Source organism: Musca autumnalis, unplaced genomic scaffold, assembly GCF_047663935.1.
Source record: "Musca autumnalis isolate F117 unplaced genomic scaffold, ASM4766393v1 scaffold_4, whole genome shotgun sequence".
Classification (NCBI taxonomy): domain Eukaryota; kingdom Metazoa; phylum Arthropoda; class Insecta; order Diptera; family Muscidae; genus Musca; species Musca autumnalis.
The window spans coordinates 138005998-138150176 of record NW_027411977.1 but is presented as its reverse complement, the minus strand read 5'-3'; the positions used below and the strand labels follow the sequence as shown (position 1 = coordinate 138150176).

At 33.5% G+C, this 144179-nt stretch overlaps 1 protein-coding gene and 3 pseudogenes across 5 annotated transcripts; 2 read left to right on the top strand and 2 right to left on the bottom strand.

Moving 5' to 3' along the window:
- The first annotated feature begins 1598 nt into the window (after positions 1 to 1598).
- Positions 1599 to 4154, top strand: LOC141403097 (NADH-ubiquinone oxidoreductase chain 2-like; annotated as a pseudogene).
- Positions 4155 to 14685: 10531 nt separating this feature from the next.
- LOC141403096 (NADH-ubiquinone oxidoreductase chain 6-like) lies at positions 14686 to 16561 on the top strand (annotated as a pseudogene).
- An 11726-nt stretch (positions 16562 to 28287) lies between these two features.
- On the bottom strand, positions 28288 to 29473 carry LOC141403095 (NADH-ubiquinone oxidoreductase chain 6-like; annotated as a pseudogene).
- A 10775-nt stretch (positions 29474 to 40248) lies between these two features.
- On the bottom strand, positions 40249 to 104326 carry LOC141400734 (acyl-CoA-binding protein-like). Of its 5 annotated transcripts, none has more exons than XR_012412185.1 (6): positions 103554 to 104292; positions 103365 to 103481; positions 91207 to 91460; positions 90962 to 91113; positions 90808 to 90901; positions 90631 to 90740 (listed from the first exon to the last, which is right to left on the bottom strand). XR_012412185.1 is itself a non-coding variant. In XM_073980181.1 (4 exons), exons 3-4 carry the CDS (start codon positions 40597 to 40599, stop codon positions 40277 to 40279), a joined length of 252 nt encoding a protein of 83 aa, XP_073836282.1. In that variant the 5' UTR covers positions 40600 to 40620; positions 103421 to 103481; positions 103554 to 104292; the 3' UTR covers positions 40249 to 40276. The 5 variants fall into 5 exon arrangements, 1 of the variants encoding a protein (XP_073836282.1); XR_012412186.1 differs by having other exon boundaries at positions 90966 to 91113; XR_012412187.1 differs by having other exon boundaries at positions 91207 to 91396.
- Between the last annotated feature and the right edge of the window lie 39853 nt (positions 104327 to 144179).

Sequence of the window (144179 nt, the reverse complement as noted above, 5' to 3'; positions counted from 1 at the left end):
TAAGAAAATTATTAAATTTATTTAATAAATAAATAAAAATTGGTACTAGGTAATATTTTCAACTCTTAACTATAAAAATTATATATTAATTTTTACATAGAAATAAATCAATTATACCCCCTAATATAAAGATTCATTCTATTATAATTTTATTTAATATTTTAACAAATAAATATTAAATTTATTAATTATAAAATAATTTAAATTAGTAAAAAAAATCAAAAAGTAAAAAATGAACCATCAGAATTTTTAAAAATCCATAAATTTTATCAAAATTCCGATTTTTTTTTTAAATTTTTGAAAAATTTAAAAATTTTTAGTGTTATTTTTTCATATAAAAAATTTTTATATATTTAATGTTTATAATAACATTAATTTAATATTATAAGGGGTATCTATTTTTTATTTGAAGCGTGCAGAATCTGAAATTAGGTCTATATACTCTATTATATAGATAGATATATATATATATAAATGTTTAATTAATCACTATTTATCTATTGATCTAGAATCAAAAAAAAAATTTCTATAACAATCCGATTAATCATAATAGACAAATTAATCTTTATTATCCATCTATTTATCTATCAATAGTAATATAATGTCTAATATATAGTATACATTATATAAATAATTTATATATTAATAATCAATTAGATGAATATAGTTATATATATAAATCATTTATATATATATATACATCTATATAATATAAATAATATAGATATTATTAAATATTGTATATAGATAAATCTATATATATATATGCAAAAATTAATTATCTATATATATCTCTCTAATATATAACATATTTTTATTATATATATACATATAAATATAATATATATAAATAAAATTATTTTTGTTATATATATACATATAAATATGATATATATAGCTAATATTTATAATTACATTAATTTTGTATTATAATATCTATAATATAATAATGTCTAATATATAGTATACATTATATAAATAATTTATATATTAATAATTAATTAGATGAATATAGTTATATATATAAATTATTTATATATATATATATATATATATATATATATATATATATATATATATATATATATACATCTATATAATATAAATAATATAGATATTATTAAATATTGTATATAGATAAATCTATATATATATATATATATGCAAAAATTAATTATCTATATATGTATCTCTAATATATAACATATTTTTATTATATATATACGTATAAATATAATATATATAAATAATATTATTTTTGTTATATATATACATATAAATATGATATATATAGCTAATATTTATAATTACATTAATTTTGTATTATAATAATTTATATAATATATATTTAATGTTTTTAATAACATTAATTTAATATTATAAGGGGTATCTATTTTTTATTTGAAGCGTGCAGAATCTGAAATTAGGTCTATATACTCTATTATATAGATAGATATATATATATATATAAATGTTTAATTAATCACTATTTATCTATTGATCTAGAATCAAAAAAAAAATTTCTATAACAATCCGATTAATCATAATAGACAAATTAATCTTTATTATCCATATATTTATCTATCAATAGTAATATAATGTCTAATATATAGTACACATTATATAAATAATTTATATATTAATAATCAATTAGATGAATATAGTTATATATATAAATCATTTATATATATATACATCTATATAATATAAATAATATAGATACTATTAAATATTGTATATAGATAAATCTATATATATATATATATATATATATATATATATATATATATATATATATATATATATGCAAAAATTAATTATCTATATATGTATATAATTTTAAAAACCCCTAAATTACATTCTTAAAAATTTTTAAAAATTATACTAATTTTAATTCACTATAAAAAAATAGAAATATAATTTTTTTCCAAAATTTCACAAAAAAATTACTATAAAGAAAGAAAGAAAAAAAAAAAAAGAGTCAAGTTTCATTGAATGAATTGCCTGATAAAAGGATTACCTTGATAGGGTAAATTATGTAATTAATATTACATTCATTAATTATATTTAATAGAATTAAACTATTTCTAAAAGTATCAAAAACTTTTGTGCATCGTACACCAAAATATAAAAAGATAAGCTAATTAAGCTACTGGGCTCATACCCCATTTATAAAGGTTCTAATCCTTTTCTTTTTAATTTTTAATAATTCATCAAAAATTATATTTTTAGCTATTTTAATAATAGGAACTTTAATTGCTATTTCAGCTAACTCTTGAATAGGAGCCTGAATATTGTTAGAAATTAATTTATTAGCTTTTATCCCCCTAATAAGAGGTAATAAATTAATATCTACAGAAGCATCTTTAAAGTACTTTTTAACGCAAGCATTAGCTTCTTCTGTATTTTTGTTTGCAGTAATCCTATTTTTATTAAATACAAATAGAGACTCGAATTATTTAATAGAAATAATTATTTTCTCTGCTCTTTTATTAAAAAGTGGATCTGCTCCTTTTCATTTTTGATTTCTAATGTAATAGAAGGGTTATCATGAATTAATGCATTAATTTTAATAACTTGACAAAAGATTGCTCCTTTAATATTAATTTCTTATGTAATTTTTAAGCCATTAATTATTATTAGAATTATCTTATCAAGCTTAATTGGTGCATTAGGAGGATTAAATCAAACTTCTTTACGTAAATTAATAGCTTATTCATCAATTAATCATTTAGGATGAATATTGGCAGCAATATATAACAGAAATATCTGATTAGTATATTTCTTATTTTATACATTTTTAACATTCTCAATAGTATTTATGTTTAATATATTCAAAATTTCTTATATTAATCAATTATTTACACTATTTTTCCATGAAAAAAGAATTAAATTTTTTTTATTCTTTAACCTTCTTTCATTAGGAGGATTACCACCATTTTTAGGATTTTTACCCAAAATATTTGTAATTCAATCCCTTACTATAAATAATCAATTATTTCTATTGACTTTTATAGTAATAATAACGTTAATTACTTTATATTTTTATATACGATTATGTTATAGAGCTTTCATATTGAATTATTACGAAAATAACTGAATAACATTTTCATTTTATAAAAGTTCTAATATAAAGTTATTATTGATCTTTTCTTATATTTCGACCTTTGGGCTATTTTTAACTTCTTCCTTATATTTCTTTTTTTAAGGTTTTAAGTTAAATAAACTAATAGCCTTCAAAGCTATCAATATAAGAATAATCTTTTAAGCCTTAGTAAATTTATTACTCCTTTAGAATTGCAGTCTAATGTCATTATTGACTATAAAGCTAATTGATTAAAGAGAATGATTCTCATAAATAAATTTACAATCTATTGCCTAAACTTCAGCCATTTAATCGCAACAATGGTTATTTTCTACTAATCACAAAGATATTGGTACCTTATATTTTATCTTTGGAGCATGATCTGGTATAATTGGAACTTCATTAAGAATTTTAATTCGAGCTGAATTAGGACACCCTGGTGCACTAATTGGTGATGACCAAATTTATAATGTTATTGTAACAGCTCATGCTTTTATTATAATTTTCTTTATAGTTATACCTATTATAATTGGAGGATTTGGAAATTGATTAGTTCCTTTAATACTAGGAGCTCCTGATATAGCATTCCCTCGAATGAATAATATAAGTTTCTGACTTTTACCTCCTGCTTTAACCTTATTATTAGTTAGAAGCATAGTAGAAAAGGGGGCTGGGACAGGATGAACTGTATACCCACCTTTATCTTCAATTATTGCTCATGGAGGAGCTTCTGTTGATTTAGCTATTTTTTCATTACATTTAGCTGGAATTTCTTCAATTTTAGGAGCAGTAAATTTTATTACAACCGTAATTAATATGCGGGCTACTGGGATTACATTTGATCGAATACCTTTATTCGTTTGATCAGTTGTAATTACTGCTCTATTACTTTTACTTTCTCTTCCAGTTCTAGCCGGAGCTATCACAATATTATTAACGGATCGGAATTTAAATACTTCATTCTTTGACCCTGCGGGAGGAGGAGACCCAATTCTTTACCAACATTTATTTTGATTTTTCGGACACCCAGAAGTTTATATTTTAATTTTACCAGGATTTGGAATAATTTCTCATATTATTAGTCAAGAATCTGGAAAGAAGGAAACATTTGGGTCTCTAGGAATAATTTATGCTATACTAGCAATTGGTCTTTTAGGATTCATTGTCTGAGCTCATCATATATTTACAGTTGGAATAGATGTTGATACTCGAGCTTATTTTACTTCAGCAACAATAATTATTGCTGTTCCTACTGGAATTAAAATTTTTAGTTGACTTGCTACATTATATGGTACTCAATTAACTTATTCCCCAGCTATTTTATGAGCCTTAGGATTTGTATTTTTATTCACTGTAGGAGGATTAACAGGGGTAGTATTAGCTAATTCTTCTGTTGATATTATTTTACATGACACATATTATGTAGTAGCCCACTTCCATTATGTACTTTCAATAGGAGCTGTATTCGCTATTATAGCCGGTTTTGTCCACTGATACCCATTATTTACAGGATTAACCTTAAATAATAAGCTTTTAAAAAGTCAATTTGTTATAATATTCATTGGAGTAAATTTAACATTTTTCCCTCAACATTTTTTAGGATTAGCTGGAATACCTCGTCGATATTCTGACTATCCAGATGAAATGTAATCTCAACAATTGGGTCAACAATTTCATTATTAGGAATTTTATATTTATTCTATATTATCTGAGAAAGTTTAGTATCCCAACGTCAAGTAATCTTCCCAATTCAATTAAATTCATCAATTGAATGATTACAAAATACTCCACCTGCCGAACACAGATATAATGAATTGCCTTTATTAGTTAATTTCTAATATGGCAGATTAGTGCAATGGATTTAAGCTCCATATATAAAGTATTTTACTTTTATTAGAAAACTAATGTCAACATGAGCAAATTTAGGTTTACAAGATAGTTCTTCCCCATTAATAGAACAATTAATTTTTTTTCATGATCACGCATTAATAATTTTAGTAATAATCACTGTATTAGTAGGTTATTTAATATTTACTTTATTTTTTAATAATTATGTAAATCGGTATTTATTACATGGACAAACAATTGAAATTATTTGAACTATTTTACCTGCTATTATTTTACTATTTATTGCTTTCCCTTCTTTACGATTACTATATTTATTAGATGAAATTAATGAACCTGCAGTAACTTTAAAGGCTATTGGTCATCAATGATATTGAAGTTATGAATATTCAGATTTTAATAATGTTGAATTCGATTCATATATAATCCCAACTAATGAATTACCTGTAGATGGATTCCGTTTATTAGATGTTGATAACCGAGTAGTTCTTCCTATAAATTCACAAATTCGAATTCTAGTGACAGCTGCTGATGTAATTCATTCATGAACTGTTCCTGCATTAGGTGTAAAAGTAGATGGTACTCCTGGCCGATTAAACCAAACAAATTTTTTAATTAATCGACCAGGACTATTTTATGGACAATGTTCAGAAATTTGTGGAGCAAATCATAGTTTCATGCCAATTGTAATTGAAAGTGTTCCTGTAAATTATTTTATTAAATGAATTTCTAAGAATAATTCTTCATTAGATGACTGAAAGCAAGTACTGGTCTCTTAAACCATTTTATAGTAAATTAGCACTTACTTCTAATGAAAAAATTAGTTAAATATATAACATTAGTTTGTCAAACTAAAATTATTAATTCATTAATATTTTTTAATCCCTCAAATAGCACCAATTGGTTGATTAAGTTTATTTATTATTTTTTCAATTACATTTGTAATTTTTAATATAATAAATTATTACTCATATATTCCTTCGATACCTAAATCAATTTTAAGCAATAAGACTCACTCAACAAAGTCATTAAATTGAAAATGATAACAAATTTATTTTCTGTATTCGACCCATCATCAAGTATTTTTAATCTTTCCTTAAATTGACTAAGTACTTTTTTAGGAATTTTGATAATCCCATCTATATACTGACTAATACCTTCTCGATATCATATTTTTTGAAATAATATTTTATTAACTCTTCATAAAGAATTTAAAACATTATTAGGTCCTATAGGAGCTAACGGTTCTACATTTATTTTCGTTTCATTATTTTCTATAATTTTATTTAATAATTTTATAGGATTATTCCCATATATTTTTACTAGCACAAGTCATTTAACATTAACTTTAACATTAGCTCTTCCTTTATGACTATGTTTTATATTATACGGTTGAATTAACAATACTCAACATATGTTTGCCCATTTAGTACCACAAGGAACTCCAGCTATTTTAATACCATTTATAGTATGCATTGAAACAATCAGAAATGTAATTCGACCTGGAACTTTAGCTGTTCGATTAACAGCAAATATAATTGCCGGACATTTACTATTGACGCTTTTAGGAAATACAGGACCTTCTTTATCAGTTATTCTAATTAGTTTCCTAATTATTACCCAAATTGCTTTATTAGTTTTAGAATCAGCAGTTGCTATAATTCAATCTTATGTATTTGCTGTTCTAAGAACATTATATTCTAGAGAAGTAAACTAATGTCAACTCACTCAAATCACCCATTTCACTTAGTAGATTATAGTCCATGACCATTAACAGCTTCAATTGGTGCTATAACAACAGTTGCTGGAATAGTAAAGTGATTTCATCAATATGATAATTCTCTTTTCCTACTAGGTAACGTAATTACAATTTTAACTGTTTATCAATGATGACGAGATGTTTCCCGAGAAGGAACTTACCAAGGTCTTCACACTCTTTCTGTAACAACAGGATTACGATGAGGAATAATTTTATTTATTCTTTCAGAAGTTTTATTTTTTGTTTCATTTTTTTGAGCTTTTTTCCATAGTAGCTTATCTCCTTCAATTGAACTTGGGGCTATATGACCCCCTATAGGAATTACTCCATTTAACCCATTCCAAATTCCTTTATTAAACACTGTAATTTTATTAACTTCTGGAATCACTGTTACTTGAGCTCATCATAGTTTAATGGAAGGAAATCATTCTCAAACTACTCAAGGTTTATTTTTTACTGTATTATTAGGAGTCTATTTTACAATTCTTCAAGCTTATGAATATATTGAAGCCCCATTCACAATTGCTGACTCAGTTTATGGATCTACTTTTTTTATAGCAACAGGATTTCATGGTCTTCATGTATTAATTGGGACAACTTTTTTAATTGTTTGTTTAGGACGACACTTAAATAATCATTTTTCAAAGAATCATCATTTTGGATTTGAAGCTGCTGCTTGATATTGACACTTTGTTGATATTGTTTGATTATTCCTTTATGTATCAATTTATTGATGAGGAGGATAAATTATTATCTATATAGTATATAAAGTATATTTGACTTCCAATCATATGGTCTATTATTAATAGTATAGATAATTTTTTCAATTTTAACAATTAGCTTAATCCTTTTATTAATTTCTGTAGTAGTAATACTATTAGCTTCACTTTTATCAAAAAAAAAACTATTGTTGATCGAGAAAAAGCATCTCCATTTGAATGTGGATTTGACCCAAAATCATCATCTCGACTTCCTTTCTCTTTACGATTTTTTTTAATTACTATTATTTTTTTAATTTTTGATGTAGAAATTGCATCAATTTTACCAATTATTTTAATTATTAAATTTTCAAACCTTATATACTGAACAATTACATCAATTATTTTTATTTTAATTTTATTACTAGGACTTTATCATGAATGAAATCAAGGTATATTAAATTGATCAAATTAATGACAGGGTTGTAGTTAATTATAACATTTGATTTGCATTCAAAAAGTATTGATTTTTCAATCTACCTTGAATATGAAGCGATATATTGCAATTAGTTTCGACCTAATCTTAGGTAAATTTACCCTTATTCTTTAATTGAAGCCAAAAAGCGGCTTATCACTGTTAATGATAGAATTGAGTATTAAACTCCAATTAAGGAAGTATGATGTTCAAGTAAAAGCTGCTAACTTTTTTCTTTTAATGGTTAAATTCCATTTATACTTCTATTTATATAGTTTAATAAAAACATTACATTTTCATTGTAAAATTAAATAATTTTATTTTATAAATTACTAAAAAAAATTCAGTATATTCAAAGATTAATTAATCTCCCTAACATCTTCAGTGTTATACTCTAAATATAAGCTATTTGAATAAAAACAAATTATATACATAAATACAATAACAATCCAAAAAACAAAACTTAATAAATAAATTTTTAAATTATTATTTTGTAATATTTGATTTAACTGAGAATTCTTTGCTAAATTATAATAAAGTTGTTGCCCACCAAAATATTCTGATCAACCCTGATCAAATGACTTAATACTTAACTTTCCTAAAATTAAGGAATAATTAATAATTCCATAAGTAGAAATATAAGGTATAAATCATATAGAGCCTAAAAAATAAGAACTATTATAATTTATTAAAGCCTTATTTATAAAAAATAAAGAAACATTAGAAATTATATAACCTATAAATCCCCCAATTATACATACAAACAGGGACGTACGCAGGATTTCATTTCGGGGGGGGCCCAACTTGACCAAAAATCTTGAAAATTAAAAATGTTGTGTATCGTTATGTAAAGCTATTTTAAAGTTTTTTTTACGATTTTATGCATATTCAATATTGCCACAAAGTTAGAATTGAAATTAACCATATCAGACCACGTTCGTTATAGTCCCCATACAGAAGTTTTTAATCAAATTCTCCAATGAAATTTTCAAATGTATACTGCCCAGAATTCAACCACATTAGCTCTTATTTGGCATTTTGGGTTCTAAATCCCACAGCGAAAGCTTTCGAAAGATTTTTTGTAATTCGAGGCTATTAGAATAATTTTTTTGGATTTTGGAAATCCTTTTGGTGGAAGAACTTCCATGCAAAAAGTGCGAATATGTCGAATAGATGTATACAGTGTATGGAGGATATAAACAGTTCGTCTAGAACATAACGCCGTTTCTTCTTTAAAGTACATATATTATACACAAACTTCAGGGCAATTAAAAAAGTTTTGTATTATTGTAAGAAAATAATATTCTTTAAGTGCATTAAAACTCCAAAACTTTACTATTTTACCAGAAGTGATAGAGTCAGTGAAAGCCAACTAAAAATTTAGAAAATTATATTAAAAAAAGAAAAAAAATCAGGAGCCGGGCGATGCAATCTACGACTCATAGACTCCGAATACTACTCGCAGTACTGTTTGAGACTTCGCAAACACATGATCGAAAAAATACCTCTAAAAAAAGCCCGGCAACATTTTAGCTAAATCCTGAAAAAATAGAATAAGTCGAAAAACTCCATCTGATACATCAATGGTTTCCAACGACCAATCCCTTCTGTCGGCACAGCGGAGGCAAACTTATGAAAATTCATAACTTTTGTTTTCTGGAAAACAAGAAAAAGTAACAGTCGGGTTTGCCTACAGAGATATGCCCTCACCCTGTGTTAGCTGAGACTTTTATATAGACTGATCGAATACGGTCTGCATAGCCAATTTTTTTCTGTAAATGGTAGCCAGGAAGTTTCAGAATTTCGTCTCCTTTTTTTGACGTATAAACTTTCCGACAATAATTTGGAAGTGGACTTAATTTTGGAAGTCAATTTAGTTGGTCGGCGTAAGATTTAGAGCTTTTGGACCAATCCTGACAAAACCGTGGACTCACCCACGAAAAATACAATATCGCTGTAAACGTGACCTAAAGAAGTAACATTGATCAAAATGTACAATGGCTCCTCGAACGGCCCTTATACTACTACACTGAGGTTGGACTTTTGTGAGGGATGTATCCGAAGATGTTGTCCCAAATAGACCCTCTTGGTACTTGAAATATGAACGTTTGGAAGTAATTTGAGGATGTTTAAAGTTTCGGTCAAATCTGATAATTGAAATTTTGTGTTAGAGGTACCTGAAGGAGTGAATCGATCCATATTCGAACGTACTCTAGGTCTCGAAAAAATCGAATTGGACTTTGCTCAAGATTTGAGGGAAACATTTTGAAGTCTGGCTGGGGAATTGTCCAAAGGAAGTTTGAGCAAAATATTGCGAGATCCAAAATTTTGACAAAATCTGTTGACCTGTTCGAAAGTTATAATGGGCTCGAGTCAGACAGACGGACGAACTAATTGGGATAAAGCGACTCCAAATTGTTTGACGCGTGTCACATTTTTATCATTAGCCGAACGGCTGAGATTAGAATATCACGGTGATCTTGAACCAACGTTAAATAAAAGGAGCTTACAACTGGGAAGATCTTGCGGATTCTGGAACAGCAATCTTCATATATGAGAAAAATCCAAAAACAAGAAAAAATCGCCGTTAGGGATTTTTAAATAAATCGCGGTCAAAGTTCACATTGTTAGGTTTTCGCGATTTTGCTTGGAAACCGCAAGTCCTATCGAAATGAGGTAAAGAAAATGTTGTAGCTATGAAAATTTGTTCCTAGGATTTTCCATTTTTGAGATATAGAAGTTCAGGTTACATTTTTAGGTTTTTTGTTAGGTTTTCACGATTTGCTTCAAAACAGTAGGTCTTTTCGAAATGGGACTACAGAAAGTTCTCTACAAGATTGGAATTCCTAATTTTTTCCTAGGTTGTACCATTTTTGAGATATATAAACTTAAGTTGGGAAATTGCAGTCATGACATTAATTTATAATGAGGCGATACAGTCTGTGAATTGTCCCAATTTGAATTTCTATATCTCAAAAATTGTAAAACGTACGAAAATATCATAAGAGAACAAGAATTTTCACTGCTACAACTTTTTCTTTAGCAAAACCTAAAAAAAACCTACAAATGCGATTTTTTTTTCATCTAGGGTGTAAGCTTTTTTCATTTACAAATAACAGCAGATTTTAATACAATACCAAATAACCAAAGTTTGAGCATTAATTTCGATTACGGTTGTTTTCAGCTAAAATTTTTTTACTGATAAGAAAAAATTCAGATGGACATGCTATTTATAGCAGATATTATCACTTTATGATGCACAATAATAAATTTTTCTCCATTATTTTCTCCCACTATTTAGCAACAAGTTGATATAAAATAGGAATACAAAATGTTGATTAAGGCAGTAAATCAATTTTCTAATTGGTTTTCGAGATATATGTACTCCACCGAAAACCCTTGATATGTCGTACATATTGTCCAAAAGACATTTCATTTTATGTACTTCTAATTCGCACAACACTGAATTTGTAATCATTTTGAAAACAAAATGAGTTGAAAGCCTCATTAAGGAATTCCAAAACACTGGCATGGAATAAAGAAGGAATTCAGTTTTACTGGAAGTTTCTCTCAAAAAGGGTATTCAAACAAAAATATTTTAAATATTTTTTCAGACAACATGTTGATAAAGTACATTTTCAATACAGAACCTTCAGAACAATATCAGTTTTCATTTGAAATTTCAAAAATAATAATTAATTTAGGGACAAAATCGTAATAATTTGTTAAAGTAGCTCAAAAAATTTTGTCGGACCAAACCAGTTCGGGGGGGGCCCGGGCCCCCCGTGCCCCCCCCCCCTGCGTACGTCCCTGCATACAAATAATGATAATAATTTTAAATTTAAAGGTAAAATAATAACTTCTGGTGTAGGAAAAATTAATCAACTTAACATACTTCCTCCCACAATTCTTAAAATTAATAAACCTATTATACTCTTTAATATTACTCAACCTTCATCATTTAATATATTCAATGAAGAAAAATTAGAATCCCCAGTTATTGTATAATAAACTAAACGAAAAGAATAACAAACTGTTAAACCAGTAGAAAAAAAAAATAAAGGAAAAAAGAAAATATATTAATATAAGAAAAAGATACTATTTCTAAAATTAAATCCTTAGAATAAAACCCAGCTAAAAAAGGTATCCCACATAAAGCTAAATTAGCTACATTAAAACAAGAAGATGTCAATGGTATTATTAAACTTAATCTACCCATTAAACGAATATCTTGATTATTATTTATATTATGAATAATAGCTCCAGCACACATAAATAATAATGCCTTAAATAAAGCATGAGTTAATAAATGAAAAAAAGCTAATTTATAAAAACCTATAGATAAAATTCTTATTATTAATCCTAATTGTCTTAAAGTAGATAAAGCAATAATCTTTTTTAAATCAAATTCATAATTAGCACCTAATCCAGCTATAAATATAGTTAACCCAGATAATAATAATAAATTTCCTATTCAACTTATTCTTAAAACAATATTAAATCGAATTAATAAATAAACACCAGCTGTAACTAAAGTAGAAGAATGAACTAAAGCTGAAACAGGTGTTGGAGCCGCCATAGCTGCAGGTAATCAAGAATAAAAAGAATTTGGGCACTCTTAGTTATAGCAGCTAATATAACTAATAACCCTACAATTATTATTTCATTATCAGATTGTATTACATCTAAATAAAAAATATAATTTCAACTTCCATAATTTAATATTCAAGCAATAGCTAATAAAAGAGCCACATCTCCAATTCGGTTAGACAATGCAGTTAATATACCAGCATTATATGACTTAATATTTTGAAAATAAATTACTAAACAATAAGATACTAACCCTAGTCCATCTCACCCTAATAAAATTCTAATTAAATTTGGACTAATAATTAATAATATTATTGATATAACAAATATTAATACTAATATAATAAATCGATTAATTTTATAGTCACTTTCTATATATTCCTTTCTATAATAAATAACTAAAGAAGAAATCATTAATACAAATGATATAAAAATTAATCTTATTCAATCTAATAAAATTGTTATCACAATTATTAAAGAATTTATTGAAACAACTTCTCATTCAATAAAAATTGTATAATCATTTATAATAAAAATTAACCCTATCGTAAATGACAAAAGACTACAAAAAAATAGACTAACGAATCTAATAGAACAAATTGATAAATATTTCACGATTTAAAAAGATTTACTCTTATCATTGACACCACAAATCAATATTTTTATTAAACTATTTAAATTATAACCATAATATACACATATCCCCCTTTAATAAATTTAATGGAATTTAATGGAAATCAATGTAAAAATAAAAGTAAATATTCTCGAATCTTACCTCCTCTAAAAGAATAAATACCTGAAAATAACTTTCCATGTTGTCTATAAGCATATAAATATAATGTATAAGCAGCTCTAAAAAAATATAACAAAGATAATATTAATATTGTTACCCAAGATCAACTAACAATTCTATTAATTAATGAAATTTCTCCTAATAAATTTAAAGTCGGAGGAGCCGCTATATTTGCTGAACTTAATAAAAATCATCATAAAGCTATAGAAGGTATAAAATTTAATAAACCCTTATTAATTAATAAACTTCGACTACCTAAACGTTCATAAGAAATATTTGCTAAACAAAATAACCCTGAAGAACATAACCCATGAGCAATTATTAAAGTATAAGAACCACATATTCCTATATAAGTTATAGTTATTAGACCAGCTAATACAATTCCTATATGAGCAACCGAAGAATAAGCAATTAATGCCTTAAGATCAGTTTGGCATAAACAAGTTAATCTCACTAATACCCCCCCTACTAATCTAATTCTAATTCAAATAAAATTAAATTTTAATCCTAAAAGTTGTAAAAAAGGGAAAACCCGTAATAAACCGTACCCCCCTAACTTTAACATAATTCCTGCTAAAATTATTGAACCCGAAACAGGAGCTTCTACATGAGCCTTAGGTAATCATAAATGAACTAAAAATATTGGTATTTTTACTAAAAATGCTATAACTAATGAAAAATATAAAATCTCATAATTAAATATATAATTATTTAATAAATAAAAATTCATAGTATTTGTAACCTTATATAAATAAAAAATACCAATTAATATTGGTAACGACACTAATAAAGTATAAAATAATAAATAAACACCAGCTTGTAAACGTTCAGGTTGATACCCCCACCCTAAAATTAAAAACAAAGTAGGAATTAATCTTCTTTCAAAAAATAAATAAAACATAAATAATCTTATTCTACTAAAAGTTAATACTAATATTAATAATAATAAAATATTATTAAATAAAAATAAATTAGTATAATTATTATATTTAAAGACAGATTCTCTAGCCATTAATATTAAAGAAACAATTCATAAACTTAATAAAATCAACCCATAAGAAATTATATCAGAACCAAATAGGTAAGAAATTGACATAAAATAATTTGAATATATATTATTTAAAATAAAAACAAAAGAAATTAAAAATAAAAATCTTTGAACCATTCAATATGAGTTTTTAATAAAACATAATGGAAATAAAAATAAAACTATAAAAATAATTTTTAACATTGTAAAATATTAAATCTTTGAAAATAATCATTTCCATGTGTACGAATTATTGAAACTAAAATTGAAAGACCTAAAGCTCCTTCACAAACTCTAAAAGTTAAAAATATTATTCTAAAAAAATTCTCATAATTATATATATTTAAATATACAAATAATAAAAGAAATAATCTTAAAACAATATATTCTAATCTTAATAATATAGACAATAAATGCTTTCGATTAGAAACAAAAGTAAATACCCCTATAATAAATAAAATTCTAGGTAAACATCAATTTAAAATTATTAACATTAGTTTTAATAGTTTAACAAAAACATTGGTCTTGTAAACCAAAAATAAGATTAATTCTTTTAAAACTTCAAGAAAAAAGAAATTTCTTTATCATTAATCCCCAAAATTAATATTTTATTTAAACTATTTCTTGACATTATACAATGAATTTTAATAACTCTTCTATTTATTTTTAATTTTATTTTTATAAATATTAAACACCCACTAGCAATAGGTTTAACACTTTTAATCCAAACTATTTTAGTGTCAATAATTTCAGGATTAATAACTAAAACATTTTGATTTTCATATATTTTATTTTTAGTATTCTTAGGAGGAATATTAGTTTTATTTATTTATGTAACTTCATTAGCTTCAAATGAAATATTTACTTTTTCTACAAAACTTTTAATTTCTTCAATTTCAATTTTTATAATTATAATTATCTCATTATATTTTATTGATAAAAGTATTTTACTTCAATATACTAATTTAGAAATTCAATCAATTTCAAACTTAAATTCTTATATAATAGAAAATTCTTTATCATTAAATAAATTATATAATTATCCAACCAACTTACTAACAATTTTACTAATAAATTATTTATTAATTACGCTAATTGCTGTAGTTAAAATTACTAATTTATTTAAGGGACCTCTACGACCTATATTTAACTAATGAACAAACCTTTACGACTTAAACATCCAATTTTAAGAATTGCAAATAATGCACTAGTAGATCTTCCTGCTCCAAGAAATATTTCATCTTGATGAAATTTCGGATCATTATTAGGCTTATGTTTAATTATTCAAATTTTAACAGGATTATTTCTTGCTATACATTATACAGCAGATATTAATTTAGCATTTAATAGAGTAAATCATATTTGTCGAGATGTTAATTATGGTTGATTATTACGAACTTTACATGCTAATGGTGCGTCATTCTTTTTTATTTGTATTTACCTTCATGTAGGGCGAGGAATTTATTATGGATCATATTTATATACCCCTACATGATTAGTAGGAGTAATCATTTTATTTTTAGTAATAGGAACAGCTTTTATAGGGTATGTTCTTCCATGAGGGCAAATATCTTTTTGAGGAGCTACTGTTATTACTAACTTATTATCAGCTATTCCTTATTTAGGAATTGATTTAGTACAATGAGTCTGAGGAGGATTTGCTGTTGATAACGCTACATTAACTCGATTCTTTACATTCCATTTTATTTTACCTTTCATTGTATTAGCAATAACAATAATTCATTTATTATTTTTACATGAAACAGGTTCAAATAACCCAATTGGATTAAATTCTAATATTGATAAAATTCCTTTCCACCCTTATTTTACTTACAAGGACATTGTAGGATTTATTATTATAACAATGATTTTAATTTTATTAGTACTAATTAATCCATACTTATTAGGAGATCCTGATAATTTCATTCCAGCTAATCCTTTAGTGACACCTGTCCATATTCAACCAGAATGATACTTTTTATTCGCCTATGCAATTTTACGGTCTATTCCTAATAAGCTTGGAGGAGTAATTGCTTTAGTATTATCAATTGCTATTCTAGCAATTCTTCCATTTTACCATTTAAGAAAATTCCGAGGAATTCAATTCTACCCAATTAATAAAATTTTATTTTGAGTAATAGTAGTTACAGTAATTTTATTAACATGAATTGGAGCCCGACCTGTAGAAGCACCATTTGTGCTAGTTGGACAAATTATAACAGTAGTATACTTTTCTTATTTCTTATTTAATCCTTTAATTACAAAATGATGAGATAACCTTTTAAACTAGTTAATGAGCTTGAATTAAGCATATGTTTTGAAAACATAAGATAGAAATTTAATTTTCTATTAACTTTACTACTAAATTTAATTCATTATAATAAATATAATAAAAAAATTTTAAACCCTAAAAAAAATAATAAAAAATTTAACGAAAAAGGTAAAAAACTTTTTCAAGCTAAATACATTAATTTATCATATCGAAACCGAGGTAAAGTCCCACGAACTCAAATAAATATAAAAGAAACAAAAGTTAACTTTAAATAAAATATAAAAGAAAATACATCACACCCCAAAAATATTACACAAAATAATATACTTATAAATAAAATTCTCGCATATTCAGCTAAAAAAATTAGTGCAAAACCCCCTCTTCTATATTCAACATTAAACCCAGAAACTAATTCAGATTCCCCTTCAGCAAAATCAAATGGAGTTCGATTAGTTTCAGCTAAAGAAATACTAAATCATACTAAAGCTATAGGAAATATTAAAAATAAAAATCAAATAAATAATTGATATTTATAAAACATTAACATATTATACCCTCCAATTAAAAATACAAAACTTAATAATACTAAAGCTAATCTAACTTCATAAGAAATTGTTTGAGCTACAGCTCGTAAACCTCCTAATAAAGCATAATTAGAATTAGATGACCAACCAGCAATTATTACAGTATAGACTCCTAAACTTGTACAACATAAAAAAAATAATAAACCTAAATTAAAAGAAAATAACTTAATAAATATAGGTATACATATTCAAACTAACAATGATAAAAATAAAGAAAAAACTGGTGAAAAATAATAAGAAATATAATTTGATAATAAAGGGTAAGTTTGTTCCTTAGTAAATAATTTAATTGCATCACAAAAAGGTTGAGAAATTCCTATAATTCCAACCTTATTAGGACCCTTCCGAATTTGAATATATCCTAATACCTTACGCTCAAGAAGAGTTAAAAAAGCAACTCTTACTAATACACAAATTACTAATAATAATCTACCAATAATAAATAATAAATTTTCTAAATAAAACATGTACTATTTGTAATATAAATTACATATATAAATTCTAAATTTATTGCACTAATCTGCCAAAATAGTAATATTAATTATATTCAATAACAAAAATAATAATTTATTAAATATTAGGTCCTTTCGTACTGAAATATTTTAATTTTTTAAAGATAGAAACCAACCTGGCTTACACCGGTTTGAACTCAGATCATGTAAGAATTTAAAAGTCGAACAGACTTAACATTTAAACGGCTACACCTAAATATATCTCTTAATCCAACATCGAGGTCGCAATCTTTTTTATCGATATGAACTCTCCAAAAAAATTACGCTGTTATCCCTAAAGTAACTTAAATTTTTAATCGCTAATAACGGATCAATTAATCATTAATTAATGATTTAATTAATTAAAAGTTTTTCAAATTTTAATATCACCCCAATAAAATATTATTAACAATCATAACAAAAAAAATCCAAAAAATTATAATTGCCTAAATATAAAGATTTATAGGGTCTTCTCGTCTTTTAAATATATTTTAGCTTTTTGACTAAAAAATAAAATTCTATTATAAATTTTTATGAAACAGTTAATATCTCGTCCAACCATTCATACCAGCATTCAATTAAAAGACTAATGATTATGCTACCTTTGCACAGTTAGGATACTGCGGCCATTTAAAAATTATTCAGTGGGCAGGTTAGACTTTTTAAATAATTCAAAAAGACATGTTTTTGTTAAACAGGCGAACATTAATTTTGCCGAGTTCTTTATAAAAACTTATCATAAAAAATTATTTATACAATAATAATATACTAATTTTATCATTATTACTTCATTTCTAAAATTAAAATGAATATTTTAATAAAAAATTAAAATTTAAATAAATAATTTAATTTATAAAATAAATTATAACACTTTTACTAATAATAACTATTTCTAAATCTATATTTATTATTTTATTTAAATATTTTTAATAATTTATTTTACAGCTTATCCCATAAAATATTAAAATTAAATAATTATTTAATTAATTTAACTAACTAAATAATATAAAATTTCTAAATTAAATTTATTTCTTAAAAAACTAGATACCTTTAAAAACGAATAGCATTTCATTTCTAATATATTATTAAAAATAATTTTGCCACATTAACTTTTATAATATATTAACTCTTTTAAAATCGAGAAAATTAAATTTTTAATTTTTATTTAATAAACCCTGATACACAAGGTACAATAAATTAAATTTTCTTTTAAAATAATAATTTTTCAAATTATTTCAATTTTCTTTCACAATACTAATTCACTATAATTAAATTTATTTTTTCTTTATAAAATACTAAAACCAATCACTATATAATTATTTTTAATAGAATATATGTATATAAAAAAAAATTAATAAATAAAATCTAATCAATTTATATTGATTTGCACAAAAATCTTTTCAATGTAAATGAAATGCTTTACTAAATAAGCTTTAAATTGCATTCTAGATACACTTTCCAGTACATCTACTATGTTACGACTTATCTTATCTTAATAATAAGAGTGACGGGCGATGTGTACATATTTTAGAGCTAAAATCAAATTACTAATCTTTATAATTTTACTATCAAATCCACCTTCAATAAACATTTCAAATTTATATTCGTTTAAATAAATTTATTGTAACCCATTTCTACTTAAATATAAGCTACACCTTGATCTGATATATTTTCTTTTTAAAAATTTTGAAAATTAACATTCTTATAAAATATTCTAATAACGACGGTATATAAACTAAACAAATTTAAGTAAGGTCCATCGTGGATTATCGATTACAGAACAGGTTCCTCTGAATAGACTAAAATACCGCCAAATTTTTTAAGTTTCAAGAACATAACTACTACTACCTAAGTATTAATATTTACATTTTAAATAATAGGGTATCTAATCCTAGTTTATTACTAAAATTTCCAAGCTTCAATTAATTTATAATAAAATAATTAATAATTTAAAAATTTCACCTAATAAATTATATTTTATTTTAAATTAAACAATTTAACTTTAACTAACAAAAATTATTTGCATTATTCGTATAACCGCGGCTGCTGGCACAAATTTAGCCAATACTCTTTAATATTACTATTTCTAGATTTCTCTAATTAATAATACTAATTACTGCGAATATAAATTCATTTATTTATTATTTAAATAAATAAAAATTCATACAAAAATTTACATATAAATTAAACTAATAATAAATTTATAAGCTAAAATAAAACTTTATACTTAAAATTTAATTAATAATAACAAAAATTAACAAAAATTAATAATCTAAAATAATAAAAATAAGAAAATTATTAAATTTATTTAATAAATAAATAAAAATTGGTACTAGGTAATATTTTCAACTCTTAACTATAAAAATTATATATTAATTTTTACATAGAAATAAATCAATTATACCCCCTAATATAAAGATTCATTCTATTATAATTTTATTTAATATTTTAACAAATAAATATTAAATTTATTAATTATAAAATAATTTAAATTAGTAAAAAAAATCAAAAAGTAAAAAATGAACGATCAGAATTTTTAAAAATCCATAAATTTTATCAAAATTCCGATTTTTTTTTTTTTTTTAAATTTTTGAAAAATTTAAAAATTTTTAGTGTTATTTTTTCATATAAAAAATTTTTATAATATATATTTAATGTTTATAATAACATTAATTTAATATTATAAGGGGTATCTATTTTTTATTTGAAGCGTGCAGAATCTGAAATTAGGTCTATATACTCTATTATATAGATAGATATATATATATATATATATATATATATATATATATATATATATATATATATATATATATATATATATATATATATATAAATGTTTAATTAATCACTATTTATCTATTGATCTAGAATCAAAAAAAAAATTTCTATAACAATCCGATTAATCATAATAGACAAATTAATCTTTATTATCCATCTATTTATCTATCAATAGTAATATAATGTCTAATATATAGTATACATTATATAAATAATTTATATATTAATAATCAATTAGATGAATATAGTTATATATATAAATCATTTATATATATATACATCTATATAATATAAATAATATAGGTATTATTAAATATTGTATATAGATAAATCTATATATATATATATGCAAAAATTAATTATCTATATATGTATCTCTAATATATAACATATTTTTATTATATATATACGTATAAATATAATATATATAAATAATATTATTTTTGTTATATATATACATATAAATATAATGATCTGGCAACGCTATGCCTGAATAGACGTGTGTAAAATTGCAGCTAATCAAATTGTCTTAATTTTCGCGCTTTAATCTGTATTTGATCAATAAATTTGGCAGAACGTATACATTTTGATGGACTGAGTTTTCAACAAATGAAGATTTTTGAAAATAATCAATAAATTGAATGTTAAACTTGGTTTAATTTTGTAGCTGAAAAGACTTCTTAAAGGCTGCGTTGTTGTAATTACAAGAAAGAAAAACTAAAAGAAATTGCAAAATATTCCTATAACTGTTTATGCATTGTTGCTGTTGTCTGCTGTTGTTTGGTTTATTTACATTTTGAGAATGCCTTCTACTGCCAAACTAAATTGTGAAATTTGTAAGCAGAATCTTGGGAAAAGTGGCAGCCTTAAATGCAGATTACGTTCCAAGTGGTTCCATGCATCCTGTGCAAATGTTTCGGAAAGTGAACTTAATGCACTTAAAGCAATAAAAAAGCCGTTGTTTATTTGTGCAGAATGTGAGAATAACCTAAATAACAATTCTGGTCAAGCTGGTGTTGCTAATGAAGTACGCTCGCTGAACAAGAAATTTGATGATTTTATTGAACAAAATCAAACAGAACAAACCACGATAAAAAAGGCGCTGGATGAAATAAAAGTGGAAATGAGCTCTTGTTTGAGTGAAATGAAAAAAGACATTCAGACATGTAATGAGCGTGTTGATAAGTTTAATTCTTCTTGTTCTTCAAAGATAATGGCGTTGGAATTTGAGAATAATATATTGCACCGGAGACTTAATAGAAGCGACATTTTGGTTAGCGGTTTACCCGGGAATATCACTGATATTGTTGATGTTGCTGTGAAGTTGGGTGGAATTTACGGTATTACGTTGTCCAGGAATGAAATAAGTCATGCTTGTTACATGCACAATCGCAGTATGATTCTTATTAAATTTAATTCGGTTCACGTTCGAGATGCTATTATGAAAGAATATTTTCGAACACGTAATCTACAAATTGCTGATCTTTTAAGTGGTCAAGGTTCTGATATAAATAGACGTGTGTACTTAAATGACCATTATTCCCCAGCCGCTGCAAAATTAAATTCCACCTGTAGAAAACTACTTCGCAAGGAAATTATTACTAAATTCAAAGTACTAAATTTAGATAATCTAAAAGCTAAACTAGTTTTCCCTGACGGAACGAGTGATATTCGCAACTTGGAGCAGTGTAACAACTTACTTCTTAGCACTGAAGCTTCTGCCTTGGACTAGCCTGTACCTATGAATTAAATCAATTGTTGAGACGGTCCAAATTCTACATCGTTTTCCTTTTTTTTGCCCTACACCGTCATGGTGGTAAGTCCGTCTGTCCGTCTCTCTGTTTACCATTTACAACTTTTGGATGTTACTGTACCTGCTTTATTCAGAAATCGATAGTATAAATTTTTCCATTTTTATTACACTATCATCACTTTTTATTTGAACAATTAAATACTACCATGCGATGTAGGGTATGCTTATGTCGGTGACCCGACTTAAATTATGTAATGTTTATATTGTCATAATCTCTCAATTTTTATATAAAAAATACAAATATTTGTTTTAAACAAAATTTGATTAGCTGTAATTTGGAATGTTAATGAATTATTGTTGTAATATGTTGATTGTTAGTTGGTTCCCCACTTTATTTATATCTTTAATATTTGATGTCTTCTGACTTGAATCTTGGTCCTGCAGTTGGCAGCAGCAGATACTTTAAGTCTATTCTGAAACCCCTGGACAGTAAACTTAATATAGCTCATATTAATTGTCAAAGTATGAGACCCTCTACTAACTCCATTAAGTTTAATGATTTGAAGTCTATATTTTGTGGGTCGCTCTTTGATATTATAGGAGTTTCAGAAACGTGGTTGAAATCGGAAGTTTCTACTTCGGCCGTGAATATGCCAGGCTACAAATTTTATAGAAATGATCGTAGGTATTCCAGAGGTGGTGGCGTTGGGGCTTATGTACTTAAAACACTCAAACATAAACTTGTCTTTAAATCATCGGTTGCTGGGAAATGTGAGTCAATTTTCATAGAACTTTATTCTGGTTCAACTAAAATTCTGTTTGGTGTCGCTTATTTACCGCCTGTGGGAGATATTTTTAAATTTGAAGAGGTACATCGTGACTTATTTTTGAGCTACACTAATATAATAGTAGTTGGAGACTTTAACTGTGATTTATTTAATATTTCACGTGCTTCTATAATGCGTTCTACGTGTCTTAGACTGAATTTAAGTGTTTTACATAACTCAAAGCCAACTCACTTTGATGTGGCTCACGGGAGTTCATCTCTAATTGATTATATGCTTTTAAGTAATATTGCAATGGTTAATTATTCGAGTCAAGTGCAATGTCCCTCCATTTCACATCATGCACTAATCTTTTCATGTTTTGACATTGATGTTAACAAGACTGAAGATATTTTAGAGTTTCATGATTTAAGAAATATTAATTGGAATGGTGTTTTTCAATGTATGTCGGATTTTGACTATACAAATTTCTTTTTGACTCATGATGTTAATGATAAATGCTCAATTTTATCTAAACTTATTGATGACATGTATATGAATGTTCCTGTGATTCGAAGACGCGTTAAGTTGCAGGATGATGATTGGATGAAGTCTAGTAACATCTTAATTGCCAAAAATTTAAGAGAGTTGTCATATAAAGCTTATTTGGAAGACCGGACGCAGTATAACTGGACTATATTCTGTAAATATCGCAATAAGGCCAAAAATTTAATTCGCAAGGAGAGGCGTAAATATTACATGAGGAGTTTTCGTACCTTAGACTCTAAAAGTTTATGGAGAGTTCTTCGGTACCATGGGTGTGTTGGAGACGATGATGTCCCGAATAACCTTAGTGCTGACGCTGTTAATAATTACTTTGCATCAACCACGTTGTTTAACAATAATGTTGATTGGAATTGGGAATCGTTTAATGATAATGACCATTCATTTTCTTTTTCGTGTATTAATCTTGATGACATTGCTATTGCTCTAGGTAAGATCAAATCCAAGTCGGTGGGAGTGGACAAAATATCGGTAAATTTTTTGAAACTGATCTTTCCCTATGTGTCAAACATTATTTTGGATTTGGTCAATACTATTTTAACTAAGTCTGTTTTCCCTTTGGCTTGGAAAATTGCCCGAATTGTGCCCATTCCCAAGGTTTCCTATGTTCGTGATCCGGATGATTTGCGACCAATTTCAATACTTCCAGTTCTTTCCAAATTATGTGAACATGTAATGAAAAACCAAATACTTTCTAGAGTTAGTAGTAATTTGATTAATGAACAGTATGCTTTTCGTGGGGGTCATAGCACGACATCATTGCTTTTACACTTAACGGAATCTATTAGGTGTCACAGTAATTTAAACCGAATTTCTGCGTTGGTATCTCTTGATCTGTCAAAAGCATTCAATTCAATTCATTACGAGTTGCTGATCTATAAACTTAAAGAAAAATTCAATTTTTCTTTTTCAGCATGTAAATTGATAATGTCATATGTTTGTGATCGAACTCAGTTTGTTGAATTGAATGGCACGTCGTCTAGCATTATATCATTAACATCTGGAGTTCCCCAAGGATCAGTATTAGGGCCGTTACTTTTCATAATCTATATGAATGATTTGCTTGAATATTTGGATCTTAATTCATGTTCATTGCATATATTTGCATTCATGTAGTGATGATTCTAATGATCTAGAGAGAAAAATTAATACGTGTTTGGAAAGGGCATTAAGTTGGACTGTGGATAATGGTCTTCATATTAACCCAGCTAAGACAAAGGCAATCCTGTTTGGAACTCATTTGCCTAGTATCAACATTTTTATTGGTCAATGTGCTGTTGATATACTTGATAAGTATAAATGCTTAGGAGTAATGTTAGATAACAGGCTAAGCTTTGACTCTCACATTGATTTCGTTCAATCTAAAATATACTATATTCTACGCAAGTTGTATTCTGTGAGCATGTTTTTACCGAGGTGGGTTAAAGTCAGAATGGCTCATGCTCTTTTAATGCCACATCTTTTATATGCCCTGGAAGTTGTATCTGGCACACCTGAGTATAACATTACGAAATTACAACTAATTATGAATATGATTGTCAGATTTGTGTACAATATTCGAATACGTGACCATATTTCCAGTTTTGTGAAAAGTTTTTTAGGTTGTTCGTTCCAAAATTATATTAATTTGCGCAATTTACTGCACTTTTATAAAGTTATTAAAACTGGTTTCCCTAAGCATTTGCGTAACCTTTTCGTTTTTTCGCGCTTCAGAAGAAATATCCAGATAAGAATACCGCTTATACATAATTCTTTATTTGAGAATTGTTTCCTTGTCCGAGTTGCTAGATGCTGGAACTTTTTGCCTGTTGAACTACGAATCTTCTCACACTCTAACAATGCGTTTCGTTTGAAACTTATAAGGCATTTCACTCGTAGAATTGTGAACTAGAACTTGTTTGTGTATGTTTTAATGACTCTAATTTACATTATGATTTGATGGTAATGTTTCTGCCAATGGACCTTCATATTGTACATTTAATCGAGTAGCTTGAGGTAAATAAAGGCTGGGGAGCCAACAATAGGAACATGTTAAATTTATGATTTCAGGTTTATATTATATGCTATGTAATATATTTTTTGGCCATGAAGGCTTTGATATTACTGAAGAATAAATAAATAAATAAATAAATAAATATGATATATATAGCTAATATTTATAATTACATTAATTTTGTATTATAATAATTTATATAATATATATTTAATGTTTTTAATAACATTAATTTAATATTATAAGGGGTATCTATTTTTTATTTGAAGCGTGCAGAATCTGAAATTAGGTCTATATACTCTATTATATAGATAGATATATATATAAATGTTTAATTAATCACAATTTATCTATTGATCTAGAATCAAAAAAAAATTTCTATAACAATCCGATTAATCATAATAGACAAATTAATCTTTATTATCCATCTATTTATCTATCAGTAGTAATATAATGTCTAATATATAGTATACATTATATAAATAATTTATATATTAATAATCAATTAGATGAATATAGTTATATATATAAATCATTTATATATATATACATCTATATAATATAAATAATATAGATATTATTAAATATTGTATATAGATAAATCTATATATATATATATATATATATATATATATATATATATATATATATGCAAAAATTAATTATCTATATATGTATATAATTTTAAAAACCCCTAAATTACATTCTTAAAAATTTTTAAAAATTATACTAATTTTAATTCACTATAAAAAAATAAAAATATAATTTTTTTCCAAAATTTCACAAAAAAATTACTATAAAGAAAGAAAAAAAAAGAGTCAAGTTTCATTGAATGAATTGCCTGATAAAAGGATTACCTTGATAGGGTAAATTATGTAATTAATATTACATTCATTAATTATATTTAATAGAATTAAACTATTTCTAAAAGTATCAAAAACTTTTGTGCATCGTACACCAAAATATAAAAAGATAAGCTAATTAAGCTACTGGGCTCATACCCCATTTATAAAGGTTCTAATCCTTTTCTTTTTAATTTTTAATAATTCATCAAAAATTATATTTTTAGCTATTTTAATAATAGGAACTTTAATTGCTATTTCAGCTAACTCTTGAATAGGAGCCTGAATAGGGTTAGAAATTAATTTATTAGCTTTTATCCCCCTAATAAGAGGTAATAAATTAATATCTACAGAAGCATCTTTAAAGTACTTTTTAACGCAAGCATTAGCTTCTTCTGTATTTTTGTTTGCAGTAATCCTATTTTTATTAAATACAAATAGAGACTCGAATTATTTAATAGAAATAATTATTTTCTCTGCTCTTTTATTAATAAGTGGATCTGATCCTTTTCATTTTTGATTTCCTAATGTAATAGAAGGGTTATCATGAATTAATGCATTAATTTTAATAACTTGACAAAAGATTGCTCCTTTAATATTAATTTCTTATGTAATTTTTAAGCCATTAATTATTATTAGAATTATCTTATCAAGCTTAATTGGTTTACGAGCTGTAGCTCAAACAATTTCTTATGAAGTTAGATTAGCTTTAGTATTATTAAGTTTTGTATTTTTAATTGGAGGGTATAATATGTTAATGTTTTATAAATATCAATTATTTATTTGATTTTTATTTTTAATATTTCCTATAGCTTTAGTATGATTTAGTATTTCTTTAGCTGAAACTAATCGAACTCCATTTGATTTTGCTGAAGGGGAATCTGAATTAGTTTCTGGGTTTAATGTTGAATATAGAAGAGGGGGTTTTGCACTAATTTTTTTAGCTGAATATGCGAGAATTTTATTTATAAGTATATTATTTTGTGTAATATTTTTGGGGTGTGATGTATTTTCTTTTATATTTTATTTAAAGTTAACTTTTGTTTCTTTTATATTTATTTGAGTTCGTGGGACTTTACCTCGGTTTCGATATGATAAATTAATGTATTTAGCTTGAAAAAGTTTTTTACCTTTTTCGTTAAATTTTTTATTATTTTTTTTAGGGTTTAAAATTTTTTTATTATATTTATTATAATGAATTAAATTTAGTAGTAAAGTTAATAGAAAATTAAATTTCTATCTTATGTTTTCAAAACATATGCTTAATTCAAGCTCATTAACTAGTTTAAAAGGTTATCTCATCATTTTGTAATTAAAGGATTAAATAAGAAATAAGAAAAGTATACTACTGTTAAAATTTGTCCAACTAGCACAAATGGTGCTTCTACAGGTCGGGCTCCAATTCATGTTAATAAAATTACTGTAACTACTATTACTCAAAATAAAATTTTATTAATTGGGTAGAATTGAATTCCTCGGAATTTTCTTAAATGGTAAAATGGAAGAATTGCTAGAATAGCAATTGATAATACTAAAGCAATTACTCCTCCAAGCTTATTAGGAATAGACCGTAAAATTGCATAGGCGAATAAAAAGTATCATTCTGGTTGAATATGGACAGGTGTCACTAAAGGATTAGCTGGAATGAAATTATCAGGATCTCCTAATAAGTATGGATTAATTAGTACTAATAAAATTAAAATCATTGTTATAATAATAAATCCTACAATGTCCTTATAAGTAAAATAAGGGTGGAAAGGAATTTTATCAATATTAGAATTTAATCCAATTGGGTTATTTGAACCTGTTTCATGTAAAAATAATAAATGAATTATTGTTATTGCTAATACAATGAAAGGTAAAATAAAATGGAATGTAAAGAATCGAGTTAATGTAGCGTTATCAACAGCAAATCCTCCTCAGACTCATTGTACTAAATCAATTCCTAAATAAGGAATAGCTGATAATAAGTTAGTAATAACAGTAGCTCCTCAAAAAGATATTTGCCCTCATGGAAGAACATACCCTATAAAAGCTGTTCCTATTACTAAAAATAAAATGATTACTCCTACTAATCATGTAGGGGTATATAAATATGATCCATAATAAATTCCTCGCCCTACATGAAGGTAAATACAAATAAAAAAGAATGACGCACCATTAGCATGTAAAGTTCGTAATAATCAACCATAATTAACATCTCGACAAATATGATTTACTCTATTAAATGCTAAATTAATATCTGCTGTATAATGTATAGCAAGAAATAATCCTGTTAAAATTTGAATAATTAAACATAAGCCTAATAATGATCCGAAATTTCATCAAGATGAAATATTTCTTGGAGCAGGAAGATCTACTAGTGCATTATTTGCAATTCTTAAAATTGGATGTTTAAGTCGTAAAGGTTTGTTCATTAGTTAAATATAGGTCGTAGAGGTCCCTTAAATAAATTAGTAATTTTAACTACAGCAATTAGCGTAATTAATAAATAATTTATTAGTAAAATTGTTAGTAAGTTGGTTGGATAATTATATAATTTATTTAATGATAAAGAATTTTCTATTATATAAGAATTTAAGTTTGAAATTGATTGAATTTCTAAATTAGTATATTGAAGTAAAATACTTTTATCAATAAAATATAATGAGATAATTATAATTATAAAAATTGAAATTGAAGAAATTAAAAGTTTTGTAGAAAAAGTAAATATTTCATTTGAAGCTAATGAAGTTACATAAATAAATAAAACTAATATTCCTCCTAAGAATACTAAAAATAAAATATATGAAAATCAAAATGTTTTAGTTATTAATCCTGAAATTATTGACACTAAAATAGTTTGGATTAAAAGTGTTAAACCTATTGCTAGTGGGTGTTTAATATTTATAAAAATAAAATTAAAAATAAATAGAAGAGTTATTAAAATTCATTGTATAATGTCAAGAAATAGTTTAAATAAAATATTAATTTTGGGGATTAATGATAAAGAAATTTCTTTTTTCTTGAAGTTTTAAAAGAATTAATCTTATTTTTGGTTTACAAGACCAATGTTTTTGTTAAACTATTAAAACTAATGTTAATAATTTTAAATTGATGTTTACCTAGAATTTTATTTATTATAGGGGTATTTACTTTTGTTTCTAATCGAAAGCATTTATTGTCTATATTATTAAGATTAGAATATATTGTTTTAAGATTATTTCTTTTATTATTTGTATATTTAAATATATATAATTATGAGAATTTTTTTAGAATAATATTTTTAACTTTTAGAGTTTGTGAAGGAGCTTTAGGTCTTTCAATTTTAGTTTCAATAATTCGTACACATGGAAATGATTATTTTCAAAGATTTAATATTTTACAATGTTAAAAATTATTTTTATAGTTTTATTTTTATTTCCATTATGTTTTATTAAAAACTCATATTGAATGGTTCAAAGATTTTTATTTTTAATTTCTTTTGTTTTTATTTTAAATAATATATATTCAAATTATTTTATGTCAATTTCTTACCTATTTGGTTCTGATATAATTTCTTATGGGTTGATTTTATTAAGTTTATGAATTGTTTCTTTAATATTAATGGCTAGAGAATCTGTCTTTAAATATAATAATTATACTAATTTATTTTTATTTAATATTATTTTATTATTATTAATATTAGTATTAACTTTTAGTAGAATAAGATTATTTATGTTTTATTTATTTTTTGAAAGAAGATTAATTCCTACTTTGTTTTTAATTTTAGGGTGGGGGTATCAACCTGAACGTTTACAAGCTGGTGTTTATTTATTATTTTATACTTTATTAGTGTCGTTACCAATATTAATTGGTATTTTTTATTTATATAAGGTTACAAATACTATGAATTTTTATTTATTAAATAATTATATATTTAATTATGAGATTTTATATTTTTCATTAGTTATAGCATTTTTAGTAAAAATACCAATATTTTTAGTTCATTTATGATTACCTAAGGCTCATGTAGAAGCTCCTGTTTCGGGTTCAATAATTTTAGCAGGAATTATGTTAAAGTTAGGGGGGTACGGTTTATTACGGGTTTTCCCTTTTTTACAACTTTTAGGATTAAAATTTAATTTTATTTGAATTAGAATTAGATTAGTAGGGGGGGTATTAGTGAGATTAACTTGTTTATGCCAAACTGATCTTAAGGCATTAATTGCTTATTCTTCGGTTGCTCATATAGGAATTGTATTAGCTGGTCTAATAACTATAACTTATATAGGAATATGTGGTTCTTATACTTTAATAATTGCTCATGGGTTATGTTCTTCAGGGTTATTTTGTTTAGCAAATATTTCTTATGAACGTTTAGGTAGTCGAAGTTTATTAATTAATAAGGGTTTATTAAATTTTATACCTTCTATAGCTTTATGATGATTTTTATTAAGTTCAGCAAATATAGCGGCTCCTCCGACTTTAAATTTATTAGGAGAAATTTCATTAATTAATAGAATTGTTAGTTGATCTTGGGTAACAATATTAATATTATCTTTGTTATCTTTTTTTAGAGCTGCTTATACATTATATTTATATGCTTATAGACAACATGGAAAGTTATTTTCAGGTATTTATTCTTTTAGAGGAGGTAAGATTCGAGAATATTTACTTTTATTTTTACATTGATTTCCATTAAATTTATTAATTTTAAAGGGGGATATGTGTATATTATGGTTATAATTTAAATAGTTTAATAAAAATATTGATTTGTGGTGTCAATGATAAGAGTAAATCTTTTTAAATCGTGAAATATTTATCAATTTGTTCTATTAGATTCGTTAGTCTATTTTTTTGTAGTCTTTTGTCATTTACGATAGGGTTAATTTTTATTATAAATGATTATACAATTTTTATTGAATGAGAAGTTGTTTCAATAAATTCTTTAATAATTGTGATAACAATTTTATTAGATTGAATAAGATTAATTTTTATATCATTTGTATTAATGATTTCTTCTTTAGTTATTTATTATAGAAAGGAATATATAGAAAGTGACTATAAAATTAATCGATTTATTATATTAGTATTAATATTTGTTATATCAATAATATTATTAATTATTAGTCCAAATTTAATTAGAATTTTATTAGGGTGAGATGGACTAGGGTTAGTATCTTATTGTTTAGTAATTTATTTTCAAAATATTAAGTCATATAATGCTGGTATATTAACTGCATTGTCTAACCGAATTGGAGATGTGGCTCTTTTATTAGCTATTGCTTGAATATTAAATTATGGAAGTTGAAATTATATTTTTTATTTAGATGTAATACAATCTGATAATGAAATAATAATTGTAGGGTTATTAGTTATATTAGCTGCTATAACTAAGAGTGCCCAAATTCCTTTTTATTCTTGATTACCTGCAGCTATGGCGGCTCCAACACCTGTTTCAGCTTTAGTTCATTCTTCTACTTTAGTTACAGCTGGTGTTTATTTATTAATTCGATTTAATATTGTTTTAAGAATAAGTTGAATAGGAAATTTATTATTATTATTATCTGGGTTAACTATATTTATAGCTGGATTAGGTGCTAATTATGAATTTGATTTAAAAAAGATTATTGCTTTATCTACTTTAAGACAATTAGGATTAATAATAAGAATTTTATCTATAGGTTTTTATAAATTAGCTTTTTTTCATTTATTAACTCATGCTTTATTTAAGGCATTATTATTTATGTGTGCTGGAGCTATTATTCATAATATAAATAATAATCAAGATATTCGTTTAATGGGTAGATTAAGTTTAATAATACCATTGACATCTTCTTGTTTTAATGTAGCTAATTTAGCTTTATGTGGGATACCTTTTTTAGCTGGGTTTTATTCTAAGGATTTAATTTTAGAAATAGTATCTTTTTCTTATATTAATATATTTTCTTTTTTCCTTTATTTTTTTTTTCTACTGGTTTAACAGTTTGTTATTCTTTTCGTTTAGTTTATTATACAATAACTGGGGATTCTAATTTTTCTTCATTGAATATATTAAATGATGAAGGTTGAGTAATATTAAAGAGTATAATAGGTTTATTAATTTTAAGAATTGTAGGAGGAAGTATGTTAAGTTGATTAATTTTTCCTACACCAGAAGTTATTATTTTACCTTTAAATCTAAAATTTTTAACATTATTTGTATGTATAATTGGGGGATTTACAGGTTATATAATTTCTAATGTTTCTTTATTTTTTATAAATAAGGCTTTAATAAATTATAATAGTTCTTTTTTTTAGGCTCTATATGATTTATACCTTATATTTCTACTTGTGGAATTATTAATTATTCCTTAATTTTAGGAAAGTTAAGTATTAAGTCATTTGATCAGGGTTGATCAGAATATTTTGGTGGGCAACAACTTTATTATAATTTAGCAAAGAATTCTCAGTTAAATCAAATATTACAAAATAATAATTTAAAAATTTATTTATTAAGTTTTGTTTTTTGGATTGTTATTGTATTTATATATATAATTTGTTTTTATTCAAATAGCTTATATTTAGAGTATAACACTGAAGATGTTAGGGAGATTAATGTATTTTCACATACAATATAAGCAACCAATGGCTTATCCTAAATACGTAATTTAAGTTAAAAGTATTCAAAATACGCAATTTTGGCAGGTCCGATCTGGGTTTTCTATATTTTTCAAATATATATTCACCACAAATGTTTTTAAAGCTATTTAAATTGAACACACATCTTCTGTATGAATTTATAACGAAAAACCATCAATAAGAAATTTATACTTTTTAATCACAACGACAACCTGGTTAAAATTTGTAAAATACGGCCCTAAACCCTACAATATTCCCAAAAAGTAAAGGATTTTGCTAGATTTTGATCCCTTGTCCCATCTGGGATGTTTGTGGAACAATTATTATTATATTATTATGGAATTATGTAAAATTAACAGTCCAAAATTAAAACATATAATTTCATCCTAATATATATAAATTTGTAATTTATTTTTTTAAGGAAATAGTATACATAGATATATGGTTTATTTTGAAACTCATAGTAAAATTTTGTGTAGAATTTTTCATCCTTTGACACTTTTCACCTATAACCAAGTTTTATATTACTTCCATTCATCAAAAAAATTGGGGAATATTTTCATGTTTTTTCACCAAAATTGTTACTGATATTTTCTTGCTATAAAATGTAAATAGACATTTCATTTCTTTAGTGACCCATAGTGAAATTTGATGAAGAATATTTTTGTCTCTGACATCATCTCTCTAAAATTATGTTTTGTGGGACAATTTTGAATAAACTTAGATGAAGTCCGACTTTAACCCTAAAAGGTGTTTTTCGTTTTTAGAGATTCCTGGCGATTAGACAAGAGTTACAAATTTGGTGTACTCTGAGACCTATAGTACAATTGTATGGCGAACAATTTTGTAGAATATTTGGATTTGATGCGATCACATTTTTAAGGAGTTTTTGAAAGATTTTCAAAAAAAGGACAAAAAAGACCCCTTTGATGAACCGCATGAGGGTTAACATTTTTATCAAAAATATTCCCCACACCCTCCTGAGTAAAGTTGCCAAAGACACTATATACCTGAAATGCAATGATTCCAAGATATCTTACTTCGAATATTTCAAAGAAATTAAAAATGGGCGGAACTTGCCCCGCCTATTTTGGTTACTTTCCGACGTAAACTTTAAAAACGCCGATACACGTGTCTCATATTATTAGCTCTACTTTCATAATCTACTCGATTTTCCTTGTCATTTTTTTTTGTTGTCGCACAGTGGTATTTAATATCCATTCAAAACTATGGGTCTTTTCCATTCGTTTATTTTTGACGTATTCGTTCGTCTGATTTTGTTACGAAAACCAAAAAATTACGAAAATAAAAAGTTTTCATTTGTTTGTCACACGAATACAAACGTCAATCGCTATGAAAACCAAGTTGTGACTTCGTTCATGAAATCGACGAACGAATGGGCAAAAACTTTTTACAAAAACACGCTGTAAGTCTGGAGTAATTTGTTGATAAATTTGAAATCCTAATCGGCTTGCCAATGGAACCAAAGAAATTGAATTGTAAAACATAAAGTCCATAAAAAGTTGTCATGAAAACTCAATACGAGGGGTCAGCAACGGGGACTCGGGTCTGCTAGTGTATAATACAAATGGAGGACATAAAATGAATAATGTAGCTAAAAGCCACCGAAAATCGTTAACTCCTCTTCTATATAATAAATCTAGACGTATACCGACGGGTGCCACCTTGCTGCAATGGTATGCACACCCGCCTTGCACGCTTAAGGTCGTGGGTTCGATTCCCAGGCCAGGCAACATCAAATTTTCAACGGTGGCAAAATACCCCTCAGTGATGTTGGCGACATTTCCTGAGTATTTCAGCCTTGTAAAACCTCTCTGAGAGTGGTGTCTTAGGACACGCAGTTCGGATTCGGCAATAAACAGTAGGTCCCATATCATTGAGCTAATATGAATCGGGGTGCACTCATTGATATGGGATGGGATGTTTGTGGAACAATTATTATATTATTATACCGACAATTCTCTCTGTATCCCGATCGAAGACTAAATACCAAATGTAAGGCGTTTCATTTCGATAGTTTTCCTAGTGGTTCTAGTGGTCAAATACTTCTGCACATAAAGTTGTGGACATTGGGAGCTTCGTAACAGAAGGAAGACTTATTATACCATATTAGTTCAGAATAGTTCATGGTGAAGACCATAAAAACTTCGGTCCGGCCGAATGCTTGTTACTAGTTTTATATATTTTTCTCTTTTATTAAAAATAAAATATCGAATAATTGCCGTCTATGAAGTACTGAAGCTTCCATATAACGTTACGACCGATTTGAGGAATTTTGACGTTTTTAGCTACATTTTCAGACCGAATTAGCTATGCTTTGGCATTTAGGGCAGTACTCGGTATCACAACCACTGGACCAAATATGACCTTTTGGAAGCAAAATATTGAGTTCTTCCTATTATGTAATATGTGTTTGAATAAAATAAAAGCCTCCAGAATTTGTTTGAAAAGAGATGTACTGTTATGCCTTATCTAAGTGTCTATAACTCAATAATCAAATTTTTGTTTCTTGTTGATCGTGAAAAGATAACTTCTATCGATTTTCCGTTTGTGGGCAACCACATTTTGTACAACAATAAACTAAAACAGGTTATAAAAACATCAATGATATTATATCAAATATTTATCCCCTCTGTGCTGTCTGGGGACTCAAACAAAACTCTACCATATCATCGCTTTTCAATCGCCTTAGTTATAGTTTATTTGGTTTATAAAGGCATTTGAAAATTTAAATAGACCAATGTACAAATTTAGTAATTTTCTTATTAAATGCTTGTTTCTCAAGTATTTTTATGGTCATTACTATGAACCTTTGCAAGTCACAATTGCAAACGAATAAAAAAAAACAGCGACATCGATATCAACGCGTTGCCATTTACCAATCGAATTGGCCAATATGGCTTTGGTTTTAGTTGCGGCCATTTAGCCATTGCACTACTCATAGTTTGGTTTTTGGTTTTGTTGCAGCTATGATTCCCAACGGACAACGTCAGCGACAAACTGACTCGAAAATAAAATGGAGGCTGAACGATGGCAACAGCCAACGACGACAATAAAGCCAAAACAATATTGACGAAGAGAAAAAACTCTTGACAAATGACATTTGTTTGGCAATTCATATAAAAAGCCGCTTTTTTCAAGTTTTGTTAGGTTTAAATGACTGTTAAACTGGCTGACTTGCTGTCTAACGTTTATGCGAAAAACATTCTACAGGAACAACAATCATGCAACCGGCGGACAGGCTGGCTGGCTGGCCTGCCGCAATGGAGTGTGTGCTGTGTAATTGAAGTTGTGATTTTTGGCTCTAAGTGAGAAAATTTTACGCCGATGAAAAAATGTGATTTGAACAACAAATAAGAACGGCGTTAAGTTTTTTATACCCTTCACAATACATTATATTGAGATACTGTTCCATGGGTAACGATATAAATTGTGGATCTTTACCTGAAATTCTCAGCCGTAATATTTTAGACCCCAAAGGGAGACTTATTACCCAATTTTAGCCTTTTCGGTTGAATAATGTGGCTAAAACCATCAAAATACCAAAAATCGGGAGGCACCGTTCTATGGGGGCTATTTGAAAACGTGGACCAATATCGTGACTTCCACGATTAACCAATTCGGCTAATTCGAAACAGAGAAGAGAGAAAGGGTGAAGAGGGAAGTGGATAGAGCTGGCAAGGAAAGATGAAACAAGTAAAAATATCAGTCGGGTTTGCCGACAGAGATATACCCCCAGCCTGTGTGAATTAAAATTATCATCTACACACACAATTTTTCTGAACATTTTTGAACTTTTGTGGGGGAGGTACATGAAGGTGTGGACCGATATGGCTTATCTTCGAACTTATACTAAGTTTGGACAATATATTACGAAGGCCAAATTTTGAACCGAGTCTGCAGATCCGTTCAAGAGTTATCTTGCGCGCCAACCACTAAACACGATGCACTTTTCAGCCTATTTGCTCAGGAAGTATGGACTTGCCCCCAGATGAAACTTGTACCGTCGTATGGGGGGCGGTGAATACAAGTTGGTACAACAAAAATCAAAGCGATTCGATAGCAAGACCTTAACTTAACTTTTCCGAACTTTTGTGTGGGAGGTACCCGAAGAAGTGGACCGATTGAGTCCATATTGGAACCTCATCTAAGTCTGGTAGAAATTTTACGATGTGCAAAGTATGGGCCAAATCGGTTACTCCCTTAAGAGTTATATTGCGCACAAATTATCCGAACATTTTCGAACTTTTGCGGGGGAGGTACCGGAAGGAGTGGACCGATATAACCCATCTTCGAACTTAGACTAAGTTTGGACAAAATATTATAATAATATAATAATTGTTCCACAAACATCCCATACGGGACAAGGGAGACTTCTCTCATACCAATGAGTGCACCCCGATTCATATTAGCTCAATGATATGGGACCTACTGTTTATCGCCGAGTCCGAACGGCGTGTTCCCCGATTCATATTAACCTACTGTTTAACGCCGAGTCCGAACGGCGTGTCCTACGACACCACTTTATATAGAAGTTTTACATGGCTGAAATACTCAGGAAAGGTCGCCAACATTAGTGAGGGGTATGTTGCCAACGTTGAAAATTTTATGTTGACTGGCCGGGGACTCGAACCCACGACCTCCAGTGTGCAAAACGGGTGTGCATACTATTGCACCACGGTGGCACCCAAAATATTACGAAAGCCAAATTTTGAACCGAATGCGCTCCAGGGAGACAGACACACGGGCGGACATTGCTAAATCAACTTCAAATTGTCTGAAACATATTTCGTCCAAACATTCTTAGGGTCTAAAACAATTATTTCGTTACCCCTCGTTAGGATAAATGGGATCGCGTTTCTCGTGTTCCTAGTCTTCATAGAGCCCGTAGTCAATGTTGTAGTAATTCCGCTTGCTTGTCATATATCTTATACGGTTGGGACCAGTATAGACTCCTACAGGAATTCTGATCTCTCCATATATTCCACTCTACCTGCAAAATCAGTCATTCCCACTGATAATTCTAAAGCTTTCAATACTGCAAAATCTTCTGCCTGAAAAACGGTGTAGTTGTAGCTAAATTTTTATGAGCGTCTTATGTTCAGTTCTGCGTGCTGTAATCGCAACAGGTATCTTTCCTTTCCCTCTATCCGTGAAGATTGCTCGGCTATCCAGGATTGGTCGGTTCGCGATGATTGCTTCAGCTGTGTAAAGGTTCAGACTTGGCGAAATATAATCGGATTTACCTGAATATCAAGGGACTGAACATGCAGTACAGCATTTAAAGTCATCTTGGAGTGCTTTTTAGTGTCACAGTAATGAAAATTGATGCAGCTTGCTTGTACAGAAGATAACATGGAATTATAATATAGGGTATACATACCACCAGGCAAGGCCAATGGAATGGATTTTCCGGGCCAAAACCCCAATTTTTTCTCGTCACCGATTGTTAATTTTTATATGTGATTCGAAAGTAAACATAAAAAAGAAAGAAAACCAAAAAATTAGGTCAAAATATTAGAAGGTGTGGGCGTGCTCCTAAAAACGACAAATTTTTCCCAATTTTGGAAAATACGTAATTTTTGGAAATTTTTGGAGAAAGAAATAGCTATTTATCGGAAACTAGACCATAGGTACTAAATTTTAGTGCAATTACATTTTTAATGGAGTAGAACTTTTAGGGAACAATATGGAGGCTGGTATTCACAAAGAGATGCCCGAGAGAATCCTCTTTCAGTCCATACATTCTTTTGTACTCGTCCTGTTTCGTCTGTTTAACACTTTTTTTAATGTATTGAAATTACATTGGTAAAATTTTGTGTTTTTCTGTACCGTTCTGTGTTGCAGATGTCATACGAAGTGCGAAATCATTCAAAGCGTTGGACCCACACGGTATCACAAAAGGTAATGCTTAGCCAGTGTCCTCTATATATAGTTGGCCACCATATTGTTCCAGAAACCCTTAAAGTTGGTAGGGTGGTTCCGCCACTGAACCCAAACAAGGATGCCTCCAGTCTCCAACATCGAAGATTCTGGAGGCAATAAATTCGATACCGTCAACCACGCCAAGCTGTTCGAGGACATATAGAAAACTTCCCTCTTTGGATAATCATGGATAATCAATTACATGGATAATCAATTACATATTCAGAAATACGAAGTCAAATACCCGTAGAGGTGAAAATGGAGTTCCCGAAGGTGGATTGATGTCTACGGAACTGTTTAACCTCTAACTTGCCCTCCAGGCCTTGGTGTCGGGCCCTACCGTCGGTTAAATATATACATAGCTGACTTAGTGCAGTTCTTCCATCTGAGGAACATGCTAAATACGTTGGATGGCTGAAATGAGGCTCCCCTTGAACCTATTGGTCGATGATGTCCAGATTCCTACCACAAAATATCCCTAAATATAGATGTAAAGTTCTGTATAAAGTTCAAGTGTCCACGCAAGCAGCAGCTAGTTGCGACAAGGCCAGAATGCCCACCTGAGGACTACAACAGGGAAGATACCAGTGCATCTGCACCACAAGATGTAATCGATGCAATACCTGCTAAGGTGTTTTCGCCAAATACATCCCCGTCACAATCTTCTAGACACGTCGGGGGAGATCTTCATGATCTAGGGAGTGCGATCCAAAGGTACAACAAGATCATATAGATCAATGTGGCAGGCCTGAATAGTATTCACACTGATACAGTTGCACAGGCAGTACAAAGGTAAGAGTAGTTTTAGCCAAGTTAAGATTCGGACGATGCAGCCGCCTAAATTCATATTGGGCACGAACTGATTGAACGATACTCAACACCGCACTACACGTTGCATTTAACTGCCCATCTAACCCCACTCACATCTCTCCAGACTCTTTGTGGACGAAACCATTCCAGGTTGCAGCATTTCTTAATCTGGACACAGAAAACTGAACAAAGTTCGTTCATTACTTCATTGAATTACTTGGCTTCTGTAGAAATGATCAGTCGCATATCATTTAGTATTGGTTCCGCCCATGATCGATTTAATAGGTGTGATTTCCAGCATTATATAAATAGAGGTTGCACTCACGGGTATCTGAAATCTACAAAGAGGACATAGATGCTAGTGTTATGTTCAATATGCTACTCTTTTATAATTTGCAGTATTTATGTGATCCACAAATGATTTTTCGGGACTAGATGTTTTCAATACAGTTTTCAGTACTGATAATATGCGTTGAAAAGTTATCTGTGACTGTCATTTCGGTCATTTTTCTTAACGACTGTTCTCGTTCTACACAAAATTCCACACATCATAAACACATCTTCATACATTTTAAATATTATTATTTTGTCACTTTTTACAATTTGTTAATTAACCAACAAATTAAGCATATTGGGGAGCATACTTTTCATAGGCAGCAACATAAGCAGCCTTGGCAGCATCTTGGCTCATGCCCTTGTTGGAGTTCCAGGCGTTCCACTTGGCTTTGCCTTTCAAGTCCAAAGCGCCGGGTTGGGCGATGTTGCAGTCACCAACGGTGGCTTGTTTGAAGAGACCGTACAATTCCAAGAAAACATTATCTGGAGGGGTCTTGGTGAAGGATTTGGCTTTTTGGGTAGCGGTTTCGAACTAAAGAAGAAATAAAATTTTATTAGAAACTATATTCAATAACAAAATTAGATTTTCAATATTTAACTTACATCCATGTTTGTTGAACGGTCGTTAATCTACAAATTTGAAAAGAAAAAAGAAAACATGAAACAAAATTAATTTTCTCTTTCTTATTGTTCAATTATGTCTTCTGTTCGGTCTTACCACTTGCTTTCTAGATCAAAGTGTTAATGAATGCTTCCAATAGTTCATAGCATTAATTTATACCCAAACATTTTCGTTATGTTGAGTTGTTTTTTATGATCACCGTTATTGATCGATAAAAATCAACAATGACTTATCATCAATTTATTTATCATAAGGCCGCGGTGATCTTTAGACCCTTTTCGTTTTGAAATAATGTTCAAATTATTAAGATATACGAGACTTAATCATTTGTTGCGTACATATGTGTAATCATAGTTGCCATGTCGTAAAAAGAGTTCCAATTTATGTCAGATATGTACATATGTATGTATGTTTACAGTTCATAGTTTACTACTGGATCCATAAATGTTTATGGATATATTCAGAAGGTTTTTTTTTTTTTGACGGGAAAGAATGATAAAACATGTGTCATACCTTGAGTTATTACTAAGCACAGTGTGTCAAAATTAGACATTATATGTGAAAAATATGATCATGACTTAGAATTTCCGCTGATGAAGAATAAATATGCCTTATAGGTCTCCGACGAATATTTCTATGTAAGGTTAAGGTTAAGTTTATTGAGACTTATAATGCCAACATATAATGCCAAAAATTTACATAAAAAATAACAAACGAGAGGATAACTTAAAACTATAAAGTATTGTTTTAATTTTAATAAATAGCAAATGTTAACAAACTGACATAATAACGATGTAATTATATTCTGCGGATGACAATAATTAGGCTTTAATATGCTTGCTCCCGGCATATGTATTACTAGCAAAATGCCCGCTACTTCGTATGCGGAAAGGATATAAAAAACAAATAAACAATATATAATATGGAAATGACAAACACTGAAAATTTGATCGCACTAATACCAATTTTAATCAATATTTATTTTTATCTTAGTACTGTACGTACCCCTTAAGTTCGATTTTCAAAAAGATCAGCCGTATCTCACCCTTACACATTAACAGCGAGATCAACGTTGCACACCAATACACACCCTAACTCCAAAAAATAAAAATTCCAGCACTGTCCCTACACCCAAAAACAAATTGAGTACCATTAAGTAATTTTCGTATACTTATGGTACATATTTCGACGTCATATCTCAGCCATACACGGACATTAATACAAAATAATTACAGTAAATTCCATAATAATTACAGTAATTCCAAATCTCAAGATTCCAGCTGTATCCGTTCGTCCAATTCCAAATTGTACCAAACTTAGTATCAAGTCGAACTCTTCGTACCCATAAGTAAGATTTTCCAAAACTACCTCAATCCTTCACTTTAGTAGTAATCTTACTTCCAAATTTCAGGATTCAAACTCTATCCGTTAAACCAAATTAAAATTGTACTAAATTTAGAACAATTTAGAATTTTCGTACCAATTTTCAAAACTTCCTCAACGCAACAGGGCTACAATAATCATACTTTCAAATTGCAGGATTCCACCGCTATCCGTTTACCTACATACAAATTGTACTAAATTTAGTACCATTTAGTACTTTTCGTAACCATAAGTTTGCTTTTTCAAAACAACCTGAATCCAACTCTTCGCCTGTAATCGTAATTCCAAATTTCAGGATTCCAGCTCTATTAATTCACCCGAATCCAAATTGTATCAAATTTAGTACCATTTCTTTCCCAAACAAAAATTTCAGGATTCCAGCTCTACCCGTTCACCCAAATCCATATTGTACCATATTTAGTACCATTTAGTACTTCTCGTACCCATACGTACGACTTTTCAAAATTTCCTCAATACTACACTCCTACAGTAATCTTAATTCCTAATTCCAACACTATCCGTTTACTAAAATTCAAATTGTACCAAATTTAGTGCTTTCTGTACCCATAAGTACGAATTTCCAAAACTACCTCAATTCTACTGTCCGGCAGTAATCTTAGTTCCAAATTTCAGAATTCCAGCTCTATCCGTTCATCCAAATCCAAATTGTACCACAGGTAGTACCACTTAGTACTTTTCGTACCCTTACTACCTCAGTCCTACACTCCAATAGTAATCCTAATTTCAAATTTCAGGACTCAAACACTATCCGTCACCCAAATCCAAATTCTACCTCTATAGCCTACCGCGAACGGGTTGCAAATTCTAACTCTTTCCGTTTACTAAAATTCATACTTTAAATTAAAATAAATAAAATAAAAATACTTAAAATTCAGGATTCCAGTTCTATCCGTTCACCCAAATCCAAATTGTAATAAATTTAGTACCATTTAGTACTTTTCGTACACATAAATACGAATTGCCAAAATTTCCCCAATCCTATGCTCCAACAGTAATCTCAATTTCAAATTTCAGGATTCCAGCTCTGTCCGTTCACTCGAATCCCTATTGTACCAAATTTAGTACTTTTCGAACACATAAGTACGAATTTCCAAAACCACCCTCATATCTCAGTCCTACACTTTACAGTAATCTTAATTCCAAATTTCAGGTTTCCAGCTACATACATACGTTCACCCAAATCCAAATTGTACTAAATTTAGTACCATTTAGTACTTTTCGTACCCATAAGTACGAATTTTCAAAACTACCTCAATTCTACACCCCACCAGTAATCTCAATTCCAAATTTCGAGATTCCAACTATATCCGTTCATCCAAATCCCCATTGTCCCAAATTTAGTACCATTTAGTACTTTTCATTCACATAAGTAAGAATTTCCAAAACTTCCCCAGTCCTACACTCCAACAGTAATATCAATTCCAAATTTCAGGAATCCAGCTCTATCCGTTCACCCAAATCCAAATTGTACTAAATTTAGTACCATTTAGTACTTTTCGTACACTCAAGTTTCCAAAAACCCTTTGGTGCATCTTTCTTACTCTTCATCAGTGATCCTCAGTCCAAATTTGAGGAATCAAGCTCTATCCGTTCACCCAAATCGAAACTGTACCAAATTTAGTGCTATTTAGTATTTTTCGTACCCTATGTACGAATTTCCAAAACTTCCACAATACTAAACTCCACCAGTAATCTCAGTTCCAAATTTAGAGATTCCAGCGCTATCCGTTCACCCAAATACCCATTATACAAAATTTAGTTCCATTTAGTACTTTCCGTACACATAAGTACTAATTTCCAAAACCACCCTCATATCTCAATCCTATACTCCAACAGTAATCTCAATTCCAAATATCAGGATTCCAGCTCTATCCGTTCACCCAAATCCCTATTGTACCAAATTTAGTACTATTTAGTACTTTTCGTACACATAAGCACGAATTTCCAAAACTACCCTCATATCTCAATCCTACACTACAACAGTAACCTTAATTCCAAATTTCAGGTTTCCAGCTCTTTACGTTCACACAAATCTAAATTGTACTAAATTTAGTACCATTTAGTACTTTTCGTACACATGATTGGTAATTTTCCAAACCATTTCCTTTTAGAAGCACCACTTCCCAACCTCGATTTCCATACCAAATTCCTATATTCCTATATTCCTGGGGCCTATTATTGATTTCATTAATTATTTACCGATTTCTTCAAATTACAGATTTTGAAATTGAATAGTTATGACTGTACATCTCCATATACGATAAAATTCTTAATTGCAAATAAATCGTGGTAATATGCACAATTTTATTGCACTTTCATTGATTTGCAAACATTTAGTTATTACCAAAAAGTGAGGTCCATACAGTTTTTAGTTGTTGTTATCTCTGGCCGATTTCTGAATTTATTCCCCTAATGTTGTTTTCAACAGCAACTCATTTGTTCAACAAACCCAACATCATTTATTGAAAGAATTTTTGTTTTAATTTTAAATTGAAAATCAAAATTTTTACAAATGCATCGTTTGTAATCATCTTTTCTAACTGTATTTTAACGAATGAAAATCTTTTGTGCGACACCTGTTATGTGAAAACTAAATCAGGATCGGTTTGTATTTTTCGCGTAATTGATGTTTATAGCATTATCACCAACTGCGACATCTGTTGCAATGGAAGATAACAAATTTCTTGTCTTTCTATTATTTAGTGGTTTACGATAAAATAAGTGCGCCTAGAAGTAAACTACAAAATTTGAAATTATGTGTGATCGTTTACGGTATCAAGAAGTTATAGCATTGTTAATTTGACACATATCTTGCAGAGGGCCAACTAAGTGAATAATAACGTAATAATAATGAAAAAAAGGATTTTTGTTGTTGTTATTTTTTGTGGTTCCAGGACGAATTTTCTAAAACCCGGCATTATCTCGCACATTTGCATCAACAATGACCCACTGGTAAAATTTCAAGCTCCTAGCTTTAGCCGTTTTGGCTGGGCGTTGATGATGAGTCAGTCAGTCAGTCAATCACTTATCACCAAGCTCATTTATATATATAGATATTTCTATGTATTACAAACGAAATGACAATTTTAATAATACTCTCCATCTTATGGTAGAGGGTATAAAAAGAATCTGAAAATTCTTCCACATAAATTAAACATTATGTGTGAAAAATATCATCATGACTTAGAATTTCAACTGATCAAAAATAAATATGCTTTAAGGGTCTCCGGCTAATACCTTCCATCTTCTGGCGGAGCGTATAAAAATAATCTGAAAATTTTACCACATAGTCTATGATACTTATACTTCAAAGTAGGCCAATATAATTTTTTTCGATATTTCGAAAGTTACAACAAGCGATACAGGAACATTATAATAATCAGGGATAACAATTTTGGCGCGATGTGAGGCTTAAGGTCACAACTTTTTAATTTTAACATGTTATTTTGGATAAAGAAAGTTGTGAACCAACTAAAGTTTATCCAGCAGTGATCATCTGCTTAATTTGGGAACCTAATGCCGGGTTGTGGGACGAACACGTGCCTATTATCGTTTTTAAAGGTTTGCAGTAGAGTACCGACTGTAGTATAACGGAGCTTTGGTGATGACTGGGCGCGTCAACTAAGTACAAACTTAACTGCCAAGTCCTTGTCCCCCATCAACTAAATATCTCATGGCAGCAAACAAACACAAACTCTATTCCCCAAGAACTGTCGATGGATCTGGCTACTATGGACATGGACGAAGAGCTTAAAAAAGCAACTAACTCAGATCCTCATGGCGGGGACGTCTCGACTGTTGACGAACTGAACGAAGGGTGAAAGCAGAACTCCCAACAAAAATTCGGATTCGTTATTTATTATGTAACCCATTGCAAAGTAATGTAACAACGTAGAACTGCTTACTTCACTATTTACTAAGTAATGAGTATGCTGACTCGTGTGTGTCCGAATACAAATCCTAGGGTTTTGTGTTCAACTTTCAAGTCGGCACGCGAGTTAAGCATTAAAACAACCCTTAATGTTCGTACGCGTGACCAAAAAGAGAACGGAGAAAATGTGAATGTATTCAAAATATTGGCAACTTATAACAGTGTGTTAGTAAGTTTGTATTCACGCAAGCTATAAAACAATAACAAATCAAAACATTTGTTCTCTTTTGTACGCTCTTTCTCTGCATTCGGGTCGTGTGTGTGTAAATTGCCGAAAATCATCGACACCGCCGTGTCAAAGAAGAACACATTTGGTCTAGTGTGTTCTGTTACAAATCAGAAGTTCGCATGATCAAATCAGCAGAGAGCAAAATAAAATAAAATATGAAGTGTGTTGAAATTGAAAGCAAATTCCACCTTAACTGTTCAAAAATATAACATATCACAATGATGCCAGCAAACGTGAATCGTACAGCCCGATTTCGCTATTGTCGCCAGTTGCAAAGACAATTGAGGCCTTAGTGCTCCCTAGCGTCAGAAATAGCCATCCAGTTGCCGATCAGCAACAAAAGCGCTGCACGCCATATGTACACATATTTGTCAAGGACTCAACCAGAGACCGCCGTGTGATAGAAGAGTGATGAAAAGCCTTTGATACTGTCAGGGACGCAACACTGTTTGAGGACATTGATCAGACAACCCTGCGGCCAAGCTTGAAACGTTGGATAGTCAACTATATGTGGTCGCCTGGCGTACGTGGAATTCTGGAACAAGAAGGCCAAACACCGTAGGGAGGGAGTTCCCCAAGGTCGGGTGATACCTTCGCAGAATTCGGACCACAAACTGCCCCAAAATTCTAGGGGTCACATTCGACACTACGTTGAAGTCCAGCGCGTATGACACAGCGATCTGCGACAAACTGAGAAAAAGGAACAAGATTCTCAAGTCCCTAGCCGGCGACACTTGGAGTGCAGACAAAGAAACCTTGCTGATCACATATAACGCGATAGCCCGGTCTATGGTAAGCTATGCGGCTCCAGTTTGGTCCACGAATTGGGGAAAGATCCAAACCTGCCACAATGCCGCCCTGAGAACAGCAACAGGGTACAACCCCATGTCTTCAGTGGACCATCTACATGAGGAAGCAAAGATTCTTTCAGTACAGCAACACAGTGAGAAGCTTTCGTTGCATTACTTGCTCGGGTTTTACCGTGCGAGCCATCCCAATCACCATCTTTTGGGTAGACCCGACACACCCAGGCACATCAGGAAGGATATCCACCTCAAGTAGAAGAGGTCCAACGATACAGGAGAGAACCACTAGATCAACAGGCATATCAAGCAAGTTTAAATATAATTCACACCATAAGCAAATGTAGTGTAAATAAAGACCTCGGAGTACATCCCCCATCTATCGCAGCTGAGGAGCGTCTGCTGCCACTAAAAACCAAAGTAGTTTGGTAAAACTACGCTGGGGATATTGCAGTCGCTTAAATTCTTATAGGGCAAATATCGATCGCACCGTGCAAAACATCTGCCTTGCATGCGGCATGGACACGCACGACACACACCACTTATTCAACTGCCCTGCCAAACCTACTCATCATACTCCATATCCGTTGGGGATATTGACGGAAAATTAACTGCCCTGCCAAACCTAATCATCAAACTCGATATCTGTTGGGGATATTGATGGGAAATTAATCGAACCATCCCAAGTTGCTGGTCCCGAAGGACGCACGAAATCCAAACAACAGGAAGCAGTTAAGACTGTGGGACCTTCAAAAATATTGAATAGTAGTACCGACGGCGTCGGGATCCTCACAATCTAAAGACCTGGGTATATAAGCTACCTCGCCTGCTTGCCTTGCTTTGCTGCTTCATTTCTGACATAATAAAAATAAAAGAATAAAGAAGGCCGAGCAAATTTGGAACTGGGTTGCCCTTTTCTTTTTTGTTCTTTTATCAGAAGCAAGCAAGGCAGCTTATGTACCTAGGCCTTAAAACTGTCGGGGCAGAAATGCCGTCTTCTTGTTCCGTTACAAGGACAGCAGGGAAGTTGATGTCGAGGCTACGCATGCAGTACTATCTTTACAAACCAAAAAAAAAATATGGTATAACTGCGAAGAACCTTGTAAATAGGCAGGCTGTTGGTACATCTTTCACTGTGGCAAAAGAGTCATCCCCAGAATCTAAACCTTCCTCGCACAACTTGCATGATCGTCATTCTTGCGTCTGAAAAAACCAATGGATGTCTCCCATAAGAAGGCCGAGATGGTCCTGAGATGCAAAAAGACTTAGCAAGACACATCTGATGGTGCTGGCCATTCGAGAACAATTCATAGGACGAGAACTGCAGTCAACCTCCTTGTAGCAGTCACTGACAAAACTGATCCTGAAGGAAAGATAAGCGATGATCATTGGTTGCTGGTAGCGTGGAGGGAAGTAGTCGTACATCGCCAGAGCAAGCCGCCATAAGGGAGTCAAAGGAGTTGGTTAATGAGCTGTCGGGGTGAAGGCTTTGGGCGCCTCAAAGAAAGACGCCGCTCTAGCAGCTGTGACTCTGACGAAAATCTTCTGTGGAGCCTCCGGTAATAGAGGTGGGCGAGATTTGGCAGCCGCTGCAACCAAACCACGGGCTTCAGACGGATGACTTAATTCTTTCCAGGACGACGATGGCTTTTTGGTTAAGTTCTCTATCGACAAGAAATGCGTCAAGTACCTACGGGCTTGTGAGGGAGTGTTGAACTCCGCGTAGGGATATGTGCGCTTGTTTATTTCGAAGTAACGGCACATAGAGTTAAGCAGTCGATAATCCGAGTGATTCTGATTAATCTGCATCATTACAGAGCTCTTGCTGCTTAACTGTTACTCTGCCTCTCAAAATCCGAAGTTGACATTGCATTAGTCCAGGAAACTTAAGCGATGGAGCACTTCTCCTTGCCGCAGTCTACCTACCATTTGAGGACCCCGAACAGCTCTGCCGAGGTGTGAGAAACCTGATGGCTGAACACCCGAGCGCTTGCATCATCATCATTTCCACTTGAGGAGCGGCAACATTAAGGCAAGGGGCGAGTCAATTTTATTTTAAGTAATAATCTTAGAATATGCATTAGGGCAATACGCCCTCATTCCATAATAGGGTTAGGCTGGAGAGTATCGTTGGAATGATCTTTCTCGGACCATAAGACGATAATTTTCCAAGTCTCTTTTAGCGGTGAACCACAAAAAACTCATAGGAACCCGAGAAGAACTGATTGGGATCAATTTAAACCCCCTGTCAGGGGTAACAATCTTGACGCGATACAGGGGCTTAGGTCGCAATCTCTCGGTACTCGACATGGCATCTTAAACGGACCAATAGAGCTCCGTTTTACTTGACTTTTTTGAGCGCGAGAGAGTGCGGCTGACCAAAGGTTATCCAGGTAGCGATCTCCTACCCATCAGAGATCCCCCAACACCGGGGTGTTATGCGTAAAACTCGTGCCTATCGGTGTTTTAAGGTTTGCAGTGGGGTACCTAAAACTGTATTCGAACGGAGCCTCGTTGACATCTGGGCGAATCAACGAGTAACGAACTTGTTTTTCTGTCAATGCCCTTACCGTGGTAAGGAGGCAATGCCACGGTTGACCTCCCATCCTTCCTTAAAAACAATCAGCCTATGGATAACAGAACTTTTAAAAAAACCCCCCCCCAAAAAACAAAAACCTTCAAAAAAACAAAAAACCCCGACTGATGTTGGTGTGGATGCCTTGGCACCCTCAGTCTTCACTTCCACAAGTGCAAGTACCTCTCTCTCGTTGACGATTAGGAATATGGACACGGACAACTCTCACTTAATTTCCCCCTCCACTTCACGTGGTACCCCAACCAGGGGTAAGGTCGACAGCCCTTCGTTAGACATAATTAACGACAGTCTAAACAGACAGAGCAGGGTCCTCCTATCCAAAATTGATGAGAACTTTCTCACATCAACAAATTTGGATGACGAACAGGTCGACGAGGTAAATGACTCAACTTTAACCAACGAGGAAGAAATGATGGAAACCACCATTATTCCCTCCACAGGTCAAGATGAGTCGTCACCTCTGTCCGACAAAATCGTTCCTCCAGTTTGTTCAGGAGAAAAACCCTCACAGCTTCTTAGGCAAACTGCGGTTTATGAAGTTGTCGGAGAGTGCGACGCAACCATGGAAGTCATGGATGAGTCGCAAAAACCCTCAACCTCAAAACGTGCAAGCAAAGAGGCTATGGATAGGAAAGACTATCGCTTTGCAATCTCGTATTGTGGGCGATTTGTCGATAAGGACCCCAAGACCATCACCGAAAGGGAATTTAAATTGATTAGGAAAAACCTAAAGTTTGTGAGGAGATTTGAAAGGAAATATCCTCACCTAACGATTAAGGATTTCCTAATCAACAAAATTCCCACGTCGAGTGAGGGAGGGTTTTCTGCCGTAACCCGTACGGATGTGACGACAGAACACCCTCCTACTACTACACCCGCCGGGGACCTGGCAAAATCACAGTCCACACAGACTGTGAAGAAGCCAACAAGGTCAAAAACCAGGCCCAAAAAAACCGCTGCCTCCCCAAACCCCTCTGCTGCCCCTTCTTCTAAGCCCATAAACAAGGTGATGGAGGTGGGTCGGCTGATGGGCAGGGGGAAGCTCGAAAAACGGGATGAGAAGTCAGTGTCAGGGTCGACTTCTTCAAAGACCAGTGGTACCTCGAGGACAAACTCCACCGAACCCGTAGTGGTGAAGAGGATGAGGTCCTCTGAGGAGCAACCACCGGCTGCGAAGAAGTCATCCCTGTCACGACCGATCATCTCGCAGACCTCTGCTACACCGGTAACCAAGGTCAGTGCAGGTGCCAGTAACTGTGGGGCTACACACTCCGCAGCTACCGCCACCACGCAAAAACCTTGCGAGCCGAAGGTGATCAAGGAGAGTGTGAAGGACAACACAGGGAAGAGTAATACTTCCACAATTGTTGTCCCTTCACAAAAACCTTGTAAACCAGCCAGCGGGTCTCAAGAGAAACCTTGCACATCCAAGCAGGGTGACAGTGCGTTGCGACGGACAGTTCCGGATGACCTGAGAGTGGCCATCATTGACAAGGCTGACCCCAATGGGAGGATCAGCACAAGTCATTGGTTGCAAATCGAGGGTCATCTTAGAGACGTCCTCATCTCAGACGAGGTGGATCGCAGTAAAGTGAGACTCGGTCAGTCTGCCCCCTATAAGGGGGTCATGGTTGTTAACTGCGAGAATAAGGAATCTGCGGATTTCCTTAGATCTACGGTTAACAACCTTGATCCTCTTTGGGAGGGGAGTGAATTGGCTGCTGTCAGCATTGCTGAGATCCCGTGTGGGATGGTGACTTCAGTATGGGTCCCCCCTCCATCTATGGAGTTGGACAAAATACTGAAGTTAGTCGAGAGGCAGAACGTCGGTCTTCGGATGGAGAACTGGAGAATTCTCAGCTCCTATCCGAAGAACGGCGGTCTTGTCATTCGCTTTGCAACGGATGTTAGCGGGGAAGCCTATCTACGTAGTCGAGAGGGGTTGCTTAACTTTGGATTGGGAAGGTTATGCTTCAAAATCCCAACAAAGCAACAGTAGGAGGTAGGCGACAGCAGCTCAGTGTGGTGCAGATTAATCTGCATCATTGTAAAGCTGCTGCTACCGAACTCCTACTTACTCTCTCGACTTCCAAGATTGATATTGCTCTAGTCCAGGAGCCTTATTTATACAATAATAAGGTTGCTGGACTGAGTAATAACAACTACACTGTCCTCGCTGCCTCGAACGGAGACAAGGTGAGAACATGTGTAGTCGCAAAAAAGAACCTAAAACTAATGCTTCTCTCTAATTTCAGCAGAGGAGATATCACCACTATAAGGATGGACAGAGGTCATGGAAAACCCCTTATAATGGCCTCTGTCTACATGCCCTATGAAGCCCCCGACCCACCCGGCGGTATCGTAAATAATCTAATGGACGAAATGGGGAGCACAGGCCACATCATTCTTGGATGCGATGCAAATGCTCATCACTTCCATTGGGGAAGCAGCGATACCAACACTAGGGGTGAGTCAATTTTTAAATTTATTTTGCAACATAATTTAAGAATTTGCAATAGGGGCACAACACCCACTTTCCAAAATAGAGTTAGAGGCGAAGTAATTGACATCACCCTAACCAATTTGGAAGACTCCGAAGTTATGGACTGGAAGGTATCCGATAAGTGCTCTTTTTCAGATCACAAGATGATACTCTTCAAAGTCCCCATAAGTTCGGAGAAACAAAAACCATACAGGAATCCCAGGAGGACAGACTGGAACAAGTACAGCTTACAAACGACTTCTGTGTTAGGCAATTCACAAAGACTGTCTACATCAAAGGAAGTCGAGGTTGCTGTAAAAAATCTAAGTAAGTCCCTCCTGAGGTGTTACGAGGATTCCTGCCCAATAACCTACCCTGGGAAGAAATCTCAGCCGGTATGGTGGAACAAAGACCTGGCCAGTCTTCGCAAGGCGGCCAGGAAATCATATAACAAAGCCAGCAAATCTTCTCTCAGTACAGATTGGGATACCTACAGGGTTAATTTCAATAAGTACAAGAGTGAAATTAAAAAGGCTAAACAGAGATCTTGGGCTTGCTTCGCTGAGTCTATAGAAGGAGTAAACGAAGCTGCCAGGTTTCGTAAGATTCTATCCAAGGATCCCAAACCCATGGGTAGCATCAAACGAGAAAACGGCACGTGGACTAACTCTGGTCTAGAGACTCTAAATCTGCTGTCTGAAGTGCACTTTCCAGGCTGTACAGACCTAGAGAGTGACTCATTACAAACGAGTCAAAATCAGGGCTGCACGGCACAGGACGAGCAACTGATTGACAGCTTAACTAGCATCCCAAGAATAAAATGGGCGATAGACAGCTTCCAACCCTATAAGTCTCCTGGACCGGATGGCATTATCCCGGCTATGTTGCAGAATGCAGCTGACCCGGTACTGGCAACCATAAAGGAAATTTACAGGGCTTGCCTGCGTCTATCGTACATACCTAACTTATGGAAGGAGGTAACGGTGACTTACATTCCCAAAGCTGGGAAGCCTAGTCACACACTACCTAAAGACTATAGACCTATTAGTCTTTCTTCCTTCCTCCTTAAAACTCTAGAGAGACTACTCGACCACGACATACGGTCTCATCTAGATTCCAATACTATAAGCAACTCGCAGCATGCCTATATTAAAGGCAAGTCGGTGGACACCGCCTTACACGAGGTGGTTGGATATATTGAGAGGAATATGGAGGGTTCGTGCTTCACACTTGCAGCCTTCCTCGATATTGAGGGAGCCTTCAACAATGTGAAGCTGGAATCCATTCATAATTCGCTCACTAACGCAGGAGTTTCCTCTATCCTTGTTAGGTGGGTTGATGAAATGCTGAAGAGCAGAATCATCAACTCCCATCTAGGAGAGAGTTCCGTAAGGAAAAAGGTTTGCAGGGGTACGCCTCAAGGAGGAGTCTTATCACCCCTCCTCTGGCTCCTTGTAATAAACGAAATTCTTGTGAATTTCAACCAACTAAGGACGAAGGTGGTAGCCTATGCTGACGATGTTGTTATCCTTATAAGCGGCAAATTCTTGTCGACCATATCAGACCTTATGCGGCGTGCTTTAGTGCAGCTGTCTAGCTGGGCTCGCACCAATGGACTTGGTGTGAATCCAACGAAGACCGAGCTCGTACTCTACACGAAGAAGCGCAAAATTCCCGATTTCCCGCTACCAGAGCTGGATGGTGTTGCCCTAAAACTCTCATCAGAAGCCAAATACCTCGGTGTTATCCTGGACCAACGCTTAAACTGGAAAAGGAATACTGAGGAGAGGGTTAAGAGAGGTTTTATGGCACTCTATTCCTGTAAGAACTCCATTGGTAAGAGTTGGGGTCTCAAACCAAAGATCATACACTGGTTGTATGATACCGTGGTTCTCCCAATTCTTACCTATGGTGGGCTTGTCTGGTGGCATGCACTCGGGAACAGTGCACTTCTGTCCAAATTATCTAGTGCTCAAAGAGCTGCATCTCTGCTAATCTCTGGTGCCATTAGAAGCACACCTCAAGCCGCCCTGAATGTGATACTGGATCTCCAGCCTCTGGATATCACGATCAAATTTCAGGCGGCGAGAACGGCTTTCAGGCTTAGAGAGGCAAGTATGTGGCAGTGTTCACGATTTGGACATGCAAAGGTCCTTTTCCCCTTCACCGATTTAGTTGAGTCCAGTGAACCCTATCACATCAGTGATTATATACCCACTGTGCTCAACTTCAACCAAATTAACGTCACAATCCCAAGCAGAGATGCCTGGTCTAGTGGTAGCCCTCCTCTTAGCGGTCTGGCCATCTATACAGACGGCTCAAAGATGGAGGCTGGCACAGGTGCCGGGGTCTTCTGCGAAAACCCACATATTAAGCAATCCTTCAAACTCAATGATAACTGCAGCGTCTTTCAGGCAGAGATTTTTGCAATTAGGAAAGCAGCGGAGATGATCAAAGAACTTGGGAGTTTCCTTAAAGGACCGGTGACTATTTTTGTCGATAGTCAAGCGGCCCTTAAGGCTCTCAAGTCATGGACCATAAACTCAAAAGCTATCCTCGATTGCAAAAACGCTCTGCTTGAAGTACGCGACTTCGTTGATCTTTGCTGGGTTCCAGGACACAGTGACATAAAGGGAAACGAAGAGGCGGATGAACTAGCACGGGGTGGCTCTCAGTCGACTGACTTACCAGTTGAGTCATCTATCAGACCACCAAAGTGCTACTACATCCGGCAACTTCGCGGTTACTTCCTTGAGAAGGCGGGGCAAAGATGGCAAATGGAAACTGGTTGTAAAGTATCCAAGGCAATCTGGCCCAGCTATTCTCAAAAAAGAACCAACTCTCTTTTCTCGCTAAATAAGTTAGGGATAAAGACCACTGTAGGTCTCATTACCGGTCACAACATGGTCAGGTCCCTAACTTCTAGATGGGACAACAGTGGTGTAGACTACTGTAGGCTATGTCAAGATCCGGAAGAAACAGAGACGGTCGAACATCTACTATGTAGATGCCCCTCGTTACTCACGAGGAGACATCGATTCTTCGGTAGATATGAGATAAATACTCTGACTTTCTTCTCCGACATAGACCCCATCTACTTGTACCAATTTGCCAGAAATCTCACATGGCTGGCAAACAAAACTAATTAATCATTGTTTTCTCCTTCTCTCTCCTTCACACAGGGGATGGAAATCGGCTCAACATTGAACAACACCCTCAGCGGCAATACACCCACATCACATTCATTACATCAACAACTCTGCCACAATCACAACAGTCGCGCAACCATATCCATTACTCACCACATCCATCACACCAAGACACTTTACATCAACAAAGCGACAATAGCCCAACCACCTCACTTTACTTCAGAACAAACCAGTCACCAGCTTCACCACCCACCTTATATACCAGCATCCATCATCATCACATCCAGCCCATCTAAACGTACATCCACCATCACAACCTCAGCAACAACCTATAAACTCACATCCATCATCACAGCATCACCTACACACTCAACTTCACAACAAATCCGCAATAACCCAGCATCTATCATCATTACATATAGTCCAACTACAACACACAGTTTCTTTAAGGATGATCACAATGGACCTCAAGGTCTCCGAGTGAAGTAGCTGCCAACAACGGTAGCTGCGCGTCCTAAAACCAAACCAAACCAAACCAACCCCAAACAACATCCCAATTCTCGAAACATGTAATTGTCTCCTAAGCTCAAGCAGTTGATAGTGCGGTGGATAATGTTAGCAGAAGGGCATATGATAGGTCCAGTGGGACTAAGCATAGTGCGGATCGGGACTTCTATAAATTGAGTTAGTTAGTTTTTATTAAAAATTAAGGCGAGGTCGAGAAAACTAAAAGGAATTCTTTGGTAAACTTGAGCGAGTCGGTAGAGAGAGTTAAATCTTCATCTAGACTCCGCAAGATACTCTCAAAGGATCCAAAAATCATAGGGAGTATTAAGCGAAACGATGGATCATGGACTGACTCCGGGCTTGAGTTGTCCCAACTTAAACTTTTTAAATCGTTTTCCATTACACCATGGTGGAAGACTTTTCGTTGTACGACTGTCATCTTATTTATTTTCTTGAGTGTAACCTACACATTATATGGTCCAATATGACTCCGCCACTTAATGTTTATTTTTCTGTTAACTTGGTTTTTGTGTTTGTTTGTCGAATTTGAGTTTCTTGCAATGCAATGCAGTGTCATAGAAATCAAATCATTTCTGCATTTCAGCTATTTCACTGCAAAACCAAGCAAACAGCCAAACAATTCCCTTTCGGACTCCCACTCCAATCTTGGCAATTTGAAAACTTCAACACTGAATCTGCTGGAATTTCTGCCAAACTTTAGGCTATGACTGAGTAAACGACTCTATGTGTGTGTGTCGACCAAATAGAGTACGCGTGTGACCGTCATAGCATATGATCGTCTGTCCAGGGTGTCATTGATATGTCGTATAAATTGTCACGAATTGTCAGGGGTTTCTGTGTCAATTGCATACATTTTTCCAGCCAGCTTTTAGCCTTTTGTTGATTCTGCTGGTTTGCTGTCATTGTCGTGCATTTGCCTTTGTTCGTTCATTCATAGATTTGTTCAATACAAAATTAAAGAAATGAAATCAAGAATAAATAGATTAAAACTTTTAATATTAAATGCAAATATAAAATAAATCTTCTAGATTACGTCAGAATTGAATTATTGTTAAAATATAACAAATGTTTTAATCAATGAAGAATTTAATTACAGTTACCGACAGCCTGAAATCATCGTTTAGATATTTTGGAATAAGTGTTTGGCTAGAAAACCTCTTAAGGCGTACTTTATTCTGCAGAAGAGCCATATCAGAACTAAGAAGAAAGTGCTTACGTTATTCACCGATTTTTTTGTTTTTGTCGTTCTTAATGGATGACAGAATCAACAATTGTAAGACCTCACATTTGAGTAAGCCGGGGCTATGCTTCTAATGTTGGACCAGTTAAGATAACTGCAGCTGTCCGTTGTGATTTTTTGTCATCGTAATGTCTATCGTTTGTTTTCTGTGATGGTCAATTTTGACATTAAAAACGCCTGGAACAATTTTTATATTATGATCAGGACGGTCATGTGTTATTGCGGCTGTTGATATCATATTGGGTGATTGTGATTTCAACTTTCCGATGTTTAGCTTCCGTGTTGTCTAAATTCGTACTTTATTTGTCAGGTTTTATCGTTTATATGATCCTCCTTTCGCTAGTTGGATATAGTATGTGAAACTGTCGTAAATGACAGCTATTTCTTTTCTTTATGGAGAAATAAGTTACAAACTGAATGAAAGTAATGAGAAGAGATGAAAAAGAGATTTAGCAATTTGCAGTGTAGCGTGGCTAGGTATATTCTTCTCCTTGCAGGCATTTCAAACCTTTGACTTTATGATTCTGCTTCGCAGAAAATTGTGAGAGGCTGGATTTTTTATACTTAAACCAATTGTAATCAATATGCCTGTTCGATAACTTTACAAGTAACAAGTATTTGCGAGTTCTTGCAAGTACTTGTAACTATTTCTTATTACTCTTTTACTGAACAAGTTTGTTATCGAACAGCATTTTGTAAAAGTGTGTACAAACTTTTGGGTTATCGAACAGACCTAATATGTATTTTTATACCCTCAGCGTTTATGCTAACAAGGGTATATACACTTTCATACGGGCAAAATGTGCCTCATCGAAATAATGGTTTTAGACCCCACGTATGTTTGGACGAAATCCGTTTCAGACAATTTGGAATTGAGCTAGCCCTCTGTCTGGCTGGAGCGCACGATTACTCTCGAACGTATTAACGGATTCTGTCAAAAATTTGGCTTTCGAAATACTTTGTACAGACTTAGTTTAAGTTCGAAGATGGGTTATATTGGTCCACTCCTACTGGTACCTCCCCCACCAAGTTCGAAAATGTTCGGAAAATTTGTGCGCACGATAACTCTTGAACCGATTTGCTCCATACTTTGCATATCGTTAAATATCTACCAGATTTAGAAGATGTTCAATATGGACTCAATTCAGTTTAGGGTCTGCTCTCAAATTGCTTTGAGTTTTGATATAACAACTTGTATTCACTGACCCTCATACGACGATACAAGTTTCATCAGGGGCAAGTCCATACTTCCTGAGAAAATAACTCTCTAACGGATCTGCCGATTCGGTCCAAAATTTGGTCTTCGTGACATTTTGCCCAAACTTAGTTTAAGTTCGAAGATAAGTCATGTCGGTTCGAAGATAAGTCATTTCGGTACCTCCCCCATAAAAGTTCAAAAATGTTCGGAAAAATTGTGCGCGCGATAACTCTTTGAAGGGAGTGACCGATTTGGTCCATACTTTACACATCCCAATATATCTACTATATATAGATCAGGTTCGAATATGGACAATATTTGCCCACTGCTTCGGATATCTCCCACGAAAATTTTCGGATAAGTTCACTTTAAGACCTGCTCTCGAATCACTTTGATTTTTGTTGAAGCAACTCTTATTCGCTGCTCAATTACGACGGTAAAAGCTTTTTTCGGGGGCCATACTTCTTGAAAAAACAGCCCGAAACGTGTTAAAAATCCATATGGCACCATATGTAATGGCTGGAGAACACGATAATTTTCGAACTGATTCGATTATTGTTCCGATTTGCTCAAAAATTTTACCTTCGTCATATTTTGTCCAAACTTAGTTTCAGTGCGAAGAAAGGCAATACCGGTCCACTCCTTCGGGTACCTCCCTCACAAAAGTCCACTCCCTCCCTCACCAAAGTTCAACATTTTTGTTTAACTTCAGTTTAGGATCTGTTCGAGGATCTTTTGGAAAACTATACCGATGCTAGTCCTTGCGGTCCTCTTTACACCGATATTATGTTTTCCGTGGACAAATGCATGCTTCCTGGCATACTTGTCCAAAAGTTATACGGTGACCCACTGAAATAAAATCCAGTTCCATAATGAACTATGTAGGTCCACTTCTTTAAATAGCTCCTCCGCAACACTTTCGAACTTTAATACTTATCCAAACCCCCTAAATACATAAGTTTTTTTGGGAAAAAAGTGTTTCAAGTTATACAGGCTGAGGGTATATCTCTGGTGGCAAAGCCGACTGATACTATTTTAATTGTTATTTAAGTACTGCTTGTACCAATATAGTTCGATTTCCCAAAAAAAAAAAAAAAAAAAAAAAAAAAAAAAAAAAAAAAAAAAACGAAAAAAAACAGCCATATCTTACCCTTACACATCAACAGCGAGTCACTTTTTTGGGGCATTTTAATAAAGGGCTTTCTGCCCTTTCTTGTGAAAAATAAACCCAAGACCAATTTTAGTACCATTTTTGCCCTCAACGACCATCAAATTTCGGCATTTGTACGCATTTCAAAAAAAATCCTTGTCCATGCAATAACAAGATGGTAATTTTCGAATACTTATGGTACGTATTTCGACAACCACATATCTCAACCCTACACTGACAAAATAATAACAGTAATCTTAATTCCAAATCGAAGGATCCCAGCTGTATCTGGTCGTCCAATACCAATCCTTTACTTTAACAATTATCTTTATTCCTAATTTCAGGATTACATCTCTATCCGTTCAACCAAATCCAAATTGTACCAAATTTAGTACCATTTAGTACTTTTCGTACTCATAAGTACCAAATTATCAAAACATACTCAACCCTACACTCCAAATGTAATCTTATTTCCAAATTTCAGGATTCCAGCTCTATCAGACCACATTGTATCAAATTTAGTACTTTCCGTATCCATAGGTACGAATTTCAGAAACTTTCTCAATCCTACACTCCAACAGTAATCTTAATTTAAAATTTTAAAATTCCAGTTCTATCCGTTTACCTAAATCTAAATCGTACCAAATTTAGTACCATTTAAAACATTCCGTACCCATAAGTACGAATTTCCAAAACTGTCCTATACTTCAACGGTAATCTTCATTCTAAATTTCAGGATTCAATCTCAATTAGTTCAAACAAATCCAAATTGTACCAAATTTAGTACAATTTTGTATTTTTCGTAGCCATAAGTACGAATTTCCAAAACTCCCTAGTGTAGGATTGCACTCCAACAGTATTTTAATTCCAAATTTCTCGTTTCCAGCTCTATCCTTTCACCTATATCCAAATTGCACCATTTAGTACTTTTCGTACACATAAGTACGAACTTCCAAAACCATTTCCTTATATCAACACCACTTGCCAAACTTGATTTCCACACCAAATTTCAAGGTTCTAGATATATACGTTCAAAATATACACTTGGTACCAAATTTAGTAACTATTAGTACTTTTCGTACACTTGTGGTTCGAATTTCCAAAAATCCTTTAGTACATCTTTCTAACTCTCCATCAGTGACCCTCATTAAAAATTTGATAATTCTAGTCCTTCCTGTTTGCCGAATAAAAAGTGTACTTTTGTACTTTTCGTACCCTTCTAGTTCGAATTTCCAAAAACCCAGCCTTATCTCACACCTACACACCAACGACAACCCACACACAAAATTTCAAGCTTCTAGCTTCAGCCGTTTTGTCTGGGCTAGGATCTGGCAGTCCCTCACTAAGTTCTTTTATATATTAAGATGTTCAACAATAAAGCTTCGTTCCCGTACTTTTTAATGGTAAAACTCGTAAAAGAGAGAACTGCAAAAAATTTGTTCTCACACACAAGTTTTTTGAAATAGTTCGGGAACGGAAAAATGGAAAATACGTCAAAAAAACTGGAACAAATGTCAAAGTCGGCGTATCAGCCAATCAGACGCCGGCAACCATGTTACTATTTTTTTACTCGCCCAAATTTGTCGTGTAAAAAGTTTTTAAAGAGAGCGTCATTCAGCGCCATTTTTGTTTAAAGAGAAGTGAACATTTTACAACTTTTTTGTGTACGGGAACGCTTTTTCGAGTAAAATGTGTAAAAGTCGTAAAAATTGTAAAAACTTTTTAATTCTGGAACACAGCTTAATTCACAGTTTTTTTGGTCGTTAGCACGTGTCGATTCTCTCTTCTTCATTCCCAGATAGTCTGCAGTAGTCAACATTCGTTTTTGCAATACATTGATCTTACATTGAGTGACCCACAGCTATTTTAGGTAGAGTATGAAAGATACCAAGCAACGGTCCTGACCGTCTTTAACATGGCAAAGCCCAGGGTTTACCTTGGTCCCTCCTTCATCTCAAGTGGACACTGACCTCCCCGTGGTGTCATCTGGGGAGCTGCCTTTAACACCCGTTAAAGGTAGTGAGCTAACATGTGCCGAGCGTTCACCTATAAGAACATTAGAAACATGGGTTTGGGCATCGGGTTAGTAATCCTCCCCTAGAAAAAAAGGATCCTGCTATGAAAAACAAAGGAATAGAAAAACAAATCCCTCTAAAGTTGATGACCCGCAAACATTTTGCGAATCTGCACCTTGTAACTTAAAAAGTACAAGGTCGATATAACTGCTATACAGAAAATACAATGGATTGGGAAAAGCCTCATAACAACACCTAAAGTTGACGCACTGTATTATATCTACAATGACACAATGCATTAGTTTGGTTATGGATTTGTAGTTCGTCGGAGATTGAAACATCTGGTTTCCAGCTTCACCCCAGTGAATGAAAGGCTTGCTACAATACGGACAAAAGCAAAATTCTTCCACATTAGCTTTATTTGCCCTCATGTTCCAACCGAAGACAAGGACGAAGAGACCAAAGATATATTTTACGACCGCTTAGAAGAAACGTAAGACCGTTGTCCTGCCCATGGTATTAACATTATTCTAGGCGATTTTAATGCCAAAATGGGAAAGGAGAATATCTTTGAACCAATGGTCGGTAAAGTCAGTTTCCACAGTGAAACATCTGACAATGGAATGAGGTTGATAGACTTCGCAGCGGCAAAAAACATGGTAGTTCGCAGCACCAGAATTAAGCATCACGTCATTCATAAGGGCACCTGGCTGTCTCCAGATCAAAGAACAAGAAATCAAATTGATCATGGTGTGATAGATGGAAGACATTCATCGAGCGTGTTGGATGTAGGTTCGTTCCGAGGAGCAAACATAGACTCGGACTACTACTTTGTTGCAGCAAAGGTACGTACCCGTCTAAACACAACGCGGAAGTAGGGCATCGGTGAGCTGTAAACATAACAGATAGTCACAGAATATTCCACTCAACTAGCCCAATTGCTGCTATAATAATTATTGTTCCACAAAAATCCCATACGGGACAAGGGAGACTTCTGTCATATCAATGAGTGCACCCTGATTCATATTAACTCAATGATATGGGACCTACTGTTTATCGCCGAGTCCGAATGGCGTGTCTTAAGACACCACTTGTGGAGAAGTTTTACATGGCTAGAATACTCAGGAAATGTCGCCAGCATTACTGAGGGGTATTTTGCCACCGTTGAAATTGTTCGATGTTGCTGGGCCGGGGAATCGAAGCCACGACCTTCAGCGTGCAAGGCGGCCGTGAATACCATTGCACCACGGTGGCACCCAACCAATTGCTGCTACCGAGGAAAAAAATCTGCTACCGAGGAAAAAAATCCGGCATATAGTCTACTTTACAATCAGTAGCAACGCTCATCCTCCTGTAGAGACTAGCAAGTTAATTTGTTAACTGATACAAAAAGTGTGCTCGGGATATGGAAAGAGCAGTTTTCCAAAATGTTGGTATCCAGTACTAACGAAGACGACTAAGATACCACAGACCCAGTCCCAAAAGATGGTATTGAATGTATACCGCCCGACCAAGATGAGGTAAAGACAGCAATAAACCGTCTGAAAAATAGTAAGGCAGCAGGAGCCGATGGCCTACCAGGCGAGCTGTTCAAAACCGGAGGCTATAAGGAGTATGTATGAGCTAGTTAGCACTATATGGTAGGTAGAACGCGTTCCCGACGATTTGAACTTGAGCATCCTACGTCCAGTCCACAAGATGGGAGATACGACTGTGTGCTCCAATTACAGGGGCGTAAGTCTGCTCCCTATTGCATATAAGATAGCATCTGGCATATTGTGTGAACGACTAAAGCCTGTGGCCAATGAAATAATTTGACTTTAGACCGGGAAAATCCACCATTGACCACATATTTACCTTTAGACAAAGCCTGGAAAAGTCACAAGAAATGTAGATCCACATCTACCATTTTTTGTCGATTATGAAGCAGTCTTCGACAGCCCTATACGTTGAAAAGTATTCCAAGCCATGTCTGATTTTGGTATCTCTGCAAAGCTCATTCGGCTTTATAGAATGACATTTACTGATACTCGGTCCTCAGTTAAAATAGGAAAGAACCTCACCGAAGAGTTTTGTACCAAAAGAGGTTTCAGACAAAGAGACGGCCTCTTGTGTGACTTATTCAACATTTTGCTGGAAAAGGTTATACGAGGTGCGAAGGTCAAAAAAGTGGCAGCCATATGTTACTTGCTTATGCCGACGACATCGACATCATTGGTCCATCGGTAATGGAAGTAACTGATATCTTAACAAAAGTCGAAAGGGAATCTGCTAAAGTCAATCTGCAGTAAACGGCGATAAAAACAAGTTGATGGTATCGTTACGTAATACGAGGGACACTAAAAAACCTTCTGGCCTAAGCAACACGCAGCGTCACCAGGAGTCATTTTTGGAAAGCTTGACAGTTTTCAGCCCAAGCGTACTCAGGACAGTTTGACATACCACCATGTGTTAGTTTGAACGCTTTTACTGCATATACTGGCGACGAAAATCGTTGACCTCGCCTTTTTTTTCTTGATGTGCTGGAATCATGTCAAATGACGCCAGGCGACACTGCGTGTTGCCTATGCCAGAAGGTTTTTAGTGCCCCTCGTACGTCCACTGATCTCGCACCAGCTGTAAATGTTGGTACCTACAATTTTGATATAGTAAAAGACTTCGTCTACCTTTACACCGCCATAAGCACAACAAATAGCATTAGTTGTTAAATAAGAAGAAGAAAAGTGTTTACCAACAGATGCTACTTTGGGCTAAATAAGCAGTATAAGAATAAAGCTACATCTCGTCAAACAATAATACTATTCAAAACGCTGATACTATCCGTGCTAATGTATGGTTCCGAAGCATGGGTACTTGCGCAAGCAGCTAAAGCAGTGCTTGATGTGTTCGGGAGAAAAATTCTTCGAAAGATCTACGGGCCAATCTGCGTTGACGATGAATATCAACGTTATACGAACAACGATCTGTAATAACTATACAACGACATCAGTATAGTTAAACGAATCGAGATACAACGATTGCGTTGGCTAGGTCATAAGAATGACTGCTGATGAACCCGCTAAAAAGGCGTAAAAATATGAGCCGCTTGGCGGATCATGCAGAACTGTAAGGTCAAGGCTTCGATGGACTGAACATGTGAAATAAGACACCAGAAAACGCCATATCCTAGATTGGGAAAATACAGGAACTACCAGTGGCTTATGAAACAAATGTTATGTAAAAGGCCAGCTAAGTAAGTAAGTAATTTAGGTAGGACTGATTGTTGGGAGCTGCAGGAAATTTGCCATTTCATTTGGTCGTAGCCACAAATTTATAGGGCCGAGATAGGCATGCCGATATATGTGGTTTATGTCGTACAATCCTTGTCTACATTGAGGGCAGATAACTTCAATGCCTGTAATTACTCTTCCCTTGACCAGCCTGATCTAAACTGGATGGCTCTGGTTCGTCTCGGCATGGATCGTTCGACTTCTGCGACCGCTGGTGGTTCACAATGAAGGACTCGATTTGGTTCATGCTCGTGTACAGTTTGCTGGACCGCTTGAGTATTAACGAGCTTAAGCGATGTCCTTCCGATTTGTCTACGGGATTTATCCTGCCTGTGGGCAGTGGTATGCACATTCTTGTCGAGTGAGCAACACATTATGTTGACTCCCGAAGCAGATGATCCACACTAGTCATTTGGACACATCCGGTTGTGATTCCTCTAACTTTTGTGTCGCTTATCAAGGAAGTGCATACGTTTGCAGCATTGTTAGGGACTGGTTTGCTGACTGCTTTATAGGTAGCCAAAATGATTTCCTTCTCTTTACCCATTTACCCCGGATTCCAACATCTTCGCCAGCGACACCGGAAGAGAGATTGGTCAGTATGAGTCCCCTCGGCTGGCGGACATATTTTTGTAATGGAATAATTCTTGCCCTCTTCCATACTTCCGGGATCACTAACTGGTTGATTGTGAGTGTCGGGATATGTACAAGGCAGCTCTTTGCTGCCTTAGCATAAACATCGAGAAGACTTCTTGTCCTAAAGCTTTGAATGGCATGACCATAACTATTGCTGCGTTTATTTTTTTGAAAAACATTTGATTGTTTTTTTTTTTTTAATTAAACAAATCTTTTTTCAATTCAGGAGGTTAGTAGTAACTCAATCAAATTTAAATCCGATTCGTATTAGAGAAACAGGCCATTATTCCGTCGACTTCCCGTACCGGCCCTTACTAAACTACTATTCCGTCGACCGCAGACTAGATCTTTCCACTACTGGGGCTGGTTTCTTATTCTATGACAATTTGAAATGAAAAAGACTTGCATACATATATACAAAAACTTAGTTTTACTACTTACACGGAAGGGAAAATGGCCTCTAAAACATATGTCCCAAATATATTTTGCAGCAAACATATATTTGTTTGCAACCTGGCCCAAACATAACATATGTTTGGGTCCTGCAAACAAATATATATTTGGGTGCAAACAAATATTTGTTTGGGTGTAAACAAATATATGTTTGGTACAACAAATAGTTTTTAGATGAAATATAAATACAAACCCAAAATCCACAAAAACACATACACCAGAGTAAGGTAATGGGCTCCCGTGAGCCTAAATTTACTCCCGCGCACAACCTGTGTAGACTCTAACTGGTGGTGACCGAGAGCAAATTTACGCTGACGGGACATTTGTAAATGGTTGTGTTTTTTTATTGAAATGTATAGAAATACCAAAGACAAAAGCAACAACATACGCGTAGATACATAAAAATTGCATATAAAAGAAATGAAGTCACACTTTTAGAATGAAAAACAAAACTATTAATTATAAAATATAGAAACATCGTTGAACCCTTCTCGTTTGTTGTAAAATAAAACACTTTCACTTCAAAATTTAAATCATTAACGGGAAATCGGCATCTGAAATCAAACGATTATATAATGTAATAAATAGGTACATCCATATTTCAAATACATGCACGTATATTAAAAATGTATTAATGTTATTACCAATATTAAATGCGATTTCTTCCTTGTCCAATAAAATATTTCCATTCACCTTTTTGATTCAATTACAAAATGTATTGGGCATTTAATTTACTAAAAAGCACAATTTCTTTAAGAAAACACAAACACTGATTTATTCACCCACTTTGCCGTCTTTACTCAACGATTGTATTTAGAAAACTAAAGAAAAAAGAAGAACACAATTCATACCATTTTTTTCTTTCCCTCTTCGCTTGCTACCTTGGTTAACAACTACAAAGCACAAAACACACGTGTTTGGCCGCATACATAACACCAAAGCATAAAACAACTTTTTTACCCTCCCTTCTTCGCCTCTGCGTCTTCTATTACACCATACACACATATCTTTATTATAAAACAGCTTTCCGCAGACGCGAGAGCCCTGTTGTTACTCTCTTCGACAAAAATATTCTCTCCACCCATAAAAAATAGGTTCTAACATAAAAAATATGTTGGTACCCAAACAAATAAAATTGAGATATGTTACAAAATGTTGCAAACATATATTTGTTTGCAACCAGTCCCAAACATAAATTTGTTTGGATCCAAACATAATTCTAACATATATTTTTCTGCGTGTAGAGTCGCACAGGTATCAACGAGTTTCCGTTAAAATACAGTTGGTGCCCCTAACTGAAAACCTTGGAGCACCGATAGACACACGTTTACCTGGCACCGCGTCATTAGGGTATCTCTGATTCGCACATCACTACGTGTCAAGGGTGTTATCTCTCGCAAGTAAATGTTATCTTTGGGATGCTATTTATACATAAGAATGTTTTAATACTGTTTTAAAGACCACCGTTAAGGTTAATGAATCATCAAGTCAGGATTTCAATTTCTACCTTCCACAATGTTTCATTTAATTAACATTTAATTAACCGAATATTGTTGTTTCATTATCACACATTCATACATACAAATCTAACTGATTGAAGTGACAATGAGTGAAATAAATTAATTAAATATTTCCAACAACCACAACAACTTCATTAATAATTTCTGACAATGTTTCATGCATGAGTGTCATCTCTATGTCGTGACCAAAACCTCTGACGTTGAGCTTATATTTCGTTAGTGGTCTTGCATGTGCAGTTTGCTGCCATGTGGTCTGCCATGGTAGGCCGGTGTAAGAAAGATTTTTGCCCAGATAATTAGTCCCTCAGTTGAAATATGACACTCTGCTAGCTCTTTTGTTCATTTACGTTGATGAAGTCACATTTTTTGGTAATAGACATTAGGGAGGACTAAGCTTTGAATTATAATAACCACAATGTTAAGGTGTAATCAACGTACGAAATATGACAATTGGATAATGATTTAAGTTGGGGGAATAATAGTATTTTTCAAAATTTTTATTAGCGACGGTATTGAATGCGTAACATATAAATAGAGTGGGCTGATGGGTTGTCAGCCGAACTAGAAACTCACTTAAGTTACAGTCTATATCCATGACATGGATCGAACATTTCGAGCTTGTGTTAGAAGTTGAAATAGCGCAGAAAACCGAGACATTTGTATACAAACGTTGTGTTATAACCAGCTACACCGACGTAGACAGGGGGGGGGGCCCGGGGGGCCCGGGCCCCCCCCGAAATAATTTTTAATCCCATAGGATATTAGCTTATGCTACAAATTTTTTAATTATTGAATAAAATTTTAAAATGTTTTAAATGTTTCAAGAAATATGTAAAGTATTTGGAGGAAGTATTACGGAGAATTATTTAAATACATTGGTTACTTATTGTCCAACATAATTGAAAGTATAAAGACTAATTAACATGTTAGGATTTTTGAGCAATTTTCCGCATAGTTGTTAAGTTTCAAGGTGTTGTTTAAGCGTTTATTCGTAATTTTAGGCTGACGCAAGTGTTACTGAGTTCAGAACAAGATGTTGATTTGTATTTGTTGAACTTTGTTGCATATTACGTCCAATACTTTGGCTTATAAACAACATCTAGAAAAAACATTCTTGCGATATTTTGTCTTTGAAAATTTTGATAAGAGCAATTCAACAATAAAGTATAAAATCGTTGCTTAACTTTGTGGTTTTAAATTTTTGTATATAGTTTGTAACACGTTTTTGTAATGAACTATTTTGAGCATCATAACAATTTCAAATTCTTTATTATATTTGAAATTTGCAAAAAAAAAACTATATCAACCGCTTTTATGATATAATTCTGTTCCACCGCAGTGTCGCCCGTTGAGATTATTTGAAACTGGTCTTATGCTACAAATTAGTAAATGCTATTGTACAAAAAAAAAAAGATTTTTCTGTCGTATTTTTCAGGGTGATTATGAATGAAGTTGATATTCATAATTGGGCTGTTCGACCCTTCGAATGATAATAAAATCAAGATTATTGAGGTTAAAGTTAATATTTTATTTATTGCATATTATTTCCAATATTTCGAAATTACATTGAAATGAATTGTATTTTGGGGCGTACTTTCAATGGATACACATTTCTAGAAATGTTCCCTTTTCCTTCTTCGGCAAAGGACTTTGTGACGACAAACGAAATCAAACAAGTGCTAAAAGGCTATAGTCGGGACGGGCCGACCATGTGATACCCTACACCACTACCCCTATGCATAAGCTTTTCACTGGAAAACATATCTTTTAGGGAATAAAATCCGACTACCACCAAACATAATACATATACCTCTTTCTCTCTGGGACCCCCATAAGCAACCAACATTTCGTGACTATCCGATCAAAATTACGACCTGTAGCGTGATTAAAAGGTTTAGATGGACAGAAAGACGGACGGACGAACACACGTAGATCGACTCAGCTCGTCGAGACATTCATTTTGGTATGGGTCTACGACCATTATTTCGATGTGTTACAAACTTTTTGCCCAAAGCCAACATATAATACCCTCCCCACATAGTGGTGTAGGGTATAAAAAAACTTGTCGGAAACAGATTCTTCTTCGTCAAAGTCTCAACAAGTATCAGTCGGCTTTGCGGAATATATCCTGACAGGAATATATCCTGAGCCTGTGTGCACTGAAACTTTCATATATGGAGAGATTGAATAGCGGCTTCATAACCAAAATCCTTTAACCCGAAGGTATGTATTAGGAGATTTTCAGAATTGTCTAGCCATTTGCGGACGTATGAACATGCCAACAAAATATAGATTTTATCATTGATCACAAGTGTTGCGATGAAAGTACCTGAAGAAATGGACCGGACCAACATAGTTTATTTTGGAAGTAGATATTATTTTGGGGGTCATTCCTTTTAAAAGATATTGCGCCCACCAGTCATTTTCTTCAGGTCTTCACCAATACAGTTCATTTTCGAGCTAAAACTAAGTTTGGACAAAATATTACTAAATCCAAAGTTTGGTCCAAATATGTTGCTCCATTCAAGAAAAATCGCACATACCGCTTTAGCTAAAATTCTTGAAATTTGAGGGGAAATACCAGAAGGAGTAGACCGAAAATCACCATCTTCGAACTTCATATAAGGCTCGCAGAAATATGGCGATAAACAAAGTTTGGACCAACGTAGTATCCGGTTCGAAAGTTGTTGTGCGCACATGGTAGGTGCCGTAGGTGTTCTTTACAGCTTTCGGGCCATTTTCTCTGGAAGTATGGACTTGCCCCTGAAAAAACTTGTACTGTAGTAATAGCGGACCCGAGAACCCTTGTTGCAAAAAAGCAAAGCGTTTATTTATTTCATATTTTTACTTATAACTAAATTATTAGCATAAAGGAAGTGAAACCATATTTAATAATTATCCAGAGAGGTCTTAAACTGCGCTTTTCTCAAAAATGTAGAAATACTCTGTGGAAGGATATCGAAAAAGTGGATTGATATTGTCCATATTCGAATTTGATCGAAATTTGGACAAAATATCACGAAGGCCAAATTTTGGGCAGAATCGGTTGATCTGTTCGAGAATTATCGTGTTCTCAAGGCAGCAACCCAGATGGACGAACATATATAAGTGGACTCCAACTTTTCTGAAACACATTTCTTCCAAACACTCTTTGCCCTTAAAACCATTATTTCTAAGAGGCGCATTTTGAGTAAATGCTAAGAGTATAAAAAATGTAGATTGGAGAAAATTGTGTTTATGGATTTGTATACATGTATAGACCTTGGATTGGCGCCAGAATTTAATTTTAAAAGTATTCAAGACTGGTTGCCAGACTTTTCCTAGTTCCTGATCAACTTATGAGAAGATCCACGATAGGAAACCATAATTTCTATAAGAGAAGCCCGACGATTGTCCCGCGATTGGGTGCTAGAATTTCATCATGGATAGACTCACCATTGCTCAGCATTAGTTCTCTATCAAGAAAACCACTATCAGCCTTCAGAAATTCTTTGCGATAAGATCTACGATTGGACACCAAAATATACTTAGGGAAATAACTACAATTGGTTTCTTTATGACAATAGCAACGATTGAATTTCCGAAATTGACCACATTCTGACACGGCAGCGTGATAAAAGACAAAAAAGAAGACACATGTCTCGGCGTTTTTTCCTTTATTTATATAACTGCTAAGTATACCTGTAAATATAAAAAATATTACTGGATAACGTCATGATATCCGAACGTTCCCTCTGCATAAATCAATTCTCTACTAATCTCATTTTCTTTCCATAAATTACTCAATAAAATTGGAGTGGAAAATTAAAGCCTTGATTTTGAACTTTTGTGAAGTAGGATAGGAAAGGTCCTCCATATTCCATGTAAACAAAAAAGTTAAATCTTAAGATATTTCTAAGGGTTTCCGATTGTATACTCCTTATTTTGGTCTTACCGAAGTGATATCACTGAATTACATAACATTCACTGTAGTTGTGGGTTATTTGATAAATGATACACCCAACAATATATGCGATTATTAATATATCCATTGTTTTGAACATATATTAACTCTGATATAATGTCAAAAAGACAAGGGACATTGGCCAAGAAGTCTTACGTCATTTTATTTAAAATATAGTAATGAACATTATTTTATCAGTAATATAAGTCTCAAATAATGTTTACGTCTTTGATAAATAAGAAATTTTCGCTAACATGAACTTTCAAAATTTTGGTCAGGTGGGCCCCCCCCGAAATGAAATCCTGGCTACGTCCCTGACCAGCTATGATAAATCTTAATTCAAATCTTAATTTATTTCACTTATCCAAAGATATGTTTCGAAAATAATTAATTGTGGAATTTATCTACACACATGAAATGATCTATCCTAATATTCATACCACTTTAGTTGCTCTCATATTTGTGTTTGTAGCTGCTCCACACAAACGTTTTATTTTACATATAAATATTTTTGTCTTAAAAAAAAAATCATTAAAATGTATTTTGGTCAAGAAACAAAGACATTTAACGGATAATGCAAAAAAACCGAAACGCACACAACGTCTCAATTGAACTATAGTCGTTATGCCAAAATTTGTGTGTGTTGGTGAATTGAGTTCAAAAGATCAATGAACTCCTCCCCACAATTGGCAATTGAAAGTTTTAAATCATGTTTATGGGCTCTTGTATACATTTATATGTTTACAGAAATTAACAAAAAAACAAGTAAAAAAAGTATCAGTCGGCATTGCCGACAGAGATATACCCTCAGGGGTACAAATTATTACGAAGACTAATTTTTGAACTAAATCGGTTGATCCGTTTGAGAGTTATCTAGAGCTCCAATCACTACACACCGTGTCATAGGGGATTTTTGCACCTTTCACGCTATTTTTTCAGGAAGTATAGACTTGCCCCTGATGAAACTTGTACCATCGTAGGAGGGCAGTTCGGAAACTTCTTACCCTAGCACAAAAAGCGCGGTATAAACAGAAAAAAGTTAAGTGTTTTGGAAACTTCCATCTCTGTTATGAACACATGTTAAATTTTGTTTCGATCTGGCAACTCCTTCATATAGAAACAGGTGTTCAAAAAAGACGCATCCGCAATTTTTTTACAATGGACAAATTAGAAATGCTTTCTGTCATTAAATATTTACATAAAAAAAGGTTTATCGGGACAAGAAATTCAAAATGATGGTGAATGTGTTAGGTGAAAGTGCTCCTTCATATGCAACAGTAAAAAATTGGTTTGCTGAATTTAAACGTGGTCGTACAAGCATTGAAGATGAACCACGTAGTGGACGTCCAAAAACAGCAACAACAACAGAAATTGTAGCCAAAGTGCATGATATGGTATTAAATGATCGACGAGTAAAAGTGCGTGAAATTGCTAATATCATGGGCATCTCAAATGATCGAGTCCATTTAATTTTGCATGAAGAACTACAGATGAAAAAGCTTTCTGCAAGATGGGTGCCGCATTTGTTAACAGTCGATCAAAAACGCATAAGAATGAACATTTCTCAAGCTTGTTTGGATCGTTTTAAGCGAAATAAAATGGATTTTAAGCGTCGTTTCATAACTGTTGATGAGACATGGATCCACCACTATACTCCAGAGACAAAAGAACAATCCAAACAATGGACTGAAGCTGGAGAAAGTGCCCCAAAAAAGGCAAAAACAATTCAATCGGCTGGTAAGGTTATGGCAACGGTTTTTTGGGACTTCAAAGGTATTTTATTGATTGACTATCTGCAAAAGGGTAAAACAATAAATTCAGAGTACTATTGCAACCTTTTGGATCAATTAAATGTACAAATTCGAGAAAAACGTCCTGGCTTACAACACAAAAAAATAATTTTTCATCAAGACAACGCACCAGCGCACAAGAGTGTTTTAACAATGGCTAAAATCAACAAATTAATGTACGAGTTGCATGACCACCCACCTTATTCTCCTGATTTAGCTCCCAGTGACATTTACTTGTTCCCAAATCTAAAAAAATTCCTTGCTACAAGCGTTTTACCTCAAATGAAGATGCAATTACAGTTGTAAACCACTATTTTGAAGACCTTGAGGAAAACTATTTTAATCAAGGGATAGAATTGCTAGAAAAGCGTTGGACTAAGTGTATTGAATTATACTGAAAAATAAAAATATTTTTGAAAAACTAACTATTCTCTTTCATTGATAGGCTAAGAAGTTTCCGAACAGCCCTCGTATAAGGGACAGTGAATACAAGTTGTTACAACAAAAATCAAAGGGTTACGAAGAAAATCGCGGTTTCAAATCTGTTCGCATTCACAAAATTGGATGTTGCGCTCAAAAGTTATGGAAGGTTTTATTCTCTTATAAAGAAAAAATATTTAAAAATTCCTATACCAAATTATTGACACATACCAAACATTTTTAGTAACCAAACTTTTTCATAAAGGACTCGAAATATTAAATTACGTTAAACTAAGTTTGAAAGAAATTTTTGAAAAAAGTTTTAGAGTTATGTTGCACAATAGCCATTTTAGTACGTGCCGGGAGGATTTGGTGCTTTGACCATTATCTCAGGAAGTATTGACTTGACGCCGCTAGAACAATCTTCTGAAAAAAGAATCAAAGCGATGCGAGAGGAGCTCTTAAACTTCATTTTTTCGAATTTTGTGTGGGAAGTACCCGAAGGAGTGGACCGATATAGCCCATATTCCAACCTGATACATGACTGGATGAAATAATATGATGTGCAAAGTCTGCACCAATCAGAAACTCCTGCGAGAATTATCTTGCGGATTTGCCATTTTGGTTGATACCGTCAGGGTTTCTTGGAACATTAAGGCCAATATCTCAGGAAGTATGGACTTGCGCAAGAAAAAAAATTGTACCGTCATAAAGGGCGTCGCAAGGACAACCTGCTGAAAAAAAATTCAAAACGATCCGAGAGGAGCTCTTAAACTTCACTTTATCCGAATTTTTTGTGAGAGGTACACGAAGAAGTGGACCGATATAGTCCATTTTGTTTGGTCATTTTGTTTGGTGCCGTCAGGGTTTCTTGGAGCTTTTAGGACAATATCTCAGGACGTATGGACTTGCGCAAGAAAAAGATTGTACCGTCGTAAAGGGAGCCGCAAGGACAACCTACTGAAAAAAATTTCAAAACGATCCGAGATGAGTTATTAATCTTCACTTTAACCGAATTTTGTGTGGGAGGTACCCGAAGGAGTGGACCAATATACTCCACATTCGAACCCGATCTATATCTGGAAGAAAGAATGCGATATGCAAAGCTTGGAGCAAATCGATTGCTCCCTTCGAGAGTTATCGGTCACACCATTTTACAGACAAATTTTGAACTTTTGTGGGGAACAAATTTTGAACTTTTGTGGGGAAGGTACCCTAAGGAGTGGACCGGTATGGACCGAACTTAAACTAAGTTTGGACAAAATATTACGATACCCTAAATTTGATTCGAATCAGAGAGTTATCGTGCGCACCAGACAGCCAGACAGACAGACGGACATGGCTAAATCGACTCTAAATTGTCTGAAACGAATTTCGTCCAAACTTACTTGGGGTCTAAAACCGTTATTTCGATGACGCCAATATTTTTGAAAATTTAACATAGCTGAAGCCAAGTTTACCCTTTTTGAGCACGCGACTGTGATTGTATATTATACAAATTAAATATTTTTGGATAAAATGAAACGTTTTTGGACATGGCAAAAATATTGGCCTTAAAAGATAATTTGCGTGGAAACTGTGGCTATATTTATCTTAAAAAATGGGTAAAAATGGGTTGAAGCCAACATGTCTTTTTTTGTTTTCTCTCGATTTGTGATTAAACCACACTTCTCTCAATATTCCTGTCAAAGTAAAAGTAGAAGCAAACTAAATAAGGATCATCTCACTAACGCATTACTTTTCAAAATTTGAACTGCTTCAACCATTAAATGATGCTGACATTTTGAAGCCAGATTTACAGTGTTTTTTAAAATTTGCTTCTAATTTCATTCCGCAAACAGGTTTTTCAAAAAATCATATATAGGATTGTAGTACTTGCGATTTTGAGTTATTTGATACAAATATTGTGAATGTAGTCTGCACAGCATCATAGAATTCTGCATCCAAATGCGGAAATTTTGTGCGAACATTTTTCTTAAAATCATATTTTTCGGGTCTAATATTTGCAATTGTCTCTAGAATACCTCATACTCCATTGCACATTTTAGTTTTTTGCGTTCCGGATCCAATAAATCATTCCTCGTGAAAATCCATCTACTAAAACGCGAGTTACGAGAAATTCCAAAATAGAAAAATCACCTAAAAAATTTTTTTTGAAAATATCGCGTATTTTATCGCGTTTTCTGCGAATCGTTTCCACTGCAATGAAAAAACTAGTGCAACATTTTCGTTTTAGCGGAAACAGACATTTGAAAACTTTACTGATGAGGAAGCTACATTCATTTTATCCCAAAAAATAGTGTGTGATGCTACAACACGGTTCTTGATTGATCGCCTTCAAATAGATATATATCGATGTAGATTTTCATGGTGGACTCTGAAATCGGATGCGGACAAAAATTGTATGCACTGTGCGCAAATAAGCGATATTTTATAGGTTTTTTAATGCTAAGATGCAGCCGATGCTACATCTTAGAGTTCAAACTATATTTCGAAAAATATATACAACTTAATAGATATGGTCTTGCTGTACATGAAAATCACATGCGGACAAAATGATTTTGATAATTACGCAATTTACACGTATTTTAAAAAACATATAAATTAAAATGGGTTATTTGACCTCTATTTCCATTTCAGAAGCTTTGAGATATATCCTCATCAACCCAATTACCTTCCCTAATGGGAAAGCTTTAATATGAATGTCAATAAAGCAAAATCCGTCTATTTTATTGGGAGATTTAAGCAAAATGAAGGAAGTATTCCTATAGATTTTTACAATATTTTCTACTACATAATGCATGTGAAAAAATATTTTTCCAAAAGAAAATTTTTTTTTTGACCAAAATATGTGCTTACTAGCAAAGTGCCCGCTACTTCGTATGCGTTAAATATACAAAACAAAAAAACAATATATAATATAGAATGGTGGAAACATTTTGTGTACTAATACGTACCACTTTAGTTCGATTTTCGTCACGCCTACACATCAAGAGCAATCCACATTCTTGGAGATATTTTAATTGAGGTTCTCAGCGCAAATACGGCCTAACCCAACAACCGCCATCCTCATTTCCAGCTCTATATGTTCCCCCAAAACCAATTATGTATTTACATGTAAAGACATAAATACGAACTTCCTCCTATTATTTCAAAATTCCCTTTACACAATAACAAATTGTACCAAATTCTGTGCCATTTACAACTTTTCGTATAATATGGCACATATTTCTTAAATCGGACGTTATAAGCAAATGATAACTGTAATCTTAATTCCAAATCTCACGAATCCAGATCTATCCGTTCATCCAATACAAAATTGTACCATACTTGGAACCATTTCGTACCCCTAAGTGTACCTAATTCCACATTTTAGGATTCGAGCGCTATAATTTCACCCAAATCCTAATTGTACAAAATGTAGTACTTTTTGTAAGCATAAGTACGCATTTCCAAAACTAACCCGAACAGTAATATTAACTCCAAAAATCAAGATTCCAGCTCTAACCGTTCGCTCAGAGCTGGTGCCCGTTCGCTCAAATCCAAGTTGTACCAAATACAGTACCGTTTAGTAGTTTTCGTACATATAAGTACGAATTTCCAAAACTTCCTCAATCCTACACCCCAACAGTAATCTTAACTCCAAACTTCAAGATTCCAACTCTATCCGTTCGCTCGAATCCAAATTGTACCAAATTTAGTACTACTTAGTACTTTTCCTACCCATAACTAAAAATTTCCAAAATTTTATCAATCCTACAATTCAACAGGTATTTTAATTCCAAACTTGAAGATGGCAGCTACATCAGATCACCGAAATCCAAATTGTACCAAATTTAGTACTATTTAGTACTTTTCGTACCCATAAGTACAAATTTTCAAAACTACCTCAATGCTATGTTCAAACAATAAGCTTAATTCCGAATTTCAGGATTCCAGATATATCCGATAACTCAAATCCAAATTTGGTACCATTTAGTACTATTCGTATCCATAGTACGAATTTCTAAAACTACCTCTATCAGCACTCCAACATCAATTTTAATTTTGAATTTCACGATTCCAAATGTATCCTATCACTGAAATCCAAATTGTACCAAATTTAGCACTATTTAGTACTTTTACTACCCATAACTACAAATTTCCAAAACTTTATCAATCCTACGCTCCAATAGTACTCCTTATTTCTAATCTCGGAATTTCAGCTATATCCGTTCACCCAAATTGTACCAAATTTGATACTATTTAGTATTATTCGTACCCAAGAGTACGAATATCCACAACTACCTCAATCCTACACGCCAACAGAAATCTTAATTCCAAATTTCAGAATTACAGCTGCATCAGATTACCTTAATCCAAATTGTTCCAAATTTGTTACCATTTAGTACTTTTCGTTGTCATAAGTACGAATTTCCACACTCCAATAGTAATCTTAATTCCAAATTTCACTATTCCAGCTCTATGTGATCACTTAAATTCATATTGTAGCAAATTTGGTACCATTTAGTACTTTTCGTACCCAAAAGTACGAATTTCCAAAATACTTCTATTCTACACCCCGACTGTAATTCTAATTCTAAATTTCAGGATTCCAGCTCCATCCATTCCCCCAAATCCAAATTGTACCTTATTTGGTACTATTTAGTACCTTTCGTACCCATATGTACGAACGCTCCAATAGTAATAGTAATTCCAAATTTCAGAATTCCAACTTTATCGGTTCGCCCAAATTCAAATTGTACCAAATTTAGTACCATTTAGTACTATTCGTACACATGAGTACACATTTTCAAAACCACCTCCTTATATCAACTCATCTTCTAAACCTTGATTTTCATTCCAAATTTCAAGATTTTAGCTCTATCCGTTCACGTAATACTAAATAGTACGAAATTTAGTAACTTTTAGTACTTTTCGTACACTTATAGTTCGAATTTCCAAAAACCATTTGGTACACCTTTCTAACTCTCCATCAGTGAACCTCATTCCAAATTTCAGAATTCTAGCTCTTCGCGTTTGCCTAATACAAAGGGTACCATGTTTAGTACCTTTTAGTACTTTTAGTACAGTTCTAGTTCGAATTTCCAAAAATCCAGCCTTATCTGACACCTTTGGACCAAGAGTGACCCTCACCCAAAATTTCAAGATTCTAGCTTTAGCCGTTTAGTCTGGGCGTTGATTATCAGTCAGTCAGTCAGTCAGTAAGTCAGTGAGTCATCATTACTGAACTCTTTTATAAGTATAGAAGATTGTGGCTGCAACATCGAAACTTTAACACCAATCTCTATGATTGTAGTCTCATTTGATTCGCCGTGAAGTTTTGATCCACAACAAATTTTTATGTAATTTTATGACTATGACTAAATGGGCCTTAATTTTGAAAAAAGTTTACTTATATTCAATAATTTATCAATTTTATGTACATTCCGCGAATTCTGCGTAACATTTTGCAGGTATTATGCAAACTTCTCGCTGAAGTCACTTCGAGAGAACTTTTTTGTAACAATTGTGCTCATTAAAATAATTAGCGTTTTTATTATATTTTCTTTCTTAAAAAGCGCCATAACTTTTGTCCGCAACAACCAAAAATTGGCTCGCGACCAGATTCGTACTGGGATTTTTTTTCTTAACCTACATATCAAAAATCGTTGACGTAGCGCGAAAAAAATTTATCCTTTTTTCTGAAATGGAATATGAAATAACTGACAATATTCGAGATATACCCTTTCTAGCCTAAAGGCTGAGGGTATAAACATTTGAGAAAAATGTTTGGTAATTATTCTACTATTTTGCTAAATTTCCATACAAATCTTGAAGTATTTTGACAATATATTTACTTTCTGTGATAAGCATTTCTATTGCTTAAGAAGTAGAGAGTAATAATGAAATTACAACCAAAGAAAAACAAAATCAAAAAGCGCGTAATTCGCGAATCCTTTAAAATCAGTTGATGCGCATGCGATTTTCGGATACAGCGAGTGCATCTCTATCAATATGTATGCATTTATCCATGTTTCATTCAGCGGCCAAGGTGTGCCGTCTTGTGCATCTTATCATTCAAAAAACCTTTAAATGGGTAAAAAATTCGCGATGTGCATATGCTTGTAAGGCGCATTCGATTTCAGTGATCGTCTGATAAAAATACGTCAATATAAAAATTTTTAAACTGATTCGTCAAGAACCGTGGATGTGCCACCACATTCTATTTTGGGTTAAATACGAATATTACTCCCGAATCTCTGTAATAATTTATATAATTTTATAATATGCAAATATTATAATCGCGTATAAAGGATTCGATTTATGTATACATTTTCAAAGAAAATCGCGGTTTAATGCGCTGAATTGTCAAAATATATTTTTACAGATTTTCCCATATTCAAGGTATCTATATCCACCGTTTTAGTGGATGGATTCGAACGCGGAAGCACTCATTAAAAAAAACTAAAATCACGCGGGGTGCAAGGCTTACTGTATGACTGTTGTAAATTTTGGAGCCAAAAAATAGGTTTTTTAAGAAAATTTACTCACTAAATTTTCGACTTTGGGCTATACAGAGCACACTCATGAGATATACATCAAGCGACGTGGAATCAGGAGTTTTACAATCGTATGAATTGTTTATGTCATCAAAAAACGTCGAAATCAAAACTTCAAAATGTAAGCATAAATTTTTGTGGGATGCAGTGTTTGTATCGAAAAATTATACATTAGAACAATGTTGCCCAAAGGGTATTCTTTAATTGATTCTTTGAGCACTGGTCTGATAATGGCGTGGTTTGGCCAGAAGTCAAGAAAAAACACAAAAAAACTTGTTTATTTAAACATATTTTTACCCATTTCTTTGTATTACCACCAACACAACTTCCACGTAAATTACTTTTCATGGTCCATATTATGAAATCGTTTCTAAAACACTTCAATCAACAGAAATATATTCATATTGTATAAAACATATTTACAGTTCGCGATTTATTAAATGGTAAACCGCAACTTCAACGATTGTAAAACTTTTTTGAATATTACCATATACCCTCGTTAGCATAAATTCTGAGGGTATAAAAAATGAAGAAACGGGCATAAGTTCGTCGGGCCGAACTTTTTATACCCTACACCATAAATTATATGGAAACCAGATTTCAGCCATTTCAGTTGGATAATGTGGATAAATCTTTAAAAATTTCGAAAGTCGGGAGCTACCGTTCTATGGGGGCTACATAAAAACGTGGACTGTTGGATTCCATTTTCAATACCAAATATGCTAGAGTAATAGAAACTTCTGTACTAAGTTTTAAAGCTATATCTTAAATAATGCAAACAATATATTAATTTCAACAGGACGGACGGAAAGATATCTTTATTTGGACTTAGAATTTTATGCTGGGTCTCCGACGATTATTTCGATGTGTTACAAACTTTTTGGCAAAGTTAATATACCACTTATCTTGTGGTGCAGGGTATAAAAATGAAGCAAATAAAATGTTGTTTGTAGTACGTGTCGTTTTGTCAATCAATTCATTGTTAACAAATTGCAGACTTAACAACAACAATAACATGAACATAAAAGTCATATGGTTTACAAGTGATATGGTGGTTATTTGGTTACAAATTTGTCAGATCGAAATAATTACAAACACGAATACAACAAAAAACAGAACACAGAACACAGATCATATAACAACATCTGATAGACAAGAGCTGTCCGACATGCAATCGTATTTCAATTAAATTACATATATCATTGTTTTGTGGTTTTACATTTGAATAAACATATGTATGTATGTACATATATAAGAACATAGAATGTATGTATATATGTGGACAAGAACAGTGTGGCAATATTCTGCTAATTATATGCAATTGTATTATATAATATATAAATGTTCCACAAACATCCCAGATGGAACAAGGGAGACTTCTCTCATATCAATGAGTGCACCCCGATTTATATTAGCTAAATTATATGGGATCTACTGTTTTTCGCCGAGTCCGAACGGCATGTCTTAAGACACCACTTGTAGAGAAGTTTTACGTGGCTGAAATACTCAAGAAATGTCGTCAACATTACTGAGGGGTATTTTGCCACCGTTGAAAATTTTTGATGTTGCTGGGCGGGGAATCGATCGCACGACCTTCAGCGTGCAAGGCGGGTGTGCATACAATTCCAGCACGGTGTCACCCTATGAAATTGTATTGTTCTGGTAAAAATGTCAAGTGTGCGCAAGACATGCTCAATTTGTGTACCAAAAGCTTTGTCATTGTGGTGAAATCAATAGAGAAGAGGTAGATGTTAAAAAGTTCCGGGGTTATCGCCCCACGTCATTGTGGATGCGCCCAACGACAAAAAAAAACCATGCCATAATTTGAAGAGTTTTACGATGCCAGTAGCTTCTACATCGCAAATTTTTTGAAACTCAACTTTGTTTTTGCTTTTTTCGCTATTCTTACAAACATGACAAATTTTGGAGAAAAAAATTATTTAGAAATGAGAAAAAATAGTTATATTAAAAGCGAGTTTTTGAAACAAGGGACTATTATTCACGCCTTATCTTAAGTATAATCTTTTAGTAGATTGTCTAAGCTTCGTTTTTCTACTGTAACAATTCCCAATGTTGGACCCTAATTTGGAGTGGAGTTTCTTGATGTTTCTGTTATGTACTTTTTTCGTCATTATTTCTTTGTTATGTTTGCGATTGGATGTGTAACTGTTGATGAACATTGTTGTCTTGTATTTTGTAACCTATCCATATCGTGTTTATCAACATTTATTGTAAATATAAAAATAGGTAAAAAAAACTTTTTAAGTTAAACGGTTTTATGTTAAACATATATTGCAATGTTTAAGATAAATGTACTAAAAACCAAAAAATAAAAATAGGTAAAAAAACTTTTTAAGTTAAACGGTTTTATGTTAAACATACATTGCAATGTTTAAGATAAATGCACTAAAAACCAAAAAATAATAAAATAGATACAATCGTGGGAATTATAAACATATGCATAGACTTGACTAAAATAAAACCGTGGGGCACGTCAATTGTCTACAATCGTTGATTAAAATGTTTGTTTTGTAATGTTACACTATAATTAGGCAGTTGTTCAACCGACAACGATGGACGTGTGACAAGTAGGGCTAGAATGTGGAAACAAGCTAGCAAGCTCGATTATAAGCGAGTTTTAGGGTTTCATAGTGGTGAGCGAGTAGTACTTTGTCGATTAAAGACAAACTACGAGCAGTGAAACGATTCCTCGCCAGCCAGCAGTGTGAATGTCCAACGATAAACTAGTTGAAACAACTCTTTTATTTTCATGAAGTGTATAACTATTGGAATTTCCATGAGCAAGAAAATAGTGAGTAATTTCCACACCGTCTGCGGGCCAACTGCCTAACGACGAATTAAACGATTCTTCTATCGCACATTAAGTCGATAATTTGTAGACAATTGACGTGCCCCACGCTTTTATTTTAGTCTAGTCTATGCATATGTTTATAATACCCACGACTGTATCTATATTATTATTTTTGGTTTTTAGTACATTTATCTTAAACATTGCAATGTATGTTTAACATAAAACCGTTTAACTTAAAAAGTTTTTTTACCTATTTTTATTTTTTGGGTTTTAGTACATTTATCTTAAACATTGCAATGTATGTTTAACATAAAACCGTTTAACTTAAAAAGTTTTTTTACCTATTTTTATTTTCTAGTTTTTATTTCGCATTCTGTTTAATTCATTTACTGTACCGCTAACGACGTATCATTTTTAGCCACCCTAACGCCACACAGTCCTCAACACGATAAAAAATCTTGACTTGGGTGGTGGATTCAGGCTGGATTAATCAGATACCTAAATTACAGATTCAATTTCTAAATTTAAATCTTAATTATACGCCATTTAGTGGCTGCGCCCATCTTAAATATTGAGGTTGTATAGTGAACTGTATTCTTCTTGTCAAGCCCTTTTATTTGATACCAATATTGGTGGGATTGATAAAAAATTGTTATCAGACATTTGGTAGCGGCAGTCATCGTAGATTTCAATTTTGCATAATAAATTATATTCTACTTGTAGAGACCTTTCATTGGATACCCATGTTGATGGGATTGATAAAACCTAAGTTATCCGCCATTTTGTAGAGGCCACCATCTTGGATTTTAATTTTATATAGTACATTGTATTCTACTGGTTGAGCACTTTCATTTGATACCCATATTGATGGGATTGATAAAACCTATGTTATCCGCCATTTTGTAGCGGCCGCAATCTTGGATTTCAATTTTTTTTAGTATATTGTATTCTGCTTGTTGAGCCCTTTCATTTGATACCCATATTGATGGGATTGATAAAACCTACGTTATCCGCCATTTTGTAGCGGCCGCCATCTTGGATTTCAGTTTTTTATAGTGTATTGTATTCTGCTTGTTGAGCCCTTTCATTTGATACCCATATTGATGGGATTGATAAAACCTACGTTATCCGCCATTTTGTAGCGGCGGCCATCTTGTATTTATAATGATACTGAATAAAAATAATTGTATTGTCACCAAAATCCAAAGTGTATACAAAATTTCAGATTAATCGGTTGACAGGAAGAGGGTGAAATTTGAATTACTAAATTTGACCCAAGAATAAATAAAACAAACGGGGTGAGCTAAATAAAACCATTTAATTATACGTAGCATTTATAACGAAATTATTTGAAAATAAAAAATAATTAAAAAAATAAGTTTCAGTGTTTATAACCTCAGCATTTATGCTAACAAGGGTATATACACTTTCATACGGGCCAAATGTGTTTCATCCAAACAATGGTTTTAGACCCCAAGTATGTTTGGACGAAATCCGTTTCAGACAATTTGGAGTCGATTCAGCAATGTCCGTCCGTCTGTCTGGCTGGCTGGAGCGCACGATAACTCTCGATCGGATAAACCGATTCGGTTCAAATTTTGGCTTTCGTAATATTTTGTCTAAATATAGTTTAAGTCCGAAGATAAGCCATATCGGTCCACTCCTTCAGGTATCTCCCCCACAAAAGTTAAAAAATGTTCGGAAAAATTGTTCGTACGGTAACTTTTGAAGGGAGTGGCCGAATTGGTCCATACTTTAAACACCCTAATATATCTACCAGATATAGATCAGGTTCAAATATGGACTAGATTTCTCTACTCCTCCCACACAAAATTTCGGATAAGTTTACTTTAAGACCTGATATCGAATCACTTTGATTTTTGTTGAAGCAACTTGCATTCGCTGCCTCAATTACGATCGTAAAAGTTTTTTTCAGGGGCAAGTCCATACTTCTTGAGCAAACAGCCCGAAGGGTGTAAAAACCCCATAGGCACCATACATATGTAGTGGCTGGAGATCCACTTCCATAATGGTCAATGTCGATCTATTCCTTTTAGTATCTACTCCGCAAACTTTTGATCTTTAATCCTAATCAACATTTTTGTCGGTTCAAACGCCCAAAATTTTTTGGGAAAAATTGTTTCAATATACACAGGCGGAGGGTATATCTCTGTCGGCAAAACCAACTGATAACTTTTTACTTGTTTATTTATAAATTCACTTAAAACTAAAAAACTGGAAAATGCTTTTCCTCGTGCTCTATGCTGCGTAGAAGACCTTACTAATTATTTAATTTTGTCAAGAAGGAAATTTAGTAAGCTTTACAAAATGGGGAAAACCAATGAAATCGGTTGAAAAATGCGTGAGTTATGCCATCTTAAGTGTTTTAACTTTTTGGTTTTTCCTTTATAAAAGATTGGTACCTTGTGCGTAATTATTAAGTAGACAAAATTCAAATTACAATCATACGCACTAAGGTACCAACTTTTATAAAGGAAAACCCAAAAAGTTAAAACACAAAAAATGCCATAACTCATCTATTTTCAACCGATTTCATTGGTTTTCCTCATTTTGTAAAGCTAACTAAATTTACTTAAATAATTACGCAGCTTGGTGTCTTCTACGCAAACTAGAGCACGAGGAAAAGCATTTTCCTGTTTTTGTCACACTTAAATCCCTATAACTTAACCATTTGTGACCCGATTTTTAAAAATTATGGCTTATTCGAAAGACACGATTTTCGTCTTTGATATAAAAATTAACCTGTAAAAGTCCGTTGCGGAAAAAAAGAAGTTATGTCCGTTTTAAATTAAAAATCCAAGAAACCCCGTTTTTCACTACATTTACCGTTAAAAAATCAAAAAGCGAAGTGACCCAAAGAAACCAAAGGTATTTTCGTCTTCCATAGACTACCACAATACCGAATTTATGCATCAGAACCCCTGCAAAATTTTCACTGTAGCACAGTGTAATTTATAAATGTTATGAAAAAATATCACATTTGTAATCTATGTAATTGAAATGTAATATGCTACAATTGTATGGTCGCTTATATTCGGATACCGAATTTGCAAATAAAGAAGAAGAAAAATTGTATATGCGAATTTTATAAGCAACCACTTTGTTTTTGGACAACAAACTAAAATGAAACCCACCAATTGTTGTTAGTTGTTAGATACATACACAAGGTGACAGTATACCGGCTGTGACGGTGGTGGTTGTTGTGCGAAGGGAAATTTGTTTTCGACATTTCGCTCCGAATTCTTATCGAAATCGGAAGAAAAACATTAGTATATTCGAAGGGAAATTTACTTCCGACATTTGCTCAGAATACGGAACGAAATCTGAACAAATTGCCCTTCGAAAAAAACGTTTAGAAACCGGAACGAAATCTGAACGATGTTGCTTCCGAAATTGTTCAGATTAGTCGGTCATTCGACGTTTGATTTGCTGGGATACAACGAATGTTTTATCAACCGCCAAATGTATCACTCAAATGTGTTTTAAACTTTTTCGTTTAGTTTTCTATCTCTTGTTGTTGAATTGAAAACTTTTCGCTGTTCGTTTTGTTCACACTCACGATTGTCAACACCACGAAACTAAACAGCGAGTTCGGTCAACGTGGGTTACGTTTCGTTTTGTATTGTTCCTATGGAAAACACTAAACGAAACCATTGGAAATGTTTAATAAAGCATTTTTACTTACGCTGGTAAAAACATCGAAAACATATTTTTTGGTGACCAATGATATCGGTTAAAATCATGAATTAGGGCCCTGAGCCATATCCCGAAACCAGGAGCTGGTAGAAAAATTTTTCCGGATTTGAAAATTACTCGCAAATTTGAGTTAGAAATAGAAAACAAATCGGATGAAACAGTCAACTTTTTTATTTTATTTGCCAGTGTTATTAATCAGATCTCTCAGAGGTCATCAACAGAAGTTAAAAAAGGACTTGATAAATCCATGCAAACCCTTAGCCACTTTATCCGACCGACATCACTGATACTTGGTCTTTAGTCGTTCTTGAAGCAACGAATTCCGAAGCACTGAGTGAGCACTTGATAAGAAAAATTGTTTCATATCCTACCCAACACTTCATTAGGAACTATATTATTTTCCAACATCACAAAAAATATTTCACACAAATATTTCAAATCAAACACACTCCAAGTTTATTAACAAATTGTTCTTCTTTATTACATGACCTTTCGTTCTTCAAATCCAGTTTTCTTCCTAATAAAAAACATTACTTTCTTATTTGCTCCTATATTTTAATTCTTATATCTAGTATTCGTTTTGTAGTTTGAATAAACATTGAATATATTAAAATTATGGATTCCTCAGTCAACCTCAGAATTATCCCAACCACAAGCAATTACTCGTGAATATTGAAAATAACCAATAAATTGAACTTCTATTAAAGTTTATAAAGTGAGCACTTAAAGTAGTTTTCATTCAGTTATTGTTACATGAAGTGTTTGCTGCAAATATATCTCTACCGATGATCGACCACCAAAAGCAATTGACCTCCTCTTGAATGGCAAAAAGTTTTTCTTTCCACATTTCTCTGACATTAGAATAGCTTTTGAGTTTTATTATTTCTTTTTCTTCTGCCACTTGCTTAGTTAGTTGCCTTTGCCCATACAAACGACGCAGAAGATATGCATAGAATAACAAAGTTCTCAATACAAATAAGGGGGAATACAACAGCAATGAATAAACGCTAGAACCTATTCCGAGGAGGGATAAGACGTGCAAACAATCAATACACATCTTACACAGCCTACATCCCTCGATTTGAATAGGATATGAAAAGACAGGTTGAAACTGTTTTTTAGTAGTGGGAAAATGAAAGAAATAAAAGTATATTTCCTTGAACAAAGTCAGGCTAACAGGAAATAAAGGTGACAATAGAAGCACTTTAACTTTTCTATTGAGTTCAATATAATGGATTTTTATATAAAGTTTTTTAACAACTAAAAAAACAAAATAAATCAAATTTCGTTTTTTCAAAATAGTCTGGCTTAATCCCATTGTTGTTGTTTTAATATTTTAAAACAACTAGTTTATTAGTGGAAAAGATTTGGCATTGTTCGCCAAGGGGTAAGGCAGGGAATACTATAGTTTCGATTCTCGCCACAGAATCTCATCAGTTCCCTTGTTTTTTGTATGTGGATATTCTCCACCGAAGTTATTTTTCAAAAACTTCTTCAACAAAAAACTTGTTATACCAAAACATCAATCGTCAGCTCGAAGTATAAAGGTAAGCGAAGAAAAAAGTTCAATGAGAAGTTTTTGGTTCAAACGAAGTCGTGAATGATCCGATCTTTTCATTAGCATTTGAACCAATGCAAAGGAAGTCTTGAAAGATCCGATCTTTTCATCAGCATTTGAACCCATGCATAGGAAGTCGTGAAAGATCCGATCTTTTCATCAGCATTTGAACCCATTCCATCCATCCAATAGAGATGAATTTTGTGTTTTTATTTATACACATTTCTCTAAATATATAAGATTAATGGTTTACAATATGCTTGATGTTGTCGGAGACTCGAAATCACAACCAACGTTGTTAAAACTCTCGTCGTAATGATAACGTCATTGCAAACGGTTGGTGAAAATGACATGCCAAAGCATTGGTGGAAATGACATGGCAAAGCATAGGTGAAAATGATATGTCAAAGCATTGGTGTAAATAACATGCTTTGGATCCAAAAATGAATAGCATCTTTTTGGGTCCACGCTCATATAAAATTTATCGATGAAGATACTAAAAAGATGATATGCCAGATCACTTTCACCCATGATTGAATGGCATCTTTGGCGTCGAACATTTTGCTGGGTATTGTTACGACAAAAAATGTGTCACATCGGAATAATGATCAAGAGCTCCCCTTGGATCGTTTCCAGGAGGTTGTACTTGCGGCTCCTTTATGAAGATATATGTTTTTCGGCGGCAAGTCCATATCTAAAAGCTCAAAGAAACCCTGACGGCACCAACTAAAATGGCAAATCCGCATTATAACTCTCGCATAGAGTTTCTGAATTGTTGAAACTTTGCACATCGTATTATTTCATCCAGTCATGTATCAGGTTGGAATATGGACAATATCGGTCCCGTCCTTTGGTTACCTCCCACACATAACTTGGGAAAAGTGCAGTTTGAGGACTCGTGTCGGATCTATTTAAAATTTTTTTGCGGTTTCTATTACAATAGTATGGAGTATGTAGGTAGTAACTCCGTAGCTCCCGAGATAATGGCCCAAAAGCTTCAAAACCCCCCGCCGACACATATTAAAATGGCTAGTATGTAAGATTACTCTAAAACTATTTAAAAAAATCAAACTTAGTTTAACGTCATTTAATATTTCGAGTTCTCTATGCATCAGAGTTTGCTTACTAAAAAATGTTGGTATGCCTTCACAATGGTTTATCCGTTCTTTCAAAATAATTTTCTCTCAAACAATCCAAGTACTGTCATATCTGGTTACGCAAGTATCCGTGCAACCGTCACAATGTGGTTAATACTTTAAATAATTCACACTTGTAGGCTACATCAAGGCAGGGATCTAAATTATACAACAAATTACAGATAAATTCTGCGAAAACATAACCCTTGGAGGTATCTCAAATAGGGCTATAAAAATGGCTTTCATACTATTTAATTTAACATAATTGTTGTTATAATTTAATTCGCTTTTGAAAATACACACCATCGATTTTTTCTCACACTCAGTTTATTCTTTGTTAATTCATTGAATACCAAAACCGGAAACGGATGTAGATGCTATTTATCGTTCACAGCATTCGCATTGAAATTCAACAATGCTGCAGCATCTCGTTTCTACAAACAATTCGTTCAAAATATTTGGTTGGTTGGGTGATTGTCTGAAGCCATAATATCAATTAAAAACTATAAGCTTCCATGACATTTTATGATAGTTTTTCATTGCAACTGGGTATACAAGTCTAAAAGAATGAATGCACAAGAAAATGTGCCCATGTGCCAGTCCAGCATACCAAATTGTCCGAAATCGGTTTGAAACTCTGATGGTTTGGGATCCGAATGTTTCTTCCGGTATTTCGTTCCATAGGAAATTCGGAAGGAAAATTTTTCTTTCTTGTCACATGAAAAAAAAAATCCGTGGCGCATAGTGCGAATTAGGAGCACTTTAGTGGAACTTTACTCATAACTTTTAATGTGAAGAACGTTGGTTACTAAAAATTTCCAAGAATGTTTCTTGTAGTTGAGGGTCGTATGTGGATAAATATGGGCCACATAGATCTAAGGTTTCCTATAGCCCCCACATATTCGTGGTGACCGTTTTTACGTATTAGGTTCAGTTTTCAACCGATTTTGCTGCAAATTGGTACACTGAAAGAAAAGGCTTCATAATATAAACGAAATCTTACGTTCCATCAATGAAATTTGTCATTGATTTTGAGCCAACGTAGAGCTTCATTGAATAAACGAAAAAAGTTTAATTGAGTTTCATTGAAGTAAAATTAACGAATTTGTTCATTATTGCAATGAAACTTCTTCATTGATACAATGAAATCTATTCATTAATGCAATGAAACTTCTTCATTGATGCAATATAATATCTTCATTAATGAAATAAAACTTTTTCATTGATGCAATGAAACCTCTTCATTAGTACAATGAAACCTCTTCATTAATGCAATGAAACTTCTTCATTATAGCAATGAAATTCTTTCATTAATACAATGAAATACTTTCATTAATGCAATGAAATATTTTCATTAGTGTAATGAAATACTTTTATTAATGTAAAGAAATACTTTCATTAATGCAATGAAGCCTCATTGATGTAACGTAAGATTTCATTTATTTTATGAAGTCATTTCATAGTCACGTAATGCATAAAAATTAAGTCAGCGCTAAATATGTTTAATTCATTTTATTGCAATTAGTTTTGACCATGGATACAATACGTCATTTTTGATTCCTTAGGTATTAACTAAATACATTAATGATACCATTGGTCGTTGTCATCTGTAAGTAAAATTGAAAGAATAAACAATTTGTTACTAAATAACTGGTTTTCTACACAATAACTTACCTTCATATTTTGCCGCTAAGTCATTCCCTGTGTACTTCCATGATGTTGGGATACAGCATACAAAATTCACATAAGACAACTGTACATATAAAAACTACATGAAAGAGTTTTAGTTTAATATTTGTATTTTCTTTTCACATTAAACACTTCATACCTACTTTCAACGAAGTTTATGATCCTATTTGGCGTTTTCACCACTGTTTTCACCACTGTTTTCACTGTTAGTAATTTATTTGTCGCTGGACACCAAACTCTTGTCATTTTCTCCGTCATTCCATTCTTCTTTAGATTTTCTATTGCTTGCATCTATTACAAAGAGAAAACCAAATAAATGTAAATTCACTTATATAAACAAATGAATACATAAAGAAATAGTTTGTCCAATATTTACATACTTACTTTTCTAAGTTAAAAACACGAATCGTAAAATTTTTATTCACCCGCACATGGCGGCGTTATAATGTCAACTAAAACAATGATGTTGACAATTTGCTGATCAACTTTTTGGCAGACAGGGTTGTTTTGCCTAATCTTGTTTTCTGCTTGTTAAACGCACACACGCACATGCACACCGCACAGCTGGAATTTACTTCATAACAACAATGAAATACATATCAAGGAACGACAGAGAATAACATACCGAGAGAATAAGCCTTGATACCCAAGTAGAAAAAATGAGACAAACATTTTGATGAGAATGAATCGCTAGTAAAGCAAGTAAGGAATTTTTGTACAGTTACGCTTTTAGAGACGCTTCTGCTAATATTCGTACATACACATGTATGTTTGATGTAAGTGATTCTATATATACATATGTATGTACTTTGCAGATTTATAAATGTGTACTGTTTATGATTGTGGAAAATTTAAAACATTTGTTTAATAAAGAAAAATAATTAGAAGAAAATAGATAATATAAGGGTCATAATATAGATAAGATTTCAGACCCTTTTTTCATTCCGCAAACTAGTATTGGGAACTTCAGAAATGTTTCAATTATTTAATGAAACTCTTGCATTTATTTAATGAAAATGTTTCATCTATTCAATGAAATTGTTTCATTTATTCAATGAAATTATTTCATTCGTTTAATGAAACTATTTCATTTATTTAATGAAACTATTTCATTTATTTAATGAAACTATATCATTAATTTTTGGAGCCAACTAAAAACATCAAATATATCCAATTTTCCACAATTTTCTTAAAAGATGTTTGAATACTAGTTTTTTTTAAGCACATCCTATTTAGCATAGTTTCAATACTCAGATATGTTTTAAAATTTAAAGAAATTAGAAGTTTCATTACATCAATGAAATACGTTTCATTTATTTAATCAAACCAAAAATCATTAAATTTTAGTTAACGGAAGGTTTCATAGCATAAACTAAACATTTCATTGCATTAATGTTACATTTCATAGCATCAATGAAAAATAATCAATGAAACCCGTTCATTGATACAACGAAGCATTTTTCTTTCAGTGTATATTGGGGTTTCAGTAGATGGAGAACATATGTACATAATATTGTCAATATCTGTTCGCGTATAGGTATAGCCCCCATTGAGCGGTACCGGCCAATATAACATTTTGCATTTTGGTATTTTATGTTCTCCGTAGGTAGAAAACCGTTGTGCGAAATATTAGCAACGTATTTTCTTGTTTTGCTATAGTCCCAATGTGAGGGGGCACCCCATTTGGGATATTTAAATGGTGTTAGGTAATTATTGCCAACCGAGTTTGGTTTACTTTAGAATTTGTTTTCATTGAATAGAAAGTATTCTAAAAAACAATTCAGAGCATAGATCCTTGCTTTGGCCCCTCCCCCAAGCATCAACATACGTTAGTAAATGAAAACAATTTTTGAGATTTTTTATTTTTAGTATTGTGTTATTGATATAACATAAATTTTACAAATTGAACGTTTCGAATATGGATATGTTTATCTTATTACACGGCAAATGAGTATATTACCTAAAAGTATCTGGCGCAACTATGCTTTGTTTTAGGTACTTAACGATGTCCTGATAAAACTGCTAAATTTTGACCATTTTTTCTATAAAATGTGAATGAAATTCGCAAGAATAGTCATAAAACTATTAAAAGCAACACTTCTTAGTACTGGTGAACCCATTTTGGGATAAACGAAACCAACATTGACGACTAATGCCGGTTATTCTATAAAATTTTCAAAAATATAGATATATGAATATTCCAATGACTTTATGAAAAAGTCGCATATCTCGCAAACCTGCGCGAACCTGCAGCTAATTTTTGGTTTGTCTATAGAAAAATACCCTACATCTCAAAAAATGTGCGATTTATTCTGCAATTCACCACAATACATTAAAAACCTCCGAAAATTATAAAAAATAATTTAGTAGACTTTTAAAAAATCACATTTTTGGGAAACGAATAGCAACAGACTAAATTAGATATTACAAATCTATAAACGCCAAATAATCAAAAAATTTTCGAGAATTATAACAGCAACAAAAACTATAGTCAACTAACTTACCATTTGTTTGTATCACTATATTACTTAAGCACAGCTAGAAGCAATTTTTTAAGAAAATAAATATTGTAAAACAAAAGTGCATCTTTTAAGTGCATTACTAGTTGTTTCGCGGAGTAAATCGCAAAACTGAATATGAGGCATTAGTAGTGGGATACTTAGCAATATAATTCAACAAGAATCTCATTAGTTTTGTGTACTTTAATTTTTGAGCAAAGTTCCACTAAAGTTCCCATATTTCGCACTGTGCGGCGGCTAGTTATTGACGCACCACTACAGAACAAACCTACTTTAATGATATTCACTGTTGTAACATTTTGTTGTTAATAGTAGAACAGTGTAAACGATGTGTACAAAGTATGTTGATTCAACACTAGACCGAATTGTTATATGTCCCTATACCACTATCCCTGGACAATCGCTCTTCAATGATTGTGAAAATTTAATTATCGAATATCAGAGATGTAATGTATAATACTTATGACCAAAACCAAAAAGTTATCAAGCATGACAAAGACATTTTTGTAGCAGGAAAGGAAAATTTAGTTCACGCAAACTAAAATGTAATGAAACCCACTTATGTAGTACTACTACTTCCGTTGTTTAACCGCTACGTTATTGAATTTTTTAACAATTTCACACAAAAATTTTAGTCCATTTAACCCGCTAAGTATTATCTGATCTTCACGTTGGTTTGTACGCTTCTTCTTCATCATATACTCAAACTTTGTTTAAAATGTTGAGGGTTATTATTTTGACCTACAGAGCCGCTACAAAATTGGTTGACATTTTGTTTTTGGTCCATTTCATTCCCTGTACATTTCACGATCATCACCAAAAACTAATCATTTCTATTCTGGCCCGAACCCAACCTCCTTAAAAAATTCGTTAGTATAGGTCCATAATTGCGGCATTAAGCTCGTTTACAATTTTTAATGGACGGACACACATCGCTAAATCGCTTTATCTCGTCGAGATATGAATTTCGGCATACCAAATATGGGGTCTAGGACGAATATTTCGTGGTGTTACATAAACTTTTAGAGAGTAAATAAGTAGCATGGGATAAAAATGTGATTCTCTACACAGAACCCATAATATATTAGGTAGTAGTCCCGTTTTCTAGCAAACACTTCATTGCAATTTACATCAGAGGAAAGGTCAGTAGTTTTTTTCCATATGTAGGCTACTTTGCGAAATATATGTATACCTATGTCCTCAAGGAATTAAAATATCGACCAAAAATAAAATTTTTATATTTTTCATACAAAAGTATGGTCCATTTCATCCGCTAAAAAATATCAGATCATCATTCAAAATTGTAGGCATCTTTTTCGACCTATACTCTTACCCGGTGCAAAATTTCGTGACTATTGATGTATAATTGCGACTTCTAGCGAGTTTATTATTACACTACAAACACATAACGGAATATATTAGGCTGTCACTCTGTTATCTGATCATGCACACCAACATAATTGGCATCAATTGAAAGGTCAAGCGTTCCACTTTCAAGTATATCTCATTTGTCCGGAATGTCACTTCCAGGAATTAAGATATAAGCTGTATATAAAAAAATGTTCACAATTTTCACACAAAAGTTTTGGTCCATTTAACCCTCTAAATATTATCCGATCGCCATCTCAAATTGCAAGCTTCTCCTTTGTGATATACTCTTACCTTATTTAAAATTACGCGTTGATCGGACTATTATTGAGACCTACAGAACCGCTAGAAAATTGGATAAATATTATGTTTTTGGTCCATTTCACCCGCTAAATATTTCACGATCATCACCAGTAAGAATAGGGATCTATTCTGATCTGAATCCGACCTCCATACAAAATTTCGTGACGATCGGTCCATAATTGCGGCCTGGAGCGTGTTTACAATTTATAATGGACAGCCGGACGGACTGACGGACGGGCACACATCTCAAAATCGCTTTATCTCGTCGAGATATGAAGATTGGTATACCACATTGGGGGTCTCCGACGAATATTTCGCGGTGTTACATGAATTTTTACCAAAACAAACTTATAATACCCTTTTCCACATTGTGGTATAGGGTATAAAAATACAACCAAAAGTTGGGAACATTTTTACTGTAACTCACGAGAATAAAACTGACTCAGTTGCGATTGAATTTAATGAAGAAATTTCATAATTTGTGTTAATGTAATAAAGATTGTAATATTTTTGTTTTACACAAATAATAAATTCTTTCTATTTATTCTGGGATATTTTGCGATGACTTGCATTTTTTTTATTATTTTCTCGTTTAGGGTTAAGCTTGATGATCGGAAATTATTTGCAAGTGAAAAAGGAAGCCAAGGACTCGGACCCACATAGTCACCAAATTACGTTACCTGGTTTCATTGGTGGTAAAGCAAATCTTCGGACGTATCGACTATGTAATGGCTTCTCTGTCCTAGAACTTATCGTTTTTCAAATGCAAATGTGTTTTGTACATTTACGCGGATACTTGGCCACAGAAATGTATTTTCTTCACACCAAACGATTTTTTTGCGCTGCCTTTGAAGTTATTAGTTTTAGCTTTGAACGCTAACACGCCGTGACAACATTTTTTTGATATGTTTTCAAGGACGTGGGTTCAAATCCCAGCAGGGATCAGCCTGTTTTTTATCTTTTGAAATTTTGCCTGTAAGGCCGAAGATCATTTTTAATGATTTTTTTATTAATTTTCTCGTTTAGAGTTAAGCTTGATGATCGGAAATTATTTGCAAGTGAAAAAGGAAAGCCAAGGACTCGAACCCACATAGTCACCAAATTACGTTACCTGGTTTCATTGGTGGTAAAGCAAATCATCGGACGTATCGACTATGTAATGGCTTCTCTGTCCTAGAACTTTTCGTTTTTCAAATGCAAATGTTGTCACGGCGTGTTAGCGTTCAAAGCCAAAACTCATAACTTCAAAGGCAGCGCAAAAAAAGCGTTTGCCGTGAAGAAAATACATTTCTGTGGCCAAGTATCCGCGTAAATGTACAAAACACATTTGCATTTGAAAAACGATAAGTTCTAGGACAGAGAAGCCATTACATAGTCGATACGTAAGAAGATTTGCTTTACCACCAATGAAACCAGGTAACGTAATTTGGTGACTATGTGGGTTCGAGTCCTTGGCTTTCCTTTTTCACTTGCAAATAATTTCCGATCATCAAGCTTAACTCTAAACGAGAAAATTAATAAAAAATCATAAAAAATGACCTTCGCCCTTACAGGCAAAATTTCAAAAAATAAATTAATTTTAATGATCGACATTATGGGATCCCTCCTAAAGCACTTAATTTCAAAGAATTTCAATCATTCTTTATAGAATATGTTAACTCGGATGCATCGATTGTAAAACACTTTTGGTTTTTACCATATATGGTTTTCCTTGGGGATTTATAGCATACCTGCAAAGAATTGTCGGTGCAGGAACACGCTTCGATAAAGGTGCTATAGAAAGGTAACCACTGATTTTCCATTTTACATCTATGCAACTCGTAGTGGAGGGTATAAAAAGTTCGTCCGTTCTATAAAGTATGAAGTTGAAGGGTCAGTACTATTTCACGCTAATGTGTGCAATCTGTCCATATTTCGGTATAGCTTCCATGAAACATACAACGGACTTTAAGTAATTTTTAGATTTTATATGTATTCATGAGATGTCCACCACCCCGTGTAGTACATGATTAATTAACTTTTTCGTTCTTTTATCTTGGTTTTATTTAATTATTATTTTTTTTAATAACATGTTTATTCAATTGTGTCACATGCCTTACATATTTTTTATATTCATTTTCATAATTTCATATTTTTTCTGGTTAAAAACATGTTAAATTAACGATTTGAATACAAATAACAAATGAATGAATGTATGCCCTAAATTCTGGACATCAATGGGGTTTCTGTGTAGGGAGGAAAGTCAGAATTTCTATGCATGTTGTGGCACATCTGAAACAGATGCGCGTAAAAAAACCAAAAACATTTGTTTCCATAAAGAGGGTCTTATTTTCTGGGTTACTGTCTCCGTAAAGTGTTACAAGGTTTTGTTGCTCCAATTCTGTTCTCCAAAATGCCACACTCAGTGCATGGAATAATAATGACGTTTTTTTCGTGTTGGCTTCATTTCATTTGAATGTGAGTTTTTTCTTATGGCGTACTTTCAACAGCAATGATGCTACATTTACACAATTATTCCAGATGTTATGCATTCCCTTCTCTCTTGGAGGAAGTAGTAGTTTTTGGAGTGCTGCTGCATAGTAAATTTTTCCCAACACTAGCTTTAAGTTGTTTATTTTTTATGTTCGAGTGTTTCTTTTATTATTATTGTTGCAGCATTTGTTTTTGTCAGTTATTTACATAACAGTTTGTTTTATTAAAATGGAACATATAAAAGAAAAAAAAAATTCTAACATGTATTTTTGATGCATTCACATCTTCTAAAAAGTGTAAAATGAGGAGTGGAGAACAGATTGGTGTTTTTCATCACATTATTACCACAAAAGTACCAAGGGGGTAGGTAGGAATGAAGTCAGAATCTACAGCTACAGTTAATTCGTAAATGAGGAGCTATAAAGCAAAGTTTGGGGGGGGGGGGGGGGTTTATTAGTATTACCTATATATATAAAAATGGTGTAAAAAATGTATAGTAATTCATAAAATGAGAACGGCTAGGCCGATTTCTGTAAAATTGTTTGTCAGTTATTCGTATTTTCGAGGAGAAGGTCTTTACGGAAGAAAATTTTGGAAAATCTCTCTGGAAAAGTCGGAAAATTGGAAAAATCGAAAATTGAGTTTTTGTATGAAATTTTATTCCTTAATAGCGAGACGAAGTTCGCCGGGTCCGCTAGTAAATTATAAAAAAATAATTTGAAAAATGTAATCAAAGGCTATGTTCTACAGGTCGGCCAACCATAATCAACCTAAAGTGTGATTAGAAAAATATTTACAATATATACAGCTCCAATTTGTTTGCAAAATCTAAATTTAGCCACGAGGTCATAACATTGAAAAGATATAAGCAAAGCAAAACGCACTGTGCAGGTCAATCCCACGGCAGCGGGTTGTTTCGTACCGGATTAACCCGAAACCACATAACACCCGTGTTCTGCCCAGCGGTTACCACCTCAGTGTTCACATGTTTGTATTTGTATAGTTTTTCTCTATTGAGAGCAGCACCTCTCAGAATGCCTGCTCCGCATTCTTTTAGTCCGTGCCGCGACGGAGAAAACCCCAGAACCAATTTATGTGTGCTCAGTTTGTTTGTCACAGTTCGCCAGACAACACCATCGTGTCACATGGTCTGACAAATGACGTCACCTGGCAACTTGTCGTTTCTCTTGGATCAGACCATTTCCGCATAAGCGACTCCATTAGCAGAACGCCCGATTTCATCACCTCTGAACTTTCATAAATTTTGGGAAAGCTAATTGACCGAGTTGCAAAGAGTTCACTAATCACTGCTTTAGAGATCTGTCCAACTTTTTCTGATGTTCGGCTAGCAGTAAGGACTTTCCGAGACATCACCACTGCTGCAGCCGCTCGCCATATACCTGTTGGTAAACTACCCGAAGTAAGACCAAACTTCCCAGCAGAGGCCACAGGTTTAGCAATGGGCGTGATAAGCTTCGTAGTACCAACCCCAGTGACAACGGAATCAGGGAGCTGCCACTGAAATAGCCATCCAGTTGCCGATCATCAGCATGGGTTTCGTAAGTAGCACAACACGACAACAGCGCTGCACGCAATCTGCACCATATTAATCTAGAACACAACCAGAGTAAGCAGTGTGATAGAAAAGTGAAGACTGCGCTCGACTAATAAAAAGCACTCCACGATGTTTGAGGACTTCGAGTAGACAACCCGCCAGCCGAGTTTCAAACCTTGGATAATCGGTTATATGTTTCGACGCCAGTCGTACGTGGAATTCAGGAACAAGAAGTCCAAGCCTCATAAGCAAAACGGGGAGTTCCCCAAAATGGGCGATATCTCCGGGGTGATTAACGTCTATCTCTTGTCTATTTCGCCCCCTCCATACGGCATTGAGATCGTAACGTAGGCGGACGATTGTACGATCATAGAGTCAGGTACCTTCCCTGATTTCATTTGTGAAGGGCTGAACTCTTTTTTGTCTGATCTTAACACGCGATGAATATGCAAATGCCCGTCACTAAATCTACGGCCACTCTGTTCACCACATGGACGGCAGAGATGAGAACAGTTTAAAGTCATGGTCAATGGTAGCAGCATTCCAACCGCAAAAATCTAGCATGTTCATGTCGTTTGCGCATGCCACAGTTATCTGCGAAAAGCTGAGATGTAAGAACAAGGCCCTCAAGTCCCTAGCCGACAGCACTTGGGGTGAAGATAAAGAAACCTTGCTGACCACATATAACGCGATAGTATGGTCCGTGAATATAAGTGCGATGCAATGGAAAAATATTTAGCGGACCATCTACATGAGGAGACAATTATTTTTCCGGTACAGAAACACAAATATGTGCTTTCGTTGTAGTACATGCTCGGGTGTTACCGTGATAGCCATCCTAATTACCATATGGTGGATAGGACTCGATGACACCGTGCAAAACATCTGTCTAGCATGCGGTACAGGCCCACATGACTCACTGCACTTTTTCAACTGTTCTGCCAAATCTTCTCAACTAAGTCCAGTCGATCTGTGGTTACATCCCACCGAAACAGTCACATTACTAGAACAGGAGATAGACCCACTGTTACAACAACAACAACGATGTTCCAAATTGGAAAAGTAAACCAACTAATAGGGAGGAATGGAAACCTTTTCTTAGTTCGGCTTATAAGACAATAATTGTTCTGTAGCGGACCAACTAAGTTAGTAAGTATAACATGATTCACAGCATCCGGATTGCCAAAATAATATCCTGAACAGATTAAGTCCAGAACTTATCTTGGTGTCCCTTTCATCTCACGGCCAACATTGCAACAAGAATTTGTATGGAACGAGAAGGACGACACAACGACACCTATGGATGGTGTACTGTTATAGGTGTCTACCCTCCAAACATTTGGAAGTTAAGTACATCTTCTCTCAGCAAATCTGTCTCTTAAAGGTGCCTGAAAAAGCGTTAAAAAGCGACTGTTGTCATCTTACAAAAACAATTTCATTGAACCATGCTCATTATCTCATTCTTACTTCTTTTAATCCGCGTGTAGAATGCCTTGCGCACCTTACTTTAGATCAAAAAGCGACTGTTTACAATTATGTATTTATTTTATACAACGTTGAACATATAAAGGCAATTAGTCTATTTGAATATTATATGGAACGGTGGTGCAATGGATAGCATGCTCGGTTGGCATTCTGCATACCCGGGTTCTAATACCGGGCCAGGCAACACCATTAAAATTAATGTTGGTAAAATCAGGGTTTCGGAGTCGAGTAATTTTGGTGGAGTCGGAGTCTGAGTCGAAAAAAATAACTCGACTCCGACTCCGGGCGAAATTTTTTCCACGTTATAGAAATGTAACATTAAATTTGGAACATGAACATTTTTTTAAAAATCATTATTTATTTGATTGCTTGAGTGGAGTATTCCCCCATTGGCTCAACTTCATTTATTACCCTCTATTACAGAGAGTAATGTTTTTCAAAACGAACTGACAGTGTTGCAAAATTTTACTGATCGCTACCAATATTATGATTTCATCCCGGCGAAGGGAATTATCAATTGGCTTCTCAGTTTTTGAAATGATGCCTTTTTAGGGAAAACCCGAACTCTTTAAGTGTCTAGTATTCCCATATGAATCACACTCACTTTTCGGCTTTTCCAAAGAAACACCAAAATCAAAATATTCTGCAACATGTCAGCACGTATCAACTAAGAATTCATCGAATTCTGTGAGTTGAAAAGAACATCACCACAGTTGCCTGTCACGTTGTTATTGGAATTTTGTTTTTAACCAATTTTCCTTTGCGCGTGCCTCCGCTGTTTTTTGTTTGTTTTGTTTATTGTTGAAGATTCAAAAACTGAGAAGCCAATTGATAATTCCCTTCGCCGGGATGAAATCATGATATTGGTAACGATCAGTAAAATTTTGCAACACTGTCAGTTCGTTTTAAAAAACATTACTCTCTGTAATAGAGGGTAATAAATGAAGTTGCAAACAAAGGTAAAGTTCTATGACAATCGAATTAAGATTGGAACTTTAACCTGTTTCGTCAGAAGTCTTACTGGTCTTCTCACAAAGGTCTATTGGTATTCTCATCTTTTTTATGAGAAGTCATCCTTGTCTTCTATTAAATACATTGTGGTCTCTATGGGAAATCTTACTAAATACCCTGTGACACAAAAGATCTGGGGGACGAAAAATTCCTTTTCGGAATGAAAGCCCCAATTGAGAACCCCAAAGGATCCCATTGCACAAATCTCTGAGTTATGACATAATGATCAATCATTGAGAAAATAGCTTTATATCTCTGTTTGGAGATATTGTTTCATCATTTTTAGATAACATTTTTTCAGTTAAATAGAATGCGGAACCTTTCAGTCGAATATGCTGTCCTACTAGCTCAGTTCCTTCCATGTCCTTTTTGTTCTTGAACTCAAAAAGTAAAATAAAATGAAATTTTCTACAAAAGTGTTCCACCGAAAATTATATGTAGGTTTCCCATATCCAAGAAATCGATATTGTCACGTTTTCATTGTCCTTTATCAGATTTACTCTTTACATTCTCAAAAAACCGTATGTTTATGTATTTCGGAAATTCGTTGTTGGTTAACGACAGATTCAACCCGCCATAACTCAGAAGTCTGACAAACGGCGAGACTTTCTTCTAGGATTCATTATATACTCAATGAGGGCTTTAGAAGTAGACATTCAAATAACCGGTTCATCAGTTCCAGAAAACATCAATCTGCCTACGTGCTGAATGGTCTACACAATATATTTCAAATATTTCAATAAAATTATCCACTTTAAGGGGTGATCCATACTTATATATAAAAAGTAGAAAGTATAAATAGCATAGAATATGTGGTCAAATTTTTAAGTCGATCGAAACAATATTGCCTTAGGATGAGCGTTGGATGGGAACAATTTATTTTATTTTGTATGCAGCATATAAACTGAGTTTTTCTCGAAATCGGCGACAAAAATATATGGCAATTGGTTAATTAATTTTCGAGCTAGAGTTGGCACAGTAAAATGCGTTAATAAAAACAGGGTTCCGTAGGCGGCCTCAAAACTTCGTAATATTTTTCTCTTTCAGATGAAGAAAACGATCTGCCAAAAAGTTACGTAGTTTTCTGGAAATAAAAATTATGAAAAATGGCTTTTATTGAGCTGGGGGTCACCTTTTAAGGTTAAGCACACTAAAATGTTGGCTTACATCCAGTTTGAAACTTGGTCATTAATTGCTTATAATTTTTATTGCATGTAGACCTTATGATTTGTATTGCCCCTTAATTTTCACATATTTTGAAAGCTTAAAGATTTTCTCACGCGGAAGAATTCCGTCTAGAATATACTCGTGCAAAAAAAGGAAAACCGACAAATACTTTCTATTTTTCAATGTAAGATTCGGCAGAAACAACATTGATATGTTCGAATGTATTCGGGCGAATGCCCTTTCCAATGAATACGTAAGGAAAGCCTATATAGGCCAAAATATAGGAAAAAGTTAAAAATTTGAGCACATTGAGCACATTAATTTTTAGTGGTATAGGAATTCACTCTAGGAGTCGACCCGGAGTCGGAGCCGGAGTCGTGAAAAAACTCGTCTGGAGTCGGAGTCGAGGTATTTTTGGCCCTGGGTAAAATTAATGTTGACGACAATTCCTGTGTAATTCAGCTAAGTACGTAAGTAGTAATCATAAAATATAAGTAAAAAGTGAATATATGAAAATTTTCAATTATAATAAAACAAAAAAAAAAAAAAAAAGAAATAGCATTTCTTTTTGGTCAATGCCCATTTTATCACTTTTATAACTTCCACTTGTGACGGAAGCGACAAGCTAGTTAGGGCCGCATAGTTTCTTTAGTCATTTTTACCTTTTTGGGTAAAAATGCGACTGTCACAGCAGACACCACAATCGCTTTTAAGTCACCTTTCCGTCAAGCAGGCGATAGAAAATGTTTGCAGGGTATTTATTTTACAGCTCTGCTGTCCTGAAAAAGCAAAATAAGTACAACAAAATCGATTTTATTCAAAATGCATTTGACTGTTAAATTTTGACTTACCAAATGAAAATGATTATAACACTAAATGTAAAATTGCAATCAGGGTTTGAAGTTTCTTGGTGGTTCGTAAACTCAAAAACAATTTTTTTGTCGATTATTGACAAACTTAAAATTAATAGTTTGTACCTCATTCTTAATTCTTAACTTGATACCAAATATCATAATGGGCCTAAATATCTTAGACTTAAACAACTCGGGCAACATCCATTTAATTAAGTTCACTTGGTGCACTCTCACACATTGTTCACAGGAATCCAATTAAAGTTATCATAGTAGTTAAAATTGTTTTATACAAAGCGTTAAAGACGATAAAATTTACGTAAAGGTTTATGCTCCACCGGATATTTTACAAATCTCCGCCGCAAAGTGCGAACAACAATAAATATTTGCACAATTAATCATTAAAAGCACTTCTTAAACACCATAGCATGACGTTACATGGAACTAATGTAAATTTATGATTCCTCTTAAGAATGCCAAGTAATCAACAGTAACAAGAACGTGACACTGATAACAACGTAACGTAAATAATGTGTCAGGAAACATTTGACCCTTATAATGATGGCGTGTTTTGTGGTCAGCCAGCCAGCAAGAAACAACAAAACGAAACACGTTAACATTGTTTCAATTTTCTAAACAATTTACAAAATGTTTTCGTTGCTGCTTGTTGGTGTTTTTCACTTTTGACCCGGCAAGTGGATGTGACAACAGCCGTTCTGCCGGAATAGCTCGTACACAACGAACGCATTGAGTATAATAGCTGGAGTGAAAACGAGAGTAACTCTGTAAAGAACATCTAATATAGCTTTCATAAGCAACAAAACAACGAATATGTACACGCAATTAGGTACGTGACCACAACACGTTGCAAAATTTATATGTACAAACTGTTGTATGGTTGACATGCACATGTACATGTACACATTTACACTGTTGTATAACATATGTATAATAGTCATATATATTGTACACCATCCTACGTAAAATCTTGTTTGTGAACTGGAACGTCCCAATAGTGAATTTTCATTAAATAGTTGCCAATTTCAGAATATCAGTCAAATGAATGAAGTCCCAGCTAAAATTCGGATCCATTAGTCATTATGTAACCCATTACAAAGTAATGTATCATGTTAAAACGACTTATTTCACTACTTATTAAGTAATGAGTACGATGGCAAAGAGCGTGTGTGTCCGACTGCAAATCCTAGGGTTGTGTGTTCAAAGTTCACCGTCGGCACGCGAGCTTTCTGTTGACAAAATAAAGAACATATGGTGGTGCACATGTTAGTGTTTAAACATACCTTCATGTTCGTACGCGTGTCCGAGTGTATAGTGTGTTCGGCTACAAACAAGAAGATTGGATTATCAAATCCAGCAGAGAGCAAAATAAAAAAATGAAAATATGATGTATGTAGAGGATTATTGCACTTCCTATGCTGCTTTGGTCCTAGCCGCTTCTCAAAATACTGCGATAGGAGTTATGTCGCTTAGCTCATACGAGCTTCCTATCATCGCCTCCGTTAACAGGCCATCCAACTTTATCAAATTTTTCTGAACCATGGAAAAACTGATCAGAGAATTTGCCACTCACCGCAGAGAGCCTATTCTCTCAGATTCTATGCAGCCTGTCGCTATATACCTGCTGTTCGAATACACAAAATGAAGACCAGCGGCGACGAGACTAGCAAATGAGAGTGATCTGCTTCGTCGTACCAACACTGAAGACCCAAGAGTTAGGGAATTTACTCTTGAAGACATATGGTTAGTAGGCGAGCATAAGCGCAAAAAGTGCCTACAACATCTGAAAATACATAACCACAACAGCATTACACGCCATATTCCCGTATACCAGGCGAGGACTGAACCAGAACAAGCAGAGCGACCCATGAGTCATGCTGGCTTTTTTAACTATCGAAGACATTCGAAACCGTCAACCATGCCAAGCTGAGAAACGTTGGACAATAACTATATTTGTGGACGCTAGTCGTTTGTGGAATTTAGAAATAGAAAATTTAAAACCGGCAGAGTGGAACAGGGATTTCCCCAAGGCGGAGAGATATCTACGGAACAGTTTAACCTTTTTATACCCTCCACCATAGTATGGAGGGTTTATTAAATTTGTTTTTTTTTTTGAAATATTCATTTGCGACCCTATAAAGTATATATATTCTTGATCAGGGTAAAATTCTGATTCGATCTATGCATGTCCGTCCGTCCGTCTGTGGTAATCACTCTAGCATCCACAAAAATGTTTGCAGGCAGGTCAAGTTCGATGATGGGCTATATCGGTCCACGTTTTGGTATAGCGCCCATATAACGGTACCCCAGATATCAGGTATTTTGACGTTTTTAGTCACATTTTTAGATTGAATTAGCTATAATTTGACATTAAGGGTTCCTAGTGACCACAAAACTTACATTAAAAATGTATGGGCATAGGTCCATGTTTGGATATAGCCCCCTATTACAACGCCTACCGATTTTCAGTATTTTGAGGATTTTACCAACAATTTTTAACCGAACTAGCTGTAATTTGACATTTGAAATTTCTAGTGGTCAACACATATCTGCACCAAAAATTATCGACATAGGTTCATGTTTGGATATAGCCCCCATATAACGGTACCTACCGATTTTCAGTATTTTTAGGATTTTACCAACAATTTTTAACCGAACTAACTGTAATTTGACATTTGAAGTTTTTAGTGGTCAACACATATCTAAACCAAAAATGATCGACATAGATGTCCATGTTTGGATATAGCCCCCATGTAACGGTACCTACCGATTTTCGGTATTTTTTAGGATTTAAGCTAAGTTTTTTGCCTGAACCCGTAAATTGACAGTTGAGGTTCCCTGCAGCCACTAAACTTTTAAATCAAAAAATAATAAACAAAGTTCCATGTTTTGGTATAGTCCCCAAATAACCGAGCCTACCAATATTCGATATTTTGAAGGTTTTAGCTAAATTTTTTGACTGAAATACCCGTAAGCAGACATTTGAGGTCCCCTGCAGTCACGAAACTTCTTCACAAATTTTCAGCATGGTTCCATGTTTTGGTATAGGCCCCACATAACGGTACCTCCCGATTTTCGATATTTTAAAGGTTTTACCTACATTTTTTTTATTGAACTAGTCGTTAAGGTTCCCTGCAGTCACGAAACTTCTTACCCAATGATCACACATGCAAGTAACTTGCAGGCAGTTGGGTATACATATTATAGTCGAAACTTGATTTTTTCGAACTGACACTTGTATGTGTAAACGTTCAGAAAAAATTGAATTTACTTACATTGCACTTACATTGATTACTGAAAAGGAAATTTTGTCGGCAGTGAGGTTGATTGTTGGTGTGGCAGTGAATATGTATGAGTGTATTGGTATTTTTCGAACTGTCACTTGCATATGTAAAAGGGGGTTAACCAAAAATTGTTGAGATAGGTCCATGTATTGGAAAAGCCCCAATTATAACTGTAAGGCCCATGTTTCGGTATAGCCCCCTTAAAACGATAACACCCTATTTTCGGTATTTGGATAATTGTAACTACATTTTTACCTAAATAGCGGTAATTCGATATTTGAGGTTCCCAGTGGTCGCAAAACTTCTACACCCCTATATAGCGATACCTACCGATTTTCGGTATTATTTTACCTAAATTTTTTGACCGAACTATCTGTAGTTTGACATTTGAAGTTGCTGGTGTTCACAAAACTTCTCCACGAAAAAATGTCAAAATAGGCCCAAACTTTGATATAGCCCCCATATAAAAAGGGCGCCCGACTGAAGACATTTTTGATGCATTTTTTGACGATATTTAGGAATTGCATCTAACTAAATAGCGGAAATTTGATATTTGAGGTTACCAGTGGTCGCAAAACTTCTACACCAACAATTGTTAACGTAGGTCCATGTTTTGGTATACTCCCATACAAACCTCCCGAGTTTCAGTATTTTGAGAATTTAAGCTTCATTTGAGAATTTAAGCTTCATTTGAGTGCTAACAAAAATTCGACAACAAGAATTGGCAATTTAGGTTCATATTTTCGTATAGCCTACATCTAGCGGTACCTTCCGATTTTCGGTATTGTGAGGATTCTATCCACCGAACTAGCTGAAGTTCCCATTGATCACAATCCACTAGAAATATTCATCATAGGTCTAAGTTTTGGTATAGCCTCCATATAACGTTACGTACCGAGTATTTTGAGGATTTTAGCTAAAATTTTTAAACGAACTAGGAGTTATTCGCCATTTAAGGTTCCCAGTGTTCCCAAAACTTCTACACTAAAAATTGTCAACATATGTTGGTCCGTGTTAGGGTATAGCCCCATAAAAACCGTACCTCCCAGGTTTCGATACTTTGAGTACTTTAGCTACAATTTCTAACCGAACTAGCTAGAATTTGTCCCACATTTTTTAACCAAACTACCAGTAATTTGACATTTGAGATTCCCAATGGGCACAAAACTTCTCCATCAGAAACTGTCAACATAGGTCTATGTTTTCTTATAACCCCTAAATAACGGTACCTCCCAACTTTTCGTGTTTTGAGGGTTTTAGCTACAATTTTTAGCTAAACTAGATGTAATTTGTCATTTGCGGTTCCCAGTTGTCACAAAGAACCTCCATCATAGGCTACTCCACAAATAGGCACCATATAAAAGTGCCGCCCGAATGAATACATTTTAGGTACATTATCTGATATTTGTAGGTACCCACTTAAAGTTGTGGACAGGAATGAAAACTAATTATTCCTTTTTAGTTCAGAATATTTTATGGTGGAGGGTATGAAAATTTCGGCCCGGCCGAACGTATTTTTATCTGTTTTTTTATTTCACACTTTCTGTTGATGATTGTATGATTTTTGTTTCAGGTCCTATCGACAAATGTGCTAGTTTAGATACATATATAACTAAGTACAGCTCTTTTATCTGAGGAATATGAAAATACCCACCACTAACTATTTTTTCATACTACTCACCACCATACTGGTGGATGGTGTCGTGATTCCACCATATAACTACCCTAAGAAATTGGGCGCAATGTCAGAAGTAGTACCATTGTTCTTGGGACTTATGTCCGATGTCATCTGGAAGACATAACCCCTCCACCATAGTATGTAGGGTATATTAAATTTGTTTTCCCTCCCCCATATAACGGTACCTCCCAAATTTTCGGTATTTTGAGGATTTTAGCTTCTTTTTGGACCGAACTACCTGTAATTTAGCATTTAAGATACCCAGTGGTCACAAAATATCTCCACCAAAAATTTTCAACATAGGTCAATGTTTTGGTACCTCTCGATTTTCCGTATTTGAGGACTTTACCACATTTTTCGACCGCTCTACCTGTAAATTAACAAGTACGATTCCCAGTGGTCACAAAATATCTCAACCAAATATTGGTATATGATTTTTGGTGAAAATTTTAGCCATATTTTTGGAACTAAGTACTTGGGATTTAATATTTAAGGTTCTCAGCGGTCACAAAACACTTCCACAAAAAATTGTTAACAAAGGCCGATGTTTTTGTTTAGTTCCCATATGAAGGTACCTCCTGATTTTCGGTATTTGGAGGATTTTAGCTACTTTTTTGACCGAACTACCTGTAATTTAACATTTAAGGTCCCCGATGGTCATAAAACACCTCCACAAAAATTGTCCACATAGGTCCATGGTTGGTATAGCCCCCATATAGCCATACCTCCCGATTTTCGGTATTCTGACAATTTTAGCTACATTTTTTGACCGAACTATCTGTAGTTTGACATTTGAGGTTCCCGGTGTTCACAAAACTTCTCTACGAAAATATGTCAAAATAGGCCCAAATTTTGATATAGCCCCCAATAAAATGGACGCCCGATTGAAGAGATTTTTGATGCATTTTATGACGATATTTAGGCATTTGGGTAAGCGATCTCCACTAAAATTATGAAACAAAACTAACTCATATTTTATGATGGAGGGTATAAAAAGTTCGTCCCGACCGAACTTAACGCTTTACTTGATTAAATTAATATTTGAAATAGACTGCCGACATTCAACCCGGATTAACTTAGACAGGTGTAAAATCCGGCTACGCTTACTTTATAAATAATATATGCTTTGGCTGTTTCCATCTTCGACTTTTTGAGATAGGACACTTTTTGAGTAAATGTGCGATATGTACTTAACTAGTTCCATTTCTAGTGGGGAATTCACTACACATGTATATTTTGTGTATATTTGTAGATAGATGGCAAAAAGTGAGAACATGACGAGAAATTTAACAAAACCAAATAATGGATAACAGAAACAAAAAAACAGGACTTTTTGTACCAACAACATGATTTACCGGACCTTGATACTCCGTGTAGTAGTAGAAAGAAATACAAAGTGCGCCGCATATTATTGTTGGCTTACTCGTTTTGTTGAAAGGGCTGTTAGTTAATTCTACTTATATGTAGTCGAATAACGGAAACAGGAAATGGGATGGCAAATACAGTTACTACTCACTCCTCACTATGTCACGACGACAAACAAAAAGTAAGTAACATGTGAACAAAGCAACAAACATAACAATAAAAATATATATAAAATATATAAAAATACAAACACAAATATAAAAATACAAACATGTTGACTTATTTTTATTTATATTTCAGTTGATGATAAATAGTTATGTGGATCTAATCCAGGTTGAAGGATTATTTTCTAGGCAAAAAAAAAAACATTGTAGTTAGCTTAATTTGCTAAATGGCAGCTTGATGAAAATACAGCTTGTCCCGATAGCACAAAAACGTAATGACAAAGTAATGCCCACTCCAAGCAAGTAATGTAATGCCCACTGTGGTACGAGAGTCCTATGTCAAGGAGTAATAATGTAACAATTTGTAGCTGCAGTATAGAGAGAAAAGAAGAGATACACATTTTCTATTTTCGTCTACCTATATTTTTATGGTTTTAGAGCCCTGATGGTTTTAGAACCCAAGTATGTTTGGGTGAAGTCCAATTTGGGTCAGACAATTTGGAGTTGAGTTAGCGCACGATAATTCTTAAAGAGAGTAATCGATTTGGTCCATACTTTGCACATTGTAAAATTTCTAGCAAACTTAGATGAGGTTCCAATATGGTCTCAATCGGTTCACTCCTTCGGATAACTCCCACACAAAATTTCGGTATAGTTCAGTTTAGGACCTGCACTCGAATCGCTTTGATTTTTGTTGTTACAACTTGTATTCGCTGCCCGCCATACGAAGGTACAATTTTCATCAAGGGCAAGTCCATACTCCCTGAGAAAATAGCCCGACAGATGCACCATATGACACCGCATGCAGTGGTCCGAGCGCAAGATAACTCTCGAACGAATCTGCCGATTCGGTCCAAAATTTGGCCCACGTAATATTTTGTCCAAACTTAGTTTAAGTTCGAAGATAAACCATATCAGTTAACTCCTTCTGGTACCTCTCCCACAAATGTTCAGAAATATTCGGAAAAATTGTGCGCACGATAACTCTTGACATCCTAATATATCTACCAGATATATATCAGGTCCACACAAAGTTTCGGATAAGTTCACTTTACGACCTGCTCTCCAATTACTTTGATTTTGTTGAATCACTTTGATTTTTGCCTCAGTTACGATGGTAAAACTTTTTCCAGGGGTAAGTCCGTACTTCTTGAGAAAACAGTCCGAAAGGTTTAAAAAACTTCTGTGGCACCATATGAAGTGGCTGGAGAGCACGATAACTCTCGATCTAGTCAACCGATTTGGTTTAAAATTTGGCCTTCGTAATATTTTGTCTAACCTTAGTTTCAGTTCGAAGATGGGCAATATCGGAGCACAACTTCCGGTACTTCCTCACATATTTAAAAAAATTTCTCTAAAATTGTATGCACGAAATCTCATGAACGAGGCAACCATATTTTGGATCTCCTAATATTTTGTCCAAATTTAGTTTAACTTCCAACATAATATGGAGGGTATAACTAAATTTGTCATTCCGTTTGTAACACAACGAAATATTCATCGGAGACCCTATAAAATATATATACTTGATCAGGGTAAAATTCTAAGTCGATATAACCATGTCCGTCTGTCCGTCCGTCTGTTGAAGTCAAGATACAGCTCGCAATTTTTAAGGTAGAGCTTTGTAATTTGGTATAGAAGTTTCTGTACTCCTAGAATGTTTGGTATTGCAAATGGGCTATACCGGTCCACGTTTTGATATAGCTCCCATATAACGGTACCAACCAATTTTCGGTATTTAGAAGGTTTTAACTTCATTATCGCACCAAAATGTCTGAAATTTGGTACTTAGTCTTCGTTGGGGGTATAAAACTTTCCCCCAGAATTTTGTTGATATGGGTCCATGCCTTCATATAGCCCCCATAGTGCGATACCTCCCGATTTTCGGTATTTGGAAGGTTGTGACCTCAATATTCCTTCGATATAGCTGAAATTTGGTATTAAGCCTTCGTTGGGGGTACGAAACTTTCCCCCAGAAATTTGTCGGTATAGATCCACGCCTTCATATAGCCCCCATAGAACGCTACCTCCCGATTTTCGGTATTTTGAAGGTTATCGCCACAATAATCCATTGAAATGGCTGAAACTTGGTATTTAGTCTTCGCTATGGGTATAAAACTTTCTTCCAGAATTTTGTTGATATGGGTCCATGCTTTCATATAGCCTCCACAGAACGGTACCTGCCGATTTTCGGTAGTTTGAAGGTTGTGGCCTCAATATTCCTCCGAAATTGCTGAAGTTTGGTATTTAGTCCTCATTTGAGGCATAAAACTTTCCATATGAAATTTGTCCGTATAGGTCCACGCCTTCATATAGCCCCCGTAGAACGGTACCTCACGATTTTCGTTTTTTGAAATTTGTGGCCGCAACAGCCTCCCGATTTTCGTAATTGTGAAAGATGTGACGTCAATATCCCACCGAAACGACTGAAAGTTGTTATTAAATCTTTCATGGGGTTATACAATTTTCCAGAAAAGAATTATCAGCAAAGGCCCACTACTTCCTATATTTTACGGTATTTTTTTAGGTTTTAACCACATTATTTTATTGAAATATCGGAAATTTGGCATTAAGTCTTCTTTGAGTCTAAAAACTTTACGGTAGAAATTTGTCGGTATACATCGAAGTTTTGATATAGCCCTCATAGAACAGTACCTCCCGAATTTCGGTATTTTGAAGGTTAGCGAAATTGTTTTACCGAAATTGAAAACAGTGAGCAAACTTTTCACATTTGACAGAACTTGACGTGCTTTTCGGTCTTCTGGACGTTTCCACTGGGATGATTAAGCTTTGGTTTCAATATCATAGCCATACACCCATGACTCGTCACCACTAATGACCGTTTGTCGTTGAAGATTTTCAGCAGTTGCTAGGTATGCGACGTCGTTTTTGCTTAAAATCTTGCAATTTCGGAACAATCTTCGCTGCCACACGCTTCGTGCCTTAAACATCCGTAAAAATTGTTTGGCAGGAGCCTAACGATATGCCAATTTCATCAGCAAACTGATTCGACGATTATCCAAAATAAAAAATAATAACACGACGAGTCACTTTATGGACTTTTGAAGGTAATAGTTCCATTTGACCACCGAATTGGTTGGAATTAGTTATTTTGTGTTTCCAGAGGCTAAAAAACATTTCTACTTTCCGATTTTCAGTACTTTGAAGGTATTAACTAAATTATCCTACCAAAGTGGCGGAAATTTGATATTGTGTCTTCTTTGGCGTTAAAATGGGGATACGTGTCTGCATAGGTCCTTACTTACTTTCTTAGCTGGCCCATAACAGCACATTTGTTCCATAAGCCGAACTCGCTCGTGTTTATACCAATGTCGTGCTTTGATATTGTTAAAGTTACGAAGTTTTTCGGCAATTCACACACACGACCCGAACGCAACGAAAGAGCACACAAATGTTTTGATTTGTTTTTGTTTTGCAGCATGCGTGCATACAACGTTACTAACACACTGTCAAAAGTTGCAAATATTGAGAAATTTGTGTGCCCTCTTCTTGGTCGGCTGTGGTTTATACGATGTCGATATTCACCGTCAACGCAGATTGGTGCATAGATCATTCATAGAATTTTTCTCTCAAACACACCAAGCACTGCTTTACCTACTTGAGAAAGTACCCAGGCTTCGGAACCATAAATAAGCACGGGTAGTATCACTGTTTTGTAAAGCGTTATTTTTGTTTGACGAGAAGTGGCTTTGTTCTTAAACAGCTTACTTAAGCCAAAGTAGCATCTATTGGTCAATATAATTCTTCTTTTTATTTCACCACTGATGTTGTTTGTTGTGTTTACGGCGGTGTCGAGGTAGAAAATTATAGGAACCAACGTCAACAGTTGGTCCGATGGGAAGCATTGCGCGTTGACACCATCAACATGGTCTTCTCGCCGTTTACCGCCAGATCCAATTTTCGACTTTTGCAAAGGTATCAGTTACTTCCTTTACCGATCGACCCATGGTGTTAATATCATCGGCATTACCATGAAACATATGACTGTTTGTATATATTGTGCCATTTCTTTCGACCTTCGCATCTCGTATAACCTTTTCCAGCAGAATGTTGAATAAGTCAGACGAGAGACCGTCTCTTTGTCTGAAACCTCTTTCGGTACTAAACTTTTCGGAGAGGTTCTTTCCTATTATAATTGAGGACAGAGTATCATTTAATGTCATTCTACAAATCCTAATGAGCTTTGCAGGAATACCAAATTCAGACATGGCTTGGAATACCTCGCAATGTAAGAGGCTGTCGACGGCTGTTTTATAATCGACAAAAAGGTGGTAGGTGTCGATCTACATCTCTTGAGTCTTCTCCAGAATTTGCAGCAGGGTAAATATGTGATCAATGGTGGATTCGCCAGGTCTAAAGCCGCATTGGTATGACCCAATTATTTCGTTGACCATAGGCTTTAGTCGTTAGCACAGTATCCCTGACACTATCTAATAAGCAATAGGGAGAAGACTTATGCCCCTATAGTTAGAGCATACAATCTTGTCCCCTTTCTTGTGGACAGGGCACAGGATACTCAGGTTCCAATCGTCGGGTACTCGTTCCTGCCAGATGGTGCTAACTAGCTGATGAATACACCTAATCAGCATGTCGCCTCCGATTTTGAACAGCTCGGCTGGTAAGTCATCGGCTTCTGCTGCCTTGTTATTCTTCAGCCAGTTTATTGTTGTCTTTACCTCATCTTGGCTGGGCGGTATACATTCAATAACATCTGATTGGGTCTGATGCCAACAGTTTGGAAAAATGTCAGTTACCAAATTACCTTGCTGGTCTCTACAGGAGAATGTGCCTGTACCAAAGCCATCTGTTTGATGTTTCACTCTTTGGTAGAACTTTCTGACTTCATTCTGACTCCTGTACATATCAATTTTTGGGCTAGTTGAGTGGAATATGCTGTGGCTATCTATTGTGTTTTCAGCTTACCGATGTCCAACTTCCGTGTTGTGTCTGTTCGTGCTTTATTTGCAACGTTTTGACTGGTACGTACCTATGCTGCATCAAGGTACACGCAAGGTACAACAATATATTTTGTGTCAATATGGTTCCTGACACAAAATATATGGTTGAAACAACAATATATATTTTCAGATTTTTAAAATACACTATTTTGTTCTTAAAATATGATTGCTCCTGCAATATCTCTTCTAGCTGTAGTTTGATATTTGAGGGTCCCTGTGGTCTCGAAACTTCTCCACCAAAAATCGTACTAGCTCCTATATAACGCTGTCTCCCGATCTGCGTATTTTGAGGGTTTTAGATACATTTTCTAACCGAAATAGCTGTAATTTAACGTTTGAGGTTCTCTGTGGACACGAAACTTCTCCACCAAAAATCGAACTAGCTGTAATTTGACATTTGATTTTTTAGTGACAGAACTACCCGTAATTTGATTTCTGTATTTTCATGAGTTATAAAACTTTTCCACTAAAATTGTAAGTGCCACCACTGGATGCTGTGACAAAAATACAAAGACAAAAATAAAAATCCAAGTTTTCGCGTGGTTTCGCGTGGTTTCGAATCATCCTGAATTGAAGTATTTTACTGTTACCAACACATTGTTCAATCGAATTCGCTGTAATAAGGTACCAGGTGTTATTATTGCATGGTGAACCTCCCCGTGAAAAATGATCAGTATTGGTGTATGATTTGGTATACTCCCATATGATTTATAACTCGATTTATTTCGGCAGCTGTTAACCAAATATTAAAACCCAATGGGTTTTAATAATGAACTCAGAGGTCATAAAACCACCTTATAAAGAAATGTGTGTGTTACTTTATAAGATTTTATCGCCCTTTTTGCAGAATTACCAGTAATACCATATTTTTTGTTCTCAGTGCGGGAAAAATGTTCACGTTTTGGAGTGTTACAACATTAGGGTGTCCCAAACAAGAAAATATATTTATTAAAGTGTATACCCCCAAAAACCTTTCATTTTATTTCACGCGTTTTCAGTGCGGCCCCAAGTTTCCATGATAAAAGAAATCACTAATCGTACAGAAAAACATTATAGTGAACATAAATGTAAGAAAGGATAATAAAATTACTTAAAAACATTAAAAAAATATAAATTCTTCAAATTTTGGTCATAACTGCTAAAACCGCAAATGTCCGCAAAAAGTCTAAACAGTTTTAAAATCTACAGGCTCTTGGTTTCATGTTAGTACATGTGGCGATTCTTGCATATGCTTGGAAAGTAACTTAAACTGTAAGGACATCCATATATCAATATTAAATATTTTCATTGTGACCAATATTATAACTAAAATATTTGGTAACCATTGCAAATAAGAGGAATTGTTATAAGTAGGAAAACGAAGCTTAGAAGATTTACTAAATCATTCAACTTAAGTTAAGGCGTGAATAATAGTCCTTTGCTTCAGAAACTCGCTTATAATATGGCCACTTTAAAATAACTTTTTTCTCCAAAATTAGTCATCTTTGTAAGCTTTTTCACCTTAAGGACCGCGAAAAGTTGGAAAAAAAGTTGAGTTTTGAAAAAATTTAAAAGTTTATAAGCGATTTGCTTCTTTAAATTTTTGAAATGGTGACATGAATTTTTGATTTTTGTCGTTGGACGCATCCACTGTGCGTAGGTGGTACCTTTCACCTGGCTGAAAACATTTTTAGATTAGATTAGATAACACTATCCGCCTGTTCATGTATTTCGCACGGAAACCTGTATGAAAGCAGTCACTCAGGTCCGTCTACAAATGCGGTCATGTATTTCGCAAACTATCGTGCGACTGCCGTTACGTATCCTATGCGAAATACTTCTAATTTAAATGTACATTTGTACCACTATGTTCCATAAATGAGAGCCAAATGAGAAATGAAAACAAAATCCACATATCCATACAAACATTGGAATATGTATGATTTGTTTTGTTTGAAAAATAAAATGTGTCGGTATTTTGACTTATTTTATTGATTTCTTCAAAATAATGAATGAAACCGCCATTAAAACGTGTCTATAAAATTTTTATTTTGTTTCAAGAATGCGTTGCATAAATTTGTTTTAAGAATTTCGGTGTTATTCGCGAGTTTACGTTCTACTCGGCAGCTACAAAGCAAGTGAGTGATTTTGACATTCTCTTTCTATAAGAGACAGTCCTTTCGAAATACATAAACCCAAATTTAATGGAAAAGTGTACGTTTACGTGTTATTTCGTATGGCTTGTCGGTCGCATAGATTTTCGTTTCGAAGGCGTTTCGTTTCCGAAGCGCAAAAAACCTTTCGGTTGACATACATGAACATGCTGTATATTTTGTTTTTTGTATATTCGTTATTTATTGGTGGTTCTAATATACAAAAACACAAAATATAGTTTTTTTTTCTGAGCCAAAACAGGGTAAATGTCAAAAATGACCATGAAAACGCGAAAAACATGGATTAGTTTCAACGAGAGCAGTACATAAAATTTTCTGAGCGACGTTTTTGCAGAACATTTCGAAGCTGAAAAACATCATTTTGTGGTACTTTTATAGCGGTTCTTAGAATAAGGGACGAAAAGGACATTGAAGGAAGCGAGTTAGAAGGTCGAAATGCTCTACGAAAATAATCCTCATTCGATTTGACTTAAGACAGTCATCTCATAAATGAGCTAAAACAACAGTTAACAAAGATATAACACTAATTTCAGATGCCTTACTGGGTCTTCAGCAGAAACTTCATCACGCCATAACTCGGAAGTTCGACTCACTGCGGATCTGTCCTTCGGGATTCTTAATATACTCACCAAAGGATTTCACCCCCAAAAGGAATTATCTCTGTCCCAAAATTTCTGTTCACAGTGTAATTTAGGCATTGGGGGTATTCATGGTCGAAAACTTTTTCCACCTAAAATTGTGAAAGGAAACTTATTTTTCCATTTTAATTGAGACTATTTTATGGTGGAGGGTAGGCCAGGCCGAACTTGACGACTTTTTACTTATTTATTTTTATAGTGGTAAATGTAAAGAAAAACGGAGTTTCTTGGATTTTCAACTTTAAATGGGCATAACTTCTTTTTTGTGTATTGATAATTAAAATGTAGACAAATTTTATACAATCATACGCACCAACACTGAAAGAAAAAGCTTCATAATATAAACGAAATCTTACGTTCCATCAATGAAATTTGTCATTGATTTTGAGCCAACGTAGAGCTTCATTGAATAAACGAAAAAAGTTTCATTGGATTTCATTGAAGTAAAATTAACGAATTTGTTCATTATTGCAATGAAACTTCTTCATTGGTGCAATGAAATCTCTTCATTAATGCAATGAAACTTCTTCATTGATGCAATGAAATATCTTCATTAATGAAATGAAACTTTTTCATTGATGCAATGAAACCTCTTCATTAGTGCAATGAGACTTCTTCATTGATGCAATGAAACCTCTTCATTAGTACAATGAAACCTCTTCATTAATGGAATGAAACTTCTTCATTATTGCAATGAAATACTTTCATTAATATAATGAAATAATTTCATTAATGCAATGAAATATTTTCATTAGTGAAATGAAATACTTTCATTAATGTAAAGAAATACTTTCTTTCATGCAATGAAGCCTTACGTTGGCTCAAAATCAATGATACATTTCATTGATGTAACGTAAGATTTCATTTATTTTATGAAGTCATTTCATACTCACGTAATGCATAAAAATTAAGTCAACGCTAAATATGTTTAATTCATTTTATTGCAATTAGTTTTGACCATGGATACAATACGTCATTTTTGATTCCTTAGGTATTAACTAAATACATTAATGATACCATTGGTCGTTGTCATCTGTAAGTAAAATTGAAAGAATGAACAATTTGTTACTAAATAACTGGTTTTCTACACAATAACTTACCTTCATATTTTGCCGCTCAGTCATCCCCTGTGTACTTCCATAATGTTGGGATACAGCATACAAAGTTCGCATAAAACAACTGTACATATAAAAACTACATGAAAGAGTTTTAGTTTAATATTTGTATTTTCTTTTCACATTAAACACTTCATACCTACTTTCGACGAAGTTTATGATCCTATTGGGCGTTGTCACCATTACGTAAAATTGAAAATCATAAAAACTGTTAGTAATTTATTTGTCTTTATTTGTCGCTGGACACCAAACTCTTGGCATTTTCTCCGTCATTCCGTTCTTCTTTAGATTTTCTATTGCTTGCATCTATTACAAAGAGAAAAACCAAATAAATGTAAATTCACTTAAGGGGAGTACACACTAACAGTCAAAACTGACAGTCAACTTTAAGGACAATTTTCCAGCAAATAACAACCTTTATTTAGCTAAAAACGTTTGAAATACAATATTTACGATATTATTTAGAGATTATAAAAGAAATTTTTCAATTAGGCTTTGATATTCACGAAATAGACTTCGATGACTGTCAGTTTTGCTTGTCAATGTGTACTATACTTTATATAAACAAATGAATACATAAAACTTAACAGAAATAGTTTGTCCAATATTTACATACTTATGCCAAGTTTACACTTGCGCTCCAAAATCCACTGGATTTCACGAAATCCTGAAATACACCCCGGTGTTTATACTTATCTTTTTGTGGATTTCAACCATATCACAATGATCAAGGTAGATGCATATGCGCATGAATTTTCATAACAAGTTGTTGTAAATTGAATTAATCAACAAAAATATACGACAATACGAAACTTTACTAACAAATGAAAAAATAAAAAATGATTTTATCGTTGAGACATCATAATAATAAATTTTGATTGATGTTGCACTTCTCCTAAAATTTTGGCATAGTAGAAACTAGCAGCAAGCATGTTCATTGTCATCTAAATATGATAGCTGATACGTTGATTTTGACACATCTACTGGAGTTTTTGCAATTTCCGTCATTTCTCCGTTCCCGTATTCTTTAAGAAATTTGTATGGGGAAGCAATTTTTGACAATTCGCCCTTTTTTTCTAACATTATCATTAAAAAAGTACGGAAACCCAATGAAAAATAACATTGTAACAAGGTAATTTAATATTTTTTCACATTGTTTACAAATTTTGATACTAAAATTTTTTGTTGCAACAATTGACCATCTACCTTGTTAATTGTGATACATGAAAAGTGTTGCAACTTTTGGTACTTTTTTAGGCAAAACCAGGGTTGTATATCATGTGTACTGTGATTTGGATGTTGATTTCGCTGAAATCACGAAATGAGATGATTTCATTTTTGTATGCGAAATCATGATAAATGTCGCTTGATTCCGCGCGAAATCACGAAACGCCTTCGAAATCACGAAACGACGCCGAATGTAAACCAAACATTACTTTTCTAAGTTAAAAACACGAATCGTAAAATTTTTATTCATCCGCACATGGCGGCGTTATAATGTCAACTAAAACAATGTTGTTGACAATTTGCTGATCAACTTTTTGGCAGACAGGGTTGTTTTGTCTAATCTTGTTTTCTGCTTGTTAAACGCACACACGCACATTCACACCGCACAGCTGGAATTTACTTCATAACAACAATGACATACATAACAAGGAACGACAGAGAATAACATACCGAGAGAATAAGCCTTGATACCCAAGTAGAGACAAATTGAGACAAACATTTTAATGAGAATGAATATGTATGTATATCAAAGCCAATCGCTAGTAAAGCAAGTAAGGAATTTTTGTACAGTTACGCTTTTAGAGCAAACCCGTTCGTGGGTATTGATTTGGTTACGAAGTTTTTCGGCAAATCACACACACGCGACCCGAACGCAAAGTAAGAGAGCAAATGTTTTGATTTTTTTACTTCAGTCTTGTACTGAATTTCATGCAAGCAGGTTGATGCCGCTTTATTTGTTTATTTTTGGGTACACAGAAAAGATTTTGCAGTTGTACAGCAAATATGTGGAGGGAAGAATTTGAAAATGATTTTTGTTTTGTATTAATATTTTTAATGACGCAGAATGCCTTGTCTGCAATGCAACAATAAAAAATGTATGTATGCTTAGAAAGTCTTAAAAAATCATTTTTATATACTATTTGTTTTTTCTCTCAAAAAAATTAACATATGAAGAAAAATACTTTTCAAATTATGAAGTTATTTATATTATTTTTAATTTAAGTCATACAAAGCGAACGCGCCAACAATATATTTTTTCATTTCACACTCAATATGAAAATCATCACCCTGTTCTGTCAGTGTAATTTTACCCACACATAAACAATTTAAGCGCTAGCTCTTCTTGGTCGGCTATGTTTTAGAGACGCTTCTGCTAATATTCGTACATACATATGTATGTTTGATGTATGTGATTCTATACACACATATGTATGTATGTACTTGGCAGATTTATAAATGTGTACTGTTTATGATTGTGGAAAATTTAAAACATTTGTTTAATAAAGAAAAATAATTAGAAGAAAAATGATAATATAAGGGTCATAATATAGATAAGATTTCAGACCCTTTTTTCATTCCGCAAAATAGTATTAGGAACTTCAGAAATGTTTCAATTATTTAATGAAACTCTTGCATTTATTTAATGAAAATGTTTCATTTATTCAATGAAACTGTTTCATTTATTTATTGAAACTATTTAATTTATTTAATGAAACTATATCATTAATTTTTGGAGCCAACTAAAAACATCAAATATATCCAATTTTCCACCATTTTCTTAAAAGATGTTTGAATACTAGTTTTTTTAAGCACATACTATTTAGCACAGTTTCAATACTCACATATTTTTTAAAATTTAAAGAAATTAGAAGTTTCATTACATCAATGAAATACGTTTCATTTATTTAATGAAACCAAAAATCATTAAATTTTTGTTAACGTAAGGTTTCATAGCATTAACTAAACATTTCATTGTATTGATGTAACATTTCATAGCATCAATGAAAAATAATCAATGAAACCCGTTCATTGATACAACGAAGCATTTTTCTTTCAGTGAAGGCACTATAGGTAATTTGCCCTGTTTTCGAGCAACAATTAATAAATGATTTTTTAACTTTTTAAATTATTTATGTGTAAAAGTGAAATAAAACAAAGATTTCTACAGATAAATTCGGATATAACGAACAATGGTTATAAGCAACTACGTATATAACGCTATTCCTTCCAGTACCATTTTCATAAGATTTCTTATAAACAACAAACCCCACGGGTAGATTTTCAAGCGAATTGCTATTACAATTTTGGATATTTTTATACCCTCAGCATTTATACACTTTCATACGGGCAAAATGTGCCTCATCGAAATAATGGTTTTAGACCCCAAGTATGTTTGGACGAAATGTGTTTCAGACAATTTGGAGTCGATTGAGCAATGTCCGTCCGTCTGTCTGTCTGGCTGGAGCGCATGATAACTCTAGAACGGTTCTGCCGATTCGGTCCAACATTTGGCCTTATAATATTTTGTCCAAACATAGTTTAATTTCGAAGATAAGCCATATCGGTCCACTCCTTCAGGTTCCTCCCCCACAAAAGTTCAAAAACGTTCGGAAAAATTGTTCGTACGGTAACTCTTGAAGGGAGTGACCGATGTAATCCTTACTCTTCACATCTTATTAAATCTACCAGACATAGATCAGGTTCACATATGGACTATATTTGTCTACTCCTTCTGGTACCTCCCACACAAAATTTCGGATAAGTTCACTTTAGACCTGTTCTCGAACCACATTTTTGTTGAAGCGATTTGCATTCGCTACCTCCATTACGACGGTAAAAGTTATTTCAGGGGCAAGTGGGAAACAGCCCGAAAGGTGTAAAAACCCCTATGCCACGATAACTCTCGAATTGTTGAACCGATTTGGTCCAACATTTGGTCTTCGTCATATTTTATCCAAACTTAGTTTCATCAGGCAATACCGGACCACAACTTCCGGTACTTCTCCCCCAATAAAATGTCACTAAAATTCTAGTACGATATCACTTGAATTGGTCAACCAATTTAGTCCAAACTTTGGTTCTCCTAACATTTTGTCAAAATTTAGTTTAACTTCTAAAATGGTCCATATCGGTCCTCCCTCAGGGTACCTCCCCCACAAAAGTTCAACATTTGTGTCTATGTGCAGTTAATTCCTAATCCACATTTTTGTCGGCAAGTTCAAATGTTCAAAAAGGGCCCCAAAATTCTGAATACATTCGATCTGCCCTTAGATGAATGTTTCATTTCACATTGGCTGAGGGTATATCTCTGTCGGCAAAGTCGATTGACACTTTTTTACTTGTTAAAATATACTTACCGTATCAACAATTAATATGTAAAAGAGAGATGTAATACAGCTTACTACTACCGCACCGTTTATAGAAAATAACGGATGTGACGAAAAATTTGTCGCCATTACTTATTTTACTAGCAATGAAAGTGAAAACAATAATATTTTTATAATTGTTATTTTTTTTTTCTCAAGCCAAACATCCACAATTTTAATAGTTTTTATTGAGAAGTAACCTAAGTGAGTTTACGAAAAATAAAATATTTATTTCCTACTTTTTGCGTTTTAGGTCGCTACGCAAAATGTTTAAGCTATATTATATATAAAATAAATTGCACTCGCAATGGCCAATCTATTCCATTTTACATATATTTATATTTGGTTTATTTTCCACGGTTTTATTTCTTCGAAATTCTCACTTTTTAAACCGCGATAATGGCGCTATTTTGAAAAATGTCATTCATATTATTAAATGTTGATATGTTCTTTTTTCAATGCCCACTAAAAAATTATTATTTTTAAAAGTTGTAAAATCGACCTTTTTGCCTAAAAAACTGGGCATATTACCTATAGTGCAAGGTACCAATCTAATATATAAAAGGCAATGTGTGTATGTTAGTATGTTTGTGTGTTTGTATGTTCCGAATAGACTCAAAAACGGCTGAATAGATTTTCTTGAAAATTTCAGATAATGTACTGGGAACACCGGTGGTGAAAATAGGCTATATATTTTTTTGAATGGTCGTCGCGAAGCGTTACTACAAAACCGCTATAACACTGGCTTCAATATGTGGGATAACGCGGTCAACGCCATATTTTGGAATACAGTAAAATCCCGATAACTTGAGTTGTCACTATATAGAAATTCCAAAAAATCGATTGGGAAATCTTATGAAATTTTGTATGTGGAGTTTTTAGGTCTGAGAATAGGTCGTAATCTATTTTTTTATGCCGCTAAGTGTAGTGACCGGTGGTCCTCCCCACAATTTTTTTAAGAAAACCGCGAAATTCAAGATGCGTTTTAGTATATTGTTTACAAATTGTTTGCAATGCTATGGTAAATACAGTCTTGACCCTGAATGGTCGTCGCGGAAGTGAAATATCGCGATCATCCCAAAATTTTCAAACATGTATTATTTCAATTAATTAGAACTGTCGTAACCTGTTTTTATACGGCTAAGAGTAGTGACCGGTGGTCCTCCTCCACAATGTTTTTAAGGAAATCTGAAATCTTTGATATTTTTGAACGTATTGTTTACAGATTGTTTTCCCTGAATGATCGCGGTCATCACAAAGTTTTCAAAAATGTATTATTTCAATTAATATACATAATTTTAGTAAGCGTGACACAAAAATGATATAAACACTAGCTTGAACAAGTGGAATAGCGCGGTCGTGAGCTATTTTAATACGGCTAAGTGTAGTGAACGGAGGTTCTATTTCAATTTTTTTTTTTAAATCCGAAGTCCATGATAGTTTTGAACGTATTGTTTACAGATTGTTTGCAATACTGTTGTAATTACTGTCTTGACCCTGAATGGTCTTCGCGGAAGTGAAATATCGCGAAAAGTGAAATATCGCGGTCATCACAAAATTTGCAAACATTTATTATTTCAGATAATATACATAATTTTGTAAGTGTGCCTAAAAACGCTATAAACGCTGAACACTAAACAATAAGTGGGATAGCGCGATCAACTCCACATTTTGGAAAACAGTAAAATCCCGATAACTTGAGATGTCACAAGATCGAAATTCCAGAAAGATCGATTGGAAATCAGACAAAGTTATTGATATACAATACAATATCATCATTGGAATCAGAATACCGCGATCGTGTTCGATTTTTGAAAATATTATAATTACGGATAAAATCTCAAAATGTGGGAAGTGAAACTTCATGAGCATTGATTTCAATCATTGGAATAGCTAGATAAAGATACATTTATAGAAGTAATTTTTTTATGAATTATATAAATGTTGCCATACATATCCCGAAGGAACATACATTTCGCTGAGGGGTATTTTACCACTATTGCATATAGAGCGCGAAGAAAAAAGGCGTTACGTTCGATCGGGCTGAATGAGGTTAAATCCACCAAAAATGGGAGCTATATCAAAACGAGGACGTATACTGAAAATTCTCTACAAGACTGTTTACGACCCCCAACAGTGGCTATATCTCTGAACTATCGAAAACCGGGAGGTACTAGGAGCTATATCAAAACGTGAACCTATAACTGTTTCATACCGAGCGCAAAAAAAGGGGTGTCTTTCGGTCGATCCGAATGTTTATGCTCTCCTCTTTAAAATATATTAAAACCAGATTTCAGCCATTTCGGTGTGATAATGATGTTAAATCCTCAAAAATAGCGCAAATCAGCCGGTACCGTTCTATGGGAGCTATATCAAAACGTGGACTTATACCAACAATTCTCTGCAGTAATAATTACGACCCCAACCGAGACCAACAATCCAATATATAGCAATGCTAATTGACGTGCACCGACCATTATATGTGGGTCACAAAGTGCTTTAAACTGTCGATTTATGGTGAAGGGTATAATAAAAGAGATTTTATATCTTATATTTGGGGGATACCATTACATGGAATTTATTATGTCAAAACATTGATTTATATTATGAAGTTTCTAGAGGGATGCCTAATTATGGGTGTATCAATACTGGATAGATAACTAAAGTTTACACGGAGAATCCAAACAACGGGCCAGCAACGCGGACCGGGTCAGCTAGTATTTTATAAAGGAAAATATAAAAAATCAAAAAGTAAAAGAACAAAAATGGCATACCTCATCTATTTTTCAACCGATTTCATTGGTTTTTTCCATTTTGAAAAGCTAACTAAATTTCCTTCTTACTAATAGTAAATTGGTATGTATTTATATATTTTTTATATTACATGATTTAAAAAATGTGAATTATATAATTTCGATATTTGGCACAAACATTGTGTATCCATTTATAAATCCTTAATATTTCACTTATCTAATTTCTGAACTAACTTCCATGAGTGTCAAACTGTCCAAGTGTCCGTAAATTAAAGTTATTTATATCATTAAATGAACATTTTATATTAATGACAACAGTAATATTCGAGTGGTAAAACGTTTGTCGTGCAATAGTAACAGCTAAAAACTAACATTATTGGATGAATAAATGTAAATTGAGTAAATGTGATACAATTAGGACTTTTTTGGAAACAGACTCAATAGGCAGTGGAAAAGCTTGGAACAAACAAAAATGGCATTCATGTTTTTAAGAACATTAATTGATGTAAAAACTAAAAACAATTCCCATAATACGATATCTATTTGATTATACAGAGTCAAATATAGAAGCATATGTCCAATTTACATTAGCAACTTTTTCGTCATTTAGAGCTGTTTCGTCATTTATTTGCTAAAACAGGCAACATTTTGCGTCATTTACCATACAAAAATAAATGACCATAGCTACGTCATTTATTCTAAACAACGCACGAAAACACCATACTTTTATACGCAACCCTGCTTCTTCGTCATAAACTACCAAAAAATGCAACTGTTTTATGATGTCTTTCTTTGTTTGTGTGTGTTGTAGAAAAACAAAAATACTCAAACGATGACAAAAGTGAAAATAAATGGTTAAAAAACTTGCAAAAATTATGTTTTTTTGTTTTTGGAATTAATTTAAGTTATTTGATAAACATTTGTGTTGTGAAATTCCTATTTTTCTGAATAAATATATTGTGTGCGTGTGTTTGTGTTATTGTATAAGTGTGTATGTGCGATTGTGTGCGTAAGCAAATGACGCAAAAAACAGATGTAAATATACTTCATTTGATTTTAGTATTTCGTAAAACGAAATCATTTAATATGCATATGTAAATTGGACTATACTGTAAGGCAGTGGTGCTAAGAATAAAATACGTATGATTGGTTGTTATGCTATAGCGTAAAGAGGCGAGCATCAATACTAGAGCTATTTACCGTTGAAATATAAAACAAATCAAACATGTAACAATTAAAAAGCGTAAAGTTCAAGCAGGCTTAACTTGTTATACCCTCCATCATGAAGTATTCTGAACTTTTATGAAATAATTAATTTTATTACTGTTATGAAAGTTCCAAGGCCCACAATTGGTATACAAACCATTTTCTTCCTGATCTGGAAATAATTACAACAAGAAGCACTGATTTCTTTATTTTTGGGGATTTCAATGCCCAACACACAAACTGGCATTGTCATAAAAACAATACGGCCGGAACAAAACTTTATAATCACCATCTTAGAGCTACTTATTTTATTTATTATCCACACGCATTTACACGATTCGGTCAACAATCATCCACAGTACGTCCATCGGTCGTAGATCTTGTTCTATCCAAATCCAGCTTGTTTATGTCTCCAATCGTGACTCATGAAAACATATTACACTCAGATCACATTCCTTTCACCTGTGCAATATCTGGACACCTTATAACGAAATCTGAAAAATTTCCAATATACCATAGAGCAAATTGGAGCAACATACGATCGTGGGTGGAAGAAAAACTTGAACACTGTTGTCTGCAAAATGCGATAATTACGCAAAACAACATTGAAAATGTTATAGAAAAAATTACAATGATCGTCCAAGATGCTTCAAAGCAAATACCTGTTGGTGAGAGAATTAACTGGCAGAGAAAACTCTCACCACTCACAGAAAACCTGATCCGACATCGAAATACACTTCGTCGTAAATTTCAAAGATCTACCGAATGAGAGAAACACATTATCAGCTGTCATAAAACAACTGAGAGTACTTATTGATTTCCACTGGTCAAAAGACAGGAATATAAGCCATAGCCGACCAAGAAGAGCGAGCGCTTAAATTGTTTATGTGTGGGTAAAATTACACAGAACAGGGTGATGATTTTCATATTGAGTGTGAAATGAAAAATATATTGTTGGCGCGTTCGCTTTGTATGACTTAAATTAAAAATAATATAAATAACTTCATAATTTGAAAAGTATTTTTCTTCATATGTTAATTTTTTTTAGAGAAAATACAAATTGTATATAAAAATGATTTTTTCATTTTCAAATTCTTCCCTCCACATATTTGCTGTACAACTGCAAAATCTTTTCAGTGTACCCAAAAAAAAAAAAAAACAAATAAAGCGGCATCAACCTGCTTGCATGACATTCAGTACAAGACTGAAGTAAAAAAATCAAAACATTTGCTAAGGTGTGTGATTTGCCGAAAAACTTCGTAACCATATCAAAACCAACGAACGGGTTTGATATAAGCTGGTCAAATTTTATCCGAAGGTTGCCACACGGAAAGAAAAAATTTTGGTTATTAACAAAAGCAATTAAGGGAAAAAGATAATCAATTCAAAACTTACATGTAGATGGCGTTGATGTATACAGAAATTGTTACAAGGCAAATGCAATAGCCGATGTTTTTCAGAAAAATCATGGAACTAGAAAACACCTTACCATCACCAGTAGATGGCGCTGTTGCGAATTATATCAAATGGCTAGATAATCAAACTGTTCAATCAGACGAAATTCAACATATTTCTGTAAATGAAATTGTATACTTCACCCAAAAATTAAAAAATTCGAAATCTCCGGGAATTGATGGAATCAAATCAATTGTATTGAAACAAATGCCAATGTCATTTTTAACACTAATAACGAGAATTTTTAACTGGTGTTTAGTAAATGGATATTTTCCAAAATACTTTAAACATGCCAAGGTGATACCCATTCCCAAGCAGGGTAAAGATCCGAAGTTAGCAAATAGTTATCGTCCCATCAGCATGCTCAATTGTTTGGATAAAGTATTTGAAAAGCTTATACTTACTTACTTACTTACTTGAAACATCTGAAGAAAAATCAATAATAAAAGAGGAGCAATTTGGCTATCGAAAGGAGCACTCAACAATACATCAGATAAAGAGAATCGTAAACCTCATTAATAGTAACAAAGCCCAACGAAAGAGTACAGGAATTGTGGTTTTAGACATTGAAAAAGCATTTGAGACAATTTGGCACAATGGTCTTGTATATAAGTTGAAAAAATTTGGATATCCTATTTATATGCAAAAATAATTAACAGTTTTCTGTCGCATAGGACTTTCGTTGTAGATGTTGAAAGGTCCTCATCTACCAAAAGAAATATTATTGCCGGTGTGCCCCAAGGCTCAATTTTATCACCAATATTGTACTCAATATATACGTCAGATTTTAAGGTGCGTAAGCGTAATACAGCTGCTTTTTACGCTGATGATACCGCAATTATATCTACAGGAAAGGTCTCAAATGCAATAATTGAAAACATGAAGGCATACATCGAGCATATAGAGAGATACTTCTCAAAGTGGAAAATCAATATAAATGGAATTAAAACACAAGCGATAATATTTCCATACAACAAATCGCCAAAACGTATACCAACCCTTCCACTAACAATCGGAGGCACAACTATTCCCATTCAAGACTCAATAAAATATCTGGGAATCATTCTAGATCAAAAACTAAATTTTAAGGATCACATACACTATGTCCGGGATAAGGCTGTTAGATATGGTAGAGCGTTGTATCCCCTTCTAAATCGGAAATCTACTTTGAATACTAAGAATAAACTTCTTCTATATAAATCCTGTATCCGACCAATAATGACGTATGGATGCCAAGTTTGGTCATCAAAGTGCGCAAAAACACATGTCAAGAAGCTTCAAATATGTTCGATGTTGTAATTCAAAAACTTATACAAAGATTCGAAGACCGAAACAGATCTTCAAATTACGCTATACTAAGAAATTTGCATATTAATTATCCTTCTACAGCTTCATATAGGTGAAGCTCTTTGAAAATTTTAAATTTAAATTTCTTAAAACATTCATAGGGGTTTTTCATCTATCTTTTCCCCTAAATTCTATAAGTAAAATGTATATAAAAATAAAACAAGTAAGAAAAGTCTATAGTCGGACTGAGCCGACCATGGGATACCCTATACCACTATCTCTGGACAAATGCTCTCCACTGAACTTCTTTTCAATGATTGTGAAAATTTAATTATCAAATATCAGAGATGTAATGTATAATACTTATGACCAAAACCAAAAAGTTATCTAGCATGATAAAGACATTTTTGTAGCAATAAAGAAAATTTAGTTCACACAAACTAAAATGTAATGAAACCCACTTATGTAGTACTACTACTTCCGTTGTTTAACCGCTACGTTATTGAAATTTTTACCAATTTCACACAAAAGTTTCAGTCCATTTAACCCGCTATTATCTGATCTTCACGTTGCTTTGTACGCTTCTTCTTCATCATAAACTCAAACTTTGTTTAAAATGTTGCGGGTTATTATTTTGGCCTACAGAGCCGCTACAAAATTGGTTAAAATTTTGTTTTTGGTCCATTTCATCCCCTGATCATTTCACGATCATCACCAAAAACTAATCATTTATATTCTGGCCCGAACCCAACATCCTTAAAAAAATCGTTACAATCGGTCCATAATTGCGGCCTTAAGCTTGTTTACAATTTTTAATGGACGGACACACATCGCTAAATCGCTTTATCTCGTCGAGATATGAATTTCGGCATACCAAATAAGGGGTCTAGGACGAATATTTCGTGGTGTTACATAAACTTTGGGAGAGACAATATGTAACATGGGATAAAAATGTGGTTCTGTACACAGAACCCATTATATATTAGGCAGTAGGCCCGTTATCTAGCAAACACTTTAATGCAATTTACATCAGAGGAAAGGTCAGTAGTTTTTTCCCATATGTAGGCTACTTTGCGAAATATATATGTCCTCAAAGAATTAAAATATCGACCAAAAATAAAATTTTTATATTTTTCATACAAAAGTAATGGTCCATTTCACCCGCTAAAGAATATCAGATCATCATTCAAAATTGTAGGCATCTTTTTCGCAACACAAAAGTTTTGGTCCATAATATTAAGAGGGTTAATATTATCCGATCGTAATCTCAAATTGCAAGCTTCTCCTTTGTGATATACTCTTACCTTATTACGCGTTGATCGGACTACTATTGAGACCTACAGAGCCGCTAGAATATTGGATAAATAATATGTTTTTGGTCCATTTCACCCGCTAAATATTTCACGATCATCACCAATAAGAATAGGGATCTATTCTGATCTGAACCCGACCTCCATACAAAGTTTCGTGACGATCGGTCCATAATTGCGGCCTGGAGCGTGATTACAAATTATAATGGACAGACGGACGGACGGACACACATCTCAAAATCGCTTTATCTCGTCGAGATATGAAGATTGGTATACCACATTGGGGGTCTCCGACGAATATTTCGCGGTGTTACATGAATTTTTACCAAAACAAACTTATAATACCCTTTTCCACATTGTGGTATAGGGTATAATTATAAGTCCTCATTTGTTGCAATACTTTTATTTTAAAAACTCAAAAATGTAAATAGTAATAATATTTTTTATTATTTAAGTGTTTCAATGATAGATAAATAAATAAGAAAAGGCCCACAATTTTAGGTGGAGAAGTTTTATGACCACTGGGACCCCAAATAATAAATGTTAGCTAATTTAGCAGTACAAACATGGACCAATTACGTTTTTGACCACATCGATCCTCCAACGCCAAATTATAGATAATTCAATCTGAAAATGTAGTTACAAACAGCAAAATACCGGAAATCGGGCGGTACCAATATATGGGGCCATTCCATAATATGGACGTATGTATGTCCACAACTTTCGGGAGTTTGGTAAATGATTAGTTCAATGCATTATCAAAGGAAAAACAAACTTAATGCTATAGTGGGGTATAAAAATTTCAGTAAGCTTGTGTGAATTGAAGTTTTCATCTATGGATAGATCGAATACCGGCTGAACAATCAAAATCCTCTTCTCTAAAAATTGTGTTTTTAAGAAGTTTTCATTAAACGATGCACTTGCCGACAAAAATATGGATTTAAACCGGAATAGTTCATTTTGAAAGTGGAAATTTTTTCTGGGAGCATTCCTTTCGATATATATACAATTTATAGCTTTTACCCAGCAAACAAAAATTTTTACCAAATAATGGGATTTTATAGTACTTTTTAGTAGTCGTAACTACTTGCAAAACACCCTACAAACACATTATTTTAACAAGGGCATGTCACACTGAATAACTATATGTTCTATAACAACAAAAATAAACTAAAAAACATATGTTCTATTTTTAGATCAGTTGAGGTGGAATTTGATTTCAATTTCAACACACTTCATATGTTTATTTTATTTTGTTTTGCTCTCTGCTGGATAAGATCATGTGGGCTTCTGATTTGTTGCCTAACACACTACACACGGTGCTACACATCAAGGGTTGTTTTAACGCTTACATGTGCCAACTGTTTCTTCCCAGCAAACTGAATTGAAAGTAGTGCAATGTAGACTAGTTTTTTCACGGCATGTTTTGATGCAGTTCAAACGGAGTCGTGAAAGAGGCACTCCATTCCTTACTTTTTAACCGCATTCGGATGCGATCCAATGAATGACATCTTTTCCTCACATTTTAACAGCATCTGGATGCAGTTCAATCGAAGTCGTGAAAAAGGCACTCCAATTCCTTACATTTTTAACAGCATTTGGATGCGATCCAACGATTGACATCCATTTCTCACATTTAAATTGCATCCGGATGCAGTTCAAAGGATTCGCGAAAAAGCACTCCGTTCGATACATTTTACAAGCAGTTGCTTAGTGATCCCTAGCAAAAAAATACAACCAAAAGTTGCGAACATTTTTACGGTAACACACGAGAAGAAAATTTCCTAATGAAGTCCTGTTGGAGTACTTGTCGAAATCTCAACTGGTGATGGGATGACAATACAAGAACCCCTTTAGCAGATGAAGCAAAGACATTTCAGCTTGGATTAAATGGAGAGCGGAGGAAACAAAGTCAGTTGCGATTGAATTTAATGAAGAAATTTCATAATCTGTGTTAATGTAATAAAGTTCTTATTATTCTTGTTTTACACAAACAATAAATTCTCTTTATTATTTTGGGATAGTTTGTAATGGCTTGCATTTTTATTGCATCTTCGAACTGTATAAAAACACATTCCGAAGAGTGCATTTAAATTCAATTCAAAGCACTGCATCAAAACACGTGCTTTGGATGCAAATAGAACTGTATCCGAGTCTACCCTAAAGGGTTAGTTAAAATGCGATTCCAAAGGGTTAGTTAAAATGCAATGCCTAAGGGTTAGTTAAAATGCAGTGCTAATGGAGTGCATCTTTCAGTAGTCACGCTCTTGTAAATATCATGAGTGAAAATGCATAATTTTATGCACTTCCAGATCACTTGTACGTATGATTTAAGTGCATTTTTGGAGGCAAACATTTTGCTGGGTTATTATGTCAGCAAAAAACTCACGCCGGGAAGGCGATCAATCAAGAACCGTGGATGTAGCATCACACACTATTTTTTTGGGATAAATGAATGTAGCTTCCTTATAAGTCAAGTTTTCAAATCTCTGTTTCCGCTAAAACGAAGATGCTGCACTAGTTTTTTCATTGCAGTGGAAACGATCCGCAGAAAACGCCATAAAATACGCGATATTTTCAAAAACAATTTTAGGCGATTTTTCTACTTTGGAATTTCTCGTAACTCGCGTTTTAGTAGATGGATTTTCACGAGGAATGATTTATTGGATCCGGAACGTAAAAAAACTAAAATGTACAATGGAGTACGAGGTATTCTAGGGACAATTGCAAATATTAGACCCGAAAAATATGATTTTTAGAAAAATGTTCGCACAAAATTTCCGCATTTGGATGCAGATTTCTATGAAGCTGTGCAGAATCGCAAGTACTACAATCCTCTATATGATTTTGTTAAAAACCTGTTTGCGGATTGAAATTAGAAGAAAATTTCAAAAAACACTGTAAATCTGGCTTCAAAATGCCAGCATCATTTAATGGTAGAAGCAGTTCAAATTTTGAAAAGTACTACATACGCGAGATGATCCTTATTTAGTTTGCTTCTACTTTTACTTTGACAGGAAAATCGAAAGAATTGTCGTTTACTCACAAATCGAAGGAAGCAAAAAAAAAGACATATTGGCTTCAACCCATTTTTACCCATTTTTTAACATAAATATAACCACAGCTTCCACGCAAATTATCTTTTAGGGCCAATATTTGTTGCCACGTCCAAAAACATTTCATTTTATCCAAATATGTTTAATTTGTATAATATACAATCACAAATCGCGTGTTCTGAAAGGTTAAACCTTGGCTTCAGCTATGTTAAATTTTCAAAAATATTGGTGATATATCCGATGTGTTAGGTTTGCTTTAAAAATGAATGAAACAGTTGCATTAAATAAATGAAAGAGTTTCATTAGATAAATGAAATAGTTTCATTAAATAAATGAAACATTTTTGAAATTCCTTTTTGCGTTTTGCATTCTTTGTAAATCTGTTAAGTTATAAAATTTCTATGAAACTCAATGAAACTTTTTTCATTTATTCAATGAAGCTCTACGTTGCACAGAGGGGAAACATAGGCCTAAAGTTGCTCAAAACTCAAAATATGAAAATCGTTTTTTTATGAAAAAAATGTTGATAAAAGGCAACCAGACTCTTTTCTACATTTGCTTTAACCACCCTCGACTTTGTAAGATTAACCAATCCAATGCAGCAGTCGATTGAACTCAGCCATACTGAAAACAAAAAGTAAATTTTCGAAAACTAAGAAATTAGGTGAACATTAAAATTACATTATTTTCGCGAAAATTTATATTTTTCAAGATTTATTGTTTTTGTGCAGTCTCCGAGCAAGATTAGCATTTAAAATTTTCAGATTGATTTTACATCTTTGCTCTTTAATAATGGTGATACATATCCTCTTTATAAAAATTTTTTATGATAATTTTTAAGATTACTACAATTTCAATAGTGAAAAAGTCTTTTTCCCCGTCGTTTCCCGACCATAGTTTCTTCTAATGTTTTATGCGCTTGAGTCTCAAATATCAGATTCAATCATAAAAAATTGCGCATATTTGCGCCATTCCGAAAAAATCTAATTATTCTCAACTAAAATATGATATATTTTTATATGGAATTGCAAGGTTTACTCACACTAAATTTTGTTCCGCCTTATAACCGGGACTCTTATTTATCAGACTAAACCAACACCTATCAAATATGTCTGCATTATTCAGAAACATTCACGGCTTTTCTCATGTGAATTGAGAAAAATTTAATTTAAGTAAGTTTCAAAAAATAAAATTTGGAATGAAATATATGTATGTGGGACTATATATACATCTGTACCGATTTGATTGAAAATTGGCTCAATGTTTTTTAGGCTAGTTCAGGTTGCATGTGTCAAATATCAGTGATTTTGGTGCATTTTTATCTCATATCAGACGCGAATATATATGGAAGCTGCATCCAAATCTGGACCGATTTTCATTATTTTCCATAGGATTAATCCTTCTACAGAAGATAAGCTTTGTGCAAAATTTTATATCAATCCGACTATAAATGGGCTTTCTAGGGCTTTTGATCAAATTTTAATACAAATTTCCCCTCTGTGCGTTGGTTCAAAATCAATGACAAATTTCATTGATACTACGTAGGATTTCATTAATATTACGTAGCTTTTTCTTTCAGCGCACCTTCCTATTTTCTAAGATTTTAGCTCCCTTATCACACCGAAATGGCTGAAATTTGGTACTTAGTCTTCGTTTATCCCTGAAATTGATCGGTATGGATCCACTCCTTCATATAGCCCCCATAGATTTTCGGTATTTTGAAGTTTGTGGCCACAGCATCCCGTCGAAATTGTTGAAATTTGGTATTTAGACTTTGTTGGAGGTAATTCCATGGGGTTATAAAATATTTCAGAAGAGGATTATCAATATAGGTCCGCGTTTTCCTATATCCCCATAGAAGCGCACCTCTTGATTTTTGGTATTGTGAAGGTTTTAGACTACATACTAATAAATCGGCGCTTCAGCTCGTCAGTAGTAAAAACCTCAACATATCCTGGGGCAGATGTACCATCAGACCATATTCTTCTAATAATGAAGCTCAAGATAAAACTATCTGCCGTTCCCAAGAAAAATACCCGGAAAAGGCTAAATACAGAACTACTAGGAGATCCCAGAATTAAAGCGAGTGTAAAAGAGAAGATAAACGAGGAACTATCTAATGTTGATAGAAATGATGTGGAACACATATGGGAAAAAGCAAAAAATACAATGAAATCAATCTCTGAAAAAAGCCTTGGCAAAAGCAAGAAGTCCAATAAAAATGATTGGATGACAAACGAAATACTGAAATTAATGGATGAGCGACGCAAACACAAAAATCAAAATTACGAATTGTATTACAACATCAATAAGGAAATAAAAGCGGAAATCAGAATTGCCAAAAACAAACAACTGAATTTGCAATGCCAAGAAATCGAAAAGCTCCAAAGTTTACACGACGATTTTAATCTTCATAAAAAATTAAAAGAAGCAGCGGGAGTATTTAAAAAAAGAAACCCAACTGTCTTATACAATAATGACAACAAACCAATAATATCAATAGAGGATAAAAAGAAAGTATGGAAAGAATATATTCAACAACTGTTCACAGATAATAGTCGATCAGACAACAATGAACAAATACAATTGCCACTTTCAGGAACCCGTATAACAAGAGATGAAATAGAGTCCGCTATAACATCACTTAAGGACAATAAATCGCCGGGTCCTGATGAGATTCCATCAGAAATATTAAAACTTATAGATTCCAACAATGTCGACTTACTAACAATACTATTTAACGAGATTTATGAGACAGGAATATATCCTCAAGATTGGTTAAAATCAACTTTCGTAACCATACCCAAGAAAAGCTACGCCAAATCATGTAATGATTACAGGCTAATAAGTCTTATGAGCCACGCTTTAAAAATATTCCTCAGGATAATCCACAAGAGAATTTATGAAAAATGCGAAAAATATATGGGCATATCTCAATTTGGTTTTAGAGAAGGTGTGGGTACTCGTGAAGCTTTACTCTCCCTACAAATTATTATTCAAAAATGCCGAGAAGTGCAGAAAGATGTTTTCTTATGTTTTGTCGACTATGAAAAAGCGTTCGACAAGGTACAACACGACAAACTAATTGATATCCTGAAATCAATTGGTATTGACAGCAAAGAAATCAGATGTATCAAAAATCTATATTGGTACCAAGCCGCACAAATTGAAATCGATGGAGATATAACGGAACCTATTCTTATATCAAGAGGCGTAAGACAAGGATGTATATTGTCTCCACTGTTATTCAATATCTACTCCGAAAAAATTTTTGAAGAATCCATCAACAAAACGTCCAAAGGCATATTCATTGGTGGTAGATACATTAATAACATACGATATGCTGATGATACTACAATATTAGCTGACAGTATCTCACAACTACAAGAATTAATGGACAAATTGGTAACATGCAGTAACAAATATGGCCTAAATATAAACACAAAGAAAACAAAATATATGATTGTGAGCAGGAGAAATAGCCACAACAACATTTCCTTAAAAATACAAAACTTCTCAATTGAAAGAGTCCAAAACATTAAATATCTTGGAATAGACATAAATGACGAATGGGATTGCTCCAAAGAAATAAGAAGGCGTATTGAAATTGCACGAGACTCATTCTTTAAATACAAGAAAGTTCTGAACAGCCATGATATTAACCTGGAAACAAAATGTAGATTTGTAAAAGCATATATATGGTCAACATTATTATATGCTATGGAAACATGGACAATAAAAGCAGTAGATGTGAAGAAATTAGAATCCTTCGAAATGTGGGTATACCGCCGAATTTTAAAAATTCCATGGACGGCCTTAATTACAAACAATGAAGTGATGCGAAAAATGAATCGAAGTAGAGAGATCATGATAAGCATCAAGAGACGAAAAACAGCTTACCTTGGTCATATCATGAGAAATTCAAAATACAAAATACTGCAAGATATCTTAAAATCAAAAATAGAAGGTAAAAATCCTAAAGGCCGAAAAGAATTATGTTGGATTGCGAATATTCAAGAATGGACAGGATTTCGAGATGTTGGATACCTACTAAGTGCTGCCAGAAGTAGAGACATATTTGCCGATATTGTGAACAATTTATGAATTTATCTAATATTTTTATTTAAAATCGAATTTTTATTGTAATTGTATTGATCGCTAAAAGTCGTATGACGAATAGGCAAATAAAGAAGAAGAAGGTTTTACCAAAATATCAGAAATTTGGTATTTAGTCTTCTTTGAGTCTTAAAACTTTCGTCGGTGTCATGCTTAAGTGTTCCATACGCCATTTGCCCGTTTTGAGATAATCGCATTTTAATGTTTTGCGTCACAACTGTGTGGAGCTGACTAAAGCAAATATTTATATTTTTGACTTGAAATATTAATAATAGTATATAGAACATATTTGCAAAAATTTAGAGGAATATGTATTGGAATATAAAAGTTATAGAGACTTTTTTAAAAAAAGATTTTTTGTCGATTTGTTCCATATCCGCACTTATGACACATATGTGAAATATTGCAAATCACATGGAACAAAGTGCAAAAAATGTCCATATTTGCCTCAATAAATTAAATACTTCTAAATCGAAAATTTAAATTCTGATTTTTGAAATGTGTTTTCAAACTTGTAAGTTTTCAAAATATTAATTTCATAACTGAAAAAAGTTTATGCTTTTCTGCCGAGGCGTGGATATCTCGGAGCAGATAGGAGAAAGCCTACTAGAAATACAGAAAGAGCATACCGGAAAACTTTTGAAACCACCTGTATCTCGAAAAGTCAAAAATGGCGTATGGAACACTTAAGCATGACACCGACGATATATCGACGTTTTGAAGATTAGCCACATTGTTTTACCGAACTTGCTGAAATTTGGTATTTTGTCTTCTTTATAAACCAAAGGAAACTAATTGTTCCATTTTACTTCAATATAACTCGTGGTGGAGGATACAACAAGTTCGGCCTGGCCGAACTTAACGCCGTCCTTACTTGTTTTGACATTCCTTTGGGATCATTATATTAGGAAGCATTGGCTTGTCCATGCAAATTTTGAACTTTTGTGAGGGAGGTAACCGAATGTGCTGCACGATATAGACCTTTCACCATGTTCAAAATTTCGGGGGGTTGATCCATGAGCAGTATAACGCACCAGTCAAACAGTCGGATTCAACTACCAATTTTTTGCAAATTGGCTGTTCTCGACACAAGGAGAACAGAAGCAGTCAGCAAAATTACAGACTCCAAAAATATCTCGTAAGATTTAAGTGGCACAGGGAGCTCTAGAACGAATACTTCGCGGTATTACATGGATTTAGCGCAAAACAAACTTATAATACACTTTCCATATATAAGGCTTCCAATAAGCGTTGGTCATTCATGTCTGCTGGTAGTCCCAATCTTTGTCACTCGGCGAGATAAAGCGATTTTGAGATGTGTTCCCGTCCGTCCGTGTGTCCGTCTGTCCATTATAAATTGTAATCAAACTCCAGGCCGCAATTACGGACTGATCGTCACGAAATTTGGTATGGAGGTCGGTTTCGCATCAGAATAGATCGCTATTTTAATTGGTGATGATCGTGAAATATTTAGCGGGTGAAATGGAACAAAAACATAATTTTTATCCGATTTTGTAGCTGCTCTGTAGGTCGCAATAACAGTCCGATCGCCTCGAAATGTTAAATAATGTAAGAGTATATGACAAAGAAGACGCTTGCAATTTGAGATCGCGATCAGATAATATTTAGAGGGTTAAATGGACCACAACTTTAGTGTGAAAATTGTGAAAAATTTTAATATACAGTTTATATATTATTTCCTGGAAGAGACATTCTCAATAATCACGAAATTTTGCACGAGGTAAGAGTTTAAGTAGAGCAAGATGCTTACAATTTTGGATGATGATCTGATATTATTTAGCGAGTGAAATTGGCCATTACTTTTGTATAAAAAATACAAAAAAAATATTTTTGGTCTATATTTTATTTCCTGGAGGGCATATGCCGGCAAAGTAGACTACATATGGAAATAGAACTACTGATCTTCCCCATGATGCAAATTGCAATCACGTGTCCGATAGATAACGGGCCTACTGCTTAATGTGTTTTGTGTAGAGAACCACATTTTCCTATTCCCAGTTTTTCCATTATTGCAAATTACATGGTGCCCTAACGTTTTAATTATCCAATTGGATTTTTATACATACATTGCAGCATGGGTCTCTTTGCCACCTTTTTGCAAAACGATTCCCCAGCAAGGCAAAATCAAATTTTCAACGGTGGCAAAATAACCTTCAGTAAGGTTTGCGACATTTTCTGAGTATTTCAGCCATATAAAACTTCTCTACAAGTGGTGTCTGAAGGCACGGCGTTCGGACTCGGAGATAATCTGTGGGTTCCATATCATTGAGCGAATATGAATCGGGGTACTCTCACTTATTGATATAAGATAAGTCTCCCTTTTCTCTCTGGGATGTTTGTGAAAAAATTGTTATATTATTATCTAAGCTTGGTGTGATACGGTGCCAGAATCCACAATGTTATTTCTTACAATAAGTTTATTTGTTCCATAAAGAAATTATGATTTGTGGAAAGCTAATTCCCAGGAGTAAAGGCGTAGGGTATCACATGGTCTGTCCCGTCCGACTATAGCCTTGGCTTACTTGTAATAGTTATATGATCATGGCACAATTACCAAGGTAAATAAGAAGATGGCACAGATCGAGTAGAAATCAGCACAACTTTTGTTTTTTTTTTCGAAAATCGAAAATTGCAATTCTGTCACATTTTCGAAAATAACGGTTTTTTCCAAAATGGTATGAGATATTGAAAAAGTTTTGGGGCACAAATGAGCACGAACTGAGTACAATACAGCACAACTTTTGTTTTTTCGAAATTCGAAAATTGCAAGTCTGTCATGTATTCGAAAATAACTTTTTTTTCGAAAATGGTACGAGCTAACGAACAAAATTTTGCGGCACAAGCTGAGCACAATTCAGCACAACTTAAATTTTTTTTTCAAAATTCGAACATTGCAATTCCATCGGATACCAAATCATAACAGGGCATATCTAATGGCCCATAATTATTGTTGATAAAATGTTAACAATACGTGAACATGAGAGATACAAGTGAATAGTATGAAAATTCTTACCTATATTAGTCTTTGTTGCGTTGAATGTTAAAGTCATAATAAAATCAAGGGCGTAGCCAGGATCAAATCTAGGGGGGGGGGGGGTCAGGCAACTTCTTTTTTTTTTTGTGATGTGTATAGGTTTTACATACAAAAATTTAAAACCTTTAGTTAGGTACTTACCTAATGAAAAACAAGTAAAAAACGTCCACCATGAAGTATTCTGAACTAATATGGAATATATAGTTTTCTTTCCGTTACGAAACTACCATTGCCCTTAATTTTAGGCGAATTTGTTTAACCACTTCATAAACCAATTACCTACTACCTAACCTTATCTGGTCAGCTAAAATTTTGTAGTTGAAATTGGCGGTATTGTTGTTTAGGGGCTATACCAAACCGTGGACCTATGTCCACAACTATTGCGGAGAAGTATTTTGATCACTATGAACCCTTAAATTGCACCCAATTTATAGAAAAAAATGTAAATAAAAGCAAAAATTTAGAATGGGAGGTACCCGAAGAACGGGATTGATATGGACCATATCCGCTTGATACATGACTGGATGAATAATACGATGTGCAAATTTTGGACCAAATCGATTGCTCCCATCGAGAGTTATTGTTCACACCATTTTACAGAATATATTCCGAAACAAGCGAAATATACACCTAATGACATTGGATGCACATTCTCTTGTGGTTCGAGCATAGTAATTTCTTAACATATATCAGCAAAAATGTCTAAAATCGTCTTTTCCATTTCAAAAAAATCAAAAAAAAAAATTTGATACTACATCTATGATTTTTGGTACATAGATGAAGAAAAAAATCGTCATTCCAAATCTGTTTTCGTTACCAACTTTGATCGTTGCGCGCAAAAGATATGACCGTTTTAATTATGCTAATTAGAAAAAAATTCTACAAAAATCGCGGCTTAATATAGTAAGCAGTTATATCCTATTATCGTTAACTGAATTCGCACCCTTTGCGATGATGAAAAAAAAAACGAAAAGCTTCAATGGATTCGCGAAAAATAAAATTTGTTAAATAATTTCACGTATTTACAAACATATTTTTGAAACAATAACGCTTATACTTACAAAAAATATATATAAAAAAATTATAGCAGCATCCAGACATTGTGAGGAATAAAATGAAACATAAGTCGTGAAGTTTGGAGCTATAGTATTCATATTATTTGCAAAAATACAAAGAAAATATGACGAAACAAGTAAGAACAGACTATAGTCGGACGGGGCCGACCATGTGATACCCTATACCACTATCCCTGTGCACTAGCTTTCCGGGCTAGCTGTTATAAGATGTGCATTAGAAATTTTACCAATTTTCACACAAAAGTTTTGATCAATTTAACCCGCTAAATATTATCCGATCATACCGTTGACTTGCACGCTACTTCTTCATCTCAAACCAAAACAACGTTTAAAATTTCGCGCCGATCGGACTATTATTGCGACCTACAGAGCGGCTACAAAATCGAGCAAAAATTTTGTTTTTGGTCCATTTCATCCCTTTAACATTTCACGATCATCGCCAAAAACTAATCAGTTCTATTCTGGTCCAAACCCGACCTCCATACTAAATTTCGTGACAATCGGTCCATAATTGCGGCCTCTAGCTTGATTACAATTTTTAATGGACGGACAGACGGACGGACGGACGGACGGACACACATCGCTAAATCGCTTTATCTCGTCGAGATATGAAGTTTGGTATACCACATGAGGGGTCTACGACGAATATTTCGCGGCGTTACATGAATTTTTGGGAAAACAAACTTATTATACCCTTTTCCACATTGTGGTATAGGGTATAAAAATAAAAATCATGTTGTTCTAATTTTATTTTTTTATGGTTTTATAGGAAAGGTTGAAGAAAAAATTTTTGAGTTCTTCGTCTTTTTTCGTCAAAATTTCGCCGAATAGTGAAGATATCCCATTGCAAAAAATTTTTCGCTTATAGTTTTCCTATTGGCGAATATTTTTAGAACATTATATTAAATCACAAGGAATTCCAATTGTGGCATAACATTAAAATAATGTTATATTGAATATTACAACATTTGAAACGCATATAAACCGCGTAATAGTGAAAATGACATGATGCGCATCCGATTTTCCAAAACAGCGATTCAATCCCTTTTATTTGGTGTACAGTTTGTGAAATTCAATTTGGCGACCAAGATGTAGCCTCAGTTGCATGTTAGAGTGCAAAAGACAGTAAAATGCCCATAATTTCCACGAAGTACATTTGCATTTTATGCGCATCCTATTTCAATGATCACCATTAAAAAATACATCATCCTATGTCATTTCAATGCGATCCATCAAGAACCGTGGATGTAGCATCGCACTCAGTTTTTAGAAGAAATCAATTATATCTCCGGATTCGCGAACGTTTTTCAATATCTGTTTTCGCACATTTTAAATATGCGTTTCGCTCTATTTATCTAAGTAATAATAACAGATCTAAAACGCGTCTAAATACGCGATATTTTCAAAAACATTTTTTTGCAGATTTTCGAAATTTGAGGGGTATCATATCCGCCGATCTAGTGGATGGATTTAGACACGCAAAGGCTTGTTAGATTCAGAACGTAAAAAAACTAAATTCACGCGGGTTTCCACTGAAATCGAATG